Below are 144179 nucleotides of genomic sequence, written 5' to 3' on the forward strand. Positions count from 1 at the left end.
GTAAAAAAAATAACTTTAAAAAAACAATTTAGTTTGTTTGGAGAAGAGATATATAAATGAAGTTTTCTTTGTCACAAAATTACCACATTCTTTTGAAAATATCACATTAGTTTGTTTGCACTATAATTAGTGAGAACGGATCTTGCATTTTTATCTTTTTTATATTTAGTAGGGAAAATAATTTTTTCGTGTTTTGTTAAATATCGTGATAAATGTTTCTTCCATAATTTTTTTATATTATTGATAAGTGAAATATATTTATTAATTTTTTATTAAAAATATTTTTTTATATTCAGAGCTTGTTTGTTATAGATTTTATAATAAAAATTCACTTTTTTATAAAAAAAAATCACTTTTAAGAGTATTGCATCTCCTTGTTACATTTTTTAAAAAAAAATAAGAATTTAAAAAAAAATCTAAAACCAACTTAAAAAGAGAAGTTGTTAGGAGTACCTTCTCACAAAATAGATTTTTTTTAGAGGAGAGAGAAAATAAGGGTTAAAAAATTGAACTAATTTTTTTTTTAAAAAAAAAATCTCTTTTATATAGTTTTTTTTTGTCAAGTAGCCTAGTGGCTAGAGCTTACACAATTTAACTGTTGAGAAGTAGAGTGTCCGGTGTTCAAACCCTGGCCCCTGCATATAATATACAATATTCATACCAAATTGACCTAAGTTCACGGGGATCTTTTATATAATTGTATCCAAACAAACAATTTTTTTAAAGTGATTTTTATTTTGATTTTTTAAAAAAATTTCTTTAAAATATTGTATATCAAGTGTAACAAAAAATATTGTTTATTTGTAAACCTTTAAAAGTCTCTATCTTTGTGAGCTTAGCTCAGTTGGTATGGACAATGCATAAAAATATGCAAGGCCTAGGGTTCAAATCCCGGCCACCACAAAAAAAAAAAAGAAACCTTTAAAAGTCTCTTGTCTATGTGCTTGAACAATTGGAAGTCTCTTGGAAGTATCCAATTTTCTAGTACCCAAGCCTTTGCCTTAAACTAATCTTCAAACTCTAGTTTCTAATCACCATTTAACACACAAGCACTTCCAAATCACACATGCAACCCACCAAATAAGCTTAAAATTGGCAGAGCTTCACTTTTGATTACTTCCCATTACGATGAAATTGAGAGATTAAGCGCATAAAATCATCTAAGCTCTTTAAACCAATTGATTCTAAACTCCTGCCATTGAATGCAGGTGTTGATATTAGATAAAAAAAACAAATTGCAACCCATTGGTATAACTCTCACATTCTCAAAACCTGCATGATTGATTTTTTGTTGGACTAAAAGAATATGCTCACGATTCAAGACTTACAATTGCACCCCTAGTTGCCCAGTCCAAGACTTCTTTGATCATATGTGAATTTTCGAACCCTATCTAAGGTCCTATTTTCCTCTTCCAATACATTCGCAGAAGGTTTCCTCTTTCCCAAAATAACATCAACATAACAAACATCAACCTCGTCCTCCACAACTTTATCAGCAACCACATGTTTCTTGCAATAAAAGATTTCAAGCATTCTCGCCAAACCTCATTTTTTATCAAGGTAAACAAAAGCAAAAATAGTTTCTCATTTTTTATAAAATATCTAAACATGAACCCCTAAATTATTCAATGTCAAAATCAATTTTCTTCAAATCTATAGCTAGCAGGCCTTTAACAGCTTTTCAATTGAAACTGATATTAGATTTTGTTTAGATTAAGATTATGTTAAAACTATAACAAACATATACAATATTCTTTAAAGTGATTTAAAAAATAATAATATTTTTTCTTCACAAAACTATGACAAATAACCTCATGAGAACTTTATCCTCAAAAAAAACTTCATAAGAACTGTTTGTTACTGATTAAAATTAAAGTACTTTTGACATTCAATAATTTAGAGTTTTTTTTAGCGATAATCTCTAAAAAAATTATTTACCTCAATCTTTTGTTTGTTTTGATAGAAATTTTTTGTTATGAATTTACCTCAATTTTAGGTAATTTGGTGGATATTAGTTTTAATAGTGCATCAATATTAGATAAAGGGTACGCACTTAAAAAAAATAAAAGTTGTTACAAATAAATAAGATAAATGAGGAGGGTAATTTTGGCAATCAAATAGGTTATCCAACCAAATTGAAAAGTTGTTTCTACTCACTCACTATAAATTGCTACACATAACGTAACACTCTTAAAAAATAATACGTTTTTGTTTCTCATTGACTCGCCTTTTATCTTTTCACTTCCAAACACTTCTGGTTTTCAGCACCGTACGTTAACCGATTGCTTAGAATATGACAACCCAACCAAACTCGGATCTGCGACCGACGGTAGATGAAGTTCAGACATGGCTGTCGGTCGATAGTACTGGAGATGCACATGTGTTTAAGGCCGGTGAGTTTGACATCATGAGACGTACTGGCCTCACCTTACGTGACCTTAGAAAAATCTTAGACCCCCTCTTTTCTTCCCCTTGTGCTTATTCCACTATTCTCGGACGAGAAAGAGCCATCATCTTCAACTTGGAACACATCCAAGCCATAATCACGGCCGATGAAGTTCTCCTCAAAGACCCTTCTTTTGCTCAGGAACTTCAAGAAAGTGTTCGTAACCACGACTCAACCACCACTCCATTTGAATTTGCAGTGCTTGAGGCATGTCTTGAAGCGGCTTGCAGCGGGTTGGAGAAGGAAGCAAAGATGCTAGAGCAAGAGGCACATACTCCTTCTCTAGATGAACTCAAATTGAAGACCAGCACTGAACTACTTAACAATTTGGAAGGTCTTTATAAACTTATGAGCCGATTGGTTGACATAACCGACCATGTTCAAATAGTGAAAGAGGGTTTGGAATATTTTCTTTTTGATGAATCAAATATGGCTACCTACTCCACTGCCAACGACAAGTTCGTCGTTAAGGAGCTGAAGATGCTCTTGGAAGCATACTACTTTCAGATTCTCAGTACTCTCAACAAACTCTCGAAGTTACCTTTTGTTATGGAAATGTGAAAAACATAAATTCATTTCTCTTGAATGTAATTACAGAGTACACGTAGTATTTATAGAAGTACAAAGCTTCTATGTACATGCTAGAGTAACTTGCTTATCAAGTTATTATCAACTTCACTATTATTACTTGCAATGCAATCTATGTCTCTAGCTATATTATTATCATCTTCCTTATTCTCTAACAGTCCCCCACAAGCTATGGGACATGGTATATGTCAAGCATTCCCAGCTTGGAAAGTAATGTATGAAATGGTTGAGGAAGTAGAGGCTTTGTGAAGAAATCTGCAAGTTGTTCCTTAGAAGATACGGGCAGAAGCTTCATGATCCCAGCTTGCATCTTCTCTCTAACCAAATGACAGTCAATCTCTAAATGTTTTGTCCTCTCATGGAAGACAGGGTTGGCAGCTATATGAATGGCACTTTGATTGTCACAATAGAGGACATGAGGCTTGATAAGAGTCACATGCAAATCTTTGAGCAAGAAAAGGATCCATTGAAGCTCACAAGTAGCAGCTCCCAATGCTCTGTACTCTGCTTCAGAAGAAGACCTGGAAACAGTCAATTGTTTCTTGGTTCTCCATGAAATAAGAGATTTTCCAAGATAAAAGCATTGGCCAGAGATTGACCTCCTAGAATCCAGGCACCCTGCCCAATCAGCATCTGAGAAGCCTGAAAGCATCAGAGAAGAATCTCTAGGAAAGAAGAGACCTTGACCAGGACATTTCTTCAAGTATCTCAACACTCTAGTAGCTGCTTGAAAGTGCTTCTCAGTTGGTGAAGAGAGAAACTGGCTGAGCTGCTGAGTGGCAAAAGTAATATCTGGCCTGGTATTGGTGAGATAGATCAATCTCCCTATTAATCTTCTGTATGAAGGAACATCATGATAGGGAGAACTAGAATCCTGATGAACTTTGCATGATGGGTCAGAAGGAGTTGAAACAGGTTTGGATCCCAAATAACCAGTATCAGATAGAAGGTCCAAACAATATTTCCTTTGACATAATGAGATCCCTTGAGAGGAATGAGCAACTTCTAAACCAAGAAAATACTTAAGCTGGCCTAAATCTTTGATTTTGAATGCTGCATGTAAAATATTCTTGATGGATTGAAATTCATGCAGAGAAGTACCAGCTATAATCACATCATCCACATACACTAAGAGCACAGTAAAGGAACTGGCATTTTGTTTGATAAACAATGAATGATCAGAGTTTGACTGAGTGTATTGATGTTGAACAAGAAGAGAGGTAAGTTTTTCATACCACTTTCTGCTTGCCTGTTTAAGTCCATAAAGTGACTTCATGAGCTTGCACACCTGGTTTGGTTTAGAAGTTGTGACACCTGGAGGTACAATCATGTAAACATCTTCCTGTAAATCACCATGAAGGAAAGCATTGTTTACATCTAATTGGTGAATGTGCCAATTATTAATGGATGCTAGGGCAATAACAGTTCTCACTGTGGTAAGCTTTGCAACTGGAGAATATGTGTCAAAGTAGTCAAGTCCTTCAATCTGGTTATATCCCTTAGCAACCAATCTTGCTTTGTACCTTTCAATAGTGCCATCTGCATGATGCTTAATTTTGTATATCCACCTGCACCCTATAGGTTTAACATCAGGTGGTAAATCCACCAGTTTCCAAGTACCAGTATTTTCAAGAGCTTTCAGTTCAGCTTGCATGGCCTGCTGCCAACAAATGTGCTTGCTTGCTTCATCATATGTAGTGGGTTCAGATTGAGAATCAATTGACAAAGTGAAGACACATTGAGATGGAGACAAACTGTGGTAAGAAACTGACTCAGAAATGGGATACTTGACAGACAAATCAGAAGAGACATTACTGCAGACATAGTCTTGTAAATGAGAAGGAGGATTTGATATTCTAGAGGAGTGTCTGAGAATGGGAGGTGGTGTAGGAGATGATAGTTCATCATGGGAAGGTTCAGGGTCAATGAAAGTGGCAGGAAGGGAAGGTGGAGTATGAACAGGTGGGTTACTTGTGGAACAAGAATCTGATGCAAAATAGTCCCAAGAGGTGGTAATGGAAGAGGGATTTGAAGGATATGGTAAAATGTGGTCATGATATACAACATTTCTGGAAACATAAATTTCTCTAGAGTTGAGATCCAAAAGGGTTGAGCCTTTGAATCCAACAGAGTAACCTAAAAATATGGATTTTCTGGCTCTTGGAGACAGTTTAGTTCTATGTGCTTGAAGAGTAGTAGAGTAACAAAGAGATCCAAAAACTTTGAAGGAGTCAAGATCAGGTAACTTGTTATGAAGTAATTGGTATGATGATTTATTGTGTAGGTTAGGAGAAGGAACTCTATTAATGATGAAGGTGGCATGTAGGAGAGCATAAGACCAGTAACATGAAGGAAGTTTGGATTGATAAAGGAGAGCTCTACCTACATTAAGAATGTGTTGGTGTTTCCTCTCAACCCTACCATTTTGTTGTGGTGTTTCAACACATGACCTATGATGAACAATTCCTTTGGAAGCATAAAAGGAAGAGAGCAAAAATTCAGGTCCATTGTCAGTTCTGATGGTTTTAGGAGTGATTTGAAACTGGTTTTCAATGAGACAAATGAAATTTTTGACATGTTGAGAGACTTCAGACTTGGATTTTAAAAGGACAATCCAAACAAATCTACTATAATCATCTAAAATGGTGAGAAAGTATCTATGATTATTGACAGAAGTGATGGACAAAGGTCCCCAAATATCAAAGTGTAATAGTTGAAATTTACTAGTTGCAGCAGATAAACTTGAGGAAAAGGGCAATTTTCTTTGTTTGGCAAATTGACATATATCACAAGTTGCATGAGAATCAAAAGTAAGACCAGGGTAAATATGAGACATAGATGAAAGCCTCTTATTTGAAACATGACCTAATTTGAAGTGCCATAAGGCAGAAGCAGGAATGGTATGATTGACATCAACATTATTTATATTGACTTTATTGATTAAAAGAGACTCATAAAATCCTAAGTCTAATCTATAGAGACCTTCAAATTGATTACCCAAACCAATCATCCTCTGGGATTGAAGATCCTGTAAGAAACATTTCTTGTCATGAAATTTGGCATAACAATTCAGGGACTCACAAACTTTAGAGATGGAAATCAAGTTCAAATTGAACAAAGGAGAAAACAAGACATTATCAAGATAAAATTGAGGTGAAAAATGAATGGTACCAGCATGTTCAACTAACACAGAAGTGCCATTAGGTAAATTCACAGGTTTAGGCAAGATTTTGTGATATGAAGTGAACCAGTGTGTGGAAGAGACAATGTGTTCATTGGCTCCTGAATCTAAGAGCCATATATCAGATTTTGAAGTTATGGAACATGAGAATATAGAGGATATACCTGACACAGAGGTGGAAATGACATTATTAGCACTAGAAGGAGAAGCAGATGATGAAGGAAGCAAGTTCACTTGTTGAAGCAGGCTAAGAAGCTGATCATATTTCTCTTGAGAAATACTAGCATTGGATGAAGTAGTATCAGTACTACTTCCTGGTGGTGCTTCAACATTTTCATTGCTACATGAAGCATTAACAGAAGGAGCTGGCTTCTGAAAATTGGGAGGATATCCATGCTTGGCATTGCAGTAATCAACTGTGTGATTACTTCTTCCACAGAAACTGCAATGTCTGGGAGGTTTTGAACTATTAGAGATACCTTTACCCCTCCCTTGAGACTTGTTGCGTGAATCAAAAGCATTAACCAAGGAGAGTGATTCAGTTGCAGAAGAAGCTATAGAGTGATTGTTGCTTTCTTCCTGAACCACCAAAGAATATACCTTGTTAATTGATGGAAGAGGATCCATCATCAAGACTTGAGTCTTAACAACTGCAAACTGATCATTAAGTCCAGTAAGAAACTGAATGACTTGATCTTCAAGTCTGAAATTACGAGCTTCTCTCATGGCAGCACAACGGCAAGGATGTGGACAAGTGCAATGTGGCATAGGTCTGTGAGAATTCAATTCTTCCCACAAAGCACGCATTTCAGTGAAATACTCCAATACAGACTTAGATCCTTGCTTCAAGTTGTTGATTGTTGTGCGAAGAGTAGCTATGCGTATTCTATCAGCTTTAGAGAAACGTTCTTTAAGGTCAAGCCAAGCATCAATGGCGGTTTCATGAAAAACCAAGGTTTGCGCAATTTGAGGCGAAACAGAGTTGATAATCCATGATTGAATAAGGTGATTGCATCGTTCCCAGGCATGACGATTCAAATCATCCTCATCAGGAACTTCCATAGAACCATCAACAAACTTCAATTTGTTCTTCGCGCCAAAGGCTCGAATCATGGAGCGGCTCCATGCGAGGTAGTTGGATCCATCCAAGAGCGGTGTAACGATAACGGAATTCGGTCCTTCACTTGGATGTACATAGAAAACGGATTCAGTATCGGTTTGATTATTGTTGCGAGGCATGGCGAAGAACAGAGCAACAAGACGAGACGAGAATTCAAGAAGAAACGAGTTGATTCAAGTATGAATCAGCAAGAATTCAAGAAGAAAAACGAAGAATCTGAAGAAAATCAAGGAAGATTCATGAAGAATCCATGGCGGATCGAAGAAGATGATGAAGAAAGTTGTTGTAACTAACTTTGTAACAAACTTTCTTCATGAAGATGAGAGAGAATGAAAGGCTCTAGATACCATGTTATGGAAATGTGAAAAACAGAAATTCATTTCTCTTGAATGTAATTACAGAGTACACGTAGTATTTATAGAAGTACAAAGCTTCTATGTACATGCTAGAGTAACTTGCTTATCAAGTTATTATCAACTTCACTATTATTACTTGCAATGCAATCTATGTCTCTAGCTATATTATTATCATCTTCCTTATTCTCTAACACCTTTCTAGTACCTTTTTGCCTGTGCTATTAGCAGCTACAAATAGTTACAATTTTGTGTGTTCTGTTTGAGGAGCAATGAAGTTTATACAAATGTTATTGATGTTCTATATAATATGGTTATTAATTATCATATATCATGGCTTAACATAATCTAATTTATTAAAGAATTGACTTCCCTGTTGCTGACATTCTTTTTTGTTCGTTGTCATGTTCAAGCTGAGGAATTATGTTGATGACACCGAGGACAACATCAACATTGTGCTGAAAAACATACCGGAATATCGCCTACAATTTACAGCCACATTGTCGACAATAGCTGCTATATTGATTGGCTATATATTTTTTGCTACATTATAATGCCTTGGATGGAGCTAGAGAATTTATATGCACTATTGGTGGCTGCATTGTTGGGGCCATATACTCTTGTTTGTGGTTGCCGATGATGGTCTTCTTTCGACATTGGTTTATTCTATGCAACACTTTCCTTCAGTTTTAGTTTTTTCTTTTTTTTAAAATCTTCCAATTCTTGTTATTTGCATAAACATTTTATTCCGAGATACGCTATTTTCTTAAACGCATATTAAGTTCTTTTTGATATTTTGTTATGGTCTTCGCATACTTTTTCACATATTGAAGTGGTTGATATATGGAACTTGAATATCGTTTGTTTTTTATCAGCAATGCGAACATGTGGTTAGTATAAAATAATTTTAGAGAGGTGTTATATGTCGCAAAGACACTTCCTCGCGAATTTCATGAACTCTGTTTTTCTATTTTTAATTTCTTACCTAAAAATATTTTGAAAAATAGAACTGCTAGTGCCTAGTATGTATCTATCACGCAACCTCTTGTTATAGATTCACATACTCTAGCTGCATGTATTAAAGATCCTTAGTGTGTATCTGCCAAAAAATACCACAGTTCATGAAAACTTGGATCCAATGTTTTGATTTCCAACATCATTAGAATTGAGGAAACTTGTGGTGTTACTCTTGGTATGGTAGATGCTGAGATATCTATGTTCGACTTTGGCATTCAAATTGGGTCCAAATTTATTCTCACCAGTAGACATGTTTGTAGTATAATAATGCTTTCAAAAATGTCAAACTAGAGGTATGAAATGTGAAAACACACACAGCCATGATAAATAATTGCAAAAAAATAAAGGGTTAAATATGTTTTTAGTCCCTATAATTATGTCAACTTTTCGTTTTAGTCCCTCTAAAAATTTCTTTCAACTTTTAGTCCCTATAAAATTTTCAATCACTACTTTTGGTCCCTATTTTTAACTTAATTTATGTATTTTTTAATGAAATTGTGCAGAAATGTGTAAAATATTCTAAAAAAGTTCCATAAAAAAAATTAGAATTTTTTAACAAAACACAAATTAAATATGAATTTTTAACCGTAAAAAATATAAATATTCATATTAAATTCATGTTTTGTTAAAAAATTCTAAATTTTTTTTGGAGCGATTCTTATAATATTTAGAATTTTTCTGGAAAATTTTATTAAAAAATATGAATTCTACATATGAGTTTACATTAAAAGAAGGATCAAAAGTGAAGATTGAAAATTTTATAGGGACTAAAAGTTGAAGGAAATTTTTAGAGGGACTAAAACGAAAAGTTGACATATTTATAGGGACCAAAAACATATTTAACCCAAAAATAAAATGAAGAAGAGGGATGCGCTAGTAAGAGATAACAAGAATAAATCTTGTGTATCAAAGAAGAAAAAACATAGGCAAGTTGCGACGCCACTTAGTTTTATGCTGCATCGGTTTTGCACTTTATTCAACCACCTGGGGGGAAGAGACCAAATGATTTCTTTAATAATAGAGGCTCTAGGGGGATGATTATATATATTTAAACTTCTTTAGGACGGAAAAAAAAGTACCCAAAAAACTTCTTTAGAATAATAAAATAAGTGATAGAATTATGAGAGACCAACTTGGTGTAATTTCATGTGAGTGAGACACTAGAGATGATACTGCTGATGGCAGACTTCAAATAAATAATATTGTAATTAAACTTCCTCAGATTAATTCCAAACCATAGCCACACGGTTCGGCATTCGCTTCGGTACGTGGTACGAATTCGGGTACGCAGTTCGTGACTTTCAAAAAAACTAGGTACGTGGGGGGTATACAGAGTCGGTACGCTGTTTGGGTTCGTGGTACGTTCAAATATAATAATCGGTACGTTACTAATGAAAAAATATATTTAATTAACAAAAATAACAATAAATAACTCTCTTTTTCAATAAAATAAATAAGCATCTTTCTTAATTATGATTGTATTGTACGATGCCATGCCTCTCCTTGAAAAAAAAACAATAAATAAGTCTTTTTTCCAATAAAATAAATAAGCATCTTTGTATTGTACGATGCCATGCCTAGAGAGTTTTCAAACATGTGACAAAATATTTTTATAAACAATCCTGACCAAAAACATAAAAAAGAAAAAAAAAAAAAAAAAGAGTTAATGGCCTTTTAAATAGGCTGATTCGGGTTAAGGCCCAAAACACACTTCATCTTCAAGCTTGGAATAGAGACTCCAGAAAAGGTTTGCACTTTGCAGACATGGTGTTGAACACGTTTTCACAACTGAAATACGCATCTGAAGGCGTTGAACGCGAAATCAAATAAGCACAGCTTCATCAGAATCAAATTTAGACATGGTTCTCTGGTTCTCTGCTTTGAACGAATTCATGAGCGAATTCTCGTGAATTACCAATTCGCAAAAGAACCGGGAACCGGTTCGCACGAACCAATTCGCGGTTCCTGGGATGATGCACGAATTATGTGACTATGTTCCAAACCATATGAGAATCCAAGGCTTGACACACAAGGTCCATGTATCAAGAACATAAGCAAACCATTACCAAATTTTGAAGGAATAGCTGCACTGAAAAAATAAATGGAAAGTAGTTTATTCATGATCCCCACATTGAAGGAATATTACAACCTGTAATCTTTAAGTTGGCATCAGTACAAAAAGGAAATACTGTTATTGATTTGGAAGCAGACCAGCAGGAAGTACAAAAAGATGCAGAAATCCAACATACTGAGCAAGCAGAAATTGTGGCGGTACATGTTGAGGTGCAACAGAATGGCATAGAACAAAATAATACCTCCCCTGCAGCAGGAGTATCTCCTAACCAAGATGCCTTTGAAGTGTTAGTTGATTCAGATGTCAGTTCTAATGCATCCGAGTTTGTTGACGCCACCCAAGTGCAAGGGGATCAGAATGAAGATCAAAATTCCAATCATGAACAACCAACTCCCATAAGGGTTCAGGAAGACATGCGCTTTTTAAATCAATCATGGGCAAATCTTGTTGATGTTGATGAAGATGTGATCAAGCAGCAGGAAGATGATTTGGTGGTCAAACTTGCAAGTGAAGTAGAAATAGATGTACAACTCCATCATGAAGACCAGACCAACATTGAAGCTACATGTTTCCAACTTGTGACCAGTAAATCAGCAAGGAAGAAAAAAGTTGTTTCTTCTAAGGCAAGTATTTCATACCAAACCAGACCTAGGGTTCCAAAAAAGCCTTTTAAATGAAGTGCTTGTATTGGAACATTAGGGGTCTAGCTAACGCCCCATCTAGATTAGCCTTAAAAGATCTTATTACTACTCATAAACCTCATTTTGTTCTAATCTCTGAACCCTGGCTTCTTTTTGAAAACTTCCCTAGATTTTGGTTTCACAGACTGAATCTAAAACTCTTTGCAACTAATGACAGACACCATTTGATCCCTAGTTTATGGTGTCTGTGTCTTAACAACATCAACCCTACCATTTTATCCATAACTGGCTAGCAAGTTACTTTCTCTATTAATGATAATAATGTTAGCTTTTGTATCTCTGCCATCTATACTTCAACCAATTATATTCATAGAAGACAACTTTGGCAAACCCTCACTTCTATCCAAAACGAATTTAGCCTGCCTTGGTGCTCAATAGGTGATTTCAACACTATTTTAGGATCACATGAGAATAGAGGGTCATCCCTTCCAGCTAGAAGTCCAATGAATGATTTCTCAGAATGGACCAGTAACAATTGCTTCTTCCATCTTCCTACTAGAGGGGCGCAGTTCACTTGGGCAAGTGGGAGAAGAGGCACTAGGAAACTGAACGAAGATTGGACAGGACTGTCTGTAATCAAGCATGGTTAGATATGAACTCCTCTTTGAATGTCTCAACCTTAACCAAAATCAAGTCTGACCACTTCCCTTTATTGATTGACTTTGATTATACTCCTTCTTCCTTTGTTTCTCAATTCAAATTCTTAAGTATGTGGAGTCTGCATGAGGATTGCAAGAATATTGTTCAACAAAGTTGGAATACTAATGTAGTGGGATGTCCTATGTTTATTATAAACCAAAAGTTGAAAAACCTGAAGCATCATTTAAAGGTTTGGAACAAAACTGTGTTTGGTAATGTGAATACTCTTGTGAAGGAAGCTGAGCAAAAGTTAATTTCCATTCAATCAGATATTGACTTAAATGGTGCATCGGATACTTTACTTGATCAATAAAAAACCGCTCAAATAGAATTGGAAAAGGCTTTAGAAAAGGAGGAGGAATTTTGGAGAGAAAAGTCAAACGCTTCATGTCATTCCAATGGTGACAGAAACACCAAATACTTTCACATACTAGCCAAAATCAAACACACCTCTAAACTTATAAACTCTATCAAGGATGGGGAGAACATGATTACCGATCCTGAGCAAATTTCTTCACATATCACAAATCATTTTAAAAATATTTTTTCAACTAACTTTGCTGTGCAGGATTTGCAGGTTAATGAGTTGCTAGATGGAGTCATTCCCAATCTAATATCAGAAGACACAAACCATTTGCTTACTATGCTTCCTTCCCCTCAAGAAATATTTCAGGCAGTGAGCTATTTGAAAAAAGATAGCGCGCCAGGTCCAGATGGATTCAGTGCCAATTTGTATCAAACCTATTGGGATATTGTGAAGACAGATGTCATCAATGCCGTTTTGGAATTTTTCACCAAAGACTGGCTCCTTCCAAATTTTAATTCAAACACCATTATTCACATTCCTAAAGTTACAGATGCTATTTCAGTTACTCAATATAGGCCAATTGCTCTTGCAAACTTCAAGTTTAAGATCGTGTCCAAAATAATTGCAAACATATTAGCTCCTTTAATGAACAAAATCATTTCTCCCCAACAAAGAGGATTCATTCATGGCAGGAACATCAAGGATGGTATTTGTGTAACTTCTGAAGCCATCAATCACCTTTATCATAAATCTTTTGCAGGGAATCTTGCTTTCAAAGTGGATATCTCTAAAGCCTTCGACACTCTAGAGTGGAACTTCCTTCTCAAAGTTTTAAGCAGTTTTGGCTTCAATCACAGGTTTTGCTCTTGGATTCATACCATATTAAATTCAGCTACTCTTTCAATCAATGTGAATGGCAAGCTCAATGGTTACTTCAAATGCAAAAGAGGAGTTAGGCAGGGAGACCCTCTTTCTCCCCTTCTTTTCTGTATTTCAGAAGATGTACTAAGTAGAAACATAACTAAGCTGGTGGAGCACGGTAAACTCAATCTCATCAAAGGTACCAGAAACATCCATGTTCCCTCTCACTCTCTCTATGCAGACGACATCATGATATTTTACAAAGGGAAGATTTCTTCAAATCAATGCTCTTATGCATCTCTTCAAAACTTATGCTCTTGCTTCTGGGTAATGTATTAATCCATCAAAATCAACTATTTTTTTTGTTTCTATCTCCAACGCTAGGATAGAGCAGATCACTAATCTCATTGGTTTTAGCAAAGGATCTCTTCCCTTTAACTATCTTGGAGTCCCTATCTTCAAAGGCAAGCCTAAAATATACATCTTCAGCCGATTACAGATAGGCTAAAATCCAAGTTGAGTACCTGGAAAGCTTCTCTTCTATCTATTGCAGGGAGAGTTACTTTGGTTAAGTCTGTTATCCAAGGTATGTTAATTCACTCAATGTCTATTTATACTTGGCCCCGTTCATTATTGAAAGACATTGAATCTTGGGTGAGGAATTTTATCTGGAGTGGAGATGTTTCCAAAAGAAAGCTAGTGACGGTATCATGGGAAAAGGTTTGTAAGCCGTTCTCAGAGGGGGGGCTGGGAATCAGATCCTTGACCACTCTAAATGATGCAACAAATCTGAAGCTTTGTTGGGATCTAAAAAATTCCAATGAAGATTGGGCCATCCTTTTAAGAAGTAAAATGTTTAGAGGTAATAAATCAATTGGTCATCATATTTATTCATCTTTATGGAGCAGTGCCAAATCAGAAGTTAACTTTATTGATGAAAATTGTGGTTGGATTATTGGCAACAGTGAGAGTATCAACTTTTGGTTGGATCCTTGGAACGATAAACCTTTGACTGCTGTGCTTCAGATTCCAGCTCTTGTTCATAATTCTTTAACTGATAGGGTGAGCGACTTTCTGTTAAACTCCGTCTGGAACCTTCCTTCTTCAAGTACGGATGCCTATCCAATTCTTAGACATATTACTAGGCAGGTCACTCTTCCTAGAGAGCCTAAGGAGGATAAACTTTGCTGGAAAGGTAGTACATCAGGTGACCTTACCCCGAAGGAAGCTTTCAATTTTAAATATGGTCCTGGCCAAAATATTCAATGGGCTAAGGAAGCTTGGTGTACAGACATTCCTCCTTCAAAATTGCTGATGACTTGGAGACTCATACACAATAAATTACCAACTGATGATAATTTCATGCTCAGAGGCTGCAATTTACCTTCAATGTGTTCCTCTTGCCAGTCATCCTCAGAAAATGCTTTTCACCTGTTTTTCGAGTGCTCATTTGCTATTCAATTGTGGAATTGGTTGTCATCTATTCTTAACAGTCCCTTGAATTTCAACTCTACTCAAGATATCTGGTCTATTTTAAATCATGGATGGACTCCTCAGTGTAGAATTGTGATTAAAGCTTGCATAATTAATTTGATCAATGTAATTTGGTATAGAAGAAACCAAATCAGGTTTCAACATAAGGTCATTAGTCGTAATACTGCCATCAACACTATCATTTCCAAAGTTTCTTTATCCGGCAATCTCACAAAAAAAAAACTTCTGCAGTAAATATACAAGAATTCTCCATCATGAAGTCCTGCAAGGTTTTTATCAGACCTCGCAAAGCTCCTATAACCAAAGAAATCATCTGGACTCCTCCTATGCATTCTTGGATCAAAATCAATACTGATGGTGCTGCTGTCAAACACCCTGCTAAAGCTGCAGCACGAGGTATATTTCGCAACTCAGAAGGTTTTTGTCTTGGAGGATTCTCTCAATTTCTAGGTAATGGAAATGCTCTCTATGCCGAATTGCTTTCTGCCATGAATGCTATAGAATTAGCTTCTTCAATGGGATTCTCCAATATTTGGCTTGAGTCTGATTCTCAACTTGCTATTCTTGCTTTCAAATCAATCTCCATTGTTCCTTGGGGCCTTAGAAATAGGTGGGAGAACTGTCTCAAATTAACTCACAGGATGAGGTTTTGCGCCAGACACATATACAGGGAAGGAAACACTTGTGCAGATAGCCTGGCTAACTTTGGTTTAACTTTGTCTTCTTTAGATTTATTTTGGTTTGATATTGTCCCTGACTTTGTTAGGGGAGAGTACATCAAGAATAAGTTGGGAATGCCCAACTTTAGATACATCACCTTTTGAAAAGGTTTTTGGTTATTTCCCCCTTTTCTATTTTGTACTCTTTTGCTTTTATCTAATGAAATGAGCTGATGCGCCTTTGCCGAAAAAAAAAATTGGCATCAGTATGAACTTTGCCTTGCATCAACTTCCAATTGAAAAGAGATTTGTAATCAAGGAAAATGATGTTTCTGTAAGCATATGCATCCTTGAGAGAAAGCTCACCAGAAGCAGAAGAATTCCAAATTAACTTGTCTGGCCTATCATATGTGGAATGGTAACTTTTTGCACAAGTTACTTTCCTAATGTGAGGAGAGTTTGAATAACAACAAAAGGGATTGACCAATGAAAGTTAGAAATATAATAATTAATTGAGGGCAACACCAATTGTCATGCCAAAAATTAATTGAGTTTCCATTGCCAATCAGCCGAGAAGTATTGTTAAAGATGTTACCAAGTTGTTATTAAATATTAATATAAAAAAATGTCAAAATATTACAAACTGGCATTAATTGGTCACATGTTTTGTTTTTGTATTATTGACGAATGTTTGTATCTTCTAGGGTTAACAGTTATTTACCCTCTGTAATATAGGTCATTTCCGGTTTTCCTCCTGTATTTTTTTTTTATTTACCTCTCTGTAAAAAAAATTGTTTTCGAATACCCCCTAATAGGTCATTAAAAAACCAACTTTTTTTTTCCAGAAATTTTCGTTTTTGAATGACCTATTAGGGGGTATTCCAAAACAATCTTTTTTTTTTTATAGGGGGTAAATCAAAAATAGAAAATTTATAGGTGGGAAAACCGGAAATGACCTATATTACAGGGGGTAAAGCACCATTAACCCTATTTTCTATATAAATTTATAAATAGTAAATATATCCAATGCCTGATATTATTATTAAATTTTTGTTACTATAATGTAATAACTCTTTATTATTATTTAAAAATACGTAAAGAAATCAATTTAACTAACTAAATAGTGACCGGCTTGTCTACCGTATGAATTGTATAAAAATATTATTTGGTGACTAACGATAATCCGGTGTTTTTTTTAACCATACTTCCAAAGGATTTAATAATTGGTAATCAATAACAATGAACAAAATAATTTTATAATATGACAATTGGATAAACTTATAAAATAAGCGTTCTTGAAAAGGTGTAATTTTTTGAAAAATAGTTGTATGCCTCATAATAAATATTAATCTGGTGTATAATTTATAAGTGAGAAATATTTTTGACAAGAACTTAAAACGCGAACACAAAACTCACGCCGCCTCCAACCTTTGACCTCTCTGTAATCGCGCCGCCTCCTACCCACGGTTGTTCAAGATGTAGACAGAGGTAAGCGGTGGTACGATGATGGCTCAGCCATCCGCATCGCCTCTCGTCCCTGTTCTCTCGACTGTTTCGTCGGAAGAGCGGGTTCTCAGGCGCATCTTTTTCAGTCCGGTGGTGGCCTCAGCGGTTTGGGTTCTCTTAGATCGTGCCACCGCGACTTGGTTTTGGTTGTTATGTGATACTGCTGGATTTTGTGTCTAGGTTTCTCAAGTTTTGGGAGATGTGGATCTTGGTTCGAGTACGTTTCTAATGGTCGCCGCCGCCGTCGACGGCTCAAACAGGGTTCTTTGTGCTCTCCGCCGGTCGTAGACCCATTTGTGTAGGTTACATCAAAGTCGGTTGCAGATCCGGTTGCTTGTTTGTTCCTCAAATCCGATGTGTCCTTTGGCAATTCTCCTGGCCTTTGATTTCGTCGTGGTACAGGTTCTTGTGTCGGTGGGTTCGGATGGTTTTGGCTCGAAAAGGCTATTAAAGCTGCTGTGTTTTTGCAGGGGCTCTTAGTTCGTGAATCCTTATGTGTTTGCATTTGATTCATACACTATGCTTTAATAAGTTAATGTTACTTTGGTGTCTGTCGTGTGGCCATGCCCTTTGATTCTCTGATTATTGTTATCCAGAGCTGCTGAGTTGTGCAGGTTTCAAAGTTATGGTGATTCATCGATGCTGTTTGAATATCTCTCGGCAGTCCTTCTGGCTGACTTCAGACTGCTTTGGAATCCTAGTCATTTGTATGATTGACATTGGACTAATTGGACTCGAAAGGGTCGGTGTTGCTTGTTGTCTCGCTGCAAGGAGTTGTTGGTTCTTGGACTGTGCTGTGTCGGTTGGTTCATACACCAGATAGCTTACCTTTGTTTATTAATCATTGAAGGTTGGATTTCATGTGTGGCCTAAACTGTTTGTAATGCCCATTTGGGTTGTATTGCACATGTGTGTTTTTACTGGGTTAGGTATATGTCCCCCCAGTTTTTTCTTGTTTTTTTTTCCTCCCGTTTTTTAATAATATATATGAGCACTAGGCACAAGTTTAGAGTATAGATGAGAAATCACCTATTCTCTTTCTTGATGTTTTATGCTCTGGCCTTATAAAAAAAAATAAGTGAGAAATATTTATAACTACAAAAATTATGTTTTTTTATGATCATTCAATGATTTTCGATGTAAAAACATGTATTAGTGAGAAACAATCTTGCATTTTTACCTTTTTTATATTTAGTAGTGAATTTTTTTTTTCATGTTTTGTTAAATGTCTTGATAAATGTTTCTCCTATAATTTTTTTTATATTAGTGATAAGTGAAATATATTTATTAATTTTTTATCGTAATTTATTTTTATTAATAATTGTGGTAGTAATTATCATTTTATAATTTTTTTCATGTGAAATTTGGACAATGTTACGTGAAGTTACAAAGTCAAGCATTTACCACAGAACCGACACCTTTTAGACTTATTCCTTTTATTTTGATAAGACAAAAATATTATATCACACACTTTTACTTTGACAACAAATTACTAATCAAACAAAAATCATTAACTAGGAAATCCATTTATGTTATATTTTATGACGAGGAGATTTTTATTTAAGTAATATGAAAATTGTATAATTTTACTAATTTAACAACGGGTACGAGTTTCTGCGAGTCCGGGTATTTAAAAGTGTTTATTTTATTCTATATATGTGGTAATTATTTTACTAAATCCAATTAATTTCATGCGCCCATGCATATATTAATTTACGGGTACTTAAAATATGGTTTATTTTGCTCTATTCACATGTATCCATTAAGATATTCATCCTGTACCGGTCCATGGTGAATTTTATTTGCGGATACAATAAATACAAAATTTCGGTCATCTTTAATTATATGTCTAACCCAGGGCAACGCCGGGTAAATACACTAGTATTTTTACAAAATAATCTCTTTTATATAGTTGTATCAAAACAAACGAAATTACTTTTTTAAAATGTGATTTTTATTATATTTTTTTAAAAAAAATCTCTATAAAATATTGTATATCAAGTGTAAGAACAAATATTGTTTATTTGTATACCTTTAGAATTCTCTTGCATGCGAGTTTGAGAAGTGAAAGTCTCTTTCACTTGTGATTGAGCATTGCAAGTCTCTTGCTTGTGTGCTTAAACAATTGGAAGTCTCTTGGAAGTGTCCTTGAGCAATTGTAATCTAGTGAGGTTATAGTAAAATCCCTTGGAAGTGCAAGGGGACTGGACTACTCCTGGTTTATAAGAGGAACCAATATAGATTGCCCTCTCTCTATCTCTCATCTTTGTGTTGGTTTGTAGGAATCATTTGTTATCGATTATTAAAAAAATGACATTCAATAATTAACGATTTGTAACTTTTTAAGATCTAATAAAAAAGAAGAATCAATTTTGTGTTTATTTATCGAAATACAAATCACTTTAAAAATATAATTTTTTTTATGAAGCTAAATTAGCCCACATAAATTGGCACGAGAAAATCGAACCTGAGACCTTGAGGAGGAACGCACTCTCAGGTCCCAAGCCAATACCGCTAGACCAACCCAATTGGGTTTTTCTAAAAACAATTTAGTTTGTTTGGAGAAGAGATATTGAAATGAGATTTTTGGGACAAAAAAAATCTCATTTATATAGTTGCTATTCAAGTTCTCTCCATGTGATTAAGTTGGATCTGATGAACCAAAATGAATTTTGTACAATGTCTTTAAAGTTTGGATGATAACAATGTATGAAAATAACTATTGGATATACTAATGTCTGTTCAAGTATGCAGAACCATAAAATTAATTTCTAATTCTTAAATCAAGTTTTGGTTCTCAAACATCAAGATTTTGAACACATATGAGTGCATCTGAAGTAAGTGAGAAGATGAAGACTTGAAACAAGATTTGAAGAAAGGTCAACCAGAAAGTTAACTTTCTGATCAGAAGAGGAAGTTTGTTCAGAAGGAATGAAGACTCTGAAGGCCTTCTAACTAGTTTGGCGTCTTATGAAGAAAGATCGCTATCAGACTCTAAGTAGTACAATTTGTCGTCTTCTGACCACGTGTGAAAACAAAGAAAGAAATTTATGGACAAAGAGAATGTTACAAATCATTCGAATATAAGCAAAAGAATTACGATCAACAATAAAAACCATCAACATATCAACGTCTCTAATCAAGCATCTTAAGGACTCTTTTAATGCACTAACACTCTTCAACAACGACTCTTAGAATCTCCCCTATGTAAGGACCTGAGTAGTTGAACAATATATACAAGAATTCTGATTATTTACAAGTGCCCTTACTCTGTTAAATTAAATAAGGCTGGACAAATTCTAACAAACTTTCATATCTTAGAATTTCTTAAGTTTACGAAGTCATTGAACTTAAACTTCTTACACATCTGACTGTATATCAAGTGTAACACAAACAATATTTTATTTAGTTGATTAATCTTATATTGCATTAGTCTGTTTCTTTTGTAATTGAGAAATATATTCTTGTGTGATTGAGCAAATTAGGAAGTCTCTTACTTGTGTGTTTGACCAAATTGTAATATGTGAGATTATAGTAAAGATCCCTTGAAAGTGCAATGCAATTGGACTACTATCGGTTTGTGGAAGGAACCATTATAATTACTTGTGTTGGCTCGCTCTCTCTCTCCCCCTCCTTCCCTCTCCCTCCCCCTCCCCCCCCCCCCCCCTCCCCACTGTGTTTGATTTTAATTCGCTACATAACTCTATTTCAAACTCTGAAAACGACTCTATTTTCCTTCAAACTTTGAACTGTTTATGCAACCATTTAGAAAAAGTTTTTAAAAAGAAAACACACATAAAAAAAATAATTTTATTTTAAAAGTGATTTTTATCAAGGTAAACAAATGCAAAATAAAATCTCTAAAAAAAATAGTGCTCATTTGTTACAGATTGAAATAAAAGTTATTTTGACATTAAATAATTTAGAGATCATTTTTTTAGAAATTTTGTTAAAAATTAGAATCTATTTTTTGTTTGTTTACCATAAAAAAAAATCAATTTATTAAATAATAATTTTGTTTGTTTGAATACAACTATATAAAAAAAAGGCTTAATTACACTTTTGATTCTCGTATTTTGACAAAATTGTAATTAAGCCTAAAAAAAATTGTAACAAAATTAATTCAATCTTTTAACCCTCATTTTCTCTCTCCTCTAAAAAAATGTATTTATTTGTGAGAGAGAAAGAGGTCGACGCGAACAGTACCGACGACGAGAGAAACAGTGGGCTTCGATGTGAAGAGGCCGGAGAACAATACCAGCATCGATGGCTTGATCTTTACTTATTTGTGTGAGAGAAACAATTTGTGTGAGAAAGATTAGGGTTTGTGTTACAGGGTAAAACATTCACAATAATTACAAAACTGCCACCGTGTTGTTTTTCCCTCGGCTATCCTATCTGGTTATGTGAAAACATGTTGTAAATTTCATAATAATCACGAAATTGACATCGCACTATATTTTACCTCAGGTATATGTTGACTGAAGTCAAAACCATGATGTTAAAAGTCTTTTTTCTAGTAGTGATGAAGATACTCTTAACAACTTCTCGTGTGAAGTTGTTTTTAAATTTGTTTTAGATTCTGATTTTTTCAAAAGGTGTAACAAACGGATGCAATAATCTTAAAAGTTATTTTTTTTAAAAATTTATAACAAAAAGACCTTTAACAACTTTTCATTTAAAACTGTTATTAATTTTTTTTTTTTGGATGGAGATTATTTTAAAAAACAATAACAAAATGTCTTTTTTTTGTGGTGTATAACAAACATATCTAAAAATGAGGTAAACCTCCCAAAAAATAGAAAAAAAAAACTATTACATCTATACTATCTATCTATACTATATATATAAAGAAAATAACCCCTTTCAACTCTTTAGGGCAAACTTTTTCTCTTTCTAAAAATGCCCTCAATTTTCAATACAAAAAACACATGTAACAAATAGATAAGAATAAATTTAAATATTAAAATAAAAGTGTCACAAACACAAATGTCTAGTTTTTTTACTTTATCATTTAAAAAGTGTAACAAAACTAGTTGAGTGTATCGATACTTGGTTTTTCATTATCACAATTATACCCTTAAACAACAACTCTTTCTATAATAAAGATTGTTGTTGGTGGTATTAAAAAAATTAAAAATTTAGATTATATATTTTTGTTATATTGTTGGTTTCATTGAAATAGATAATCATGATTCGTTACGATTTGAATGCAAAAAACAATTATATTTTTACTTTTAATCAAAATTAAAATTTCATAAAAAAAAACACCGTTCATAGTTTTCAAACGTTAGCACAATGAAAAGAGCGGAAAGACGGGTACGTGAGTGCCGTCTTTTCGCTAGTATAAATAAGATAAACTAGCCGAGATATTTTGCTGATCAAATAGGAAATTGTCACCGACTCATGCAACCAACTCTAATTTTTTTTTCTACTCACCCATTATAAAGTTGCTATTGAAACTTCTTTGAGGTTATTTTTCTAAACCACTTTTTAAATTCAGGCGAGGGGTTGTTGTAACATGTGTGAAAATTAAGTTAAAAGATTAAATACATTTCCAAATTGAGTAGAACTAGTGTTGTATAAATTAAAAAAAGTGAAAGACCCGCATCGGATGTGTTACACACATTAGTAGTCTTTATATAATGGTGAGATGCACCTCTAAAGGTGTAACATCCCACTCATCAGCTAATGGAAAATTACCAGTCGAACGTGCCAGAGGATAAGTTATGCAAAGTACGTCGGGAAATGTTTAGTACGTGATGTTAGCCATGAACAAGTCATGTAATAGAGCTTGACGTAGATCGTCGAGAACTAGTATGATAGCATGAATCCCTAAGTATGTCAATATAGAATATGTTGTTAGACACATACGGGTTTATGCAAATAGAGCAAGCTATGTATGTTATGCCGATGACGATCTTAGGTTTCCCTAATCGTCCGGTTTAGGATTGTGTCATGAATATGTAATGTTCAGGCCTTGATGCATTTAGCGTATCTTGGCATAGCGGTATTAGGTTCCCTTAAACCGCCATGACACGTAGGTTGATAGTAAAGACCTATAACAAGTAAGAAGAACCTATGACGGATCTAGTATGGACGACCGTCTAGGAAAGCATGACCACACACGTATAATCAACCGCCAGGTTGTAATGTAGACACGTGGTGACCGTAGGTTTTCCCCGAGGTTACCTATAACCTAGGATTAGGTAGAACTCACTGAGATATTATGTCTCATCCCAATCCTTATTTGTTTCAGATAAACAAGATGGTATTGCAAGCTAGTAGTCGTATGGATGCTTCAGCAAGTGCTCGTTCATACCCGCTGCAGGATGATATGGATTTCAAGGATGTATTTATTATGTTTTAGACAAGTTAAGTTATTCTTTCGATGTACGAATGCTTATGGTTGTAAAAGATATTCATACGAAGTTTTATTGTTGCAAATCTTAATGTATCCAGTACTGATTATAACGCGCATGCTAAACTTCCTAGGTACGTTTAGTATGAGTGTTACAAAAGGGGTACATAATTATATGAATAAAGCAAGACAAAAATATATATTGATATATATTTAATTATATGAAATATTTTGGTATGCAATCTAATATATTTTGTTACGTGATCGGAAATATATTTTGATAACAAACAATATTTTTTTTTGTACTCAATATGATATTTTTTTGTACTCAATTTGAGATATTTGTGTACTACATCTAATGTATGAATTACTTAATCCCAAAGATTCTCATATGTTAGTTGTGAAATTTCTCTATAAATAAAGAGCTAAGTTGTTACACATAACATAAAACTCTTGACGGAAAAAAAAAATTGGTTTTGTTTCTCAGTGTCTCGCCTTTATATTCTCACTTCCACACACTTCCTCTCCACACGCTTCCTCAACACAACCAAACATTAGTTCTGCCTGTTTTAATAAAACCGACGCTTAGAATATGACTACCCAACCAAACTCACACAAGCGACCCACCGGAGATGAAGTTCAGCCATGGGTGTCGGTCGACAGTACCGGAGATGCACATATGTTTGAGGCTAGAGAGCTTGACATCATGAGGCGTACTGGCCTCACCTTACGTGACCTTAGAGGAATCCTAGACCCTCTCTTTTCCTACTCTTATACTTATTCCACTGTTCTCGGGCGAGCGAGTGCCATCATCGTCAACGTGGAACACATCCAAGCCATAATCACCGCCGACGAAGTTTTCCTCAGAGACCCTTCTTTTGTTCAGGAACTTCAAGCAAAGGTACGTAAGCGTGACGCAACAACCACTCCGTTTGAATTCACAGTGCTTGAGGCATGTCTTGAAGCGACTTGCAGCGTGTTGGTGAACGAAGCAAATATGCTAGAACAAGAGGCACCTACTCCTTCTGTAGATGAATTGAAATCGAAGACTAGTACTGAAATACTGAACAATTTGGAAGGTCTTTATAAACTTAAGAGCCGGCTAGTTGACATAACCGATCGTGTTGAAAGAGTTGAAGATGGTTTGGAAGCTTTTCTTTATGATGAATCAGATATGGCTAGGTACTCCACTTTCAACGACAAGTTTGACGTTGAGGAGCTGGAGATGATCTTCGAAGCATACTACTTTCAGATTCTCAGTACTCACAACAAACTCTCCAAGGTACCTTTCTATTTGCCTTTTCACTGTGCTATTAGCATCTACAAATAGTTACAATTTTGTGTTTTTTAATCGAGGTGAGTAGTGTAATCAAGACTTAATAACCACACACAAAATTGAGGAGCAAAGGAAGGTTATACAAATGTTATTGATGTTCTATCTAATATAGTTATTATCATCTATGATTGCTTAATTAACATTATGTACTTTATTAAAGAATTGACTTCTGTTACTGACTTTTTTTTTTTGTCGGTTGTCATGTTCAAGCTGAGCAATTATGTTGATCACACAGAGGACAACATCAACATTGTGATGCATAACATACAGGACTATCGCCAAAAATTTACCGCCATATTATCCATAATAGCTCTTGTATTGATTGGCTATATATTTCTTGTATTGATTTGTTTCCTCACAGAAATTTTGCCATAAAATTTGTTTCTTGTAAGAGGGCTATATATTTCTTGTAAGAGGGCTATATTAAGAGGGCTATATATTTCTTGGCTATAAAATAATTTGAGAGAGGTGCTATATGTCACGAATACGCTTCCTCACTAATTTCACAAACTCTCTGTTTTTCTATTTTTTATTTCATACCTACATATATTTAGAAAAATAGAACTGCTAGTGCCTAGTATGTATCTATCACGCAACCTCTTGTTATCGTTTCCTTAGTATGTGTCTGACAAAAAATATCACAGGTCATGAAAACTTTGGATCCAATATTTTGATTTCCATCATCATTAGAATTGAGAAAATTGATTGTTGAACCTTTTGATGTTACTCTTTGAATGGTGGATGCTGAGATATCTATGTACGACTCAAGGATTCAATTCTTATATTGGGTTCAAATTTCTTTTCACCGGTAGACACATTTGTAGTTAAACCGGTAGACACATTTGTAGTTAAATAATGCTTTCAAAAATGTCAAACTAGAGGTATGAAATGTGAAAACACACAACCCTAGGCAATGATAGATGACATTTTTGTCCGCTGTGATAGATGACATGGGAGGTAAAGCGGTTGTGAAAGAAGCAAATGAGAGATAAATAATTGAAAGAAAAAAAAATTTGAAGGACATGCTAGTAAAGAGAAAACAAGTTGCGATACCACATAGTTTTATGATGCACTCGTGATATAGTTTTCTCTAGATTGTGCATTTTCCGATAGTTTTATGATTCTAAATTACAATTTGCAATTGTGTCGTAATATAAATATTTGAAAGGTATAAATAACTGCATTATATATGGTTCAAATTACACCTGCATACGCCACATATACAGCATTTTACAATAGAGAGATTTATCATGTAGCTGCAACCGTGATTGCAACTGAAAATTACTGTTATTCCAGAGTCAAGTGCTTATAATTTTTGTTTATTTAAAGGAATTGTATCATGTTTTCCAAATGGATAGAAGGAAATTTTTCACCTTAAGATGGTGTTTGGACACTACAAGAAAATATGTGATTTGCTACGCTCATTTCTGGAGCTAATTCGCAGCTAATTCCTAGCAAACGAGTTTAGCTAGAGATATGCTAGGGAATACCTATTGATTCGGCCGTAGCATGGATTGAGAGACAAATTTGCTAGGGAATTATTTCTTAGTAAATCCGTAACTAGTAAAACATAAATCCTAGCAAAAACTTAGTTAATCCGCAGCAGAAAAGCATTCAAAATTAATTTTCCGCAGCAAATAACCATGACTTATATCATAGCAATTTCGCAACAAATCTACAGTAACATAACTAAGACTTGGCGTAGCAATTCCATAGCAAATCTACAGCAGAAATTTAACAAAATTTTCTTTTATGGATCCTAGCAATTAGGACCTTTTAACCTTTTAAAAAAAAACATTTAAATCACTACCAATCAATTAATGGATTGAGCTTATACATGTGAGTTGAGCACATAGTATTATTTAATGAATTGGCTCATTCAAGAGTGGAGCTTATACATGAGATTCTACCTATTATAACAAAAATTAAGCTTATACATGAAAAAAGTATTGTTTATCAAAGCTTCTTGGCATTCTGTAGATGAATTTGGCTCATTCAAACTACTATCCTTGGTACCATCTGAAGATATACACTCAGCAAGAAGCTAAAGAAAGAAGAGATCAACATTCTGTTACCAGCTTTGTCCCCAATGATGATAAGTACAAGAAATTAAAAGCATAAGATATCTGAACTAAAAGAAAGAAAAATCTTCTCAACCACTTTTAACGAAGCTTCTTATTTGTTAGCTTATTATATATCAGAAGAGGGCGGCTTATATGAAACTGAGACAAGATAAAGGATTCAATTATATGTGTACCTTGGAGGTAAGTTCATCGTGTGGGTAAAAAGCCTCTACATCATAGGAAATGATCATGTCAAAGGAACGGTAATGACAGGATTTAAAAACATTGCTAAAGAACATGGCCCAAATGAGTTGATAATAAAAACTATTATCAATGCTCTAATACATAGTAACCTCGAGAAGACATTGTCATTGAGGCCTATATGTACGAGTCAATATACCTATATGTACGAGTCGTTGAGGCCTGTAGCATTAAGAAATATAAGTAGTGAGCGCACATTTCAGACACAAGGCAGCAAAGCTATCTAACATTCAATATACCTATATGTACGAGTCGTTGAGGCCTAAATTTTCACTCGGCATCTACGAACATAGACTTACACTCAGCTCCGCCTTGATCTTGTGGAAACTAAAACAATAACGATATATCAAATTACTACTTAAGTTAGTCTTCAGTAATAAAATTTCAACAAGTATTGGCCCAAGTAATATAATAAACTCAGAAATATTTTTTTTAATCTTACAAACGCAGGAATGTAAAGACTCAGCCCAAGCAATATAATAAACTCAAGAATTCAAAGCTTATCATGTGCAAAACAACTTCCACAAACAACTATAAACACACAATTTCAACTTTGGATGCTATAGAAACTCAATAAATATCAAAGTCAAAACAATAAGGTCATCAGGTGAAAGTATTGAACTCAATGGATATATAAATGAAACTTCAGATAACATAGATGATGATACATGTTATAATTTTAGAAAACAATATTTGCATATATGAAAAATTCAACCACAAGTAATTGATCATAGAAAAGTAGCAAGAAAATATCAAGTTCAACAATACTTTAGTAACTCGTGCATGAATCTTAATACTTTGACATCACTGCTAGTTCAACAATACTTTAGTAACTCGTGCATGAATCAAGTTTAATTTCAATGTAGTTGAAGTTCAGTTCACTACAACTCTAAACATGCAATAATGCAAAAGGACAAGAGTGGACGTATATCATGTATGGATAAAATCTTGAAACATTATAAATTTCTTTAAGCAACATATATTAATCTGAGCCAAATTTGAAAATGAGAAGGATTGGAAGGTGTGTACCTCATAACCTAACCATTTGGATCAGGAATGTTTATAAAGAGTCTAGCTCATTAGTGTAAACTTGGTTTCCATATCTATATATAGAGAAGGTGGATCCAAGCTAAGCAAAATATGATTTGTCAATGAAAATAAAGAACACCAAACAAAACATTGTGTTCAGTTGTTTGTGTATTTGGACGAAGAGAGAGAGTGGTACATGGGGTCTCAGCCACTGACCTGATGCCATCAAAGTGATACAAGTTAGAAGATGATTCAGACAAAGCAAGGACATAGTACGCTGGCAACCCAAGTGAAAAGGATGGCAGTGACACCTGTAAGTTAATGGACAGATGAAAAAGGTTAACTAGCGAACGAATTCTAATAATATAAATCATTCAGATCATAGTTATAGAGAAAATTGAAGTGGAGGACTTAGTTCACAAAGCTTCCTAATGCCTCGAAATATGAAGCAGCATCACAAATTGCAGAAATTACTCCGTAAAATAATGATGTACCTGAATCTCCTCAAATGGTCCACTTGCATCGCCTATAAAATAAAAGGATCAGCTTGCAACTGTTCAATTTGATTATGCATTTTCTGCACTTCATCGCCTATAAAATTTAAGGATCTGAACAAAACCATATTTCAAAACAGAATGAAGCACTTGTTAAAAGTGACAGCACGCAAGATAGAAGAAACATTTGTTAATATTTACACTAATAAAGAAGAACTATTTAATCAACAATCAATAATTTAGCTGCCCTTAACCAGAGATTAGATGCAAGAAATCTACCAAATATTAATCCCTTGTTGAGTTAAAGCTGAAGTGGTTGCTGATCAAAATATTGCAACGAAAACTGATAATGAACAGAAGTGATAGAGAAGATGGCATAAATGAATGTAAACTGTGTCATAAACTCTAGAGATTTGAGAGTATAAAACTTTATTTACACATAAAAAGGGGAAGGGAAAAAAGAAAAAAGAATTGCACTGCACCCACTCTTGCTCCCTCCAGCCCACTCCGGCTAGCCCTCACAGTCGCACTTTATATCTTACATAAAGTAATATTATACCATCTCTGACAATCATAAACATATATAACCTAATACAGCTTAACGGGGACTCGAGGAGCAGAGAGTGATTTAGCCCCTCAAAAACCCAGTTGATTCTTAGTTCATGCAAAGAACAATGTTTCATAACAGACTAATGACTGACTGATTCTGTCCCACAACTTCTAGCACGAGATGAGACGACAATGACTATAGACAGCAGCTACCGAAGGACCGTCGGTATCCACCTAAAGTGTGCTTACATCCTTAAACCACTTGAGCCACAGTAAACTACAGAGCTAACAAACAAAAACTTTTAAGTGAAAATACATAAATGTGATAGCATGTCAGGCTATCAGTGACTCATTGGTGATGGAAAGAACAAGTAAAACCAGATATTTAAGTCCAAACTACGTGAAATAACATGCACACCATGTTTTAATGTTACATGATGATGCACTAAGTAAGAAGAAGCTAGAATGATGTTATTATTTTACTTAAGCAAAATAAATGAAGAAAAGACACTATATGTTGAAACAGGATTTCCATTCAAACCCATCACCTTATTGCCATATAGTGTTAATTATGTTGGATCATGAAGGGATCATCACCGCAGAATAATTGTAAAATAGAATGCAATAACAATAACCATGATCTACGAAGTTCATCTGATTATGAAACAGATCATAACTACTATTTCATAAATATGCATGTATTGGAAATGTGGCTTATAGAGTAAATTCAATAGGAAGATCATGTATCCCCATGAACAAAGATCATGTATTAACTAACCAAATTAACCCTTAGAAGATGATAACTTCATTTTTTTTATTTTTTGCAAAAAGAGAAGATCTGAATAACCACGTCCAAAGGAAGAAAATATGAACTGGTGCAGAAACTTAATGTATAGAGGCTACACAAACGCATGAAATTAAGCCTCATTACTCTACTCTAACCCCATTGAACATAGTCTATTAACTCTGACCCAATTAAAATAACAAATTATTTCGGCGTTGCAAACACATTAATCATTGTCAGATTTAAACTTCTCACTAGTCCTAAGGTTGCTAATCGAACAAAATCTCATTTTCCAAAACATCATCAAAATTCAAAATTTATTTAACATTCTTAGATTACCAATAGAATCAAGAAAGACAAAAATTCAGTATGGTTCACATAATCAAAACAAGTTAATGTGAAAGCTTTAATACCAAGTCATGTTACAAGTTATTTTAAATGCTAACAAGTGATTGATTACACGATTGGAATCACAATTAAAGTACAATTGGAAAAAACTGCTTGAAAATTAAAGCTCAAGTTCCTATTATGGATTGCAAGCTTACCTTAGTAGTCCTACAGACTATTGCCTCTGCACCATCTCTGTTGTATGCTTCTCTGATCAACAACCAAAACCAAAATACAGTAATACTAACAGTATCCCAAACCTATACCAAATAAAACGTACACAAAAAATGTTGAATCATATGAATGCATCAAATTAGAAATGCTAATTTGAAAATTAAGGTTCAGGATTGGGGAAATTAGTCCAAATGTGAATCAAAAGTATGACAAATACACTACAAACACAAAATGGTTTCAGATCGATACCAGAAAAGCTATGGAGCGAGAATGTGAATCTTTGTGAATGAGAACGTGAAAAACTATGGAGCGAGAATATGAATCTTCGTGACTGAGGTAGCAAGGTAGCGAGGTCTAGATCTGAAAAACCGATGGTCCACGAGCCGCGACGGTGGTGCGATCAGCCTTATTGGTGGTGAGATGAGCCTCATCGGTGGTGCGGTGATCCACAACCGTGGTGCCGATAACCGTAACGGTGGAACTGTACGGAGAGAGATTACAACGGGAAGAGAGAGAAAGAGAGAAAATAATAAATGAAAATGTTTACTTTTTTTGTTTTATAAAATATAAAATGTTTTTTATTCTGAATAAAATTTTTAAAGAATATCTTTTGAATTAATTAAAAATAAAATAAAAAACTAAAGCTGTAAAAAGGAACGAACAACTACTATTAGTCGTAAAAGCACATCCAATCAACCACTAATTTACTTGAACATATGACCGTAGCAATAATTTGGTAGTAATACTGATATTTTCTTGTAGTGGGACTAAAGCAACATTACATTTTTCAAAAAAAAATTGGGAATATGCATATGGTGCAAATGATATATCATGAATTTTTGAGTTATCTTCCAAGTGTGTAACTTTGATTGTGGTCAAACATGTATGTGGTTATGGACACCAATTGTAGTGAGAGGTCACAATTCATCGATAATATTTTAAGATTCATTTTCTAACATTGGATTTTAAATCTCTTTACACATACTTTGAATGATATCTCTATAGTTGAAGTTAGACATTGTACAAAACTATAGTAACCTGTAGCTTATTTACATTAGTGTTCAAATGAGACAGAGGCCTGAAATTTTGGGTGAGAACAGGACCTTCTCACTTAGTCATTTATTTTGAGAGATAAATTTTGGGTGAATCCTGAAAATTAATAATAGTGATGGACCACTATCAAGATTTCAATGATGTTGAAACACAAAATTCAACACTTGAAATGATAAGAGATGACGGTGACTGTCTGCTTCAAATTTCTTCAGTTTCCCTTCCTTTTCATGTCAGTAATTAATCTCCCACAGCGTGCATTTTGTAATAGTATTATTATGCCCTCTTATAATATTTATTTTGATCCATGACGTGTCGCATTACCATGTCTTATAGGTAAGTTCCAATTTAGGAGGATCTATGAGACCTTGGTTCTAGCATAGCATCAATATGATTCTTCAAGGTGAATGAAAATGACAGAGTATTTACGGAAAAAAGAGAATTTTTAAATAAACCTTGTTGAAAATACTATCATCCATCATGTCCCTTATGTTTTCAACATCTGTTTTCAGCACCGATTTCCTCAATAACTTAATCCGGACTTAACCTGCTAGTTTTGTTCCCACTGCTCCGAAGCCTATCATCGATACAGCTCTGCTCTTTTTAATCAAACTTTGGCTCTTATTGAATATTTTGGTTCTACTGGTGCTTCTCTTAAACCGCCACTCTGTCAAGCAAACATTGTCCGTGAATCTCTAGTCCCTCCTGCCACTACTCCACCAATCTCAAATAACTCGATCTCAATTATGAGTTTCTGCAAACTCTCCAGACTATTTGACAATGCAAATCTAAGCAAATGAGATGTGTTGTGAGACTCGTTATGGTTACATTATATGTGTGGCTAAAGATTTGCCTTTTGTCTCTAGTTTCTACCTGGAACCTCCCTTGGTCAAGCTTCAATTTGTGTTTCTGCATCAACGCCAACTCCCTCCTTTTCTCTTTCTGTATCAACCTGACCATCATGTATCCTCATATCATAAATGAACGGAGTATTATGGTTTGAAAGGTGTAAATTGTGTCATAATATAAATATTTGAAAGGTGTAAATAACTGCATTATGGTTGTCATTACAGCTGCATACGCCACATATAAGGCATTTTACAATACAGAGATTTTTCATGTAGCTGCAACCGTTATTGCAACTGAAAATTACTATTATTCCAGAATCAAGTGCTTATAATTTTTGTTTATTTTAAAGGAATTGTATCATGTTTCCAAAATGGATAGAAGGAATTTTGTCACCTTAAGCTGGTGTTTGGACTAAAGCTACGTTACATCTACTAAACTAAATATAAAAATAGATGTCCGTACGTTTTACGATTTTGCCCTTGGAGGGGTATTTTGGTAAATTGGTAAATGACTATCTTCCCCTATATATATATGTGAAAAGAAAAAAAAAAAGAGAAAAGAAAAGGGAGAGAGAAACGGGAACGGGAGAAAGAAGGAAGAAGGAGGACGGGAACGGGAAAGGGAGGAGAATTCTCCTCCGTCGCAAAAAACGGCGGCGCCGATTGCTTTCTCTTCGGTATTTCTCGTCTTTCTCTCCGGTTGCTCTATTTCTCAGGTTCGGTTCCTGTTCTGTTCATCATCATCATCATCGCGTTTTTTTTCTTTCTTTTTCTGCTTGCATGTCTGTTTTTGTGTTGTTTTTGTTGTTGTTTTGCCTCTTTTATTTATGTACCTTGGTTGATTCAGTGTTTGTTTGGTCTGTATGTTGTGTTTGTTTTTGATGGATTGAGAGATTTTGGTTTAATTTTCTGGGTTGTTATTTTGGTTTAATTATTTTTTTGTACAATCATTATTCTCTCTTTTTTGTTCATCTGAGGTCATGCATGTCTCTAAAAATGCTTTATTGAATCAATTTTTGTTAATTTAGGTTGGAATTTATGTTTTTTCTTTCAATCGAATTTTGTCTTGAATATCATTATTCAGGATGTTATCTGCTTATCAGAACCTGTTGATAAGGCAAAAGGCTTAACTGTTGCAGAGTGTTTTGGGATTTCACAGGTTAGTAATTAGCCTAAATGTTATTTTATTGTGTCTTATTGTTGCTTAAGTCCATTAAATTGACTCCAAGTGTTTTCATTGTTTTGAAAAAGGATTTGATGTCTAGATTTGGTACTGCTGCTGCACAGACTACTGAGTCTGTGTCTGATCATGGAAATACAAAGAAGACTGGTGCTGCTTATGATCAGGCTAATCAAACAAGAAGGAAAAGAAGCCATGAGGGAACACCAACCACTGGTATGACTCTGTTCTGCTGTTTGAAAAGGTAATATGATCTCAAGGTTCTTTAATAAATTACATTTTATTTTATTCCTATGTTTGATATTTCTGATCTTCTTTTATTGCAATTTGTACTCAAGATACAATGTGCACTGTATCCATTAAAAATAACGTATCAAAAATTGTTCTCATCTTAGTAAAGTCAAAGCTTTACTGAGATAAAAGATTTCAGATTTCAATTACTATTTTATATAATTGTTATTTTCAATTCAGATTTCAGGTCATTAACAACTCACAATCAGCAAGCCAAAATTTCACTCAAGCTTATGGTTCTTTTCAAGTTTCACAAAATGATGTCTTCTCTAATGAGTTCACAAAATGATGTCTTCTCTAATGAGTCAAGTTAAGAAGATTCAGGACTTAAAAAATCTCACAAGGTTTGCTATGTTTTATGTATCTTACATTTATTTATATACGTACGTTCACTAAGATTTCTTCAACTATTTGACTTTTTTCCAAATTGTCCCAGCATACCTATTGTTTCACTGTTGGAACTACCAAAAAATTCAATCCTAACTACTTTGGGTGGTACTATGAGAGCTGTACTAGGTGTACAAGTCTTCAAAGTCTACTGTTGGAAGTTATAAATGCTCATGTGGTGCATTTAGTTGATAATTGAAATATAAATTGGAAGAGTAAAATTTAGTATCTGATTTTCTCAGCTGCTTTGGTAACTTCATAGTATCTGAACTTTTAGGATTGCTTCAATGAGGTTTTACTAAAATGCGTTCTTCATTGTTGCCTAATTGGATACTGTTGTGAGGAGTAGCAGAGGCTTTTGGTGTAAGAGTACATGACAAGAGGGGGCTTGGAGAATCAATTGTTCAGAAGTATGTTGCATTTACTTTATTTTTACCAATACTATATTATATACATATATTAATCATGCTTTAAGGTCTGATTTCTTATTTTCTTTGTTGTGATTCAAGCAGGATCCTCTGCTACATTACCATGGTCAACTAGAATGAAAATTGCATTAGGTGCAGCTAAGGGACTAGCTTTCCTTCATGAAGCAGATAAACTTGTAATATATAGGGATTTCAAAACTCCAAATATATTACTGGACTCGGTATGTTCATTCATTTCATCAATGATAATGTAGCATCTGCTGCTAGCCTACATCAAGTAATTTTTTTTTCTTCCCTAAATTCAGGATTACACAACTAAACTATCAAACCTTGGATTAGCTGAAGATGGTCCTGAAGGAGAAGAAACACATGTGACAACAACATGCATAATGGGAACAAAAGGCTATGCTGCTCCTGAGTATATCATGGCAGGTATTGGCATTTTACCATAAAGGTTCCATTTGGATAAACAACTTAAGCATTTATAGCATAAGCGCTTATGTATAAGCTGTTTTTATATAAAATAAAGTCAAATAGTTTTCATATAAGTTGAGTTATTTACATAAGCTATCCTGGCTAGCTTATAGAGATGTCATAAACTGTTTTCACAAGCTCTTAAATATGCTCAAATAAGTCAATTCAAATAGGTTCTTAATTACCTTTTTTAACTAACTTTATTAGCAAATGGCTTTGCTGCTACTAAAAAACAGAATTTAATTGGCATGTTTTAACAAACTTTACTTTTGCATTTTATGTTACAAACTCAGCAGAAATCATTAACTTAGTTAATTAACTGCCTTCAATTTTCAGGTCATCTTTCTACCAAGAGTGATGTGTATAGGTATGGAGTAGTGTTGTTGGAATTGCCTACAGGAAAGTATTATATATGAGAAACTGTATAATTATACTTGGTAGGAAAATGGTTGTGAGATGCTTTGATATATATTGTGAAACAAATGCTGCGATTTTAGAGATGGTACCATGTGAATAGCTGAAATGTCAATCATCATTTTATTTCAAACTATATATAGTTATGTATGTGATATTTGTTGTTATTGATATTTTGTTATTGATATTGGCTTAGAGTTACAAACCATATCTTTTCCTCCAAATTTTGATCTTATTGGCAGCGCTGGTAATCATTCGGCTGCAGTGACTTATATCATAATTAGCATTGGCGGTTGCATGATCCTCAGTTGTAGTGCTGATAGGTATGTTAGCATAGGTTCGGTATACAAAAAAAAAAAAAAGAATGGACTGTGTAAGTTTTTCTGCTCAATTGAATAATAGGAACAAAAGTTTTACATAGATGTTCTGACTTTTTTGTGTAAAAAACTACAAATGAATTTGAACTTTAACAACCTCTTATGGCTCATTATTACAATATATTGATTTAGCAAAGCAGAAATTGCCAAAGATGGTGTTTGACTATTATGCATCTGGTGCTGAGGACCAATGGTCTCTCCAAGAAAACAGAAATGTCTTTTCCAGAATTTTGTAAGATTTCATATAAGTTACCAAATCATGTTACTTTATTATGTTCCTTTGATGTTTTGTCAACCTATGATTCTAAGAATAAGAACAAATGTTAATGTGCTGAAAAATATGGTTGACAAACATTACAGGTTTAGGCCACCAATTCTTATCGATGTGAGCAAGATAGACATGTCAACTACTGTCCTTGGCTTCAAAATTTCCATGCCAGTCATGATTGCTCCAACTGCTATGCAGAAAATGGCTCATCCGGAGGGTATCATTGCTTTTTCTTTAAATTCACTTGAATTTCTGAAATGCAAAATTAAGTTGTTTTGTTTTGTGCAATATTTTGTTGGAAGGAAAAAGTTCATGAAAAATCAAGCATGACATGAAATTTTGCAGAGTTTAAGCCTATATTACCCTTCTGGATACGAATAAGGTATAGAAATGATTATTAGTATTTGATTATGTACAAAAGAATAATTGAGACAAAGTTCATTAAAGGATATTTGAGTTGATTACTGACATTAACATTTGTGAGACTATTTGTAAGCAACTTATCTACTCATTTTTGTACAAAACAATAACTGAGAAAGAGAACATTAGGCTTATTTGTGCTTATCGAAACAATTTAAGACATGTTTATAAGTTGTTCTTAGCTTATTTTTTTAAGCTCTCAAATATAGCTTATAAAAACAGCTTATAGCTTATATGGCAATAATTTGACTATTTTATCTTTTCAGTGTGTATGTAAAACTTATCCTTTGACACAGGCTCTTTTGTTCAGTTTATGTAGCATTTTCTATGCTGTCTCATATATTGGATTAATCTGTTGAACTTGGCTTTGTAATGCAGACAGCCTGGTTTTAAGCAAATGAAGATTATAAGGCAGGAGAGGCATACAGTTTGCCTCATTGAGTTTGAAGTCCGTAAACTTTGTTCATATTTGTGCCTTTTATTTTCTGACTTATGTTTACGCTAATAATTGGTGTTCAATAACCTATTTCAGGATGTGAATAGTGCTACGAATGTGCACCACAATCTGCAGGGTGCTGTTATCCCAAGTTCTGACATATCATTGAGATACTTTCTTTCTTTTCATGGCACGGCTTGACATGACATCAATGATCCATCTACCCTTTCCGCTCTCATTACAATTGTCATTAACCACATTTTTAGCTCCTGTTTTTCAAATTTAGTTTCTATGAACTGGGGGCGTACTTTAGGCTATAAAATACAGTGTTATAATCGGTGATTAGAAAATTAATGGTTGAAATTGGCATCATTGTGTAATTAACTATGAAGTTTGTAAAATTCATTTGTTTGATTTTTGAATCACCGAATATAACTTGTACTTTGTCTTCTAAAGTATACTCAAGCTTTTGAAACTACATCCACCCCGGCATTCATGACTTCATCTGATCAGAGCATTAATGTTAAATGCGTTGAAGTTAAAACTATTTAAAGGATTCTCCAGAGTTGTTATATGTTGTCTGATTTATACAGGGTTGCAACATGACAAAGCTTCCTTTCATAATGGAAGGTCCATTTCTGCTACTGCCATATTGTTGCAGGTGATTTTTGTTGGCACGGGTAAGGTAAACTACCATCAAATTTGGTTGGAACATCTGTTGGATATCAAGTGAAGCAGCCATTGAATCATAGGTGCCCTATGACTACGAATTTCTGATAAAACGAAAAATGTTAGTTTTGTGCAAGAATTGGATGTTTATACCGTCAAAGTTTTATTTGTGTAGAAGTTACTGGTAGGCTAATTTTCATACACCTAGAGTCATTGTGGGATCCTCATCCTGCCATCAATTTTTTTGGATAGTCAAATGTCATCCTGCTATCAACGATTTTAAACTTATAATTTTTTTTTGCTTTGAACTCTTAATCTCACACACTTCAAGGTCTATATCTTCCACACAATATTTACCTAAGAAAAATAGAATGTTACAAAATGCAAAAGAATTATTACATTACTCACTTCTGTTATTCTTTTTAATGCAGGATCCTTACTCACTTGATATAGGAAGATTTTTCACAGGATATGGAATTTGAGTTATTTCATATGTGGTAATTATAAACTATTAGAAAGTTTAAGATGAGGCCTCATGTTGCTTCTTCTTGATGATAATATTTCAAATTTTAACAATTCATAGCAAAAATATGTAACAGGTCCCTGTATATATAGCTTATTTCCAGATAACAATCATATTTTTTATTTTTTTTATTTTAGCACATATACTAATTTAAGCTCATAGATGTTAGTATTGCAGAGGGGCAAGAGATCCTCTGCTGCCTGTTTTTTTTACTGCAATTGCCTGTTTTTCTTTCTTTTGCAAGGGCAGTAAGGATGAGCGCATAAAATATTGTTCCCTTAATTACACAAGTCACTACCAATAGTTTTATCTTTGTATTCATGGACAATTCCCTACCATTTGTTTTAAGATGATGTAAGATTATTTTTTGTAAGGCTCGACTCAACTAGCAATGTTGATGATTAGGTTGTAAACCTTCATCTAATTCAAATCCAATTTTTTTTTCTCTCTTTTAATCAAACTAACATGGTGTTGAGTGTACTTTTATATAGTGTACGTATACAATGGCAAAAAAATTATGTTCGTATGTTACTACTACTGGATTGGACAGGTGGGAGTGGCATTGTAGACATTGGTATAGAAAAACACCAGTAGAGGATCCACATCTTTTTAAGAAAGGTTATCTAATGTCTCCACCCAAATATAGATAGAGTTTGCTCAATAAAGCACTATCTTATTTTATTTTGCTGGTACTCTCTAACTTGATTATATCATGTTGGAAAAGAAATGCGGGGTCATGTTTCTAATTCCAACCATTCAATTATTCAATTTTATATATTTACGGTGAGTTTGAACTTCCCCGCTTTAGAAGAAAAAAAAAAGATGAGGGATTAAAATTTAAAATGAGAAAAATGAATGCAATGATGACATCAGGATGAGCTTTATTATGACAAGTGAATGCAAACTGGTTTTCATTCTTTTAATCACAGGTTTTCTTTTTTCTAGAAATTCCTTGCATATATTGAATAAGCTAAGTGAGATAAATAAGTTTGTTCAGCTGGTTTCTAATATATGTCATGCATATTTACAGGTTGTTAGTGGCATAAAAAAGTCCTTGACGTTTTCATTTGTTACTCGTGATAAGCCGTTTTGAACATTTCATTTTCTAACCCGTGATGCAGGAGTACTCTAAATATTGTGTTATGGTTTATAATTATCTGTCATTTCGCAATCTATCCGTCCGATATAATATTTTGTCAAAAAAGTAGCTAACCCCCGTGCGAAGCACGGGTTTGTAACTAGTTTTTAAAAAAAAAAATTGGGAATATGCATACGGTTCAAATGATGTAGCAGAAATTTTAGAGTTATCTTTCAAGTGTGTAAATCTATTTTCATTAGTGTTTAAATGAGACAGTGACCTGAAATTTTGGGTCAGAACAGGACCTTCTCACTTGTCTCTATACATGGATGGATGCCTAATAACATATGTTATACCTTTGTCATTTATTTTGAAGAATTGTGATCCTCTTTTTCTTCTTCATCTCCTCCTCGTCTTCTCAAGCAATTCATATTTTTCAAGCCTCGGTAATTAAATTCCTGTAGCTCTAACATAATTGTGGTTGCTATGTCTCTATGGTCGTACTCTATTTACATATTAGCTACCTATTTGACGTACTAGTACTGTTGTGTTATGACTCAAAAATTGAAGATTTGGAAAAGTGAAGAAACGTGACACGATTTGGCAACCGTGTCACGATTTCTGAGGGTCGAATGCATGTTTGTCTTGGAGGGAAAACGTGACACGATTTTGGGAAAACGTGACACGATTTTCGGCTTGCTGGGCACGTTTTCAGGATAAGGTTGGTCGTACCTTGGGTCGTACGTATCAATCGTGGCACGATTTGGACAAACGTGACACGATTTTGACAGATCTGAAACACGTTATAAGCATTCTTTGACCCATTTTGTTGGGTAAGCTTGGTGAATCTCATGGAAACCAAAGGAGGGAACTTTTAGGGTTTTAGATACTAAAGGTTGAGGGTCTTTGGGTGAGGTTCAAAGCTTCAAGATGTGAATCTTGGAGAACCAAAAGAGGGGGCTCTTGGGAAAAGGGTTGGTGCCTTTTGGGGAAGATTCATGGGGTTGGGAAACACATGAGTGAAGAGTCTTTTGTAAGCAACATGGGTGAGTCTTGTGAAACCAAAAGAGAAGATCCTTAGTGAAATCAAAGGCTAAGGGTTGGTTCTCTTTTGGGGGTTAGATTCTAGTGTTGGGAAACAATTGTAAACACCTTGGGAGAGTGAAAATTCATGAGTGTCTTGTTCATTGGTGAGATTGGGAAAATGGGTAGAAATTAGGGTTGTTCTTTGTGAGCTTGTTGAAGCTAATTTCTTGTAACCCATTTGTATCTCTTTGTAAGAACTCATTGATAGTGGATTGGAGAGATCAATCTCTCCCCCAGAGTAGGTCAAGTTGGACCGAACTGGGTGAACATTTCTTGGTGTTGTTATTTTTCTTTACTCTCTTTATCTTGTTTATTCCTTGGTTGGATTGTGGTTTTGCTGTGCACTTGGTTTATAGACTAGGTTTATATTGTTGTTGTTGCTTGTGGTTAATTTTGGTTGTTGGTTGCCATTGATACTTGCTCCACACATCATAGTTTGTATTGGTGTGAAATTTGAGTCCGGAATTCACAACAATTGGCGCCCACCGTGGGGCAAGGGGAGAAGTTTGTCAAGTGTGCACCATGGGTACCAAAGGTTACATCTTGGAGATGGAAGCAAGCATGGTTCAATGGAAGTGTATGGAAGCATTGAAGGTTGAGGTTTCGAAGCCGGTCATCCTAGCACAATCGAAGAAGGAAAAGTGTGAAGAGAGGAGGTCGTGATGGTAGTATCATGGCGGTGATGTGTGTGTTCTCAATGGGTAAGTTCAGCCTGGAGAGGCGGTGTGAATAATACTCATGATCAACCTTTGAGGTGGAGTGGCAAGGTGGAAGCATAGTGTGAGTACGCATTTGGAAGTTGAGGTAGAGAAAGCTCAACTTGAGGTGGAGTTGATGACACCGGGAATGGTACGACTATGGAGGCCTTGGGTGCTATGCTCTAGTTGGGAGCATGTGAATTCTTCAAGAGGACGGAAGGCATTCCGGGGTTTGAAGAATGTTTGGCATGGCTTGTGGAATTACCGGAAAAGGCCAATGGTAATTGGAGGCAAGTGAATCTTTGGGAGGACGGATTTGATCACTCCGGGGGCCGAAGAGGTTATGGTGTAGGCTTGTGGAACTACCTAAAAATCCTAGTGTAGTTGGATGGAAGGAACTTCAAGAGGGCGGAAGGCATTCCGAGGTTTGAAGAGGTAAAGGTGAAATCTTGTGGAACTACAAAGTGTAGTTGGATGCAAGGTGAAGAATCAGACTTGGAAGCTTGTGGAACTATCAAGGATGGTTGGATGCAAGTGGAGGTCGGTGTGTGGATCAAGGTTCAAGCGGGGATTTGGACTTGATTGGTGTTGTGTCTTGAGGAATAGTTCAAGGCATGGTTAAGGAGAATGGTGGTCGATGGTTAAAGTGGCATCATCATCATTTTAGAGTCAAGGTGGAGAATGTTGTGTTATGACTCAAAAATTGAAGATTTGGAAAAGTGAAGAAACGTGACACGATTTGGCAACCGTGTCACGATTTCTGAGGGTCGAATGCATGTTTGTCTTGGAGGGAAAACGTGACACGATTTTGGGAAAACGTGACACGATTTTCGGCTTGCTGGGCACGTTTTCAGGATAAGGTTGGTCGTACCTTGGGTCGTACGTATCAATCGTGGCACGATTTGGACAAACGTGACACGATTTTGACAGATCTGAAACACGTTATAAGCATTCTTTGACCCATTTTGTTGGGTAAGCTTGGTGAATCTCATGGAAACCAAAGGAGGGAACTTTTAGGGTTTTAGATACTAAAGGTTGAGGGTCTTTGGGTGAGGTTCAAAGCTTCAAGATGTGAATCTTGGAGAACCAAAAGAGGGGGCTCTTGGGAAAAGGGTTGGTGCCTTTTGGGGAAGATTCATGGGGTTGGGAAACACATGAGTGAAGAGTCTTTTGTAAGCAACATGGGTGAGTCTTGTGAAACCAAAATAGAAGATCCTTAGTGAAATCAAAGGCTAAGGGTTGGTTCTCTTTTGGGGGTTAGATTCTAGTGTTGGGAAACAATTGTAAACACCTTGGGAGAGTGAAAATTCATGAGTGTCTTGTTCATTGGTGAGATTGGGAAAATGGGTAGAAATTAGGGTTGTTCTTTGTGAGCTTGTTGAAGCTAATTTCTTGTAACCCATTTGTATCTCTTTGTAAGAACTCATTGATAGTGGATTGGAGAGATCAATCTCTCCCCCAGAGTAGGTCAAGTTGGACCGAACTGGGTGAACATTTCTTGGTGTTGTTATTTTTCTTTACTCTCTTTATCTTGTTTATTCCTTGGTTGGATTGTGGTTTTGCTGTGCACTTGGTTTATAGACTAGGTTTATATTGTTGTTGTTGCTTGTGGTTAATTTTGGTTGTTGGTTGCCATTGATACTTGCTCCACACATCATAGTTTGTATTGGTGTGAAATTTGAGTCCGGAATTCACAACAAGTACATTGGTACAAAATGAATTCATAAACATAATTGCATGATCAGCTTAGCAGCAAGTTTAATAAAATCACATTGTGCCAACACAATTTTTGCTTAAGATATTAAATCATGATGTTACCGTGATTTTGTGAAAGCCATTGCTAGTCTAATCATACGATGATACAACAGACACGACTTGCTTCAATGTTGCATATAGTTGCAGTAATATATTAGGAGTGAATGTTATGATGGATCCATTTTTATACTGGCAGCAATATATTCTAAAACAGTGGTCCACAAAATTTGTTAATACTGAAAACTAATAATAGTGATGGACCACAATCAAGATTTCAGTGAATTTTGAAAAACAGAATTCAACACCTGAAATGATAAGGGATGATCCCAAAGCAATCATAAATTTGGCACAATGGTGACTGTCTGCTTCAAATTTCTTCAGTTTCCATTCCTTTTCATGTCTCTAATCTCCCACAGCCTGCATTTTGAAATAGTATTATTATGCCCTCTTATAATATTTATTTATATCCATGATGTTTCGTATTACCATGTCTTATAGGTAAGTTCCAATTTAGGAGGATCTATGAGACCTTGGTTCTAGCATCAATATTATTCCTCATGGTGAAAGAATAAATGACAGAGTATTTATGGAAAAAAGACAAGTTTGAAATGATTATCAAACTTTGTTGAAAGTACTATCATTCACCATGTCCCTTATGTTTTCAACATCTGTTTTCAGCACTGATTTCCTCAATAACTTAATCCAGACTTAACCTGCTAGTTTTGTTCCCACTGCTCCGAAGCCTATCATCAATACATCTCTGCTCTTTTTAATCAAACTTTGGCTCTTTTTGAATATTTTGGCTCTACTGGTGCTTCTCTTAAACCACCACTCTGTCAAGCAAACATTGTCCGTGAATCTCTAGTCCCTCCTGCCACTACTCCACCAATCTCAAATAACTCAGATCTCAATTATGAGTTTCTGCAAACTCTCCAGACTATTTGACAATGCAAATCTAAGCAAATGAGATGTGTTGTGAGACTCGTTATGGTTAAATTATATGTGTGGCTAAAGATTTGCCTTTTGTCTCTAGTTTCTACCTGAAACCTCCCTTGGTCAAGCTTCAATTTGTGTTTCTGCATCAACGCCAACTCCCTCCTTTTCTCTTTCTGTATCAACCTGACCATCATGTATCCTCAAATCTTAAATGAACGGAGTATTATGGTTTCTCTTATGGAATGCTAAAATTGAGGGGGAGATTTTGATAAAATCACACTAGCAGCTTGTTCATTATGTATAAACATCATAATTCCAACAACAAATGCTAAAATATAATTAAAAGTTCTGTCATCATTAAAAGAGGGAGATTGTTGAGATAAAATTTAAAAAATCCCTTTTAATATTTGAATGATAACAAAACAATTAAATTATATTTTATAAATTCTGATATTATTGTTTATTTAACTTGTGCTCTTGAGTGTATTTTATAAGATAGGTAACAAAGCAAACAAATTTATCATAACATTCTCAGAACAATGTTCATCTCCATTCTTAATATATTCCTCACAAGTGTCAACTCAGCAAAGACAAAATGGAATTATTTATGAATTTTGGGTACAAAGATTTTGGCTTTAATGAAAGAATTTATTTGTCAAGAATCGATCGTTGATGAATTAAAGCGCAAATTGTTCATTAGTTATTTATTTACTACAAAGTGAATATACTTAATGAAATTTATTCTACTAGAAGAAACAAAATTGAAACTAAACATGTGCTGTAAAAGAACCTATGAAGAACAAATTGGAACCTGTGAGAAATGGACAATAAATCAAGGAATTAGAGTTTATGTCTAAGCAAAACTCCCATCACACAGAAGCCAAGCTCCATATGCATTATGTGAACACACACTACACAAAGCAGGTTTAACACAAATCCTGGATTAGAAATAAGACCATTGCAGATTCATTGTTTAAAAAAAGCTGCCGCTTACTGATTATTAAAAGAATAAGCACCAAGTTCAACAATGAAATTCATGTTAATTCACAACTACTCTTCTGGAAAAAGAAGAACTAAATAAATAAATATCTCCTAAAAATTCATTGAACTATGCTACATACAAGATTGAAGAGATTCTTCCTCCAGCGAGCACACCAACTTTTGAGTTATTAATTGTTATCCACATACACCACACCTCAATACACACTGCAGTTGCCAATTTTGAGTACTTTGGCATAGTTTATGGTTTTTTATGTTTAATTCTTCTTGTGTGAGATCCTTATTGTCGAATTATATTTATGTTCTGTGATGAAATCTTTTTTTTGAATAGGAAATGCACTTCCTTAAACAATAAGTTATGAGGAGGTTAGGTCTTTGGGGAAACAAATATATCAGCATAGGTGGGTGGATTGTTCTTCAATTGGGTGGATTTTTTATCTCTCTTTCCTTAAGATGCCTGTGAAGGTTTGGAAACAAGATGTTCGGATCCAGAGGGATTTCTTGTGAGGAGGAGTAAGTGGGAGGAAGAAAAATATATAGTTGGGCAAGTTGGGAAGTGATGTGTCAATTGAAGAAAAAGGGAGGGATGTGAGAGCGGTGCATTTTGCCTTGTTAGCTATGTGACGGTGGAGGTTGCTGTAACAGGATAGAGCCCTGTGGAACGATTGTTAGTTGCGAAATATGGAGATGGTTTCCTTCACAAATCTTCTTGGGGAGAGTAGGTTTTTTCCTTATTTTAATTCAACTTGGTGGAGGGACTTGGGAAGGATTAATTCGGAGGAAAACATTTTCTGTTTTGCTAGCTCGGTATCTAGAAAGGTGGGAGATGGAAGCTATAATAAGTTTTATCGGCTGTTTTTTATTTCTGAAAATAAAGGAGCTAAGGTGTCCAAGGTGAGGGTGAGGGATGGATCAGTTTGGAGGAAAAGGCTTTTTGAATGGGAGGAGAGCCTAAAGGAATTACAATAGTTACTGTTAACTGGGGTGTGGAGTGCAGAGGTTGATGCTTGGTCTTGGCGCTTAGATGAAGGTGGTTCTTTTTCGGTCAAATCAGCCTATGCTTCGTTAGCGCCGGATTTTTCGAATGAGATTGTTCTCCACGGTTTAAATGCTTTTGTATTCCCCAACATTTGGAAGAGCTCATCGCCGCCAAAGTTTTAGCCTTCACGTGGAAGCTTATGAACAATAGAATTCCGACAAAGTCGAATTTGGCTCATAGAGGAGTGATTCCTAGAGAGGATTCGGTGGAATGTGTGTGTTGTGTAGGAAAGTTCGAGACAACAGCACATCTGTTTCTTCATTGCGATTATGCTGCAGCAGTTTGGTGTGGCGTTTTCAGGTGGTTGGGCTTGTATTCAGTGCTACCTCATTCATTGCTTGACATTTTTTAATTTCTCAGTGGTCAAGCTAGCAGTAACAGGAAGGGTTACTGGACCATTTGGCATAGGACGGTATGTGAAATTTCGATGCGAGAAAATAACAGAATTTTTAAAGATGATTTTAAGGAGCCTTTGGAGGTGCTGGAAAACATCAAAATACAGTCTTGGAGATGGGGGTCTCATGTGTTGTTATATGAATGGATGTGGGAGAAAAATAAGGTTTTGGTTTTTTTTTTCTCGAATTCTTCTGCTGCAAGAAAAAGTCCTGTTTTCTGTTGCTAGGGCTGATCCTGTCTTGTTTTTGCAGAATGCTTTAGTTCTAATTTGCACTGCTTGTTCTCAGCTTTGTGCCCTTAAATAAATTTGTTTATCCGTTATAAAAAATATATGAAAAAAATGATCCTACACTAATATCACAAAGCCGAAACAGAACCCTTTCCATCTGCATAGTTGTGTTCCTATCTAACTAAGAATTTCATATTCACTTACCACACACCAATGAAATTCCAAACACCTGGTTTGATGAAAAGCCAACATTCTCCATTTCTATCAAATTTATCATGTAACTAATGCTTACTTCTTCCAATAACCAGAACCAGGAAACATGCCCTGTGCATTGTTATCAGCAGCTGCTACCACTATGAATTAAAAGACGGCCCCAATCAGTGCTTTCGTACCTCTGCAGCCCTACAGTTCCTCCAATGCAACCAAGCATATATTTTCCTACTCCATCCAGCTCCCCGTAGCCTGTGAATTGAAGGAAATTCTCTCTTGCCTCGCTATGCATTGATGTAAGTATTTCAAGCAATGCTAGGGTCTTTCCCCTCACTACAAAAGGTGGACATTCAAAGAACAAACATTTACACTCTCTTCAGCTCGATATAGCCCTACCCAACTCCGTATACTTGAACTAATCGTCCGACGTTTTAAGAGGTTTCTCTTATAGGCTATTTTAACATCCAGACAAAGATGGACACCTTTGTGAAACCTAAGAAAGTAATCACATTCACTTCCTACATAATTCTTTACTAACATCTTCTAGCCCTCTCTAACTGAATACTTTCTCTCCTTACGGACAATCCACCACTACGAATCTTTTACTTCCTCCTACCAATCTATTTCCTTTCCTAAGAAAACTGCCTCAAGTGGTTGACTGCAGTTAAGATCCAATTTCATGTGTCTCAATATTGATCCTTCATCTTTTTCAAATTAAAAGGGTATATGTGCAAAAAGTGAAAATTCAAAAAATAGCATCACAAGAGTATTTTAACATACTCAGTTTAATTAGAAGCTGACACAGTTTAATTAGAATTCAAATCAAACACTACAAAATTTGCATGCCAAGCAGTAAGCAGCAAGTATATTAACAAACACACTAGTGACTTCACACAACATCTAAGCCCTAGATTCAATCTTATAAAATCAAACCATCACCATTTAATGTAATGTATGATTGTGAACAATGTAAAATTGTAATGCATAATGAAGAACCAACAGCTATATCTAACAAACAAATGATAATAACAACTTCTGAAGTTGCAAATTTCATTAATTAATGATCAATGATCCATGAAGTCATCGGTCATCAAAACAAGCATAAAATACATTACAAACACAGAAAATAAATTAACATAAAATTTGGGATTGAATCTCATACTCAAATGACATAATATATAAGCTACATTCAATTCCCGCTATTAAAATTAAGGTGATACCAAACTCTCAATGTAGAGCATTGAGTCTACCCAACTGAAGTCTTGAATCTTGATGGTCTTTGTAGTACTATTTTTGGAATCATAAACGACCCACTTCAATTTAGCAAACTCTTTAAACATGAGCAACACATGGTCGTCATCCTCAGAAATGTATAATATCTTCGGACCATGAGCATAGTAACCATGATCACCACCAAAGTAAGGAAGACGTATCAATTTAACCCAAGACTCTTGATTTCCGTATTCCTTGAAGAGCCAAACATCGTTAAACGAGTCAGAATGAGACACTATGCACAAACAATCCCTCAGCATACACATGGTCAACTTAACAGACATTCCATAATCAGGTTGCGAAATCTCTTTGTAAGACTCTTTCCCCAAATTAAGTGAAATAATGGCAGGCGAGCCACTATTAGAATATGCCAACCAATTAACTGTGCCACCAACGAATATTCCTGGTTCACCAGAAGGAACCATAGAAGGGAAATCCTGAATCCTTCTCCATGAATCTTCGCCCAAAGTGTGAATTTTAACTTGAGTTTTGTAATTCTTATTGAAATCATTATAAAAAACAGAAACAACCTTGTAATTATCGATAAGAGGATCGTAACCAAATGAATATATATTTCTACCATAGAAGGGAATTCGCAAGGAGGGTAATTCCTTGAATTTTCTAATGGTAGGGTTCCAAAGAAGAGCAAGACTTTTATTAATAGCAAAACAAAGGAGTCCGTCGCAAGAAGCAATGAGGCGATCAGGATATTTTGGATTAATGAGAAAGTAATCGAGTTGTGTGGGATTAGTGGTGAAAATAGAGTGGAGTTGAAGAGAGTCAAGTGGGTAGGACATTACAGTAAACTCTTCGCTTTTGATGAAGAGGTGTTTGAGTTTAATTGTTGAGGAGCAAAGCTGTTTCTTTGCAAAACTGTGATCGTTTGAGATCAGAGAATTCCACGATTTGCAAACGCAGCACATTTGCAAGAGTTGCTTGACGGGGAGTCTAGATATGATTTCAGCCACAAGATCCAATGGTAGTGTGTCACCGAGTGTTATGGTTTCCTCCATCAGTGAATGAGAAGAAGAAGTGGGTGCTTCATTTAAGAATAGAGACTTAAAAAACATGAGGATTTTAAAGAGGAACTTGACTGGACGTGTTAGGATTCCGGTGGAGGTGGCGGTAGTTTCCTTCATCACAGACTCAGAAGTGGGTGGCAGCGGCAGTATTTCCTCCATCACTGAATGAGTAGAGGGTGGAAGGAGGAGATTTGGAGAGTAAGGTGTACAAGAGTGAGAGAGTAGGGGGATCACAGGATAGTGACCGAGTGGAGTAATAAAGTTATGTGGGGGGACCATATCATGTTCCACATAATGTTTCAGCTGCTTATAAACTAGATGGGAGAATATTTAAGTATTTTTCCAATTTGATACCATGTTATTTCCACTTTTTAACTTCTTTTTTTTTTTTTTTTTTGTCAAAAAAAAAAACTTCTTTTTTTTTTAAAATGGGAGAATATTTAAGTATTTTTCGTTTAAGATATATCAAATACTAATAAGTAATATCTATATCTACACTATATATAAACGAGATATATACAATCTTGAGATGATTTTTTATCTTTCAATTATATGTTCCATCTAAACTATGCTAATTCTAATTTTATCTTTTGTATAATATTAGTTAATCTTTAACTAAAAAATTCAATTTTTTGTGATAATAGAAAAAACTTCTTACAATTAAAATAATATTGGTTAAATCTTTAATTGATTATACTATATTCTTTCAAAAAAATTCTATCCAAATACTTATAAGATCATTTTGGTGATCTACGAGAATTTTTTTAAAAATTCATTTTGGCTAGAAATGTTGAAAAAATAAAAAATTTAGAAGATGTCTTTGATGTTTTTCTTGAATGTAAGGAGGTTTGGCGGGATCATCGTTCGAGATTATGTGGCTATAACACATAGACCGTAATGCGATTTATTTTTTTTTTTTACCACAAAACTAAACAATGAAAAAGTAGCAACTAGGTGGATATCATTTTTTATAAGCATGGAGAAAAAGTCATGGAGGAAGACGGTGTTGCTAGAGTTTTCACAAGTTTTTTCAATAACTTATTTACCTCTTATGAACCAACCAGGACTGAAGAAGATTTCAATGTAGTGAAAGGTGGAGTAACTGATGATATGAGAGACTCTTGATTAGGCTTTCACTCGTAAAGACGTTTTGTTTGCCCTTATAAACTCTATTTTGGGAATCAACAATCTTGTATGTTGAGATATTGATGTGCATCAAGCCAACTGATTAGTATATATAAGTCCCCCCTTAATCTATCATTGGTTTTAGGTTAACAACCTAATATTTCTCATCCAAGTGGATTTTGGATGTGTTGTGTATATCATAATTGCTCCAATATAACGCACTAAGATAAATCTTGAAAGAATATTGGGAAAATATATTTGATATGAATCTCCATCTATTATTAATTGTGCTAAGTCAACTTATTTACAGCCCAGTAGGCTGGTTATCAATTGATGGATTAATTTTCCCAATATTAGGGGGAGATAATAAGCAGCTGAAAAATTGTGAACCTGAAGTTCAAATAAATTATTTGAAAGTAAATATTATTGTCTCGTCTTGATCCTCAAGATATAACTCATTTGCAAAGGTAAACAAATCAAATATCAGCTGCTAATGCTCCAAACGAAACAGATTTCCATGTCGGATAATCTAATATTGCAATGAGTCTCAATCATGCCTGAAGCATGATAGATCAATCGGTTTCAAATATAAAAAACCTCGAATAAGAAAAGAAGCTTAAAAGAATGATAACCCAAACGAGGATATAAAAACTCTAAAAGAGTTTTCTGACATAATTGATTTATCAGTTCCAGAAGAACTAATCAGGTACCTGAAACTTATGAAATATTGATAAATTATGTCAAGAAGGAAAGATCTCAATGGAAGGAGATGGAACCGAAATGAAGTCAATGTCGACGTGTTTTTAGATATAATATAGCGCTATATGTGATAAGTAATAACGGGGATCATGAATTCAAGTCTATTAAAGATTATAGAAAAAGAAAATATCTATAGATTCAAAGAGACAATTCCAGTGAAATCAAACTCGCTTTGTAAAATTGAATTTTTTTGGAACTGTAGTCTGCACACTCGAAGATGTGAAGTTAATTAGATATGCGTGATTTTTTGCGCAAAAGGGAATTAGAATGGTAAAATACATATATATAGAGTTTGATATGTTCACCTGAAGTGAATTGGTAAATGTCTACCATTTATTTTTACGAGACATATATTCTTTGGACACATATTCATCTGAAGTGAATTCAAGAACTTTTTCATACTTGATTAAGTTCAGTAGCACATGAAAGGCTCAAATTATATGAAAGATGTGCTACAATATATTTGTATGGCTCACTTGATAGTGATATATGAAACTCCCTGAAGGATTTCATTTGCGTAATAGACACTATCAAAATTACTGAAAAGATGACATCATTTGTCCGTTTTAAGGATTTGAAAATGAATTCGTTATAATCGATTTTATAATGTTATAAAATATTATTAGAAATCCTGAAGAGATTCTAAAATTTGTTATTTAAACTAGAATAATTATGATATCACTTGATGTGAGTAAAGATCATGCCCTCAAGAAAATTATGAAAAAACTTGAATTGGTCAAGTGAGGACACTAATGTATTTTGCTTATTTTGTATATCGTGGTATTTTAGTAAATACAGATATTGCAGCAGGTCAATCATACAATTTGCACCTTAGAAAAAGAACAATATTGCCCAATTGTTTGAAAATGCTAACACCACATTAAGGAAGTGGATAATGCTCTTTATTAAAGATTAAGATTTTATACATACAAGAAATGATTTTACGGCAACTGCAATTTTATAGCTATGATTTGAGTGTCAATTGCCTTTAATTTTTTTTTTGTTTTTGTTTAAGTTTCCATGTCTGTATCACGTTTTCCAAATGACATAACAATATGTAGAAGGAACTTTGTAACCTTGGGTTGTGGTTACATCATGTAACACTTCCTGCCATCATGTACGTTATGTAGGGGAGCACATCATGTACGTTATGTTTCAACAACTTACAAACTTGGTGGGAGAAAAATTTGATACAACCTCCGTTCTTATTCATGATACCATTTGTAAAAATTTATTTTCCCTTTTAATAAGACCCTCTTCAAATATCAAGGTGTATTAGTTACTTTTTCACAAAAATATCATTAATTAATTGTAGAGAATAAAATATTAACCACATTTCTCTTGATAATTGAAGGATAATCTTGAAAAGAAAATGTAAATTGTTGACAAACTTAATGTAAAAACAAAATTTCTTAATTCTTGTGTTTTTATCAAAAATGTCTTATATATAGGGATAGAGATAGTATTTATTACTACATTACAAATAATAAAAGTAATATTTAATATAATCAAAAATCAGATTTTTTAAACGAAATTGTGAGAATATGGATCTATGGTGTAGGCAACTCAATAAAAAATGGGGGCCACAGAAATGAGCATAGTACAAATTACTCTTTTTGCAAATGAACAAATTATTGGGGGAAAAATTTGTAATAAAGACATGCATGTTATAAAGTAAACTAAAAGCACGTGATCAAAGAAGATGAAAGTTTTGTGTATGATTCTCTTCACAAGTATATTTTTCCATTAAAATATGAGTCTTATTTATAGGTCACAAAATGAGCAAGTGAATGATCAAAGTACTTAAGGACCACTGACCATCATTTCACTTGCGGGGGTTATAGGAAGGTGAAAGATTAAGGAAGGACATTCATTAAATTATTTATTCATAACACTCTTCCTTAGATGTCCATCAAGACATGTCTCATTAAAACCTTGCTAGAAAAAAAGAATAAAATATCCTTTTACATAATACATGTATTTCTCCCCCTCAACAATACAACAATCTCTGAGTCGTTGAAGACATTTTTTGTATCAGTTGTTCAAAAACCACTGCTAGTACAAAAGATGACAAAACAACTAAAACAATTATTTCACGTACACAAGAGAGAGACACACAAACGTAATGACCAACTTAAACTTAAACTTAACTTTTGACACAAACGTATGACCAATTTACAATGATTTCTTTCCATCTTTTATCACCGTTTCCTTGTTTCTCTATGTTTTCAAAATAATAATGGTAGTGAACTGAATTGAGTCCTCTTTGCCATTTCCATCAAATATCACCTTTTTCCTAGTCTCCGTATGTATTCTCTTCCAAGCAATAACGCACAATTCAAAGCAGCAAAGTGGTTAGAAAAATATCACCCAAATTAAATAAAACAACTCCTAAAAACAATATTGGGAGTAAAACACAGCTCATCTTCTTGCACTCATTCTTCATCTCTTCGCTCTCTCATAAAAAACACAGCTCCTCTTCCTAAAACCAGAAAAAAGTATAACAAAAATGATGAGGGGAAAAAGCAACGAAGAGCCATGGCTGGTGGTCGATGGCACGGGAGAGGCACATCTGTTAGAGTCTGGAGAACATGAGATCATGAGACGTACTGGTCTCACCGCAACTGACCTTCAAATTCTTTACAACCCTTCCACTATTCTCGGACGCGAGAGAGCAATAATCGTCAGCATGGAACACATCAAAGCCATCATCACTGCTTACGAAGTTTTCCTCCGAGACCCTTCTTCCACTTTTGTTGAGGAACTTCAAGCCAGGATCCTCCGTTACGATGCAGCCACCACTCCTCTCCCGTTTGAATTTGCAGCCCTTGAGGTGTGTCTTGAGGCCGTTTGCAGAATGTTGAAGAATGAAACAAAGATTCTGGAACAAGAGGCACGTCCTGCTCTAGATGAACTAGATTCAAACATAAGTGGTAACAGTTTGGTTGTTGTTGGAGAGTTGAAGATCCGGTTGGATGACATAACTGCTCGGGTTCAAAAGGTGAACGATGAATTAGATCATTTGTTCCTTGATGCAAATTTGAGTGAGATTCATCTCACCAAAAAACAACAAATGGAAGAAAACTCCTCTACCACCACCACAGCTGCCACTGGCGAGCTTGAGCTGGACATGCTCGAAGCATACGTCGATCAGATTAACTATACTCTCCGCAAACTCTCCACGGTATCCTCTCTATTTCATTTTTCATTGTTCTATTCTTAATTTTACATCTCTTGTATTAGCAACTACTTAAATAAATTTTATTAATTTTCTGTCAGATATGGATATCATTTATGATAGTTTGACATAATGTAGTTTAATAAATAATTAACTTCTCTGTTGTTTACACTTTCTTATTTTCTTGGTGTTATCATCAAGCTGAGGAAGAATGTTGAGGACAAAGAGGAGTACATCAACGATGTGCTAGTTTATCAACAGGAACGTAGCGCACAAAAGAGATTCAAGCTGACCATTGCACACGTGGCATTAACTGGATGTATTACTGTGATTGGTAGTTTACGCAACAACGTTTATAATGACGGAGTTTTTCTCTTCACCGTTGGTATCTGCATTGCTGTGTTCATATTCTTGTATATGGGTGCCATTGCCTGGTTGAAGCACAAACGCTTGTTAGATTAAGGTGTAATTTAGTTGGAAAAGATCCTAACAGATTTTTCTAGTACATTATTGTGTGGACAAATCAAAGGTTGTTGTGAAATATGAGTTAATTTTTGCAAGTTGTTTTCTTTTCACAAATACAACGATATGATTTTCTATTTCAAGAGATTGATTCATTCTTAGTTTTTACAAAGGAAACTGATAAAATAATAAATATAAAATAATTTTATTATCAATTTGAGATTCCTAATTATGATCTGTAATTGCAATTGTGATAGGTTGCAGTTGTGATCACATCAGCTACATTTACCGCAACTGCAATTTTACAGCTATGATTTGAGTGTCAATTGCCTTTAATTTTTTTTTTTTTTTGGGTTTAAGTTTCCATGCCTGTATCACGTTTTCCAAATGACATAACAATATGTAGAAGGAACTTTGTAAATTGTAACCTTGGGTTGTGGTTACATCATGTAACACTTGCTGCCAATTTTTGTTAATATTTTTTTTTTTTTGAAGAAGCCAAATTAACACACGCATATATTTTTTTCCAAATAATTTTGGTTTATTTTTTTGCTGCCAATTTTTGTTTAATAATATTTTTTTTGCTAATACCTTGATAATGTTGTTGAGTAAATGATGGCTATTCATTCTGTACCTAAAACCCTAAATTTCATTCCTGAAATGACTCTGATTCTAACATCAAACATCATATCCTTCAAGAAAATAACAGTGTAATGCAGTAGTAATTTGTTTTAGTTATCCGTGCTGGTGTCACGAAGGTTTGTTAGCTTCATTCCCAGTTGCAGAACCTAACAAGAATTGAACCGCACGTTAGATTTGTCTGTAAGGCACTGTCGTTATATCATCCATGTATAGAGTCAGAGTCAATTCTTATTTATTCTTCTTCTCGATATCATTTATATTCCTAAGCTTCATCACTGATATTTGAGTTCCTAATCTTGGGAGCTTGAATGTTATCCATATTTTTTCTTCTACATTGATCAATTGAGTTCCATATCTTTTTCTCTGTGCTTACTAGTTGACCAAAGAGGAGCTTAATTAGTTTTATTGATGGTAGATTCCACAACAAGGCATCAAAGTATCGTTTTTGTGGGTTTGTTAACAGAGGAAACTCAACCATCAAGGGAGCTTGATTACTTTTGTGTACTTCACAAGCTACAAATAACCAATCCTCTAGGGAGTAGACAGTGTTGTCTCTCTAAAATCTAAACTAACATAAAAAAGAAACCTAATGAGAATAGGTCTTCTTATCATTATTATATTTAAAACATACCTAAACACACAAATTCATTAACTTGGGTCTTGTCTACGGGGTCTGCTAACAGAATACCACACTCAGATATTCACGCTTATCATCAGTTAGAATATCCGTGTCTTAAATGTTTAATACATGTACCCTTGAGAACATTACTAGCTTTTTTGAATATTCTACTGCTACACATACACCAAATCTCAGTATACTGCAGTTGCCAATTTTGAGTACTTTGGCATAGTTTCTGGTTGTTGATGTTTAATTCTTGTGTAAATCCTTATTGTCGAACTATATGTATGTGCTGTGATGAAATCTTTTACTGGAATAGGAAATTCACTTCCTTAAACAATAAGTTATGAGGAGGTTAGGTCTTTGGGGAAACAAATATATCAGCATAGGTGGGCGGATTGTTCTTATTAATTCGGTGTTGAGTGCAATACCTATTTTTTATCTATCCTTCCTTAAGATGCCTGCGAAGGTTTGGAAACAAGTTGTTCGGATCCAGAAGGATTTCTTGTGAGGAGGAGTTAGTGGGAGGAAGAAAATGAGCTGGGTGAGTTGGGAAGTGGTGTTTCAATCGAAGAAAAATGGAGGCCTAGCCTCAAAGGGGTGAGGGATGTGAGAGCGGTTAATTTTGCCTTGTTAGCTAAGTGGCGGTGGAGGTTGCTGCAACAGGCTAGATCCTTGTGGAACGATTGTTAGTTGCTGTTGTGAAAGTGACTCAAAATTGGAGTTTGGAGGCCAAAATTGATGTTTGCTGAAAGTACAAATCGGTGGCCGATTTGGAAAATCGGTGGCCGATTTTGGCTGCCTTTTGGGAGGCTTTCTGTTCGGGAAAAATCGGTGGCCGATTTGGAAAATCGGTGGCCGATTTCGCGTGCTGTTATTTTTCAGAAACGTATTTTTGGGCCAGATTTGTTACAATTTTATGGGAGTTTCTTTTACTATAAATATAGGCCTTGTATCAGACTATTGAGAGAGAGATAGAGGGGGCTGAAACAAGGGTTTAGAAATCAAACTAGGGTTTGTATAGAGTTTGTCTCTTGGCAACAAACTAGGGTTTGAAGGTTGATTCACCTTGGGAAACACTATTAGGATTGAGTCTCTTGGTTACGGGAAGAGGCTGGGATTTGGGTAGAATTAGGCGGGAGACTTATTCTTGTAACCCATTGAAATCTCTTTTGTAACGTTACTCATCATATAGTGGAACGGAGGGCTGCTCTCTCCCCCAGACTAGGTCAATTTGGACCGAACTGGGTCAACAAATTCTTTGTGTTCTCTCTTCCTTTTCTCTCGCTGTTGTTTTCTACTTTTGGCTTGTGTTTATAATTGTTCCATACACTTTGATTTTGGTTGCTTAATTATCCCTTGCTCCACACATCAAGTTGTTATTGGTGTGAGTTTTTCATCGAATTCGCAACAATTGGCGCCCACCGTGGGGCAAAGGTCAAAGGATAATCAAGTATCATGGGTTCAAAGTGGGATATTGAGAAGTTTACCGGCGATAACGATTTTGGGTTATGGAAGGTAAAGATGGAAGCGGTGTTAATACAACAGAAGTGTGAGAAAGCTTTGAAGGGTGAAGGTTCATTACCGGTCACCATGACACGAGCGGAGAAGACCGAGATGGTGGACAAGGCCAGGAGTGCCATTGTCTTGTGCCTCGGAGATAAAGTTTTGAGAGAAGTAGCAAAGGAACCAACCGCGGCATCGATGTGGTCAAAGTTCGAATATTTGTATATGACAAAGTCTTTGGCTCGTCGGCAATTCCTAAAGCAACAACTTTACTTATTCAGGATGGTAAAGTTAAAGGCCGTCATGGAGCTACTTGTGGAGTTCAACAAAATCATTGGTGATTTGGAGAACATTGAGGTGCGTCTTGGGGATGCGGGTGCTCTGATGGTGTGGTGTTGTCTGGAGGATGATAAAGGTGATGTTTCTCACCTTGGGGGTGATGCCTGGTAGAGCGGTGATCGTCTGGAGAGACGTTAAACACTCAACATCAGCCTGGAGAGGCGGTGGTAAGAATACTCATGATCTACCGGTTGAGGTGGAGGTTCAAGGAAGACATAGTGGGATGTACTCATTTGCTAGTTGAGAGGTTGGAAGCCCAGCTTTAGGTGGAGTTGAACACACCGGGAGTGGTACGACTATGGAGGACCTTGGGTGCTATGCTCTAGTGGTGAGCAAGGGTTTTCTTCATGAAGACGGAAGGCATTCCGGAGGTTGAAGAATGTATAGCACGGCTTGTGGAATTACCCTAAAAGTCCAAGGGTGATTGGATGCAAGGTGATCTTCAAGGAAGCGGGAGATGTCTCGTATTGAAGAGGTATGGTGTAGTCTTGTAGAACTACCTGAAATTCCTAGTGTAGTTTGGATACAAGGATCTTCGAGAAGGCGGAAGACATTCCGATGGCTGAAGAGGTTAAGGTGTGTACTTGTGGAACTACCTAAAATTCCTTGAGTAGTTTGGACACAAGGATCTTCAAAGGGGCGGAAGGCATTCCGATGATTGAAGAGATTAGGGTGCAAACTTGTGGAGCTACTTGGTGTAGTGGGAAGCAAGGGAAAGAGCAGCAAGGTGTTGATGTTAAATGGGCATCATCACTAATTTGGAGTCAAGGTGGAGATTGTTGTGAAAGTGACTCAAAATTGGAGTTTGGAGGCCAAAATTGATGTTTTCTGAAAGTACAAATCGGTGGCCGATTTGGAAAATCGGTGGCCGATTTTGGCTGCCTTTTGGGAGGCTTTCTGTTCGGGAAAAATCGGTGGCCGATTTGGAAAATCGGTGGCCGATTTCTCGTGCTGTTATTTTTCAGAAACGTATTTTTGGGCCAGATTTGTTACAATTTTATGGGAGTTTCTTTTACTATAAATATAGGCCTTGTATCAGACTATTGAGAGAGAGATAGAGGGGGCTGAAACAAGGGTTTAGAAATCAAACTAGGGTTTGTATAGAGTTTGTCTCTTGGCAACAAACTAGGGTTTGAAGGTTGATTCACCTTGGGAAACACTATTGGGATTGAGTCTCTTGGTTACGGGAAGAGGCTGGGATTTGGGTAGAATTAGGCGGGAGACTTATTCTTGTAACCCATTGAAATCTCTTTTGTAACGTTACTCATCATATAGTGGAACGGAGGGCTGCTCTCTCCCCCAGACTAGGTCAATTTGGACCGAACTGGGTCAACAAATTCTTTGTGTTCTCTCTTCCTTTTCTCTCGCTGTTGTTTTCTACTTTTGGCTTGTGTTTATAATTGTTCCATACACTTTGATTTTGGTTGCTTAATTATCCCTTGCTCCACACATCAAGTTGTTATTGGTGTGAGTTTTTCATCGAATTCGCAACAGTTGCGAAATATGGAGATGGTTTCCTTCACAAATCTTCCTGGGGAGAGGAGGTGTTTTCCTTATTTTTCTTCAACTTGGTGGAGGGACTTGCTAGCTCGATATCTAGAAAGGTGGGAGACGGAAGCTATACCAAGTTTTCATCGGCTGTTTTTTATTTCTGAAAATAAAGGAGCTAAGGTGTCCGAGGTGAGTGCGAGGGATGGATCAGTTTGGAGGTGGAACCTCCTTTGGAGGAGAAGTCTTTTTGCAATTGCTCGACCATATTGCTTGTGCTTAATGTATGTGTGTGATGTTCCTCCTCGGTGTTAAGTTATTTGTACCAATGCTTGGTGTTTTATATATGGATGTATTGGATGATGGATTCTCTTAGGGGATGATGGATGTAAAGGGAATGGTGGGAGTAGTGTGAAGGCTGTCAATCTAAGAACTTGGATATATGGGTCCGGTTGGATTGACTTATTTGGGCTTATCTACTAAAGTTTTGTGAGACTGTCAGTGAAAAGTTTTGAAAACAATTAGTGACAATTTACGTAAAGCATGTTTCAATAGTTTTCCAATGTCGCTTATGAAAACAGCCGATAGTATAGATGAAAAAAGATTAACTTAATTTCATCTTTTGCTATAAAATTAGCTGATGACAAGTGTTTGTTCTATACGAATACGACACTGATAAGATTTGGAATTCAATTGGCTAAATAAAAATTTGATTTCCATGTCTCAATAAATGAAGATTAATCAATAATCTTTAATATGAAAATTGTAGACATCACTGTTCTTTGTCACCACCATACAAGTGTAGGCATACTCTGTCACGTTAAAAAGATAAAATCTTCCAATACTTTCATATACAATTATAATGGCCTAATCTTGGCAAGTCCAAAATCTGCAACATATTTGGTAGCATTTACCCGAACCCTTTAGCTCAACATTTTACAGGCATGCCAGTTTGACTCGATTTCACTTCCTCTCCTTGCTTCTTGCTTAATTGGTGGAGGAAGAGCATAAACAAGTGAGCGAACAACTGATAAGTCACAATCCTGTTTTACAAATTAAAAGTAGCTAATTTACTCGGTATTTCGGCGTCACTAAAGATGGGACTTTATATTGTATACAACTTGCTTCTATTGCTCTACTAATATTTTCTTCTTCTTAACAGACACTAATGAAAAAAAAAATAAGAACATTGCACCCTCATGACAACATCAAGGGGAACTAACTAACAAGATGATCATAAATAGAAGAAATATCAAGTTCATGTGTCACATCTCATAGGTTACACTTCATAGTGTTCATTAGGTTTCAGCAAGATTGTGAACGTCAGTGACAAAGATATGCTAACAGGTCCAATCCTCCCTGCACAATCTTGGCATGTCCAACCCTTTGGTTTCCATTCCTTATCCAGCAATATGTTACTAGATTTAACGTCGTTAAGCATAACAGGTTTATCATTGAGAAACTAACTAAAAAGTACTCCAATTCTCTAGCTGAAACCAATTCAATGTCACACCTTAGCCCCCCACACAATTTGCGTCTTCCTACATTTGGTAACAAACTCATAAACAAGCAAACTACTCTAAGGAGATTAAAATTAATGCACTGCTAAATTATTGATAAATTAAAAAGTCATGCCTTGGCATCTTGAAAGTAACGTTCACTCACAGTTAACTGTTCCATCCAACTACAATATAAGATAATTAAAGAAATAACATGATTTGATATAACTAAAATCCAATACTTAATCAACCTAGAATAAAAAATTACAAGGTGAAGGATTATCAACTGGCAGTAAATTTATCCGTAAATTCATGTGAATTGTCGCGATTATCAAATTCTGAATGATTAAAAGTAGAATTTGTACCAAAAAAAGAGTAGAATTTGTAGACCGACTCATTCTCAATGTAAACTTTTGAGTGTACTATACTTAAGTCAACTGTATCTTTATATTCTTTGAAGTATTATTTTTGGAAACGTAAATAAGCCATTTCAATTTATCATCATCCTCTTTGAAGCTGAGAAGCACATGGTTGTCGTCTTCAGAAATATATACTATATTTGTATAAATGCAATTGCCAAACGGAAACGGATCAATTTAATCCAAGACATGATAAACCAAACATCATTGACTGAGTCGGAATAAAAAAACTAAGCACAAGCAATCCCTTAGCATATGATGCAACCGATATCATTCCATAATCAGGCTGTGAAATCTCTTGCAAATCAAGAGAAACGATAGTATGTGAGTTACTATATAACACATTAGAAAATGCAAACCAATAAACTGTGCCACAAAGCAAGAGAAACGATAGTAGGTGAGGTACTATATAATACAAATAAATTTGAGTACCATTCCAGCCACTAAATGAGGTTTTGTTCATCATTTCTTTGTATTTTAAATTCGCAAAAATCTACTCTAACACCATCTTTTACAATGACACAAGAAAAAAATCAACATCTAAAACCTAATTACGAACAGTGCATAAAAAATATATAAAACTATAAATATCTCCACATTATTTAATTTTATTTGGGGCCTGTTGATTGAACTAATTGGATAAAACCATAAATATTTTTTTAAAAGTAAAAGAAGTATTTTATTTCCGTAACATTATTCTTGTAAGCATAAGGTACAAATGCTGCCAACAGAAGTGTGCCGTCTATCTCCACTCCTCTTTCCTAAACCTTCATGTTATCAGGAGAGATAGATACAACATAGAGAATTTATCCTAGTTCATCCCATAACACTGGATTACTTCCGGTCTCCTTGTACTTCCAAGGAATTTTTCCAAATCAAATTATGATTATAATAACAACACTAAGACAACCTGGTCCTAGATTTCCTTGCCTAACCTAGAGAACTTTCTAATCTCAATCAAGAGATTTACACTAACAGGTTGTTTTTACAAAAGATAGTTTACACAAACTCTAAGAGTAGTAAACAGAATTTAAGCACGATACACTTAAAGTGTTTTACCTGTGTTTTTGGTAAACAATAGGACTACTTTTGATTATTACAAGCATTAACCCATCATACTCATTTCAAACTCATCCTGTATTAACTTAGAAAATTCCTTGCAAAGAGATGCATTAGTAGAACCAAATATTATATCATCAACATAAATCGCACAATTAAGATATTTTTCTCAATTGTCCTTCTGAAGAGTGTTGTGTCAACTTAACCTCTTTTAAAATTATTTTCAAGTAAGAAATTACTTAGTTTATCATAACAAGCTCCAGAGCTTGTGTCAGACCATATAGTGATTTCTTAAGCTTATAAACATAATTAGGATGTTTTAATTCCTCAAAACCTGGAGGTTGTTTAACATATACTTCTTCAGATATCACACCATTGAAAAATGCACTCTTAACATCCATTTGATATAATATAATGTCATGATTTACTGCATAGAATAGAAGTAGCTTGATTGCTTCCAATCTTGCAACTGGAGCTAATGTTTCGGTGTAAACAATACCCTCTTGTTGACTATAACCTTGTGCAACAAGTCTTTCTTTGTTTCTAACAACTTCTCCTTGTTCATGGAGCTTGTTTCTGAACACCCATTTTGTTTCAATAATGTACTTTTAATCAGGTTTTGATCACGGGGACTTGCATCATGATATTTACTATTAATAAATCTGAGATGTTCTTTATTATGTTTGCAATTAATAAAGTTTCTAGATTGCAACAAAAAAATAAAGTTTCTAGAATATATAGTTAAATTAATGGAACATTAAATGTGACTTAATCGTGGGATCCGATTGACATATAAAACATTATTCTTAAAGTATTTTTACTCCATCTTTAAATAATATTTTTTTACAATAACTTTATAAAAATTGGGACATTTGTTTTGTGGTGTCCGGGGTTCGAACCCTGGACTTTGCATATATTATGCATTGTTCTTACCAACTGAGCTAAGATCACGAGGACAATAAATTGGGATAATAGTAAAGCATAGAGATTATTATATTTGTACACTAATGAGCAAATCTCACGGGTCATGGACACTAGATATCAAGTCTATACATATGTATAAATATTACAACTAATATTTATAGCGGATTAACCCATTATAATAATACTACATAGTATGTTTATAATATAAAACGTATGATTTAATATAATTATGAACTTTACAAAAAATTAGAGAATTGTGAGAAATGTGGTACATTATAAGGAACGATGCCGTTAAAGTTAAATGTAATACACAATAAAATATGGTGCACATGAATGAGTCTATAAATAAGTCTCACTCGGGAGCTGAAACATAAAACAAGTTCAGAAAGCCATATATGCTCTATAAACCCTAGTCTCTCTGTATCTTTGTTCGAACTGGCTAGCCTACTCATCAGAGAAGTTTTGTGCGCACGTGGATGAGTAAAGACATCGCTGCACTTGCTTTGCTCATTATCAAAAACAATTCGACTATAAAGGTTATGCCCTTTAAAAGGTAAAATTTATATCACTAATTCATGTCATTCGTATTGATCCCACGAAGGAAAGGAAATAAAAAATTTAAATTCTGTTGTGTTTATGTTTGATTTGGTTCGCTATTTCCCTTCATGTCTACTCTGCTGCCTGTGTTATGATCCATGAACCTCTCTTTTTGCCAGACAGCAACTTTGCATCTCTGCTGAGTCTGCATGGTTTCTTTCTTACCTGATTGTGCGATTTGGTCCATACACAGACACGTAAGTGTGTAATTGTGTTGTTCTAACAAGGTTCTTTCGACTTGCATTCATGATCTCTCTTTTCTCCCCATGGGTTTTTTATTTGTGTTTTTTGTTGGGTAAGTAGAGGCATTGTTTATGGAGAAGATTATGTGCCTAATGAGACAGGTGATCTAAAATTGTCTTATTGCTAAGTTTGTGACTTGCAGATCCATAAGGGTTAAGTCCATAAGGTTCTCTCAAAAATTTCTGATGATCAATTAAGAAGTTTACTGAACTAGTGGTTGAAATTGGCAGACTTTGAATGGTGGTTGAAATTGATTGAATTCATTTTATGAGAAATAATTTATGTTATCAATAAACTTGGCAAGAATACTAACAGGCAATGCTTTATTTTCAACTACAAAAGTGAATTATGTGAAACTCGTGCAAAAATGAAACAAATTATTTGCAACAAATAGTATAATTGTTCTTTTATGTATGAGGCCACAATCTCCCATTTGGTAACAACTCATAATGATAGGACAAAGACAAGTTAGATATTCAGTACAGTACAAGGCAAGAATAAGTGTGAGGATTCAAACCAAATATCCGGTTCTGCTGATAAAATACATATTTTTAATAAAATGATGGTGCCACTGTAATTTTGTTCAACTCAATGTGATTCCAAACAAACAACATTATACAACACCAAAACCAATCGGCACCCAGGAAATAGTCGCATCGCATCAACAAAAAATCCACTCGTATCAACGAGAGAAATGAGTGGTCTCAAGCTGTTTAACAAAATGATGAAATCCTTTTTTTGTTTGGAAATGCACGGTTTAACATTAAGGTACAATAGGTTATGAAACTATTGTTACATATTCCAAGCTATTATGTAAGGTTGATAAACTTATTCTCTTGTTTTACACTTATTCTTACTCTGTTAATGTCTAAATATTAATTTCTACAAATTGGTCCTAGTCCATCTAGTTAACAAACAAATGAAAATTAAGAAAACTTCTCAAGCTGCAAATTTCATTAAATATTAATTAACAAAATAAAACATCAAATCAAAATAAAATAACATAAACAAAAGTTAGGATTTCAACAAAAAAATTGGGATTGAATCTCAAACGCAAGTGACATTGATAGCACATCATCTATATCCTAATATTATAAATTATAATCAAGGAGATATCAAACTTTCAACATAGATTTTTGCTTCTACCCAATCAGACCCTTGAATCTCGATAATCTTTTTAATATCGTTTCTGGCATCATAAACAAACCACTTCAATAATCTATAATCCTTTATCAAGATAAGCAGCACTTGGTTTTTATCCTCAGAAATATCGACTATCCTGCTAGAAACTATGTAATTAGGATAACGATGGCGAGGAAGACGAATCAATTTAATCCAAGACTCTTTATTTCCGTATATCTTCATAAGCCAAACATCAGTAAAAGAGTTAGAATAAGCAAATAGGCACAAGCAATCCCGCATCACACCCATGGTCAACCTAACAAAATCTCCATAATCAGGCTGTGAAATATCTTGGTAAGATTCTTTCCCCAAATCAAGAGAAACAATGGTGAGCGAGCAACTATCATTTACACTGGAATATGCAAACCAATTAACTGAGCCGCTGACAATAATTCCTGATTCACACCCACGAGGGACGTTCGTAGAAGGGAAATTGTGAATCCTTCTCCATGAATGCGTGCCCAAAGTGTGAACTTTAACTTCAGTTTTGCAAGTTTTTACAAGAAGATTATTAAAATATTCAAACTCATAACAAAAAACAGAAACAACCTTGTAATTATCAATGAAAGGGTCATAGCCAAAGCATAGTTAGTATAACCCATAGTATAACCCATATTAGGAGATGCATAATATTCTGGTGGAACTTGTAAAGATGGAAGTTCCCTTAATTTTCTAGTTGAAGGGTTCCAAATAACGGTGAGATGCCTACTAAGATTGAAACAAAGGAGACCGTCGCAAGAACCAATTTGGAAAGGATAGGTAGAGGCATTATAAAAGGAAGAGCAATCAAAGGAGAACATACCATCGTAGGTGAAACTAGATATGAGTTGAAGAGAGTCCACTTACACTCAACTGTGATGAGGGTTTCCATAGGGTTGCGATGATGTGGTGGCTTTTGGTTGTTGACATTACACGAAGGTGCTTTTTTGCGAAATTGCGATCATTTGAGATGAAAGAATTCCACAACTTGCAGACGCAGAGGAATCGTAAGAGGCACTTGACAGGGAGTCTGCACAGGATTTCAGCCACGAGGTCGAACGTAAGTTTTTCGTGGTAGGATTCAGGCTGCTGCCTCTTAGTGTTTGAGATCAGAGAATTCCACAACTTGCGGAAGAATTTCTTGACTGGAAGTGTTAGGGCTCCGGGCAGTCTGTGATTCTTCGTGGTAGTGTTTCCTTCCGTTAATGAATAAGAAAAAGAAGAATAGGTGGCCATTTGGATATAGAGAATTTGTTAGGTTACATCAGCTGCAAGTAAATTAATCAATAGTATATATAGAGTAGGGTTTTTCATGGCACGTTGCATGTTTATTCTGGATTTTTTTTTTTTTTGTTTTTTTAGGGAATCAAAATTTTTTTATTTTTAAAATCAATATTTTATTTCACATAAATTTTTCAACAAACTTTTGAACTTATCCACTAAATATTTTATTTAAATTTTTATTGAATTCCTAATATTTTTTTTTGAGGGAAATTCCTAATATTTTATGTAGCAGATGTATCTCAAGAAATTACATATAATACTATCAATCCTCCTTTCAAACATAATACAATACTTTCAACTTTCAATGCTATCCATTTTTTTAAGGAATTAAATGCATCACTTTTATTTAAATAATTTTTATTTTCATTAATTAATGTCTACTTCAATTTTTGCATTATTTGTTTCAATAAATATAATTTTTTTATTATTGTTCAAATTTACAAAATTGTTATAAAAAAAATTAAAACTGAATTTTTCTTTGAATTTCCAAATATTTCCTTCAATTTTCATCATATCCACAGAAAAATTCATTCTACCAAAAACTATTATAATTTAGTTAAAATTTTAAATTATTGGTTATATTTTTTTGGTTATATTATTGGTGTCATTGAAATAAATAATCATGATTAGTTTGATTTGTTTTTTTTTTCGAAAGATAGTTTGGTTTGTTATAACTTGAAAGCAACAAACATTTATATTTTTAGTTTTAATCCAAATCAAAATTTCATAAAAAATAAAAAACACCGTTAATAATTTTCAAACGTTAGCGCAATAAAAATAGCGCAAAGACGGACACGTGAGTACTACATAGGGCTGCGGTTATGGTGCATAAGGAAAATCCTTATGCACCCTGTATAAATCCAGAAATGGTTTTTGTGAGTTGTACTCCAAAACCATTAGATGTACTTAATGTTTTCCAGCACCCTGCATAAAATTATAGTATGTTGTATCCAAAACCATTTTACTGTGGAAATGGTTTCTGTGAGTTGTGCTCCAAAACCATTTTTGGATTTATGCAGGGTGCATAAGGATTTCCTTATGCACCATAACTGCACCCTACTACATAGTATGTCTGTAATATTAAATGTATGATTTAATATAATTACGAAAAATTAGAGAAATGTGAGAAATGTGGTACATTTTAAGGAACGACGGGTTAGAATGAAATGTAGTACACAATAAGATGTTGTGCACATGAGTGAGTCTATAAATAAGACTCATTGGGGAGCTGAAACATAAAACAAGTTCAGAAAACCGTATATGCACTATAAACCCTAGTGTCTTTGAATCTTTGTTCGAATTGGCTAGCCTGCTCATCAGAGAATTTTGTTCGCATGTGGACGAGTAAACACATCGCTGCACTTTCTTTGCTTGTTATAAAAAACTATTCGACTATAAAAGATTAAAAGTTATGCACTTTCTTTGTACTTTAAACAATTCGACGAGTAAACGCATCGCTGCACCACTGATTCATGATCATTCGTATTGATCCAACGAAGGAAAGGAAATAAAAAATTTAAATTCTGTTGTGTTTATGTTTGATTTGCTTCACTATTTCCCTTCATGTTCTACTCTGCTGCCTGTGTTATGATCCATGAACCTCTTTTTTTTTGCCTGACAGCAACTAGGCATCTCAACATGGTTTCTTTCTTACCTGATTGTGTTATTTGGTCCATACACAAACACGCAGTATTGGTTCTTTCGATGATGTGCCTAATGAGACAGGTGATCTAAAATTGTACTGTCTTATCGGTAAGTTTCTGACTTGCAGACTCATAAGGGTTAAGTCCATAAGGTTCTCTCAAAAATTTCTTATGATTAATTAAAGAAGTTTAACTAGTTAGAGACAACATTCAAAACATAACTTTAAATGTATAAGCAGAGTTTGAATGGTGGTTGAAATTGATTGAATTCATTTTATGAGAAATAATTTATGTTATCAATAAACTTGGCAAGAATACTAACAAACAATGCTTTATTTTCAACTACAAAAGTGAATTATGTGAAACTCGTGCAAAAGTGAAACAAATTATTTGCAACAAATAGTATAATTTTTCTTTTATGTATGAGGCCACAATCTCCCATATTTGGTTAGAACTCATAAACAAGCAAACTAATCTAAGAAAATAATTATAGGACAAAGACAAGTAAAATATTCAGTACAGAACAAGGCAAGAATAATGAGTGTGAGGATTCAAACCAAATATCAGGTTCTGCTGATAAAATACATATTTTTAATAAAATGATGGTGCCACTGTAATTTTGTTAAACTCAACGTGATTCCAAACAAACAACATTATACAACACCAAAACCAATCAGCACCCAGGAAATAGTCGCGCATCAATAAAAAATCCACTCATATCGAAATGAGTGGTCTCTGATTATGAATCAGTCAATATATAACTCTACCGCTTAAAAAATCATATTATTCTACATACAAGATTAATTCTTCTTGGATGAAATCCTTTTTTTGTTAGGAAATGCACGGTTTAACATTAAGGTTGATAAACTCATTCTCTTGTTTTACATCCCAATCAACTTAACATGTACATGCAATCTATTCAACGTACCTGCAATCTATTACTTGGGAAAGAGCTGTGTAAAATTAACACTTATACTTACTCGGTTAATGTCTAAATATTAATTTCTACAAATTGGTCCTAGTCCGTCTAGTTAACAAACAAATGAAAATTACAAAAACTTCTCAAGCTCCAAACTTCATTAAATATTAAGTAACAATGATCCATGAAGCTTCCAACACTCAAAACAAACATCAAATCAAAATAAAATAACATAAACAAAATTTCAACATAAAAGTTGGGGTGACATTGATAGCAAATCATCTATATCCTAAGATTATAAATTATAATCAAGGTGATATCAAACTTTCAACATAGATTTTCGCTTTTACACGATCAGACCCTTGAATCTCGATAATCTTTTTAATATCGTTTCTGGCATCATAAACAAACCACCTCAATAATCTATAATCCTTTATCAAGATAAGCAGCACTTGGTTTTTATCCTCTGAAATATCGACTATCCTGCTAGAAACTCTGTAATCAGGATAACGAAGGCGAGGAAGACGAATCAATTTAATCCAAGACTCTTTATTTCCGTATATCTTCATAAGCCAAACATCAGTAAAAGAGTTAGAATAAGCAAATAGGCACAAGCAATCCCGCATCACACCCATGGTCAACCTAACAAAATCTCCATAATCAGGCTGTGAAATATCTTGGTAAGATTCTTTCCCCAAATCAAGAGAAACAATGGTGATGGAGCAACTATCATTTACACTGGAATATGTTAACCAATTAACTGAGCCGCTGACAATTATTCCTGATTCACACCCACGAGGGACATTTGTAGAAGGGAAATTGTGAATCCGTCTCCATGAATGCGTGCCCAAAGTGTGAACTTTAACTTCAGTTTTGCAAGTTTTTACACAAAGATTTTTAAAATATTCAAACTCATAACAAAAAACAGAAACAACCTTGTAATTATCAATGAAAGGGTCATAGCCAAAACATAGTTACTATAACCCATATCACGAGATCGATGCATAATATTCTGGAGGAAATTGTAAAGATGGAAGTTCCCTTAATTTTCTAGTTGAAGGGTTCCAAATAACGGTGAGATGCCTACTAACATTGAAACAAAGAAGACCGTCGCAAGAACCAATTTCGAAAGGATAGACATTGACATGATAAAGGGAAGAGCAATCAAAGGAGAACATAACATCGTAGGTGAAACTAGATATGAGTTGAAGAGAATCCAACGGGTAAGACGTTACACTTACACTCAACTGTGATGAGGGTTTCCATAGGGCTGCGATGATGTGGTGGCTTTTGGTTGCTGACATTACGCGAAGGTGCTTTTTTGCAAAACTGCGATCATTTGAGATGAGAGAATTCCACAACTTGCAGACGCAGCGGAATCGTAAGAGGGACTTGACAGGGAGTCTGCACAGGATTTCAGCCACTAGATCGAACGGAAGTTTTTCGTGGTAGGATTCCAGCTTCTGCCTCTTAGTGTTTGAGATCAGAGAATTCCACAACTTGCGGAGGAATTTCTTGACTGGAAGTGTTAGGGCTCCGGGCGGTCGGTGATTCTTCGTGGTAGTTTTTCCTTCCATCAGTGAATAAGAAAAAGCCATTTCGATAGAGAATTTGTTAGGTTACATCAGCTACAAATAATCAAATCAATATATATATATATATAAGGCAAATTCTATGGTACGAAGATACTTATATTAATACTCCATCCGTTTTTAAATATAAGCAAAATTGACTTTTTAGGTTCACATCATTAATTGAATGAACCCTAAAAAGTCAATTTTGCTTGTATTTAAAAACGGAGGGAGTAGTTAAATGAGTTGTTTTTTAAGGAAAAAATATTACTTTATATCATTTATAATTATAATAATTTAATCTTATTTACTAAGAACATCAACGAAATATTAATTTTTTGAAATTTTTATTACTCATAATAGAGAATATTGATTATTTTTTATGATAAAATGTAAAAATTTAGTATGATTCTTATAAACAATGAAATTATGTTATTTCTTGTGAAACAATATTTTCTACAAAAATAAATGTTGACAAATAGCTATTTATTGCAAAAAAAAAAAAAAATCCTTAATTTATAGAATTTAAGAAACAGGAGTACCGGTACACCTCAATTAGCGAGTGTACCATAGAAGTGTCCTATATATAAAGTATGGTTTTGTATGACACGCAATTTATTCTCAAAATTTTCTTTTATCATTATTATTTTTTAAATCAATACTTTATTCGATATAAATATTTTAAAAAACTTTTGATATTATCCACTAAATATTTTATTTAACTTTTTGTTGAATTCCTAATATTTTATAGTAGATATATCTCAAAAAATTACATATAATACTTTGAATCCTCCTTTAAAAAAATATATAATAGTTTCAATATCATCCATTAAATATTTCACTCTTTTTAATGGATTTAAATACTTAACATTTTTTTAAATAATTTTTGTTTTAATTAATTAATATCTACTTCAATTTTTTGCATTATTTGTTTGTTAACCTATAATTTCGACAAACTCAATCAATGCAGTCAACATGGGTTGACAATTTTGTGTTTTCAGGAATTAAAGTCTTTATCTTCAGCATGAGAATTTCGACAAGGTATGGACTTAGCATTGGGAGTAGTTTAAAAGCTTTGAAGTTCGACAAAATGTGAGTCAGGACGCAAATTGGTCGAAGTCAAGTTCTTGTTGTCGAAGAGGGAAGAATTCAAATTCCAAAAGCAGTAGTTTCCTTAGTGAAGACGTGGGGGACAAGCGGCTTTCGATGGAGGAAGTGTTGCAGTTAGCTTTATCTAGTTATCCTTACTATGTATAAATAGTAGTTTTTCATATAAAAAATAGGTCGCAAATCACTTATAGAATTCTAGCACTCGAAGTACCAACGTCTAGAAAAGAGTCATACATAATGTATTAATAATCAATATTGAATTGCATAACCTTCCGGTATTTCATTTTTTTCTTTATATTTCCACTTTGCGTAATTTTATTTGGAGCAGGCTGATTATACTACTTATTTTTTGCCCACTTCCAAGAGGATATTTACAGGAGAATAGAAAATGCAAACACTAAAAAATGTATATAGATTGAACTGAACCCTGTTGCCAATAGATTTACTTGTCTATGCAATCAAGCTGAAAAAATTTATTACCATTAAAATCCAATTTCATGTGTCACAATATTGATCCTTCATATTTGTCAAAAGGCTACATATGTGCTAATATTGAATATTCTTAAAATCACAACAACACATTTGTATTATAACATAGTCAGGTTAGTTAGAAGATAATTTGAAGCATACATTATGAAGTTTGCATGTGCAGCAGTTAGCAGTAGATGTACTAACAAACATACTAGTGACTTGACATAACATTTAAATCCTAAATCCAATCTTATAAAATTATACCAGAACCATCTAATGCAATGTGTGATTGTAAACAATGTAAAATTGTAAATGCATAATGCATGGTGAAGAACCAACAACTATAACTAACAAACAGACAAATGATAATAACGCAACAACTTCTGAAGTTGCAAATTTCATAAAATAACAATGATACATGAAGTCGGCGGAAGTCAAAGCAAGCATAAAATACATCAATAACACAAACAAAAATGAACATAAAAGTTGCGATTGAAACTCACTCTCAAATGACATATCACAACATCTACATACAAGTCCTAGTATTAAAATCAAGGTAATACCAAACTCTCAACATAGACTGTTGAGTCTGCAAATCCACAATCTTGAGTTTCGAAAATCTTTTTAGTATCATTTCTAGCATCGTACACAAGCCACTTAAATTTAGGAATCTTTCTAAACAAGAGAAGCACATGGTTGTTATCCTCGGAAATGTAAAGTATCTTGGGCCTGTCAACATAGTCACGATGATCACCAAAGATAGGAAGGCGAATCAATTTCATCCAAGACTCTTTATTTCCGTATTCTTTCATAAGCCAAACATCAGTAAAAGACTCGGAATGAGAAAATATGCATAAGCAATCCCTCATCATACCCAAGGTCAAGTAAATGGGCATTATGTAGTTAGGCTCTGAAATCTCTTGGTAATACTCATTCCCTAAATCAAGAGAAACAATGGCTAAAAATAGTCCCTCAATTTTTATGTTTTTGATGTTTAAAAATTCATATTTAATTCATGTTTTGTTAAAATATTTTAATTTTTTTTAGAGATCGTCATAATACTCTACACATTTCTGAAAATTTCATTAAAAAATATAAAGGTTAAACACGATTTGACTAAAAAGTAAAACCAAAAGTGGTAATGAAATTTTTTTTTTTTGGGATTCAAAGTCTAACAAAAAATTTAGAGGGCTAAAACAAAAAGTTGATATATTTACAGGGATCACAAACATATTTAACCTTAATTGTTATGTTAGTATTTCTCTTTGCCATGATTTGAACCTTGTCCAAATCCTTAACCCTTAGTTCAAATTAGTTAAGCTATCCGACCATCAAAAAATTGTGAAAGATTGAATTGAGTTTTTGATCTATGTTGTTTAGGCTATTTAAATAACTACTAGAAATGTTCTTTACAAGAAAAAAATCACTACTAGAAAAATAGAATTGGTACTACAAAAGAAACTGAATTTTACTAAGGCCGCCTTTTACTAAATATCACAACGTTATTCATACTATTGACAGTATGCAAAACTAATAAAACCAGACGTTCAAGAAATGATCGAACTAATAACGTAGAACTATGGGTGGGTGAAGTAGTTCAACTCATTCGACCGACCTTCAAATTGTTTTCCTCTCTGCAACCTGTGGTTTCTCTCTTGATCTCTCCCTCTCACATCCATACCTTTTTACTATTTTTCCTAATATTCTCTCACTCTCTCTCCTCTCATCAACACAAATTCTGCTGAAAATGCAACAACTCGCGCCCCTAAATTGAATGACTGTACATTTCTCTAATTAGACCCTAAATTTGATTGGGTCCTTTCAAGAAACAAATAACTTGCCCCTAGCTTTGATGATACTAATTTATTGAGTCAAAGATTTGAAATTTGTGAGATGGAAAAAACATTTTTCCTTCATAGAGGCAATCATTATATATTAATTATAATTAATTAAAATATTTTTAATAATAATAAATGTCATTTACAAATCTATGCCTATAAATAAGTTATGTGAAAACATTGAATATAGATCTTGGAAATAAAAACATTGAGAAAAGTTATGGTGATGAACGAGATGAAGAAATGTATCACCATGATCATGATGATGTTAATGGTCATGCTTGTTGTGACTAAAGTATGCAACGCAAATCAATCTCTAGATACTAGTACTGGAAAATATTGTGATGATTGTAGGTTGAATTGCGTGAAACAATGTGGTTCTTACTTTTGCGTAGGAACATGTATGGAAAAAAATTGTCGTTGTTGCGTTACCAAAGCCCCTGCTTGCGTATAACAATTAAGGCTTGGAGGCTCACAACAATATTAAATAATTATTTGTTTGTTATGTGGGATTTCACAAAAGAAAATAAACTTAATAATAAATAAATAAATTATAATTTATAATGCTGGGTGGCCAATTTTAGTTATCAACTTTTTACATATTATATTTTTTTGTTATTTGTTTTTAGATTAAATTACACTTCCCTTTAGGATCTATTTGGTTCGGGTAAAAATGGAGCGGAGGAGAAGAAAGAGGAGAGAGCAAATTTATTATATTTGGTTGATTTTCAAGCTCCAAAATTTTCCTCCACTATACGCTTTCATTGTTGCTCCTCCATGAAATATTGGTTGCCTCTGCAATCTCTTATGTGTTGTTTTCTTACCTTTCTTGCCTACAATACTTTGGAGTTATTATTGGCTCTTCCTCTTCCTCCATTATTGAAATTGTCACGAGCTCTAGCTTCACCCATCTGACTGGATTCAGCAACGTTGTTGAGGTTCACCTGGCTCTTCAAGGCTTCCTCCTTTACTTTTTCAGTCTTTTCCAATATTCAGTTGACATGGCTTTCGATACTTCCCTGCAACTCTGCTACCGACAAGGTATCGGTATTGTGGGACTCCAATATCGTAGTCACCACATGATCATACTTCATCGGCATAGTGCGTAGAATTTTCTCCACCACCTTGCTATCTAGAATATCTTCTCCATACACCTTCATCTTGTGGACAATATTTATAACACGACTAAAATATTGATCTACTGTTTCAGAACTTGACATTTCATACCTTTCGTATTCTCTACGCAAAGACTGCAACTTTGATTTCTGAGCTTTCTCCACTCCTTTATGTGACAGCTTCAATATGTCCCACGCCTCTTTCGAAGTCTTCGTATTTGCTATTTTGCCGAAAATTGAGTACTCTATTCCTTGAAGAATTTGTGATAGTTCCAGCTGGTCCCTTCTACGAGCAAGTTCATCAGCTCCTTGTTGTAAACCAGACTCCACAAAGCTCCATATGTTGTGAGCTTTAAGATGTGTTGTCATCATAAATTCCCAATAACTGAAATCTAATTCAGAATTCAATTTGGGACCGAACCAAACGATATTGAAATTATTGTTTGACATATCTCTCTCAGAATATGCTTACAATAATTATGACACAATGAGAACTCTTGTTCCTCACACACTCAGACTATTTTTGACACTGACACTTGCAGGACCTAACCTGCTCTGATACCAGTTTGATATCAGTGGGACATATAACACACACAAACTCACTAACAAAGAGGCACAGCAGACAAGAGAATTTCTTTGAACTCAATATTTCATTCACCGAAACTTGATGGTTCAATATGGTACAAGCATGTGCATTTTATAGGCTTCTAAACTTAATGCATAAGAAAGTAAATTGAGTTACTAGATTTTTCTACATAGGTGGTGCTAGATTATTCCTATATTATTTGTAGAGATATGTTAGTTTAAAAATGAGGCATTGTGGATTGGATCAATTAGATAAATAAAAGTTTTACACAATCAGACTTTATAAGTTAAATCTTATTAAGATTAAAGAATACCAACCGCTTGGGAGATTTGAGTTTCAAGCATTTTAGTATGAGTAGCAATAGAGTCTACCTTAGTATTGAGTTTGGAAAGAGAATCATTCAGAAATCCGGTTTGGTTTTTAAGCTCTTGGAGCTGTTTAGATTGATTCATGACATAACTTTCCATTAAAATTATTCTAGGTAGTGCTAGTACTTAGATATTTTTACTCTAAGCAAATACATAGCCTGTTCTAGATTATTCCAGGTTGTGCAACTTAGATTTTTTCTAGTCTTAATGGCAAAGAGTAACTCCAAACTTCTATACTCTTCTAGATATTTCTTGATTTAATTTCCAACAGTTTGGACAAACCCCCATTTTATTCCTAGAAAATGTAACACGATCATATTAATATGCGACTCACAAAAAAATACAACTAATCCTTTATTCTTTAATCTTGTTGGAAATCAAGTGTGAGTTATTATATCCCAGAACGATTAGAAATGGAGGAAACGTTAAGAAAGGGACTTAATTATATACCTATTGCCTTAATGTTTTGGGGTGGAGATGTGGTGTTTAAGTCTCTTAGTGGTCCTGGACGTTTAGCCCATTGACACTCCTGTTAGCAGCTAGTCGATTTCGTTTGTTACATAACAGGAGTTAATTCAGTGAAAGGACGCACTAACTTTGGCTTGATGATGTGTTCTCAGAGACAAAAATGAAAGAAAACCCTTATTTCTTCTTAATTATTCTTATTGTTGTAACTTCATCACTAAATTATCATCTGATCATCTAAAATGTACCAAATATGTAACCATATCACTATGAAGAATTACTCGATATGAGTCATTCATGCCACAAAAAGGAAATTCTAAAATGAAAAGAGTTGCAGGAGTAGAACTAGAATACAAGACTTGTGTGTAACCATATCATTCCCACAATCGAAAAGTTCTTGATATAAGTCTATACGTTTAGCTTGAATCAAAGTTTGTTGTGTACTTAAATCTCCATTTAACTAATTAGCTTTTTTGTATTTCTTGTTTTTGGTTTTAAAAACCTTGGAGTTCATTGTTATAGTGAAAAAAACTAATCAAATGTGTCAAAAACTGGATATGTCAGCTGATACTAATTAATTTACACAACAAATAATATGTACAGTAAAAATTTCCTGCAGTTTTTGTTTCTTTTTGTCAAACTGACAAGTATTATTCTATGGTTGAATCATTGCAAAAGCTTCATGTCAACTTCTTATGTCTGATTTAGTATTCCAGGTCAACATTATGTCACAGAACATCTTGCTACTAGATCACTGCCAAGAACGCAGAAGACAGGGGATAATAGGAACCGGAGAGTTGCATCAAAAACAATAGCTACTAAGTTTGATCTTGAAGAAGAGGAATATCATGCAGGAACATGTTGACAGAAGAAGAATGAGGTTTTCTCTGATTTCCTTTCATTTTGGTCTGTGTACACGTCAGCATGTTATTTGGTCGTTCTCACTAGCTAGCCACGTCAGGTTTTTTGACTAAAGTGTTTGACATCACGAACAAAAATGACTAACGGAGTAAAGGATTAAATTGTGTTTGTTTGCACGAAGGAACACTTTTGGGGACTAAAGTGATGGTTTGCCCAACTAGTGTTTATCGAAATATTTTGCATCTCATTTTATAAAAATTGGTCAGCAAAACCAACCTAAGTAATCCAATCAAAGAGAAACATGCCTCCTTTACACTTGCAATGTCTAGTCTCTTTGATCATATCAACATGGACAAAGATAAATAAATAATAAGTCAATCCTAAAACACAGTTCAAAAAAATTTGAAAAACTTGACTAGCAAAATTTGACAAACTTTATCAGTAACCATTTCTTTCTCAAATTAGAATCCAATCCTTGTTCTCCTTTTATCTTCCAGAAAATCACATGCATCTAATATCAGCTCGTCATCCAAGTCTGGTATAGCCTGAAGCATGGTCATAACATTACCTACAGAAAAATGATCTTATCTTTGTTTTCAAGGCAACCGACATCAGGGGCGTTTTAGAAGCAATGGTTCTTTATCTGCATTTGTCAGAGGCTGAGTTTTTCTGGTAGAGTTCCTCTCACCGCCTTCATCTCTACTAGAGTTCTTCTCACTGCCTTCATTATCTGCATTAGCAAGAGGCTGAGCTGATCCGGCAAAAGTACTTTAAAAACCTATAAAAATGTTGCATTGTGGAGAGGCTGAGTAATAGTATCTTAGGTAAAATTATTTCCACCAACTATATGCAAAATGTTGAATCAGGGGGAGGCTGGGAAATGGTATCTCTGGAAAAACTATTTTCACCACCTATATGCAACGCTGCATTATGGAGAGGGCTGAATACTGGTATCTCCGGTAAAATCATTATCTCCTCCTAGATTCGAAGTTGCGTTTGGGAGTGGCTGCAACATTGCACATGCCAAAATAAAAAGGAGCTTACAATGCACATGCCGAAATAAAAAGGCATGTTTTTAAATCTGTACAGTCAAAAGTACAAACTAAAGTAACATAAAAAGAAAGAAAGAAAAAAAACTATCGAGAACAGTTCACTCCCTAATGCATTTTTTGCCAAACTTGATCATCAGCCACAACCTTGTGTTGTCTCTTATCCCAACTGAAACATTTTTTCAACACAACCTTACCGTAGCGACACCTTAATATAATGTTCAAGGACTCTGCCATGTCTCACGATGCTTGCTTCGTGAACGTACGGCTAATCGTTTTCCTTTTATACGCCTGCTCCAGCATGAGTTCAACAAAAACTCGGTCCATGGCCATCATTGGAGACCTGTCAATTTTACTTTGACTAGGAGTAGTGAGAGTCTGATCATCCACTCCTCTACTGGTGCTAGAATGGTCATCCAGATGCAAAATGTTTTGCATCATTTTCTGAATAAAAGTCAAAATCATTCAACAAAACATTATGAAACACGTCAAAATCATTCAACAAAACATTATGAAACACATCTACAGTATATGTACGAAGTTGGTGGAGAAGATTACAAGGAATTTTTCTATACAATATTATTCAATGAACAGTACATTTGCTTTCACCTTTATATTCAAAACCTTCGTCAAAACATGTATCTCCCATCAGCGCAGCAACTGCCAGACCATAGATCATTATAACATGGAGCAACGTTTTTTTTCTGAAAACATGAGCATCGAGGCAGACCTGCATGTGCAAAAATGATAATTGTAATGTAAAGATTCATGAATGCTTTTGAAATATTTGTGACGACAGTGTGTACCGTAATATACTCTTCCCAATTGAATCCATTTTGACTAACCATTGACTTAATTTCATAGTATTGCTTCGTGAATCGCTTGTAACGGTTATTTAACACATCTACATCATACTTGAACCCAAATTTGATGTTAAATTGTTCGGTCATGTCTGCCCAAGCTTATCTGCTAAACAATTTGGCAGTTTGATTGCCTTTGTGAACATGGGACAGAAAAAGCTCAAAAAAATATTGGTCTTGAGATGGAGTCCAATTAGCCCACAAATTGTCCAAATTAATCGATTAATACATAATCCACCATTTCATTACCTGTAACTGAGATAAATTAGTATCTGAAAAGCATTCCATAATATGTGGCCACTTAAACAAAGAAAAACACACACATGCCGGATTTTTCCAAATGAGGCAGTGCCAGATTTACTAGGAGTACCACATTTTACATCAAAATCTACCTTGCACAACTTGATCCAACGCTGGTACCACTTTCAAACAAATTACATGGAAAACTTGTTCTCAATGCATCTTTTCAACCACTCTCACCATACAAAAATTCCAACTTAACAATAAATATACAATGGACAATATCTCACATATACAACATGTTGCAGATATTAAAGAAATTTGCTCGAAAGAGATAAATTTCCATACTGCATCTCATTTCATTTGTCCCATTAGTCTTTTAGGCGAGAAGATTTAGTATGTATATGTAACATGAATCACTTTTGCAAAATTTATGGGTAAATGCAATAGTAATAAAATTAGCAGCCTTGTCAATGAGGATAAGCTTAACCTTGAAAATTTACCTTCATCATCATAAAACCTATCATGTGAGGGATTCTGAAACAAAATCCAACCAACAGTCATAACTCTTAAACAATAACACTCCAATTAATAAAGGCTTAATGATGTGTTTAGTCCTTGCAAATAGGCGCCATTTAAAAATCAGTCCCTGTAATCGCTAATCCTGGCATTTTACCCTTTTGCATTTGTTAATCATTTAAAATTTGGTCCTTGGACCAAGTTAATCACTGGCAACTCATCTGTTTACTGACGTGGCACTGTTGAATTGGTTTTCACTTGACATGTCATCCAAATGTGCACGGGAATGGACGAAATTGCCCCTCTTCTCTTGAGACCTAAGCGGAATGACGAAACTACCCTTCGTTCATCTTCTTCATAAACCCAGCTCTTCTCTTCTCTGTTACCGCGATCCTCATCTTCTTTTCTTCTTCTACAGATCATCCTCTTTCTTCATTTCAATCTACTTCGTCCTATTCCTTTCTTTGTCCATTGAAAAACCAAAAACTCTCATTGTTTTATCAACATTGAAAATGTCTACTGACACCTCAACAAAGGACTCGTATGAAACCTACTTCAATGGTGGCAAGTTTCCCCCTCCCTCAGTGCCAACATCTCGAGGGATGCTTCCAATGTGCAAGTGTTTACCTATGAAGCCGATGATTCTTTACATATCAACGACTTTGGAGAATCAAGGAAGAAGGTTCTGGAGATGTCGCGATTGGCAAGTAAGTTTTATGATTTTTTCCTTTTGCATCGTATTGTAAACATAGTGAATAACATAGGAAAATGTTTTGGTATGTAGAAAAAGTACAAAACCTGTAATGAGTGGATTTGGGATGATGAACTTGGTCCAGCAACCAGACCAATGACTCGTTGCTATTCAGCTGAAGCAGAGTCTGCACCTTTCAATGTAGCTGTGATTCGTGAAGATGAGTCTGCACCTGTGAATGGACCTGTGATTCGTGAAGCTGAGTCTGCAAAGTCTGGAAGGTCTGCAAACCAATGTTGCAATTGTGGTGAAATCTGGGAGAAGAAGAAAGACAAATGGAAAATGAAGGTGTTGGCTGAGAAGAAGAAGGTTGAATGGCTTAAGTGGATACTAATAGCTAGCTGGTTGATCTTTGCTGTTTTTTTTTGTTAAGAAGTAATGTTATGTAGTTTCTAAGCTTGATGTTAAATGTGTTATGTTATGGGGCAATGTAATGTTATGAATGAAAGCATTCCCTGTTAGTTTGTGTCAATGTTTTTCATAGGCTTGTAATGATATTGAATACATAAGTTATAATACTTGAATACTTAGATACTTAAAACACATTCATTCATTCATCCATAACAGATGTTTCATACATAGTCTTACAAAAGTTGGACTTAGCCAAGCAAATCACAAAGTGATGTCAATTCAACAAGTGCTGTTACAAAAGTTGGACTTAGCCAAGCGAATCACAAAATAAAACACACATCAATAAGTAGTCTTACACAAGTAACATCAGTTGGACTTAGCCAAACGCAAAACACAAGTAACATAAGTTACATAATTAGCACTAAATATATTTCACATTCTCCACACTTCTTAACAAGGCCAAACAACTTCCACCTTCATCTCTGAATTTCCTTGGGGCAGCTTCAGCAGCATCTTTCCTTGAGCCATTTGCCTCTACAACTTCTTCATCAACCACCTCAATTGGGTTGTCCATGTCTTTCCCTGGACCATTTTTGATTGCAGGACTTTTCCAGAAAGTTCTGCCACTCTTCCTAACAGGTGCTTTCACTTTCACTATTGGCTCCACAATGGCCCTAACAACATCTAAGGTCTTAACAGAAGGTTTTCTTGGTGGCTTTTTGTGCATACCAGGTTTCTTCATGACAGTAGTTGGTGGGTTAACAACTGTGGTTACATTAGCTGAGGGCTTCACAGATGTGTGCGCATTTTTTGATGTGTGAACCACAGTGTGCACATTTGCAGTTGGCTTAACAAATGTGTGTGATTTTTTTGATGTGTGAACCACAGTGTTGACATTTGCAGTTGGCTCTATTAATGTGTGTGATTTTTTGGTGGTGTGAACTGTTGTTTGAACTGTAGCACTTGGCTTAATAGATGAAGACATAAAGGCCATTGGATTTTTTTTAGGTTTCTTACTCTGTTTTGGAGGAATGAATCCTGTATTGCTCCCAACCTTCCTTTTTTTACTTGCACCCTGCACAGGCTCACTTATGTCTGGAGTACTCAGTATAGACTCCCCAGTCCCTTCTTGACTTGCACTTGCATTTGCACTTGCACTTGATCCAGCAATAGCTTCACGTGCACCACTTGCACTTGCTCCATTCCCAGCTTCACTTGCACTAGCTTCATTGTCATCATTGTCATCACCCCTTGCATGTGTTGGTGGCTTTCTCTGTGTTCATTGATAATGAAATACATAGGTTAGCTTATTACAAATTGTGAAATGTAAAAACAGTGACAATGATTTGATGAAATACCTTTCTTTTTTGAGCATTAGGGTTGATAGTTAAACTTCTGCATCCTTTAGCATTATGGCCAAACTGATCACACCTTATGCACCTGTAAGTAGTTCCAGATCTTTTATACTTACCCTGGGATGATGGTGCTTCATCAGCTTCTCTCCTTCTAAGCTTTTTTGGTCTTCCTGGTGCCTTCTTATAAGCAGGAGGTAACATTTCTTCACATTCTACCTCTGGCCACATGTCTTGACCATTGATAGCACTCACATTGTGTGCATAACACCTTTCATACATTTCTCTGCTATACCATTCAGAAACATAATTTTCTGGGTCCTTTGATGTTTTAGACATTGCTATAATGGCATGCCTGCAAGGAATCCCAACCAACTCCCAAAAATTACATGAACATGTTTGCTTGGCCACATTAACAGTAAAGGCCAGACTTCCTCCAACCTGATGAACTTCAAACTCTTCAGCAACACCCCATATGGCAACCCAACCACCAAACTTCTCAATTTCTCTGTTTAATCTCTTCCTAGGCATAGGCATTATCCTATAGTTCCATCTTTCAAGCTTAACCCTATTGGTTGACATCCTATTCATTAAATATGTTCTAATCCATTTAACCATGGTCAGTATTGGTTTTTCTCTAGCAACTAATATTGTTGAATTAAAGGCTTCAGATATGTTGTTCATTAAGACATCACATTTAGGGTAATAAGAAATAGCATGCTTACACCACATTTTAGGGTCATGTCCCATTAGCCACTCCCATGCTTTCAAGTCAACCTTCTTCAGCTCATCCATCTTTGACTTCCACAATTGATAGTAAGTTGCTTTGGCTGCACCCATCATCAGATCCCTGATCAAAGCACCACCTCCAAATCTCTTTTTAAAATTTGCATAAAGATGCCTCAAACATAGTCTGTGTTCAACTATGTCAGACCACTCCTCTAAAACTGAAATGAGCCCCTGAAAATAAGAACAAGTTAAAGAACCAACTATACTATTGAATTAAAGGAAGTAACCAGATCTATAAAACATCTAACCTTCTGTTGATCAGAGATAAATACCCATCTCCTGTTAGTTCCAATATCTTCAAGCAGCAAGGTAAGGAACCACCTCCAAGAATCTGTTGTCTCAGTCTTTACAACTCCAAAAGCCAAAGGGAAGTATTGGTCATTTGCATCTCTACCCACTGCAACCAATAAAATACCTCCATATTGGGTTTTCAGATGACACCCATCCACCCCTATGAATGGCCTACAACTTGATAAAAAGGCTTGCTTGCAACCATCAAAGCAAAAATAAAACCTGCTAAACCTTGGTTGAACACTCAAGGACAGTCTTTCAACATTTATCTTACACCTATTTCCTTGGGACACCCTCTGAAGCTCAGCTGCATACCTCCACAGTAAGGTATACTGTTTCCTTGCATCCCCTTCTATGAGTTCCTTGGCCTTCTTTTTTGCCATCCAAGCTATGTAAAATGACACTCCAACTGACTTGTGTGTTCTCAGATCTGACATTATATCACTAACCTTCATCTCAGAGGTCCTCATGTTATCAAGGGCATATTTGGTAACAAAGTTTACTTCAGCACTACGGTTTTCTAAAACCCTACCACATGTGTGGTCCCCATACCATGTCTTTAATTTAAATGAATGGTTGTAGGCCACCTTGCTACAAAGGGCTATAAAAGGACATTTGGTATCTTTGCACCCTATCCTACACCTGTCTTTATCATTTTTTAATATTTTAATCTGGGTCCCATTTAATACACACCACTCCCTTACACCATCCTTGAACTCTTTAAGACTCTTAAAATCCATGCCAACTGTGAACACATAATCCTTGGTTAGTTGGCTGGGGTTAAATACATCATAAGCAGGTGCTCTCTCATCACCACTCAAATCAGGATCATCAGAATCTAACTCTTCACTCTCATACTCCTTCCCTCAATCAGTAGCATCCACATCAGCTATATTATCCACTTGCACATTTGTTGCTTCATCAGCCATATTTGCCCCACTGTCTGTGTTCAAATTGTCATTATCCACTTCTTCAAACCCATCTTCAAATCCAAGTGATCTCTCTTCTTCACTGTCAATATACCTATCATTATCATCATCTTCATCATCACTGCTACTTAGACCACCCACATCCCCTTCTTCATTATCACTATACACTAATGGCCTTTTTCCTTTGTCAGTATTGACTGCCTGAGAACTCTCACCCTTCTCATTGTTACCTACCTGATAACTCTCACCCAACTCCTCACCAACAACATCATAATTAGGATTATCACCTACAACAATACTTTCATCCACATTATGTTCAACAAAAACATTCACAACAGAGTTTTTTTTAAGTGCATAATCTTTTACAAATTCAGCAGTGGCGTCATCTTTAATCACCCTAAAACTAACCTCTTCATCTAACATCCACCACAGCCTAAAAGGTTTTTTAACTAGCAAATCAGTTTCCAATATTCCAGTTAACTCAAAGAAACACCACTTATCAGGATCTAAACCTTCAATCAACGTTTCTTCTCCCCCGTTGTAACAAATAACCCAATCCCTAACAAACCTACCCCCATAATGAAACTTAACAGCAATACCCATATCTGGAAAAAATTAAACCCCGATTTAGAAATGGTGGAAAACGATGACATTCACTAAAACAATAACTTCATTCCAAAACAACAACTAATAACACAGACATTCACAAAAAAACCACAACAAAAAACATAGTTCATCGTCGCACAAGTAACATACCCGTATTAGGTCGTGATGATTCTCCAGACGTTGCGATCTTCGAATTCGAGTTTGACACCTCCATTGGATTCGCCATTGAAAATGAGTAAGACCACTTCACTTCGTTCGATTCGTATCAGAGAGCAAGTATAATCTTCATTCACGGTTTCCCCTTTTCAAACCCTAATTTCGTCACCCAGAAATTTTGATTGTAGCAAATGAAGAAAATGATGGATCGGAGGGTACTTTGGTCATATTAAGTTACACTCAAGAGAAGAGGGGCAATTTCGTCCATTCCCGTGCACATTTGGATGACATGTCAAGTGAAAACCAATTCAACAGTGCCACGTCAGTAAACAGATGAGTTGGCAGTGATTAACTTGGTCCAAGGACCAAATTTTAAATGATTAACAAATGCAAGGGTGAAATGCCAGGATTAGCGATTACAGGGACTGATTTTCAAATGGCGCCTATTTGCAAGGACTAAACACATCATTAAGCCATTAATAAAAGGTGTGACATGTGAAAACTAAACAAATAAATATGTCCTAAATAGTCAGTATTGATACATATTATAACTTCTTAGTATGAATGAAAGACCGGAAGAAAGCATACCTGCGAATAATTTTGATGAAGAGTCAGGTTGAATCAACACTTTTTTCTCTCTGTCAATGTTTGAAATCTTCATTTCTATAAACTGGTACCAATCCATTTATAATTGGTTTGTGAGGGTGTTATCATATAAAAGCTTTGAAGTGGTAGTTGTATTGATAAATTGTCAATATTAATAATCAATAATGAATTGCATAACCTCCTGCAATTTCATCTTTTCTTTATATTTCTACTTTCCGTGATTTTATTTGGAGCAGGTTGATTGTACTACTCATTTTTTTCCCAATTCCAAGAGGATATTTACAGGAGAAGAGAAAATGCAAACACAAAAATATTTATAAAGTGAACTGAAGTCTGCTGCCAATAGATTTCCTTGCCTAAGCAATCAAGCTGAAGTAATTGATTGCCATTGAAATCCAACAACACAATAGTATTATAACATACTCCGGTTAGTTAGAAGATAATTTGAAGCATACATTATGAAATTTGCATGTGCAGCAGTTAGCGGCAGATGTATTAACAAACGTACTAGTGACTTGACATAACATCAAAATCCTAAATCCAATCTTATGCAGTGTGTAATTGTGAACAATGTAAAATTGTAATGACAACTATAACTAACAAACAAATAATGATAACACAACTTCAGAAGTGGCAAATTTCATTAATTAACAATGATACATGAAGTCAGCAGTAGTCAAAGCAAGCATAAAATACATAAATTGAGGTAAAAGTTGGGATTGAAACTCACTCAAATGACATATCACAACATCTACAACCAAGTCCAAGTATTAAAATCAAGGCGATACCAAACTCTCAACGTAGACTGCTGATTCTGCATATGTGCGGACTTGAGTCTCGAAAATCTTTTTAGTATCATTTCTAGCATCATAAACAAGCCACCTAAAACCAGGATTCTCTTTTAACAAGAGAAGTACATGATTGTCATCCTCAGAAATGTATAGTATCTTGAGATTGTCAACATAGTTACCATGATCACCAACGATAGGAAGGTGGATCAATTTCATCCAAGACTCTTTATTTCCGTATTCTTTCATAAGCCAAACATCAGTAAAAGAGTTAGAATAAGCAAATAGGCACAAGCAATCCCGCATCATACCCAAGGTCGAGTAAACCGGCATTCCGTGGTTAGGCTCTGAAATCTCTTGGTAACACTCTTTCCCTAAATCAAAAGAAACAATGGCACGCCTAAGAGACACAATAGAATATACAAACCAATTTACTGTGCCACTGACGATTATTCCTGATTCATTACAACCACGAGGGACCAATGTAGAAGGGAAATCCGAAATCTGTCTCCATGAATCTGTACCCAAAGTGTGAACTTCAACTTAAGTTTTGCAACTCTTCATGCGATTGCCAACATATTGAGAATCATAGCAAAAAACAGAAACAATCTTGTAATTATCAATGAAAGGATCATAGCCAAAAGCATAGTTAGTAAAACTATTATTGCCAAATGCATCTTTTTTTTGTGGAATTTTTAAAGACGGTAATTCCTTTAATTTTCTAGTTGAAGGGTTCCAAATAACGATGAGATGTTCACTAATAGTGAAACTGTTGTTTTTGGATTTCCAAACTGTTAAATTTGGATTTCCAAATTCTGTTATCTACCGAAGTTGTTACTAGGTTGAGTCACGACCAGGTCGCTCTCTTTAAGACGTTTCGTGGCACTACCCAAAGTTGTGCAAGGTAGACTATCAACCACGCCGCCTCCAGGATAAAACAAGCCCAGCTACAACTGTTCGATTAACTACTGCACTGTAGAAAATCGTTCGAGAATTACACCGTCAAATATGGTACTAAGACCACTCTTTAATACTGAAACCACTTTAATATGGTATTATTACCATTCTATATGGTGCTAAGACCACTAAAATATGGTGTTTCCACCATTCTAACTTTTAAGTTCTCCAAACTTTCAATATGGTACTACGACCACTCAAATATGGTGATACCACCATTTCTCCTCAAATAGAAAAATATTTAAATAATTTATATACTGTTAAGATCATTCATAATTCCGACGGGACATTATTATTACGAAAGGGACTATGATCTTAATAGTACTCTTTATTCCGAAGGGACATATATTATCGAAAGGGACTATGAACTTAAGACCACTCTTAATTCCGAAGGGACATTAAACCGAAAAGGGACTATGGTCTTAAGAACACTCTTAAAAATATGGTTCAATCGATTGATCGAAGCCACTCGATACGGTACGTAACCGCTCTATTTGAAACCGAAAGAGACAGAAAGGAGTAGAAGCAGAAGAAACTTGTTAACACAAGTCGGAGGGAGAAGAGAAGAAAAGAATTCCCGACAACTCAATGAAATTCTTTTCGGTGTGTGGAATGCACTATGTGAGTTCTCTATTTATAGGGAAAACTCACAACTAATAAGTGAGAAACTTTGGGAACAAGTAATATGAGAAACTTTGGGAACAAGTAACATATTACTTTGCGATTAAGTAATTCACATATTAGATCTAGTACAAAAATATCTTAATTGAGTACTAAAATATATTAAATTTAGTACAAAAATATATTATATTATGTACCAAAATATTTTAGCAAAACTTGGGGACTAAGAAAGCACTTTCTAATAATGATTAAATTTATCATTTCCAAATAATAAAATATATATCAATATATATTTTTTCTCTAGTGCTTATGTACCCCCATTAATTAGAGGTACACCCCCACTATATAAACACTACTAATGTGTGTGTTCCATCCGATGTGGGACTTCCACTTTTTTCAATTCACACAACACTAGTTCTACCCAACATGGGAATTTGTGTTTAGTCTTTTAACTCAATTTCCACACATGTTCCAACAATCCCCCACTTGAATTTAAAAAATGGTTTCAGAAGTAACGTCAAAAACGTCTCCATAAGATTTGCTAGTAAACAAAGGTGTCGCTTACAACTTGAACCTTTGCATAGCGAGTAAAATTCTGATTAACAAGAGTTGCTTACAGCATTGAACTCTATCTCAGACATAGAACTCACACACAAACCTTTTCATAAGGTGTATTCTAAAAGCCCGTGCGTTTATGGCCTTGCACGTGTATCCCGGTTTTAACGAACGCTCTAGGTATTCTGCCCCGAATCCCATAGGAACCGGCCCTTAGTTCCACATTCGTATAGGTGAGTCTATCAAGAGTACTCCTGTAGCTATGTACTCCACTCCAAATAGAGTATAGATCTCATTAAGAGTTTCTATTATCTCATCCTTCTATCACTGCACTGCAGGAATCATGCTTTCTTACTTTTATCATAGCATGTTCTATCACTTGTGACTTGTTATTACCCATTGAACCTATTTCTTGGGATCTCCAGTCATGTAGGTCGGGTTACCATCACTTGTGACCTTTGGGAATAAGTCCCATCCTATTGGATGTGTTTAGGACTTTCTTTTTAGTAATTCCTTTCGTCAAAGGATTAACTAATTCTTTATCAGTACGTACATGATCTACTTTAACCGTTCCTTTTGAGAGTAGCTAGCTCTCTAATCCTTTATGTGTTCGTGCCTTAATAATCTCCTCTTACCATTGTGGTAACGATTCTCAATTTTGTAATAGCTGCAGACTATCACAATAAATTAACACTTCTGGAAACGGTTTTATCCACTAAGGGATTTCAACTAGCAAGCATCTTGTCAACTTGCTTCTCCACTAGTTTTCTCTAGTGTTCTCATCTCAGATTCATTCCATAGTGGACTGAGTCAATATCATTTGTTTTAACAAACAACTCCTCTAGTGATGCTCAATATACAAACACTAGTCGCTAAATATTCATCTGAAAGATGTTCTATTTTATATCTTGTACCATTTAAGTACAATAGGTTACTCCTAGTGAAGTAATCTTAGAGTCATAGTTTTCTTAAGGCACCTCATGACTCTTTCTATAGCATGGCAATGCTTCTCATCCGTCTACTAGTAAACTTGCACAAGAGTTTTACGACATCGGCAATGTCGGGTCTAATACATTCAGTGGCTTACCTAAGGACTGCCAATGATGCTCGCATATTTTATTTGTTTAACTCCATCTCAAGTGTCCTTACACTTGGATCATAATATATGATTGCAAGTTTACGGTGAAATAATAATATTTCCTTAAGAACTTCAATTTTGTCTAGGTCTTTCTTATCAATGTTATTGATAAACAATGATTTCACATAATTCATAACATGAATCTTTAAATCAAATATGAGCAAGTTGTCTTCATAGAGACATATGATCGTGCAAATATTATTTGTCACTTTCATTCACTTTGTACTCATTCGATAGCATTAGAATGCCAAATTTTTCATGTCATTCTCCTTAGGAGTTTATTATAGACCTCACAAAGAATTATCTAACTTACATACCTTGTTTTCTTGTCCATGAATCGCAAAACTTTCAGGTTGTTTCATATAGATTTCTTCTTCTAGTTCACCATAAAAAGAGGCAACTTTCACATCCATTTGGAGTACTATCGAGTTATGAACGGCGGCTAAAGGGGCTAGTACTCTTATGGATATGATTTTCGTGACTGGTGAATGAATGTCGAAGAAGTCTATATTTTTCTCTGTCTAAAACCTTTGACTACAAGGAGAGCCTTGTATTCATCAACCGTACCATCAGGTTTTAGTTCCTTTTTTCCAAAATCCAAATACAACCGATTGATTTTGCAACTATGAGACAAGTCAACCAAGTGTCATGTTTTGTTAGACTCTAGAAAATTCATTTCATCGTTTATTGCTTTTTGCCATAATTCAGCATCCAATGAGGATATAACTTCTTTAAGGCTTAATGAATCTTCTTCCAATGTATAAACCAAGTTCATACTCTTTAGCAATTTTAGCTTTCTTACCTCTTTGAGGTTCTATAACATCTCGTATGATGTTTTCATAACTATTTCTAATTACATGAATGTGATTAGATATAGTGCCCCCACTAGTTCTTAATTTTTAGAAGGGAATTTATTTTGCCCCCACTAGTGCCCCCACTATTCTTTAATTTACAGGGGTACTTACTTCATAGAAATCAACATCTTTTAATTCTATGATCACTTTAACATTTAGGTCATAAAACCTATATGTTTCGTTATTTATCGCATACCCGATGAATACACATTCACAGGCTCTACTAGTGAGTTCAACTCTCGGGGTCCAGAATCCAAATATAGTTCAGACAATCCCAAGTTCAAAAATAAGACAAGTTGGATTGTCTTTTCTTCAAAAATTTCTTAATTAGAATTTTTGTTCTTAGACTTGGGTACTCTATAAATTTCAATTTTCGTTATAAAAATTGAACATTCAAGCATGTCAATTTTATTTTCCAAAATTCACAGTCATCAATAAATATGATAAAAACATCATTTTATCATTTCTAATTTATGTGTCATCAAATTCACACATATCATAATTTATTATGTTTAGAGATTCATATTCTCTAAATTCTGATTTATATGAACTTTTGGTTCATATTTCTTGACTGCAATAAATAAAATTGTCTAATCTTATAACTTTGGAATTAAGTCCAAGTTACTCAAGTTTAAAATTAAACGCTTGTTCACATGTCAAATATTAAAATCACACGACTAAAATAGAAGGAGAATTTTAATTTTGAACATCAATGCGAAGTCTTTTCCTGACAAGAGTGAATGGTACACAAGTCTCTCTTTAAGTCTGAGTCAACCCAGTCTTATTCAATAGAAATCTGAAATTCAGATTCTTTCTTATTTTTTTAGGGTAGCTAAATTCTTAATTTTAGCACTCCCTATCGAACTAAAATCATACTAGTTCCTTTAACCAACCAAGGACATAAATTTAAGAATATTAAATTTTCAGATGGTTATTCCAGAATAATATAGAACAATTTACTGATGTAACAACCGAGTCCATCTGAACTAATTGCATTCCAAGAAATTATTAGCGCATTCATCCATTCTTTAATAACAGGTTCGCATGTTGGCTTTACAATAGCATCAATGACGTCACATCAATTGCCAATATACATTCAATTGCCAATATGCATTCTTTAGCAACCACACAGAAGTCACATTCTTATAATATGAATGAAGAGGTAAACTAGCCATGCCACATGGAATGTTTCGACTGTGGCTTCTAAGACCAATATTGTTCTCTGATGGATTTTCGTGTTGTTGTTTAAAAACAACAACTACTTCGTCGTTTCAGTCAAAAGATGTAATTCTTATAGCTTGATTTATCCATAATTTATTTAGGGACAATTTAATCTCAATAAGTAACTTCTTCGGTAGACATAACATATCGAAACGTCTTAAAATTGTTGTTTTTGGATTTCCAAACTGTTAAATTTGGATTTCCAAATTCTGTTATCTACCGAAGTTGTTACTAGGTTGAGTCACGACCAGGTCGCTCTCTTTAAGACGTTTCGTGGCACTACCCAAAGTTGTGCAAGGTAGACTATCAACCACGCCGCCTCCAGGATAAAACAAGCTCAGCTACAACTGTTCGATTAACTACTGCACTGTAGAAAATCGTTCGAGAATTACACCGTCAAATATGGTACTAAGACCACTCTTTAATACTGAAACCACTTTAATATGGTATTATTACCATTCTATATGGTGCTAAGACCACTAAAATATGGTGTTTCCACCATTCTAACTTTTAAGTTCTCCAAACTTTCAATATGGTACTACGACCACTCAAATATGGTGATACCACCATTTCTCCTCAAATAGAAAAATATTTAAATAATTTATATACTGTTAAGATCATTCATAATTCCGACGGGACATTATTATTTCGAAAGGGACTATGATCTTAATAGTACTCTTTATTCCGAAGGGACATATATTATCGAAAGGGACTATGAACTTAAGACCACTCTTAATTCCGAAGGGACATTAAACCGAAAAGGGACTATGGTCTTAAGAACACTCTTAAAAATATGGTTCAATCGATTGATCGAAGCCACTCGATACGGTACGTAACCGCTCTATTTGAAACCGAAAGAGACAGAAAGGAGTAGAAGCAGAAGAAACTTGTTAACACAAGTCGGAGGGAGAAGAGAAGAAAAGAATTCCCGACAACTCAATGAAATTCTTTTCGGTGTGTGGAATGCACTATGTGAGTTCTCTATTTATAGGGAAAACTCACAACTAATAAGTGAGAAACTTTGGGAACAAGTAATATGAGAAACTTTGGGAACAAGTAACATATTACTTTGCGATTAAGTAATTCACATATTAGATCTAGTACAAAAATATCTTAATTGAGTACTAAAATATATTAAATTTAGTACAAAAATATATTATATTATGTACCAAAATATTTTAGCAAAACTTGGGGACTAAGAAAGCACTTTCTAATAATGATTAAATTTATCATTTCCAAAGTACAAAAATATCTTAATTGAGTACTAAAATATATTAAATTTAGTACAAAAATATATTATATTATGTACCAAAATATTTTAGCAAAACTTGGGGACTAAGAAAGCACTTTCTAATAATGATTAAATTTATCATTTCCAAATAATAAAATATATATCAATATATATTTTTTCTCTAGTGCTTATGTACCCCCATTAATTAGAGGTACACCCCCACTATATAAACACTACTAATGTGTGTGTTCCATCCGATGTGGGACTTCCACTTTTTTCAATTCACACAACACTAGTTCTACCCAACATGGGAATTTGTGTTTAGTCTTTTAACTCAATTTCCACACATGTTCCAACAGAAACAAAGGAGACCGTCACAAGAACCAACAAGGGGGTTTAAATAGAATTGTTTAAGGGAAGGGTAATCAAAGGAGAGCGTGGCATTAGAGGTGAAACTAGATATGAGTTGAAGGGAGTCCAATGGGAAAGACATTACAGTTAACTTTGGTGGGAAGTTCAATGAGCTTGTGACGACATGGTGGCGTTTGGTTGACACTCGAAGGTGCATATTTGCGAAACTGCGATCACTTGATATGAGAGAATTCCACGACTTGCAGACGCAGCGGAATCTTAAGAGACACTTGATAGGGAGTCTGCACAGGATTTCAGCCATGACATCCAACGGAAGTTGAGCCACCGGCTGCTGCCTCTTGGTGTTTGCGATCAGATAATTCCACAACTTGCGGAGGAACTTCTTGGCTGCAAGTATCTGGGTTTCCATCACTGAATCAGAAGAAGTGGCGTCGTTTTGGAATTAAAATGAGTGTTGAGGTTTGTTTGGGTAAAGGTTAGGAAAAAATTAGGAAATGATGATAGCTTGGCAAGTAAGGTTGGTGACCAGGCTAGTTAATGAAGTTTCAACTGCAATAAATCATGTTTACTGGCATGTACTTTTTGTGGAAAAAAAATAATGGATCTTAACACTAGGTGCATCCCACCACTTTAATTAGTATATAGTTTTCTTAATTTTGTTTATGTTTATATCTCTTTAAACGAAAGAAATGAATAGGGTAAGTAGCATGTTGTTTCAACTACAAGTCTACGGTTAAATTTGTGTGAGAAAAAATTGATAAAAAAACCCTTTGCAAAATTTGTAATGTAATTAATATGTTTATTTTGTTTGAAAATATTATTGTATTTTCCTTTGTGTATAGTGTATGGAATTTTGATTTTCATATTCTAAAGTAAATTAGTAGTAATTTTTTTGGTCAATATTATAAACAAAAATTTGACGTTTTAAATTTATTGAATAATTGGTGTATTTCATATATTAGATATATTAGTTATTCAATGCATCTGAAACATGAAGTTTTTGCTTCTGATAATGATCGGATAAAGTATTAATTAGGATTAGGTTTCGTATTCAAGAATGAAGAATCATTGGTGGGTGACCATGATCATGATGATCATTGGAATGATTAGAATTAGGTGGGTGAACAAGCTTTTGATCTCCATGAACCTGTTAACAACATCATCAACATCTTCCAAATCGGGAATCCCTTCTTCTCTCACATCATTCGAATCACGGCTTGGGGTGGCAATTGGTGTGTATTGCGTCATCTGTGGATAATACTTTTCGTCGTTTTCATAGAAATTGAGAAAATCCTAAGTGGAAAAGTTCTTGGAGGAGAAGGTGGAGCTGGAGGTGGCTTTGAAGAAGCAGCTATAGGATTTGAATAACCATAATAGTTGTTGCTATTGTTGTTATATGGATATGGATATGGTTGTTGTTGTTGTTGATAAGGATTGTAAAAAGATGAAGAAGAAGATTCACCGACATAAACAGTTTGGTTAGTCATGGGTCTATGTTCGTAATAGAAGGTGGACGAGGTTTGTTCTTAGCGAAATTCATGTAAAATTGATGATGTGCCTGTGAATCATTGTAGAAGTGTTTGTGAGGAGGAGAATCAAAATCATCGTGTCCATCGTCAAGGTCATCGTAAAATTGGTGTTCATCGTCGGAATCGGAGTGGAAATCAAGATGACCTGAATTGGAGTGAGGTGGAGAAGGGGAAGAGTGTTTGGTGGTGGAGAGGTGGTAGTTTTTATTAATACTAGCAACAAAACTGTGCTAGGCATGGCACGTGCTTCGCACTGGTTGGGCGTCGAAGCGGGGCTATGCGCCAAAGTGCATTGCAATGTTATATGCATTGAGAAAAAACAATTAATGATAAAGCTAACGTTAATGATAAAATGGCAAATTACATTGACCTCCATTGAGATTTTCTTAAACACAAGCACCCCCTTTGATTTTTTAAACACACTAATATCCCCATTCTATCCAATTTCATTTCAATTGCAAAGTGATGATTGAAACTCATATTTCATTTTAAACAACAAATAAGTGAAAGAAACTCATATTTGAGCCATAAATTTTTTGATGTAGATGTGATATCATTCTTACTTGTGTGGTTGCTCTTTCTCCAAAGTGATGATTGATACAAGTGTTGGCTGCCCAAGAAGGTGAAATGGTAGTATGATATCCCACTTCAACAATGTGGGGGAGTGGGAGTGATTCTTGGTCATGGATCTTGGTTGGGGGAGTTGGGGTGTCAAGTGTGAGCTAAAATTTCACATGTATGCAAGAGTATATGTTGAGCAACATATAAGTGAGATGACTCATATATCTAAAGTCTTAAGACTTTGGGTGAAGATGTGATGTCAACACTCTTGTGTGGTTTCTCTTAGCCTAAAATGATGATACAACTCAATGTAGACTTCCATGGAAGTCTCGACATTATGATGATTTGTTTTGTTAGTTTTTGGGTGTCATTTGTTTAAATTTTATCTTAAATATTAGTTTTTGGATGTCATTCGCTTTTATTCAATTTTTTTATTCAATCTCTATTATTTCAAATTCATTCACTTTGGTAAAATATGACAATGGTGAAATGTAGATGTGTTCTCCTGAGTTGATAAAATACATGTTTATTAGACATTTTAAATTGATGCTGCATTTTTTTAATGAAATTACCAGCAAATCACTCGTTTCACTATACTCTCATGGATAAAATACACACTCCTTAGTTTTCTTCCTTATCATTTCTCTCATGTTCAAATTCAGTTTCATCTTCTTATGTTTTCTAATTTACTTTCTCTCTTCTCATGAATGAAAGAAACAAAGACATCCCTATGAAACCGACATCAACCCACATTTTTTACCATGTTGTGCCTCTAACTTTGTTTGGTTATCTTACCAGATTACAGACACAAAGAGTCTCACACTTATGGGAGATATGTTAATGTGACATGTGCAAGTTAAACTTCTACATTAGATGCAACAATATATAATGAGAAACATATAAGTGAGATGACCAATATACCGAATGTTTTAAGGTTTTGGATGAAGATGTGATGTCACTCTCTTTTGTGGGGTTTCTATTAAATGTGATGATCTAACGCATTGTGAGATCCCTAAGAACTCCGAACATAATGATGAACTATTTTTTGTTTTTTATTTTTTAGTTTTTGAATGTCATTTTCTTACTTTTTATATTAAATATATATATTTCGACGGCGTTTCGCTTGCATGCATTTTTTTATCCAACCTCTATTATTTTAAATACCTTCATTTGATTGACATCACATATGATTTTGTGTGAATATAAACAATAATTAGTTTGATCTTCTTTTAAAACATGATTACATTGCACTTGACACATGTACGACTACCATCATGTATGATCACCGAAATATCTGTATTTAAAACAATTAAGGAAGCAAATAATTAAGAATTTGACTTGCAACATAGAAAAGATTACGAGTAAACATGTTTGTCACATGCTTCATACGTGTACTTATTTTTACGACATGGAAAGAGATTCATGTACCCTTAGGATTATGTATTAAAAGTTTTTTATTTTAAATACGTCTACTTTTAGATTCTTAAACATGTGTCCTCGTGAGCTTAGCTCAGTTGGTTGGACAATGCATAAAAATACGCAAGGTCCGGGGTTCAAACCCCGGCCACTACCCAAAAAAAAAGATTCTTAAACATGTCCCGGCCACTACCCAAAAAAAAAAGATTCTTAAACATGTGTCCTTAGGATACAAGTTACCCTTAAAAAAAATTAAAACCACGTTGGAAACTTAAAGTTAATATCTTGTTAGAAAATAATATCTTATGATAGATGCCAAATAGTAAATAAAGTAAAAAAAAAATCTCTTTTCATTTTTAGATTTTATGTAAACACATTTATTGATGTGTATATTACAAACCTGATCCATAGGTGAACCTTATTATTTTTAGTAAATCATGATAAAATGTTATATATGTTTTCTATTTTCTATTATTTTAAAATGAATTGCTTTACAATAGATATCAATGTATACACATTTATTGAGTCAAAGATTGAAATTTGTAACATGGAAAAAACACTCATTCATAAATATATTAATTATAATTAAATTATTTCTAATTACAAATGTCATTTACAAATTTATGCCTATAAATAAGTTATGTGAAAACATTGAATATAGATCTTGATAATAAAAACATTGAGAAAAGTTATGGCGATGAACGAGATGAAGAAATGTATCACCATGATCATGATGATGATGTTAATAGTCATGCTTGTTGTGACTCAAGTATGCAACGCAAATCAATCTCTAGATACTAGTACTCAAAAATATTGCGATGATTGTAGGTTGAAGTGCGTGAACCAATGCGGCTCTTACTCTTGCGTTAGACCATGTATGGAAGAAAATTGTCGTTGTTGTGTTACCAAAGCCCCTGCTTGTGTATAATAATTAAGGCTTTGGAGGCTCGCAACAATATTAAATAATTATTTGTTTGTTATGCGAGACTTCACAAAAGAAAATAAACTTAATAATAAATAAATTATAATTTATAATGTTCATTGGCTAAATTTGGTTATCAATTTCTTTTCATATTATATTTTCTCTTTTTTTTCTGTTTAGATTAAATTACATTTCCCACTTCCCCTTAAGGATTTATTTGGTTCAGGTAAAAATAGAGCGCGTGAGAAGGGGGAAGAGAGAATATATTTATTAGATATGTTTAGTTCAGTTTTTAGAGAGGGAAGATTAAGGAGGGGAGAAAATTCTGGATTTTTGGAGAAGGGTGGAGAGGAGGAGAGACCTGGTCTTTATAATCTAATTACATTGTCAATATTATATTCGGTTAATTTTCAAACTACAAAATTGTCCCCAATATGCGCTTTCATTGTTGCTCCTCCATGAAACGTCGGTTGCTTCTATAATCTTTTATGTGTTGTTTTCTTACCTTTCTTGCCTACAATTCTCTGCATTTTAATATCTTATATTTGTAAATTTCAATTTTCCTTTTCGGTTTACGTTACTTGTTTGGTCTAATCACGGCATTTTTACATACTTACCAATTGCATTTTGTTCATATTTATTTTTAATTTTGTTAACATTTCCAATTGTAGTTTATGTTGTTTTAATCATTGTCTTTTATATTTTTGTCAATATTTTGGGATGGGCGTCAAACTATGCCGTTGGTCCAACCTACAGTGTACGAATAACTTATAATACTTCTCTAATGAGGATTAAAATGGACCTCACATGCGCTTGGTTGCACTAGAACACGCCTTGTCGATAAAGACCGACCATTTCTATTGAAAAATTGAGATGATTTTAACTCATTTTTTACTACATTCCTTCATAAAATAAGACTCTTTTTGAGTTTTTTGTTCTTTCCTTTTTTATAAAATCTTTTTCAAATTTTAAATTCGGTTTCGTCATAGGATTTTAGGTCTTCCTTCTTTAAGCCTAACTTTTAAAAAGTGCCTTGGTACAAGATGTCAACAAAGCGTCCCTCGTCTATCAAACACTTGGCGACGTCGTGGCCGCGAATCACAGTGACGATAACAAGCGAAGAGATTTCACTCGAGCCCCCATTGATCTTTTCTTTGTCGATGAACCCCTGGATGGGTCTTGTTTTTGTGTTCTTTGGGCTCGGTGTTTCGACATGCACCAGCACTAACTCAAACACTTTCCTCTTGGTTGAACCCTTTGAGGCATTCCGCGGGGCAGCAAATACCCCCATGATGGCTCCCAAGAAAACACAAAATTTCTCCATTCCCTCATCGGTTCCATCGTGACTCTTTGTTCCTCTTTCCACGACGCTTATTACTTTTCTAGGGAGTGATTCATCTTAATCTAGGGATCACCTTTTCCTTGGAGACTCACTATGAAGGGAAGTTTGTGCGACGAATCTCTTTTTCGTTTTTCATCCTTGCGATGCGCGTCCTTGGTGAAGCGGTGCTTCCCTTTTTTTAACCAGTTCTTCGATCGCATCCTCCCGTTGATAGTAGTCATTGGTGTCATGACCATGGCATCGGTGAAAGCGGCAATATTTTGACTTATCCGTCATTGCAGACTCTTTAATGGTTGGGGTGGCTTGATGCCTGCCTCCTTGAACTCTGAGTTAAAGCATTCGTCGAGGATGGTTTCTCGTGATGAGTTCAACGGGGTATAATCGGTGAAACGGGAGTGTTGATTCTTCACTTTCTCATGGTTTCTGCATCGTTTGTCGTCAGTACCCTTGCTAGATTGCTTGCTCTTCAGCGCCTCTTCATCTAGCCACTTCTCTTTATAGATGATGAAGGTGAGAAAAACACACAAGAGGGGGGGTTGAATTGTGTGAGTCTTTTCTTAGATTTCATCTTCTAAGTGTTAAAAACAAATCTGGACATAATCTGATGTTGCAAATTCTGACTCAGAGTCTGAATGTAGCGGAAATAAATAACACCTAGATAAAAGATAAAGAGTCAAAGAGAGAAGAAAGACACAAAGCAATTTATACTGGTTCCTCCTACAATTAAATCTTAAGCTATGTTGTCTTGAAGTTATAAGGTCTTCTGCTTCTTCTTGTTCTTCAGATATAGCCAGAAGCCTTCACAACTTATAATTTGGAGATGTATTCAAATAAGACCTTTCCGTCTAAATCCAGCATTCATATTTACACCTACATCTTCTATGTAATTTAAGCAACCATTTTGTAGTGCCAAGAGGTTCATCCCATTTTTTATTAGTTGAACCCTGACACATTTACGAATGGCAGAGTTGGGCTGCTTAAACTTAATCTTTATAACATATGACATAATCTCTATTTTATGATCTTCAGTATCATTCAAAGCATCTTCCGTTGTGAACTGGTCTTCTATATTACACTTATCGGTAGTGGATGTTATGTTGGGATCTTTGCTGACAACTTCTATAGCTTTTCTTTTGATCAACCAAATACTTATGAGTTCATAGTTTTGGATTTAAGTTTCATGAATAGTTAGATGAACATTTGGTTGTTGATACACGGTCAGACTAATGGCAATTGTACCAATCGTTTACCAAGTAATAAAGTGATAAGTATAGTATCGTATTGTTATACCCTAATTTTGGACCTAAAAATACTTGCTCAAATTGTTTTTCCATCTTTGATATGTGTCTATTACTCTTAAAAGATTGCCAATTTGCTATTATTTTACACTGATATTTTACTCTGCTTTATCTCCCAATTCAGCTCTAAAAATCTTTTCAACTGTGTATTTGTCTATGTTTTCTTACATTTCAAGTCATCCAAAAATATTTTTCTTGCATTTCAAGTCATTTAAGTTTGTCTCTGATCAATTGCATATTTCTCTGCATTTTATTTCAATATTATTTGCAAAATTCATGAAAAAGGGTATTTTAGTCATTTCCTACATTCAAACTCATTTTAGTCCTTGAAAACTGTCTCTGAGACCTTTCAATTGGTTTGAATAAATTCCTGTTTAATTCCATGTCAAAATCCATTTCAAAAATTGCATTTTGAGTCATTTTGAGTCAGTTTAGTCCCCTAGGGGCATTTTAGTCATTTCCAGTGTTAAAATCTCTTTAATCCCTGAAAATTGTCTCTGAGTCTTTTTCAATTGGTTGTAAGATTCTTTGCTTCAATCCCATGTGAAAATCCATTTCAAAAATTGCATTCGAGTCATTTTGAGTCAGTTTAGTCCCGAGGGGTATTTTGGTCATTTCACATGAAATTTTGACAGAGAGAGGTTACTTTAAAGTACCTCATTTGTGTAGTTGGTTCATTTTAGTCCTTTTTGTGTTTTTTTAATTGTTTCACTTTACGTTTTTTCCTTTTGACTAATTTTATTCAAATTTTATTATTATTTTCATTTTAGTCCTTCAAAGTTTTGAAAATTGCATTTAAGTCCCTTTGGTTAAAAAATTGTTTGTTAGTCCTTTTTCTTAATTGCAGTCCAGTCCTTTATTGTTTTAAAATTTGTTTTTTAGTCCTTTTACCAAAATTGCAGATTTGTCCCATAAGTTCCAAAAATTGCAGAAAGGTCCTCAAGTCAATTTTAAGCCAAGGCCGAGTTTGTTAAGGTTCAATCCAGGTGTCAACATCCCATTGGAGCATCAGAACACATGGCAGCCTATAAAAGGCCATCTCAGCCACCGCAACAGCAACAATTCCATTCACAAAGTGCCAACTCAACAAACACTTTTCTCATTTCTCTCTCTTCTCCCAAGGATCAAAATTCTAACCGTTTCCAGAAATTACCAAGAACACGAAGAACATTCACGAAACCCTAACTTTTCCAGAATCAAAATTAAGCCAAATTGAAGCAATTTCTTCGCAGTTCTCAGAGATTCGAAAGTGAATCTTCATCATTGAACTACGTCCTCTGCAATTCCAGCACCAATCCATCTCAAAGACGAACTGGTGCGATCACAGAGGCGAAAAAGAGAGAAGAAGAAGAATCGAAGCAAGTTTTGAACCAGTGAAGAAGAAGAAGAGAAGAACACCGATTTATTTTCGGTTCAAACTTACCAGAAGCTTTCAAGGATCTTTTTGTTCGAATCTCCAAATCAAACTCAGGTAATCGCCAAAAAACTTCTTCGTTTTCATCGCTGAGGCTCAACTAAGGTTCATAGGAACAGATAAACGGTGAATCAAAGTAGATAAACAAGTCTCAAGACTTGTTCCTTCAAAAACTTCACAAAAAAAAATGAAAACCGAACCCTAAAAGGTAAATCTACGAAGATTCACCGTTTATTTTCCAAATCTAAGCTCATATTCATGATCAGTGTAGAAAGTATGTTAGATTAGGGTTTCGTTCCAAGAAGTTTTGAAAAGATTTGAAAACGTTGAAACCGTAGGATTCAAGTGTAGATATGCTCTTATCAAAGCTTCGTTTCAAAAAGCAAGTTTCAGAATCATAAAGAGGAGACTCAGACGAACACAACGATGTGAAAATTTCCAGAAAAAGCGTTCAGGTACGGCGGCGCCACCGTACCTCCGCCGTTGTGTTCGTCGGAGAAGATGATTGGAGAAGAAGAGAGTTGCAGAGCTTCTCTCACTAGGAGAGAGCTTAGAGAGAGAAAGAGAAGTGAGAAGTGAGTTGAACTGGTCTCCTGGCCATTATATAGACCCCTGAACCAAACCGGTTCAACCTTGGTTCACCTCTGCTTCGTCTTCAACCATTAGATCTAGGCTGAGTTTGATCTGGATCAATCCAACGCTCCTGATGCGTTTAGATGATCCAAGATCCATTTCCCCTTTGGGCTTGGGCCTCTGTCCGCGCAGGCCTTGTGTTCTTGTGATTTTCTTGCTATTTACACACTGCATCCTACTTTTTACACCTCTGACATGCCTAGAATGTTTTAGAAAATTCTCTAAAAATTTGTAGAGACTTCTTGACATTTTTGTGATGTTTTTGTATTGATTTTGCACTGAAAAACTCTATAAAAAATATTGATACATTTCCTTGTTTTAATTCTTGAATTTTATGTTGAAAACTTGTGAAAATTGGCTTAATTTTGATTCCAATCCTTGATCTATGTTTGTGATTCATAATATGTGACTTTGTGAGGAATTTACTACAGTTTGAATGTGTTTTTACTGGATATGTGCATGTGATGTTTGGTTGCTTGCTTTCCAAGTCTTGTTTGTGAATAAATAATGTGGAATTTTCCTAACTTTGGTCTTAGATGCTTGGTAGAGTGTATTCCTTTAATCCTCTTTGTGAAAACTGAATTGAAACTCTTTGGGAACTCTTTGAAATATGGGGATTATAGGTCATATTCAAACCTTGCATTGGTGATGAATTTTTAGGTCTATTTCACATTATTTTTGCTTGTTTTTATGTCAATTCTCTTGCTTTTGTTATAATAGCTTTTACTTGCTCTATATCTTATGCTACTAACATTTTGATCTCATGTTTCACATATTCCATAAGCATATTTCATCCTTCAACTTTAGTTTCATTTCTTGCACTTTAATCCTCATACCAAGACTTAGAATGTATAACCTAGGAATTTTGTCATTTCTTTCATGCAATTTAAATTCTTGCAAGACCATAGAATGTAAACTAGGGCATATGTAAAGGACAATGGACTCTAATGATGTACACCGACACAAGCACCAACACATGCACACACATAACATGGATACTTTAGATGTATGCTTAGGGAATGTACGCTTTAGATGTATGATTAGGAATCACAATACTTAGAAAAATCCTCTTTTCCAAAAAACATGAACAACTTCACTCAAATAATTTTCCAAAGAAACCTTGGGATCAAAATCCCATTGAATTTTCCTTTTATTTTCTTAAACAAAAACTTTAATGCATTCTAATAATACTTAGACCTTTTTGCAAAATAACTAATCCCACCTCACATTTTCCAAATCTCATGCCATTGAGGCCTCTCTCTCTTATTCTTCAAAATTCCATTTTCAAAATTAAAATCAACCAACAAAAACAAAAACATTTTTGGAAGAGAACTACATGGAGTTTGATCCCTTAAAAGGGTATGTAGGCAAGAAGTCAAAACTTCTCCAAGTCCAATAAAACAAAAATTCAAACACCTTCTTCTCCCTCCAATTCTTGACTTAGTAAACTCTTAGGTGTAAATATCATTTTTCAAATAGCATTTAAAAATAAAGCGCGCGCGTAGAAAGTAAAGACGGTTCCTATAGGATACTATAGTCGTTATGGGTGCCTAACACCTTCCCGTAGCGAAAACAACTCCCGGACCTCAATTCTCAAGGGTTTTTCTTATTTTTCCCTTCCCAAGAAAAAATGAGATATCAAAGGTTAAAAAGGTTCAAACTTAATCAATGTTTGACACCCGAAAAACCAAGATAAAACAGCTGGCGACTTCACTGGGGACTTTCGAGAGTAACGCCTAGTCTTTATTTCCACGCTTGCGCTTTTTTTTTTACTTGCTTCTTTTTGCTTTCTTATGTGAATAAATGTTTTAACTTTTGCTAACGTGTGGGGGTGAGAATACCAAAAGTCCTACACCCGGGCTGAGTGAACTTAGGATTTCGGGGGGATATAATCGACAATTCATTCCGAGGGTTTCCTCGTGTATTGGATTATGCGATCAATCCCACATAGTTGAGGCATTTTGGGGGTGATGTTGTCGGCGCGTGTTGTCGCGTTTAGGCACTTTACTTATAATTGTTCTATGACGCTATGAACCGTAGATAACCGAACCCATCCATGGCCATTTTCTAGGATGTAGTGCGGAGGCTAAACCGAGTGTTGTCTCGAGTTTTAGTCGTCACACGATACTACACTCAAGTTAGACCTTCTTACGGATAATCATGGAGCGAGTGTTTGTCTCGTGACACCATGATATACGTCGGAGAGGTTGCGACTTGGGAACTTTTTAGAACCCCGTTACTATTATCCAAAGCCCTAGATTCACCGGACACCGTGTCAACCCATGACTCCTTGACTTTGAATCTCAACCCACCATGTTTTCTCCGTACTTGAACATGATCATGCATACATGCATACATGCATACATGCATAAATTTCTTCCATGCATTTATCCAAGGGCTTAGACGAATTAAATTTGTAAACATTGTAGGAATGGGGAAGACTAAATCCTACAAGTTCAAGGAAGTGGATTTGGCCAGTTTGAGAGATTTGGAACTCAAGATCAAGGATCCGACCGGTTTCCGACATCGTTACGGGGCCTTACTTACTCTTCTCCGGACTAATGTGGATGAGAAGCTTGTGCATACTCTAGTGCAATTCTATGATCGGGACTATCGGTGCTTCACTTTTCCCGACTTTCAGTTGGTGCCCACACTCGAGGCTTATTCTTGCTTGATGGATCTATCTATTGCTAAGGGGGTACCTTTCGCGGGACTTGAGAATCCTCCTACTCCTTTGGTTATTGCCCGTGATCTTCATCTCAAGACCACTGATGTCTCCAAGAATCTTGTCACTAAGGCTCACATCCGAGGATTCACTTTGGAATACTTACTTGAGAAAGCCAACCTCAAAACTACTTGTCAGGACACTTTTGAGGCTATTCTTGCACTACTCATCTATGGGCTTATTCTCTTTCCGAATCTTGATGGCTTCGTGGACATGAATGCTATTATGATCTTCCACTCCAAGAATCCGGTTCCTACTTTGCTAGCTGACACATACCATGCTATTCATGATCGATCCGGCAAGGGTCGTGGATACATTCTTTGCTGTGTACCTCTCCTCTATAGGTGGTTTATTTCGCACCTTCCGAAGTCTTTCCATGATAATCCAGAGAATTGGACTATTTCACAGAGGATCATGGCTCTCACCCCTAATGAAGTGGTTTGGCTCACTCCCGCTGCTAGAGCCAAAGAAATTATCTTCGGTGGTGGGAAGTTTCTTAATGTACCTCTTCTTGGTACCCGGGGTGGAATCAACTATAACCCGGAGCTCGCCTTGCGACAATTTGGTTTCCCGATGAAAGAAAAGCCCATCCATCTTGCTACATCTCCTTACTTCTTCCATTACTCTAATGCTCCCACAGGAATAAGAGAAGATTTCATAGAGGCCTGGGCCAAGCTTCGGAAGAAAGAGGTGAAACATATGGGTGTGAGATCCGGTATTGCTCATGAGGCCTATACTCAGTGGGTGATAAACCAGGCCGAGAAGATTGGCATGCCTTACCCTGCCATGAGATATGTGTCTGCATCTACTCCATCCATGCCTTTACCTTTACCTGTGCCTACTCAAGAGATGTATCAGGAACATCTAGCTATGGAGAGCCGAGAGAAGCATCAATGGAAGGCTAGATACTATGAGGCTGAGAATTTAATCATGACTTTGGATGGAAAAGATGAACAGAAGACTCACGAGGTTTTGACATTGAAGAAAGAGTTGGCTAAAGCTAGGAAAGAAATTGAAGAAAAGGATAAGTTGCTTATAAGAGATTCCAAGAGGGCTAGGGGTGCCTGTAACTTCTATGCCCGATACTGCAGTTATGAGTCTGAGACTGAGTCCGAGGATGATACTTCCACTTCCTATGCTTGAGGATTTCTATTTCCTGTTGTTATTTCCAGTTGTTATTGTTGTTTTACATTTCAAAGTTTATCCCTTGGCTTAGTATTTCAAAGGGAGTTATCTTGTAAGACCTTGAGATGTTTGAATGTTTCAGTTTGTTTACAAATTTCTAATTCGTCTAAAATCCTTCGATAACATAAAAAGAGTCTTTTTTGCATATGCATCTACACATCTCATGCATCATATGCATTCATTGGTCACAAAAAACTTCCCTCGTGCTCATTGCCTCCTGGTTTTTCCGCCGCAGTCTGAAAAGTGGCTCGTGCACGCAAGATTCACCAACCAGATAGAGTTCATCAAACAAGATTATACAAGAAAAGAAACATGGCTAACTTTGAAGAAGAGAATGCTTAGCTCCGTGCCGAATTGGCTGCTATGAAAGAAGACTTGGCTAAGGCTCATGACACTATGTCTACTCTGATGGCTGCACAAGAACAACCAGCCACATCTATTCCAGCTTCTACTGAAATCCCACTGTCTACTGTGGCTTCTGATGCTCGGTTTGTTATGCCCAATGGACGCCCTTATGGACTCTCGGCTTTCTATGCTCCTAATACTGCGGCTGGTATTTCTGGTATTGCCCATCAAGGACATATTCCTACAACAACTTTTTCTTCTACATATACCTTTATGCCTCAAGTGACTACTGTTGTTACCAATCCTATTGTGCACACTGTGCAACAGGTAATCGATGTTGACACTCCACGTGGACAAGACCCTATAATGGAGGCTATGAGAAAACAGTTAAGAGAGTTAGGTGGAGAACTCCGCGAGGTCAAAGCTAGCCGTGGGAACGGTGTTTCTGCTAAGGCTCGTGATCTATGCCTGGTATCCCGATTTGAGGTTCCTAAGAAATTCAAAGTGCCAGATTTTGACAACAGAACAGGGGGTCCTGCTCGCCCCCAACTCGCCACAGCGAGTAGTAACTCGCCTCGCGAGCTAGAGTACTCGCCTAGGCGAGTAAGACAGTGCAACAGCGCACTGTTTGCTCGCCTCAGGCCCTTTTGTCATCCTTCGAGCCGGTTTTTCTTGTACAATCTTTTTATAAAAGTAAACCCCTCAAACTAAGGTCCTATTTGATAAATCTTGAGCAAGGTTTTCTTGAGAAAAAGCAAGTATTTGACGAGTTAACAAAGCATGGAAAATGAGAGAATAGTACGATAAGAATCGGGTAGCAAGTTAATCATTCAGGATGGGAATGAAAGTAGAGCCTTCACATAGCTTGTCAAGAAATAGAATAGTTAGTAAAGAAATATAATGATATGCATTAGTGATATGCGTGATAAGACGCGAAGTGATATAGTGTATTATCTTCGCATAGGAGCTAAAGTGACCATACGAGTATGGCAAGACGTGAATTGATTAGATATCTATTAACCAAGTAAGTTAAGCAAGCATATAGTTTACCTCTAGTGGGATCGTTTAAGGATCCGAGGTAAAAGAGATAGTATGAATAGGTTTAACCTTCATACATGCATAAGACTAAGACTTTTAAAGATGTAGGTGCCATGTCTCTTGTATTCCTTCCAAGGTTGGATACAAGGGGTTCTCCAAGGGGAACGGGGTAAGCCGTAAGGGACCCGCATGTCACTGAGTAAGTAAGAGTAGGTGTCGTGTCTTTTGTAATCCTTCCGATGTTGGATTCAAGAGGTTCTCCGAGGGGAACGGTTAAGCCGTAAGGGAGCCGCACGTCACTGAAGGAGTCCGATGTGCCTTAGCTGGGATTTTCACCGGTAGTAAGGGATTAACTTACGGGGTTACTCCACCCGAGACTAATCCGTAAAATGAACTCAGATAATGTTTGTTTGTTAAACGCTAACATAATCAATGAATCTGACTATGCATATTTATTAGACATGTATATGTTATTTCATAGAGCCTTGACGTAGATCGTCAAGAACTAGTAAGATAGCAAGAATCACTTTTTGTGATAAGATATGATATGTTGTTAGATACAACATATTCAAGCAAGTAGAAGCAAGTAAAGAAAGATATGTCGGTGACGATCTTAGGTTTCCCCTAATCGTCCAGTTTAGAATTGTGTCATGATTATGTTATGCTTAGGCCTCGATACGTAGAGCGTATTCTTGGCATTGTGGTTTTAGATTCCCCTTGACCGCCTTGACACGTATAAGAAGAGAAGCCTATAACAAGTTAAGATGAGACTGTGTCGGCCCTAGTATGCACGACCGTCTAAGTAAGCAAGTCCCCACACACGTATAATCAACCGGCAGGTTGTAATGTAGACACGTGGTGACCGTAGGTTTCCCCGAGGTTACCTATAGCCTAGGATTAGGTGGAACTCACTGAGACATTATGTCTCATCCCAATCCTTATTTGTTTCAGATAAACAGGTTGGATGGCAAGCCAGTAGCCGAATGGATGTTTCAGCAAGTATTCGTTCGTACCCGCTGCAGGATGATATGGATATGCAAGGACGCATTTACTGTATTTTAGAAAAGTTAAGTTGTATTCTTATTGTACGAACGCATATTGTTGTATAAGAAATTCATTCGAAGTTTTTAATGTTGTAAATTTTAATGTATCCAGTACTAAATTAATGCACATGCTAAACTTTCTAGATACGTTTAGTGTGGGTATTACAATACACCAAGGAAAATACAATAATATTTTCAACCAAAATAAAGATATTAATTACATTACAAATTTTTGCTAAGGGTATTTTTATCAATTTTTTCTCGCACAAATTTGACCGGTAGGTTTGTAGTTGAAAATTGAAACAACATGTGCTCCCCCATTTAACTTTTATTTCTCCACTCGGTAAGCAACGTGTTATTGGTAGCTGATACATATACTCTATTATTGGTAGCATTTATTATTTATTATTATTATTATACTTCTATTTATTGACTAATGAAAAGAAAATAATATTTGATATATTCATTTTTATTATGTTAGAGTTTCAAAATTAAATCACCTTGATAGAGGACAGTAAGTGATCTCTTAAGTTTGAAAAATCACCATAGTGCAAAATCATAAGAAAAAATGGTCAAAAATTAGTCCCTCAATTTTTATGTTTTTGATGTTTAAAAATTCATATTTAATTCATGTTTTGTTAAAATATTTTAATTTTTTTTAGAGATTGTCATAATACTTTACACATTTCTGAAAAATTTCATTAAAAAATATAAAGGTTAAACACGATTTGACTAAAAAGTAAGACCAAAAGTGGTAATGAAATTTTATTTTTTTTGGGATTCAAAGTCTAACCAAAAATTTAGGGGGCTAAAACAAAAAGTTGATATATTTACAGGGATCAAAAACATATTTAACCTTAATTGTTACGTTAGTTTTTCTCTTTGTCATGATTCGAATTAACCTTGTCCAATTCCTTAACCCTTAGCTTAAATTAGTTAAGCTATCCAACCATCCGAAAATGATTGAATTGAGTTTTTGATCTATGTTGTTTAGGCTATTTAAATAACTACTAGAAATGTTCTTTACAAGAAAAAATCACTACTAGAAAAATAAAATTGGTGCTACAAAAGAAAATGAATTTTACTAAGGCGGCCTTTTACTAAATATCACAACATTATTCATACTCTTGGCAGTATGCAACACTAATAAAACCAGACGTTCGAGAAATGATCGAAATGATCGAGATCAATAATGATCGAGATCAATAATGTTCAACTTATTCGACCGACCTTCATATTGTTTTCCTCTCTGCAACCTGTGGTTTCTCTCTTGATCTCTCCCTCTCACATCCATACCTTTTTACTATTTTTTCTTAATATTCTCTCACTCCCTCTCTCCTCTCATCAACACAAATTCTGCTGAAAATGCAACAACTCGCCCCTAAATTGAATGATCGTACATTTATCTAATTAGACCCTAAATTTGATTGGGTCCTTTTCAAGAAACAAATAACTTGCCCCTGGCTTTGATGATATCAATTTATTGAGTCAAAGATTGAAATTTTTAAGATGGAAAAAACATTTTTCCTTCATAGAAGCAATCATTATATATTAATTATAATTAATTAAAATATTTTTAATAATAAATCTCATTTACAAATTTATGCCTATAAATAAGTTATGTGAAAACATTGAATATAGATCTTGGAAATAAAAACATTGAGAAAAGTTATGGTGGTGAACGAGATGAAGAAATGTATCACCATGATCATGATGATGTTAATGGTCATGCTTGTTGTGACTAAAGTATGCAATGCAAATCAATCTCTAGATACTAGTACTGGAAAATATTGTGATGATTGTAGGTTGAATTGCGTGAAACAATGTGGTTCTTACTTTTGCATTGGAACATGTATGGAAAAAAATTGTCGTTGTTGCGTTACCAAAGCCCCTGCTTGCGTATAACAATTAAGGCTTGGCGGCTCACAACAATATTAAATAATTATTTGTTTTTTTTAAGGATAAATAATAATAATTATTTGTTTGTGATGTGGGATTTCACGAAAATAAACTTAATAATAAATAAATAAATAAATAAATTATAATTTATAATGTTGGTTGGCCAATTTTGGTTATCAATTTTTTTTATATTATATTTTTTCTTTTTTGTTTTAGATTAAATTACGTTTTCCCTTTCTCTCTCTTAAGAGCCGTCACCAAAACCCTAGTTTTCTTCTCCTTCATTCATCAATGAGGGGTGATTTAGGGTCAATATTTGACCCAAAATCACCCCTCTAACTCGTTTTCCTCTTTCCCTTTTATTGAAATAAGTGATTTTCACATCTATTTTGTTTTTTATTTTGTGATTCTGTCGTCTTCATGCGACGTTAGTTTATTCATCGTCTGTGTGCGACCTTGTTTGTCTTTTTTGTTTCTCTCAGGTATTTGATCGGTTCAGATTGTTAGATCAGATTTGATCCAGTGCAGATCCAATCAATGATTTTGACGTCATCCACGTTGCAGATCCGGAGACATGGTTATTCCAGTGATTTGAATATAGTCATACTTGTAGGCATTTGTACTTTGCCGTTTTATGCTATTAACATGGATACTGTGAGTCTGTTCACAGATTCATCCTTTTTGTTTTTAGCGAATTTGCACTATATCGATGTACTCTATCAATTTGAATGAATGAATATCATTTGTTTTTGTCAACAAAAAAAAATGTTCGAAATCTTTATTTCTATAAATTGTCAATATTAATAATCAATAATGAACTGCATAACCTTCTGCAATTTCATCTTTTCTCTATGATTCCACTTCGTGTAATTTTATTTGGAGCAGGTTGATTGTGCTACTTTTTTTTTCCCACTTCCAAGAGGATATTTACAGGAAAATAGAAAATGCAAACACTAAAAAATATATATAAAGTGAACTGAAGCCTGCTGCCAATAGATTTCTTTGCCTAAGCAATCAAGCTGAATTAATTAATTGCCATTGAAATCCAATTTCATGTGTCACAATATAATCCGTCATATTTGTAAAAACTAAAAGGGATATATATGTGTTAAAATTGAATATTCTTAAAATCACAACAATACAATAGTAGAATAACCTCAGGTTAGTTAGAAGATAATTTAAAGCATACATTATGAAATTTGCGTGTGCAGCAGTCAGCGGCAGATGTATTAACAAACATACTAGTGACTTGACATAACATCTAAATCCTAAATCCAATCTTATAAAATTATACCTGAACCATCTAATGCAATGTGTGATTGTAAACAACGTAAAATTGTAATGCATGGTGAAGAACCAACAACTATAACTAACAAAGAATGATCGTTGAGTGCATAGTTTTGAATGTTCATTATTCCTTAACTAACAAAGAGTATTCATCAACAAATGATATTTGTTTCTCATTTCAAGATAATTGACATGTAAAATTCTCCCACTTGATAGAGAATGATAGTTGGATTATCAATCCAAGACTTTTAAAATATTTAAACAAATATTCAACTATATTCTCTATCACACAATGGTCATGTCAATTAATATTACACGAATATGATATGTTCATCCCCTATATAATAAGAGAACAAGTGTAATCAAATTCAATAAAGAATTTAAATTAAATAAAACATGGCTAACCTCAAAAGGTGTAATCAATTTCCTTGTATGTGGAGTCATTAAGCACGACTTAGTGAAAATTATTCCACACAATTTGACATATTATCACCTCAATTGGTTCATAAATCAACAACAACCAATATAGCAAAAGAATAATTCTAATAATAGATCAATACTATACAAGGATAGTTTTTAATTACCTTCATAATTGCTCAAAAACTATCTTTTATGATATTTCATAAGTGAGCATATAAACAAATACAACAACAAGGCAACATGAAATTTATGCAATAATTATAAATTCATATACTCAATATTTGGTGCTATGATTGACAAAATTGATTCTAAAGTAATTTCACAATTACAATACTTTAATAGAATAATTCACTTCTATAAAAGAGATTTTCACAAATAATATTTTAGACTCACATCCTTAGGAATATATGTCTCACGTATAAAAGATATTTTACATATTTCACAAAATAAAATTTATTCCCATAAATAAAAAATATGAAATCAATATTTGGAAATTATTACCAATCGAATTACGTAATTTTCAAAGCAAATCAATCCACCAAAATCAAATCAAATCCTTTTGACTATGAAAAATTTAATCCATAAAATATTAATCATTGTGTTTCCTTCTAGATTTGAGATAAAATTAAATTAAGCTTGATGGAGTATTCATATAGTAATCATGCCAATGTTTATAAAATTAAATTTCACATGTTGTGATTCATTGTGTATGTGTATAAACATTGGCATGATTACTACATGAATACTCCATCAAGCTTAATTTAATTTTATCTCAAATCTATTAGCCAATTTCACAAGTATTAATACATGTATGACACAAAAAAAAATCAAAATTTAGCAAACAATTATTAGACTTAAACAATTATTGTTCAAGTAACTTTATTTTGATTGAAATTTGTTTGCCAGATAATCAAAGATCGAACCCATACAACAATAGAAAATATTTAATTTTCTTATCAGCCATATAATTTTGAAAATTGAAACAATTTCAATGATTCAAATTTGAACATTAACAAACAAATCTTTTAATTCAAATTTTCAAAATATATGCTCAAAATAAGAACAAATCTTGGAAACAAAATTGAACATTTTAAACAAAAATGGACATTCACAAACCATATATATAAATATATCAGTCCAAATAATACAAAGGGGAAAAAAAAAATCAAATTCCATGATATGGCAACGACGATGAAAGAAAATTGAGTCAAAGCAAAAAAAAAGAATTTTAATTCTAAATCTTTCAACTCAAGAAACAAATGACTCAAAATCAATCGATATCCATATCTATTTCAAGTACTTGAATTCAAATACATGATATGAAAACACACCTTTTCCGATTCATATTTATACAAAATAAATTAATATCTACAAAAGATATCACTTTTGTAACATATCAATTCAATCAACCCATGCCAAAATATAAATATAAATTCTTTCTAATTTAAAACAGAAATATCTTTCACATAACCTTCATTTAGGATGAATCTTGTTTGTCTTACCTTGTTGGAGCCGCTTTGTTTTAGTTTACTCTTGGAGGTAGAAAACTAAGTTTGAGACTAAACTCACATAACCTTGCTTCATCCTTTGTTCATCAATATAAATTGTCTCTAGTAGATGGTTCATGACTTCCTGGATCTTTTGTTGATGGTTTATATAAGTTGTCTTTGACTTCACATAACCTTGCTTCGTCCTTTCGTTGTCAAAACTTTTGTTGCTATAAGGTCTAATGTTGAGGAATACAACCTTTACTTTATGACATAAGCACTTGGATCATATTTATTGGGGAAAGGGTTGAGAAATTAATCAAAGTAAATATTCTACATTTCTTAAAGTTTGATGATCCAGATACTTGTGTGGACTGCATTAGAAGCAAATTTATTAAAACCAAAGGTTACAACTAGCATTTCATAACCCTTAGAAATTGTCGAAATTAAAATTAGTGGCTCCCAACTCCTATAATTTATAGTAATAAATTATTTATTACATTCATTGGCTCCCTAACTTTGACGTTCATTGTTCTTTTAACCAAATGACTTTGATTCATTGTTTTTAAGAGTCACTTTGAATAACATGAATACTGTGAATTCATTTGATGTCTTTGGTTAGTGGGAGTTTGAATTGTATATTATCAATTTTGTGATGATGGATTTTCTTTCACTTATTATCATTGATATATTGATGTGAATTTCCATTTAATTCAATTATTGATGATGAGATGAATTCTTGTATATATCAAATATCAAATGTGAAAAATTAAAGCTCAGTGTTGAAGGGATCACTATGCCGGTGATCGACACTATTTTGGAGTTGAGGCATTACATGTGAAAAATTTGAGCTCAATGTTGACAGAATCTTTATGCCGGCTGTTAACATTATTCTGGAGCTGATGTATTATGTGTGAAAATTATAGCTCAGTGTTGTTGGGATCACTATGCTGGTGATTGACACTATTTTGGAGCTGAGGCAATGTGGTTTTCCGTGAACCACATAAATTCTCTGGCTTTAAGGCATTTGAGAGAAATCACATAATTTCTTTGGCTTTAAGGCATTGAGAGAAATTGAGGACCGACAATGAAAATGATAGTATGGTCGATGATCACGTTGACATATCATTTCTTGCTACACTCTACACATATGACTAGTCGACGGAATTGGTGATATTTGTAACCATGGAAGGTGTTGTTTCAACTAAGGATATAACTACCGCCATGATTCAATATCATTCAGTTTTTATTGGATGGAGTCTTAATTAAGTGTTGCATCATGGGATCATTTAGTGGCCACGTTAGAAAGTTTATTTATCAGTCCGAGAGTCGTTTTCAAATATAATTTTTTTAAATTTTTTTATTTTTAATTTTAAATTAAAATACAGAATTGATTTTGTCCAAGTGGGAGAATGTTAGAATTTCTTCTAATATTTTGTGGGCTGCAATCAATTGTTGGTTTTGGTTTTAATAAAAACGGACTGATGTTGTGATCCATTCGTTGATGCTTATGCCCTAATAAAAGTGATCAATAGATAATGGGCTTTTTGCACGGTTATAAATAGAGAGGCTAGGTCCCCTTTGCGCGGTTATAAATAGAGAGGTTATAAATACATCAGCTCCTGAATAATGTTAACAGCCGGCATAAAGATCCTGTCAACATTGAGCTCAAATTTATTTATTTTTTACATGTAATCCATTATCACAACCGGCATAGTGATCCATTCAACATTGAGCTTTAATTTTTCACATTTGATATTTGATATGTACAAGAATTCATCTCATCATCAATAATTAAATTGAATGAAAATTCACATCGAAATATCAAAGATAATAAGCGAAAGAAAGATCCATTATCACAAAAATGATAATATAAAATTCAAACTCCCACTAACCAAAGACATCAAAACAATTCACAGTATTCATGTTATTCAAGATGACTCTTGAAAACAATGAATCTAAGTCATTTGGTTAAAAGAACAATTAACGTTAAAGTTAGGGAGCCAACGAATGTAATAAATAATTTATTACTATAAATTATAGGGGTTGGGAGCCACTAATTTCAATATTGACAATTTCTAAGGGTTGAGAACTGCTAGTTGTAACTATTGGTTGCAGTAAATTTGCTTCTAATGCAATCCACACAAGTACATGGATCATCAAACTTTATGAGAGGTAGAATATTTACTTTCATTAATTTCTCAACCCTTTCCCCAATAAATATGATCCAAGAGCTTATGCCATAAAGTAAAGAATGTCTTCCTCAACATTAGACCTTATAGAACCAAAAGTTTTGACAACGAAAGACGAAGTAAGGTTATGTGAAGTCAAAGACAACTTATATAAACCATCAACAAAAGATCCAGGGAGTCATGACCATCTACTAGAGACAATTTATATAGATGAACAAAGGTGAAGTAAAGTTATGTCAGTTTAATCTCAAACTTAGTTTCCTACCTTCAAGAGTTAACTAAAACAAAGTTGCTCCAATAAATAAACACAAACAAGATTCATACCAATTAAAGGAAGGTATGTGAAAAATATTTTTCAAAACAAGTTCAAAACTAGAATGTTAAATTATTGTGGCATCTCCCACTGACTTCACAGTTACACCTAGATTATATTAATCTAAAATTAAGTTGACATCTCCCACTGACTCCACGGTTACTCCTAGATTACAACATTGTCATATTTTTATGTCGATTAACTTTTCATTAGACACATAAGACCAATATGGTCAAATACTTTAACTTGTGAGTCTCCCACTTACCATAAGGTTATTACACTTCACGCATGTTTTCCTAGAGGCAACTCCAAATCTTACTTCCATTTCTTACAGTTTGACTTGTTTAACATATCTATGGAAGCAGAACTATCCACAGAGAAATTCGTTGGTACAAAAGATGAATTCATTAAAATATGTCATTAGACAAGATTTAGCTCAAAATAAATAAGCTATTATAATGAGGCCAATACAATTATACAATCACCTTTGGGCAGAATCCACAAACTAAGGTCAAAACCCAAGTCAAAACCTCAAATGAGTTAATCAATAAGGATACATTGAACTTTGGAAATTGTCACCTTTGGGCATACAAATTATTTGGTTCAACATATAAATTAATCAATGAGCATGCATAATAAAAGCATAACAATTATCCATTGAGGAAATATATGAGACAAAACACGAATGCATTAAAATATACCAGTTGACAAGATATAACTCGAAATAAACAAGCTATCACAATGAGGCCAATATATTTGTGCAATCACCTTTGGGCAGAATGCACAAACTAAGACTAAGCCTAAGTCAAAACCTCAGATAAGTTAATCAATGAGCATGTGTTGAATTCGGGAAATTGTCACCTTTGGGTAGACAAGTTCCTTAGTTCAAAACATTCTCCAATAACTTTATCCCAAATCAATTTTTAATTGTAAAATGCAATAACCACCTTTGGGCATGAAACTACATGTTACGATTAAAAACATTCCTCAAGCTACAAAAAGAAATTTCATCAATCAATCAATAGAGGTGGTCCCACTTTGAGGGTAACGGCCTATATTAACGCATGAAATTCTTTTTGCATAGGAATCAATAACTCTTGTCAAAATAAGACCCAAAAAAAATATGCATCATTTAAATGCATCTAAACTGGTCAATATCGTTTCAATTTGCATTCATCATAATTTTGTTTGATACAATGCGGCAGAATAGTACATTAAAAGCACATAAAAGAAGTATCAACATATAATTATGTGCTATATTTTAGAAGAGTAACTATTACCGTTAAACTCATAATCTCGCTAACATGTAGTAATTGTTTATTTATGCAGCGGAAATAAACGAGACTTCAATTTCAATACAACTGAGGATAAAAGACAAAATAGTCACAAAAATATATTTAAGAAAAGACTAACATCCTCAATGTAAGTCTCCATAATAAACAAAAGAGTATTCATCAACAAAGGATATTTGTTTCTCATTTATAGATAATTGACATGTAAGATTCTCCCACTTGATAGAGAATGATAGTTGGATTATCAATCCATCCAAGACTTTTAAAATATTTAAACAAATATTCAACTATATTCTTGTCGCGTCATTTTTCGGAGATCAATGCTATTTGATTAGCTTTTGACTCACTTTCTTATTTCACGACTGAACATTTAATTTTTTAAAGAAAAGGGGAAAAAGTTCAAACACCCCACATTTTGAAAAGATTTAGAGTTCGGGGTTAGTTACATAAAGGGAAGGTGTTAGCACCCTTTATGTCCATAGTACTCTACGGGAACCTCTTGGTTTCATTTAATTAATGTGCTATAACTTGCTTGTTTTGAAAAAACAATGGAGTTTGAAATGATAAAAGAAAGGAGACCTAGTTTATCTATATTTTATTGATTTGGAAGGACAAAGTCCTCTGCCTACGTACCCGTGAGGGATCAAAACCTCGTAGTTCGGGGTAAAAATTGACGTTTGATTGGTTGAGTGTTTTTTATTAGTTTTGAAAAAAGGTTTTGAAATGAAAGAAAGCCGAAGCGGCAAGTGATATTTGTTTGTGTTTTTTAATATTGAAAGAAAATGACTCAAAGTAAAATTAAATGGATTGAAATTTGATTAAGAAAGAAATAAAAAAAAAAGACGTCACTTGATTTAAGATCAAGGTTTATTTAAGAAAATATTTTTGTATTTTTGTGGTTATTTGCATGTTTTTTTTTGTTTTCAAAGAATTGGAATGAAATTAAACTAACGGAGCATAAAGAAATAAAAGCGTAGGGACCCTATGGTGGCGTTGGACCACCACAAAGGCCTTTTTACCTAAACTACCAAGCAGGATAAAGGCATACACACATGCACCTAAAACTATTACATAAAAGCCTAAATACATTCTAAAGTCTGCGAGAAAATAAATATGCATGATAATAAACCTAAACTAAAGATGTATTTACATTAAACCTAATATACATTCTAAAGCCTGACAATAATAAATAAATTAGTATGTAAAATGATGAAACTAAACTAAAATGCATGAATGATTACATTTAAAGCTAATATACAAACTAAATTCATTTGCAAAATAAATAAAAGACAAAAAGTAAATAAATAAAACAGAATAATGTAATAAACCTAAACTAATAGAATGTGTATGGAATAAATAAAATGCAAGGCGAATTAAATATGTGTGCAAGAGTAAATAAAATGAACTAAATACAGGGAAGGGGGCGCAGGAATTAAAAAAGGGGGGTGCAGAAAATAAAACAAATGAAGTTGGGCTTAGGGACAGGCTGGGGCGGGTTACACCGGTTCGATCAGGGCCGTCAGATCAGGATCCGACAGCCTAAGGGAATGATGGTGCATGGCAGCACCTACACTAGCGTGTACACAATCAAAAGGACCTATAAACATGTGATAACACATGTTCCTGCTCATTTCCCTTGGTCTTTCTCCCTCTTCCCTTTACAAATCAAAGAAACACTCTCTTCTCTCTCCTCAGGTATTCAAGAACATGAAGGTGTTCTTCCTAATTTTTTATATTTTTGTGTTTCCAATCTATCCCTCCTACCCTTTCCTAAACCAATTTCTTCTTCTCTTTCTTTTGATCCTACTTTTCCTTACTGCTTTTTTGAAACCAAAAGTACCAAATTCCTACCCAAGCAGACTTAGATCTAACAAAGAAACAATATAAAAAAAAACTACCTTTTCTGTGCTTTTTGATTAAGTTCCGAGAGTGTGATTGTGTGTCGTTGTGTTGATGCGACGACCTTGTCTCCTTGATGACGGTCTCGTTGTCGGTTGCGTGACTGGAACTCGACGGAATCGTGAACGTCGGGCTCGGTTTGCGTCTGTTCCTGGTTTGTGATGTCGAATTGCTTCGAATCGGATGCGGTTACGGTGTGAAACGAGTGGGTTTACATTTGTGTTACTGGCTTGTTAAAATTGGGTCAGGTTTGGTACTTGCTTGGGTTATGGAATAGGTTTTGTTGTTGATGAAATGGTGATGATGGCTTGGTTCGAAATTGGACTCCGTAATTCGCAGGTTTTGATGAAATTGATTTTTTTTTTTTTGTGAAATTGATTGTTTGGTTTGAAAAATGCTTGCTGGGTTTTGATGAATATCTTGCAGGTTGTGGTTTGGTTTGTGAAATTGTGCGTTCAAAATTTGGTTTGTGAGATGCTAGGTTTTGGTGAATTTTTTTTGGTCCCCCCTGTGTGATTCTGCAGGTTTAATTTATAGTGCTGGATTTAGGTTTAGGGGTTGTTGAAAGTAGCACAAAAATTGTGGCTTTGGATTGGGATGGAAACAAGAACGCGGATGAACTTTGGATTAGTATTGATGAAGTTGTCACAGACTGTTTGGATGTGGACACTTTTTTTGGATTTTATCAAAATAATAATTAAAATAAAAAAAGGAAAATAACAATAAAGAAAGGTTATGCAGACTTGGACTTTTGACTTATCTAAAAAAAAGAATTAATTAATTAAAAAGAAATGAATGACTAATTAAAATAAAAATAAAATGACTAATTAAAATAAAAATAAAATGACTAATTAAAATAAAAATCGAATTAATTTAAACAAAATAAAAGATGGAAATAACGACTAAAAAAAGGAGACGGCCCGACTCGGAACCAAAAATGAGGTATTTTAAAATACCTCTCTGCCGAATTTATCTCTGAAAAGTCAAAGACCGATCAAGATCGAAGGGCAGGTGTCGGTGTATGAATGTAGGATCTTTAGGTCAAAAATTGGGGTATGACAGATGCCCCTATTTAAGTTTCTTCGTCCGGATATTTGAAGATGAAATCTTTGATTTGACGGGCCGAAGAGACTTAAATACAAAAGTACACCAATTTTGGACCTAAGATGCTATGAATGCTCGTGAAATGTTTGTATGAATGCATGACAGCAAAGATGATTTGACTAGAATGAGAAAGAATAATGGGATACCCAAATTCGTTGAAGAAAGGGATCCGACTCTGCTAAGGGGAAATGTAGTTTCACTGGGGAAAGATTGTCTACTACCGTATTGGTTCGGGACGATAGCTTAATGAAGACAACACTTTTAGCGACATCTTTGAAACAGCTGACGCTTAGGACGACACTATTGAAATTGAAATTGATTAGTGACATCACTAGAACAGCTAACGCTGGGGATGACACTTTTGAAATTGAGATTGAAATTGATTAGTGACATCACTAGAACAGCTAACGGTGGGGATGATACTTTTGAAATTGAAATTGATTAGTGACACTGGAACAGCTAAAGCTGGGGATGACACTTTGAAATTGAAATTGAAATAGAAATTGATTAGTGACATCACTGGAACAGCTAACGCTGGGGGATGACACTTTTGAAATTGAAATTGAAATTGATTGGCGACGTCTCTAGAACAGATAAACTGGGGACGACACCATTGAAATTGGAATTGAAATTGAAATTGATTGGTGACATCACTAGAACAGCTAAGCTGTGGATGACCCTTTTGAAATTGAAATTGAAATTGAAATTGATTAGTGACATCACTGGAACAGCTAACGCTGGGGATGACACTTTGAAATTGAAATTGAAATAGAAATTGATTAGTGACATCACTAGAACAGCTAACGCTGGGGATGACACTTTTGAAATTGAAATTGAAATTGATTGGCGACGTCTCTAGAACAGATAAACTGGGGACGACACCATTGAAATTGAAATTGAAATTGATTGGTGACATCACTAGAACAGCTAAGCTGGGGATGACACCTTTGAGATTCCGTAATCAGGGAAAAACACATTTGATATTCCGTAATCCGATAAACCGGGGAATGACACATTTGATATTCCGTAATCCGATATACTGGGGAACGATACATTTGAGATTCCGTAATCTGATAAACCGGGGAAAGACACGTTTGATATTCCGTAATCCGATAAACTGGGGAATTGAAACACTTGACATTCCGTAATCCGACAATGCGGGGAATTGAAACCCTTGACATTCTGTAATCCGACAATGCGGGGAATTGAAGCACTTGGTATTCCGTAATCCGACAACGCGGGGAATTGAACCACTTGATATTCCGTAATCTGACAAAACGGGGAATGGTAATTTGATATTCCGTAAACCGTTAAACCGGGGAATGAAACACTTGATATTCCGTAATCCGACAAAACGGGGAATGCTGATTTTGATATTCTGTAATCCGACAAAACGGGGAATGATGATTTGAGAAGATAAAGATTGAGTGACATCTCGTTTTCTGACAAAGCAGGGGACGACACTTTCGAGAAAATAAAATGTGATTTCAAACTGTTCATTGGTTGGAATTGACCGTTTAAAACATGATGAAAGGTAAACTCAAGCAGTCCGTTGTTTAGGACTGGCGGCTTGAAACAAGATAAAAAGGTGAACTCAAGCGGTCCGTTCTTTAGGACTGGCGGCTTGAAACAATTGAGGACTGAGACGAAAGAACACAACCAAACAAGACTTTGGGTGACTGATGCAACCATTTATGAATTGATATTGTGTATATGTTGTGTATGTATGAATGTATGAGTACGTGAAAGTATTAATGTATGAATGTATGATTGTATGAGTGTACGAATTGTAATTTGTATGACTGAATGTATGTATGAATGTGTGAATGTGACTTGTACGGCCGTATAAACTGTATATGACGGGTAACTCGATGAAACGAGACAAGACAGGTAAGATGGGAGATGGATTGACATTGTAGTACCAACACTCGGCAAACTTCCTTGGAGATGACACTATTGTGAACGAATCGAGCCGTTGATGGTGTAAAACCTGGCACAAGGTAGCAACTGATGAATCTTGGGGAGAAAGCCCATTGTTGTATCAAAAGTCTGGAAGAAGTCGCCATTTGCAAACCGGCGCAGAGTGCTTTTCCCTTCTCATGCTTCGACAGTCATTTTTGTATTTTTTTTTTTTTTTGAAATCCCTAACTTTTGCCTGGACCGCCCTTTCGGGTTTTCAGTCCACCGGGAGTATATTCCTTTTTTGTGCCCCTAATTTTTGCCTGGACCGCCCTTTCAGGTTTTCAGTCCACCGGGACGCTCTCTATTGCCTAAGCCGCCTTTTCAGGTTTTCAACTTAGCGAGCATTGATTTTTTTGTATTACTTTTTGTATTTATTTATATTTTTTGGACTGTGAAAGCATCTTGCTCGAAGCAGAGGTCCCCTCCATTGTGTTTAGCCATGTTTCTCTTCAGGGATGTAGCCGTTCTCGAGGCGGACGCTGATGTACGCTTCGACTACTCACAAGTTCAAAGAGAGTGTGTTTGTTGTTCATACTTTTCAGAAGATGTAAAAAAAGGTTTTCGTATTTTGAAAATTTTCGCTTCAAGTATTGCCATCAAAATAGAAGAAATTTTGCAAATACAATAAAAGAGAGTTCCAAAAAAATGGGCACAGGCTCAAATTTGATGAATTGAGTGGTAGCTTACCCATGGCATGGCTCCACGGATCTTTGAAAATTTTGGAAAATGGTAAATATGATGGGAAGGTATATTGAACACAATAACTGTTATACTCCCTAACAACTTTGAATGCCCCTAGTTCCGAGTCTTTGATTTGCAGATGCTTCGAAACGGAGGTCTTCTGATAGCCAAGATGCCCCAAGTGGATTGTGCTGACTGATGCAGTTACTTGTCATGATCCTTAACTTTTGCATAGATCGCCCTTTTGGGTTTCAATCTATCAGGATAATCATTTTTGTTCATGTCTCTAATTTTTGCCCGGACCGCTCTTTCGGGTTTTCAGTCCACCAAGACGCTCATTTTTGCCTAAGCTGCCTTTTCAGGTTTGCGACTTATCGAGCTTTTATTTTTGACAGAGTATTTCTTGACTGCAACGGTATTCATAGAACGTGTGAGTTTCTCACCATCCATAGTTGTAAAAATCATTGCACACGAGCCTTCGTAGTTAGGCGTCCACTTGCCCCTGGAGTCTGGTTGGAAAGTAGAACAAAGTTCCATTCTTGAAATTCATGGGGACGAACCTTTTTGTCAGAAGCTTGTTTCAAACCTCCTTTGATATATTTGTACAAGGTCATCATGCGTTTAAATTCGATCAAGCTTGAACTTTAGCAGAACTCCTATTGACGGGACTTCGACCTCCACATTGTATACTGAGGGAAGGAGAGGGGCTGCCCCTGTCGAAATTTGTACTAAGTACGATATCCTTGTGAGGCAACAGTAACATCTCATGCTAGTCTTTGTAAATGACTGCCATCTTCTGGACAATCTTCTTTTGTTTGTAGCTTCGACGGCTAAGACGCCCCAGTATGCGAGAGATCTTGTCGGCAGTCTCTTCATTCTCTTCTTCAGCTTCGGACATAGGGAACTCAAAGTTGGAAGAAAGTACATGGTTAACGTGTTCAACGGGTTTATTAATGCATGATTTGATTATTGATTTTGACAAGTAAGTATAAGTTATGATTATGCAGATATTTGAGAATGATATTTATTTTTGGTTTTTTTGTATTACCATTTTTCCAGAAAAAGCACAAAATAAAAAAAAAGTCGGGATCAAAACGACCTTTTCATTAATGATGGAAAACACATGAAGCAAAAAGAGCCCTACACGAGTTCACTTTCGTCTCGGGCGGGACGAAAGGATTTTTTTGAAAATTGAAAAGCAACAAACAAACATTATTTGAACAAATAAGTAGTAGAAGAAACATCAAAATTGACTCAATTGCAGCTATCCACTCCATGTGTCACAATATTAGGCAATATAATTTGGCAGTGGATTGATTTGCACATCCGAATTCAACCTTCAAAGAGCAACATATTGGCTTCAATCAGCTTCTGGACTTCAATCTTTAAAGATAAACAATGCTCGATGTCATGGTCGGATGTCCCTTGATGAAAGGCACATGAGAGATCAGGTTGATACCCAACCGGCAACTCGTTAGGCACTCGAGGAGGCTTTCTAGTTTTGACAAGGTTCTTCATGAGCAAGATGGGAAGCAGCTCCGCATACGTCATTGGGATTGGGTCAAACTGCATCTTTGGAGCCTGTGGTCGAGGCTGTTGTTGATGTTGGCGTTCGGGTCCCGGCTGGAACTGCGGCTGCTTTGACTCGGCCTGGAGTGTTGTGATCTCTTGACCACACTTCTCCCTTTTGTTTGCACGAGTGTTGTAGGTGCAAGTCGAAATGAACGAGAACAGTCGGACCACTTTGTGAAACGAGTTGACCCTTTTATGGAAAAGAAAAATTTGTGAGACTCGAAATTGAGACTATGAAATACAAAATGATGCATGATGCTTATGCAAAAATAGACACATATTTTTTTTTATTTTTTTTATCGAAGGACTTATAAAAGCAAATTTGTAAACATCATAATTGAAAATTTCATTGACTAATTAAAGTACTACAAGATAATTCCCTTTTAACAAAACTGAGCCAAGGGATAAACTCCAAAGTACATCACAAAGAGCTAGAAAATAACATAAAGTGGTGAAACAACTGGGAAACTCTTGAGCTCTTGTAGTAGACTACTCCTCGAAATCTGGGTGCGCCCCCGCGAAGAAATCCATGCACTCTTTTTTGCTGATAAATTGCGCAAGCCTTGCACTTTGGGCTTGGATCTGAGCATTTTTCTCGATCAATTGTCGCTCTTTGTTGAGGAGCTCATGCTTGAGCTGCAGTATTTCCACATCTTTATCCCCTACTTCAGACATAGCTTCCTCGTGCTTCCTTTTCCAAGTGGTACACACACGGTTTAAGTCAGCCATTTTCTCTTGGTACTTTTCTTGGGTACTAATTGGTAGGGGTAAAGGTATCGGTTGAGTGGTTGAGGACAAGTACCTCGATATAGGGTAAGGCATCATATACTCAGCAGCTCTATCGATAACCCATTGGGTATAGGTTTCATAAGTGAGGTCTGACTTATCCCCCAATTGATTGCTGTTTTTTCTGCGGATGGTATGCCAAGCTTTCATGAACTGGTCTCTCATACCCCTGCTATCGGTGAGGTTGAGATAGAATGTGCCCTCTAGTGCAATGTTGCAAGGCTTTTCTTTCATAGGATACCCGAACTGGCGTCTAGCTAGGATAGGGTTGTAGCTGATTCCCCCATGAATACCGAGGAGAGGCACATTACCGAAGTCTCCACATGAGTCAATGATGGTTCCGGTGTCGTAAGTTGGGTTGTACCAAACTACATCAGCTGGAGCAAGGGACATGATTTTCTCTGAGTATATAGCTTTGTCTTTGGAGAGGTAGAATTGGGGTAGGTGTGAGATGTACCACTTATAGAGTAAAGGTGCACAGCAAAGGATGGTTCCGCCCTGCTTATCGGTTCTATGGTGGATGGAGTGGTAGGTATCAGCAAGGAGAGTAGGGACTGGGTTTTTGGTGAGGAAAATTTGGATGGCATTAGCATCGACAAAACCATTAACGTTGGGGAAAAGCACAAGACCATAGATGAGCAAGGCCAGGATAGACTCGAAAGCAAGGGTATTCTTTGATGCAACAAAACTGTTGGCTTTACTGATTAGGAATTTGGAAGTTAGCCCCTGGATTTTCTCTTTCCCTTTGGTAGTGAGGTTATCAGTTATGTCGGGTATCTTGAGGTGAAGGGCTTTTGCGATATCTGATGCTGTAGGGGGCCCCTCGAGACCACTGAAAGGTATTCTGTCAAGTACGGGTAAGCCGACCAAGTAGGAATATTCTTCAAGGGTGGGGACAAGCTGGTAGTCTGGGAAGGTGAAGCAGTGGAGGCGAGGATCGTAGAATTGGACCAGAGTCATGAGGATCCCTTCGTCAAACTTTGTATTGAGAATCTTGAGCAACTTCCCATGGTGAGACTGAAAACCTGCTGGATTAGTGATGACATCTCCTAAACTCCTTAAGCTTTCCAGATCTTGGCTTTGGAAGCTATACTTTTTAATACTCCTAGTAGTCATATCTACAATGTTTACAACAAAACTTGTTTAAGTCCTTCGATATATTTTTTTTAATGAGAAAAAAGAGTTTGTTTATGAATGAATGCATGTATGCATGATTATGCTAACATAAACGGTGAAAATATGGTGAGGTTAAATCCACATGTTGGAGTCAAGAGTAACAACGGCATTTGGTAAGGACTATGGTTTCATTTGTAATTGTAACAAGGGTTCTACCAAGTTCCCAAATTGCAACTACCCTTATGAATATATCGGTGTATAGGAATGCTCCTAGTCCAATATCATCCAAAAGGAAGTCTAGTTTGAGTGTAGTATCGCATGACAACTAAAGTCAAGAATGCTCTTGGTTTAGCCACCGCACTACGTCCTAAAAAGGCCAAGATGGGTTAAGGGTTACTAAGGTCCACGGCTTCACGGGACACTCACATTGAAAGTAATAACGTCGACATGAATGCTCATGACAACAAGAGTAATACCTTCCGTGAGGCCTCCGCCGAGTAGGGTTATCACATGTACACATGGTCCAAGAATGCTCTTGGTATGGCACTATGATTATACCCCGTCCTATCTTATATTTCTCTCAAGTCCGGGTTAGGACTTATCTCACCACTCACGTTAAAAGAAGGAAGAAAGAAGAAGAAGGGAGAACATACATACAGGTATTTCCATCTTTTATTTATTTTTTTGATTTTTTTTAAGCAAGTTATAGCACAAAAATTAAATAAGACCAAGTGATGACATGTTGTCATTACGTAATTTTTAGGACTTATTCTGACATTTTGATAGAGTTCTCATGCAATTTATACTGTTCTGGAGTGCAAAAAGCTGAAATATTGAAGTCTGTTCGAAGCAAATCGCGCCACGCTAATTTCAAGCCGTGCTGCGATTTTGGAAGCGAAATTACAACATCCCTGTTAGAGGCAAATCGCGGCACGCCAATATATAGGCGCGGCGCGATTTTGACGGGTCAGTCCCATGACTTCTATAAATACTGCACTCAATCTGAAGAACAAGGGTTACGATTTTGGAGAGCAAAGTGCGATTTTGAGACATCAGAGACGGCTAGAAGGGCGATTTCTTCAACCTTTTACCAATTCATGTATGTTTTAATTATTTCATTGATTATGCTATTTTTAAACTCGATTATGAGTAGCTAAATCTCTTAGAGATTAGATCCGAGATGAATCTTTGTAACCCTAATTGACACATGTTGCTGTGAAACTCTATTTCGTTTATGAATTCAATTCTAGTTTATTCAATTCAATTGTTCTTAATGCTTTTTATATCTTGATCACATATAACTTGATTTCGTGAGAACGAATGACCACTGACCATGGCTTTCGACTTAGACCTAATTGAATTGTTCTAATAAACAGGGTTAGTCTAGGAATAGATAATCGTTTGTTAGTGATAATAGGTTAACGTTCGGTAAAACCTTCAAGAATTATTAGACCACCTAAGGAATTAGGGGCTGTAGTTTAAGAAGAGGGTCCTAACTCAAGGGATTGATTAGGGCTATTTTGTTAATCATCGTAAATTAGAAGAGGATTCATAACAAATAGGTGCAGTAGACCAATTAGGGGAACTTAGAGGATTCGAAGGATCTGATCTCATCTCTCTCTTATTTTCTAACCAAATCTTTATTTTATGTTTATTTACTTTTTATGCAAATCAAATCTAGTGCCTAGTGGCAAACAAAATAACTTTTACACATCCTAAATATTAACCTTATTGCTGAATTGAGATTAACACAGTCCTCGTGGGATCGATATTTTTACTACTTCGATAGTAATTGGTACACTTGCCAATCCTCTATCAAGTTTTTGGCGCCGCTGCCGGGGACTGTTGAGTCATTTCAATTTGGCAATTACATTATTATTTAGGATTTCTGTCATTTATATTTTTGTATATATATTTATAAAAAAGAAAAAAAAAATATTATGCTCTTTGTTTTCTTCTCATTGTACTGTGCTACTGAAAAGTTTATCCAAGTTTTGCAACTATGATAGACAGGGTACTCCTCTATGACACAGAAGAGATTGCTAAGTTGCAGTATGAAAAATATATGTTATCTTTTAAGATCAAAATTTTGGACAACAAAATCTCGAGTTGTGGTCATTATGAGGCGAATCAACCAGGTAGTGATGGTGAAGGGAAGAAAGAGGTGATCAACATCGATTACAATACTCAACTTCAGAATATTTTAGATGATTTCTTGGTGTCAAATCAAGTTTCATTTGAGAAGTTTGATGTTCAGTGTGGTGATCTTGTTGAGAAAGCACATGAGTCTCAGAGGAAGCTGGTTCAGATGGAGATTGAGTGTCACAAGGTTGTGGTGGAAGAAAATCCAAAAGTGAGGAGTGCTGACATTTTCCCGAAGTCTGAACAAACAGGGGTTAAGGAAATCACTTGTGTGCAGATGGTTGCATGTCCTTCTCTAAGGTGGGAGAGCTTAAATTCCAAAGGTCTAACTGTGAGTTCATGGGAGCATCTACTTATTTGTTACAAATTCATGGAATTCCTACCAACCAAGAGGAAGAAGAAGGATGATGTGTTCTTTCTGACATATTTTCCACCCTAACAGTGGTTGAAGCGTCAAGCTCAATGACGTAAAAGAAAGCGCTTGGTGGGAGGCAACCCATCCTTTTTATTATGTCTTTATTTTCAGCATTTTATTTCTATTGTTGAGTCAAACAATTTGTCTTTAATTTTCATTTTGGTGTTTAACTCGGTTATACCCCCCCGTTGATGTAATTGTTCTTGAACTTGTTTTTTATTAATGAATTTGTTTTGTTTCATGTGACCTATTCCAGTTTAGTAACAGTTGTTTGATGAAATGGTATTCCAAAAGTTCTAAAGGAGGGGTGACTTGATTCATAGGCGAAGTGTACGGCGTTGCTAGGTAGTCACATACTCCCAGAAATCTCAGCCATAAGGTTCATTGCCAAATTTTGTTTTTCAATTTACTTATATTTAGATTAGTTTTCCATGCAACTACATTTCTAGAACTTGCATTATTTCTCTATTATTGATTGGTCTTTGTTAATTACACACTGAGGCAAAAGTGCTTGGTCCTGTGAGCCTTTTTGAAGCCTACCATGTTTTCATTTATTGAATTTATCCTTTCTTAACCAATTGTGAGCCGGTAGGATTAGAACTTTTTGTTCGGTGACAAACTACAAATGAAGCCTAGAGCCTTTTTAGGATGATTACCTTGAAATTTTAATTTGAGTTAGGCTATGTAGGATGTTGCTTGATAATAAGTTTGGGGTTGCCTTTGGAATTTGCAACCTACTAAGTTTGGGGTGGGGGTACTAGAGAACAAGTGATGAAAAATGAAAAAGAATGAAAAACATACACACAAAAATAGGTGTATAAAAAAAAGAAAGAAAAAGAGGAAAGAAATTGAAAAAGGGGCACACAATGTCATATCTGAGTAACTTCAAACTCGATGTGTCCCAAGCTTTTGATAAAGTTATTGAAAATGTTCTCTAGGTACCTAAGTTTTGTTTCAAATAGGGATTGGGGGATTGAATCTTGTTTTACACTTGTAGGAATGCCTAACTCAAATTTTGTGTAGCCTACTTATCCAAATATATCCCACCTTTCACCTAAGCCCCGTTATAACCCTAAAGACCTCAAAAGTGTGTAATGATATTAACTTTGATTGATGTTTAGAAACTTTTCAAGCGTATGGTAATATGTAGACCTGCATGTCGACTGGTAGAACCCTATTTCAATTTGATGTGAGGAGTTGTGAATTGGTGGATGCGAACAAGTCAAACTAGCTCATCTTTAGCTAGAAGGAGAATGAACTTTTGGGTACTATCGTTTTGTCAGGTAACTGTTATTTTACTGTCGTTTGTCACTGTTGCAAGCAAATTCCTTGAGGACAAGGAATGGTTTAAGTTTGGGGTTGTGATGACATGCTATCATTACGTAATTTTTAGGACTTATTGTGACATTTTGATAGAGTTCTCATGCAATTTATATTGTTCTGGAGTGCAAAAAGCTGAAATATTGAAGTCTGTTCGAAGCAAATCGCGCCACGCTAATTTCAAGTCGTGCTGCGATTTTGGAAGCGAAATTACAACATCCCTGTTAGAGGCAAATCGCGGCACGCCAATATATAGGCGCGGCGCGATTTTGACGGGTCAGGCCCATGACTTCTATAAATATTGCACTCAATCTGAAGAACAAGGGTTACGATTTTGGAGAGCAAAGTGCGATTTTGAGACATCAGAGACGGCTAGAAGGGCGATTTCTTCAACCTTTTACCAATTCATGTATGTTTTAATTATTTCATTGATTATGCTATTTTTAAACTCGATTATGAGTAGCTAAATCTCTTAGAGATTAGATCCGAGATGAATCTTTGTAACCCTAATTGACACATGTTGCTGTGAAACTCTATTTCGTTTATGAATTCAATTCTAGTTTATTCAATTCAATTGTTCTTAATGCTTTTTATATCTTGATCACATATAACTTGATTTCGTGAGAACGAATGACCACTGACCATGGCTTTCGACTTAGACCTAATTGAATTGTTCTAATAAACAGGGTTAGTCTAGGAATAGATAATCGTTTGTTAGTGATAATAGGTTAACGTTCGGTAAAACCTTCAAGAATTATTAGACCACCTAAGGAATTAGGGGCTGTAGTTTAAGAAGAGGGTCCTAACTCAAGGGATTGATTAGGGCTATTTTGTTAATCATCGTAAATTAGAAGAGGATTCATAACAAATAGGTGCAGTAGACCAATTAGGGGAACTTAGAGGATTCGAAGGATCTGATCTCATCTCTCTCTTATTTTCTAACCAAATCTTTATTTTATGTTTATTTACTTTTTACGCAAATCAAATCTAGTGCCTAGTGGCAAACAAAATAACTTTTACACATCCTAAATATTAACCTTATTGCTGAATTGAGATTAACACAGTCCTCGTGGGATCGATATTTTTACTACTTCGATAGTAATTGGTACACTTGTCAATCCTCTATCACCAAGTTAGGCTCAACCCTCTTAGGGGTGTCCCCAGTGAAGTCGCCATTTCTGTCGCGTCATTTTTCGGAGATCAAGGCTATTTGATTAGCTTTTGACTCACTTTCTTATTTCACGACTGAACATTTAATTTTTTAAAGAAAAGGGGAAAAAGTTCAAACACCCCACATTTTGAAAAGATTTAGGGTTCGGGGGTTAGTTACATAAAGGGAAGGTGTTAGCACCCTTTATGTCCATAGTACTGTACGGGAACCTCTTGGTTTCATTTAATTAATGTGCTATAACTTGCTTGTTTTGAAAAAAAAATGGAGTTTGAAATGATAAAAGAAAGGAGACCTAGTTTATCTACATTTTATTGATTTGGAAGGACAAAGTCCTCTGCCTACGTACCCGTGAGGGATCAAAACCTCGTAGTTCGGGGTAAAAATTGACGTTTGATTGGTTGAGTGTTTTTTATTAGTTTGAAAGGTTTTGAAATGAAAGAAAGCCGAAGCGGCAAGTGATATTTGTTTGTGTTTTTTAATATTGAAAGAAAATGACTCAAAGTAAAATTAAATGGATTGAAATTTGATTAAGAAAGAAATAAAAAAAAAAGAGACGTCACTTGATTTAAGATCAAGGTTTATTTAAGAAAATATTTTTGTATTTTTTTGGTTATTTGCATGTTTTTTTTTTGTTTTCAAAGAATTGGAATGAAATTAAACTAACGGAGCATAAAGAAATAAAAGCGTAGGGACCCTATGGTGGCGTTGGACCACCACAAAGGCCTTTTTACCTAAACTACCAAGCAGGATAAAGGCATACACACATGCACCTAAAACTATTACATAAAAGCCTAAATACATTCTAAAGTCTGCGAGAAAATAAATATGCATGATAATAAACCTAAACTAAAGATGTATTTACATTAAACCTAATATACATTCTAAAGCCCGACAATAATAAATAAATTAGTATGTAAAATGATGAAACTAAACTAAAATGCATGAATGATTACATTTAAGCCTAATATACAAACTAAATTCATTTGCAAAATAAATAAAAGACAAAAAGTAAATAAATAAAACAGAATAATGTAATAAACCTAAACTAATAGAATGTGTATGGAATAAATAAAATGCAAGGCGAATTAAATATGCGTGCAAGAGTAAATAAAATGAACTAAATACAGGGAAGGGGGCGCAGGAATTAAAAAAGGGGGGTGCAGAAAATAAAACAAATGAAGTTGGGCTTAGGGACAGGCTGGGGCGGGTTACACCGGTTCGATCAGGGCCGTCAGATCAGGATCCGACAGCCTAAGGGAATGATGGTGCATGGCATCACCTACACTAGCGTGCACGCAATCAAAAGGACCTATAAACATGTGATAACACATGTTCCTGCTCATTTCCCTTGGTCTTTCTCCCTCTTCCCTTTACAAATCAAAGAAACACTCTCTTCTCTCTCCTCATGTATTCAAGAACACGAAGGTGTTCTTCCTAATTTTTTATATTTTTGTGTTTCCAATCTATCCCTCCTACCCTTTCCTAAACCAATTTCTTCTTCTCTTTCTTTTGATCCTACTTTTCCTTACTGCTTTTTTGAAACCAAAAGTACCAAATTCCTACCCAAGCAGACTTAGATCTAACAAAGAAACAATATAAAAAAAAAACTCCCTTTTCTGTGCTTTTCGATTAAGTTCCGAGAGTGTGATTGTGTGTCGTTGTGTTGATGCGACGGCCTTGTCTCCTTGATGCCGGTCTCGTTGTCGGTTGCGTGACTGGAACTCGACGGAATCGTGAACGTCGGGCTCGGTTTGCGTCTGTTCCTGGTTTGTGATGTCGAATTGCTTCGAATCGGATGCGGTTACGGTGTGAAACGAGTGGGTTTACATTTGTGTTACTGGCTTGTTAAAATTGGGTCAGGTTTGGTACTTGCTTGGGTTATGGAATAGGTTTTGTTGTTGATGAAATGGTGATGATGGCTTGGTTCGAAATTGGACTCCGTAATTCGCAGGTTTTGATGAAATTGATTTTTTTTTTTTTTGTGTGAAATTGATTGTTTGGTTTGAAAAATGCTTGTTGGGTTTTGATAAATATCTTGCAGGTTGTGGTTTGGTTTGTGAAATTGTGCGTTCAAAATTTGGTTTGTGAGATGCTAGGTTTTGGTGAATTTTTTTTGGTCCCCCCCTGTGTGATTCTGCAGGTTTAATTTATAGTGCTGGATTTAGGTTTAGGGGTTGTTGAAAGTAGCACAAAAATTGTGGCTTTGGATTGGGATGGAAACAAGAACGCGGATGAACTTTGGATTAGTATTGATGAAGTTGTGACAGACTGTTTGGATGTGGACACTTTTTTTGGATTTTATCAAAATAATAATTAAAATAAAAAAAAGGAAAATAACAATAAAGAAAGGTTATGCAGACTTGGACTTTTGACTTATCTAAAAAAAAGAATTAATTAATTAAAAAGAAATGAACGACTAATTAAAATAAAAATAAAATGACTAATTAAAATAAAAATAAAATGACTAATTAAAATAAAAATCGAATTAATTTAAACAAAATAAAAGATGGAAATAACGACTAAAAAAAGGAGACGGCCCGACTCGGAATCAAAAATGAGGTATTTTAAAATACCTCTCTGCCAAATTTATCTCTGAAAAGTCAAAGACCGATCAAGATCGAAGGGCACGTGTCGGTGTATGAATGTAGGATCTTTAGGTCAAAAATTGGGGTATGACAATTCTCTATCACACAATGGTAATGCAATTAATATTACACCAATGGGATATGCGCATCCCTTAAATTATAAGGGAACACGTGTAATCAAATTCAATAAAAGAATTTAAATTAATTAAATCATGATTAATGTCAAAAAGTGTAATCAATTCTCCTTGTATGTAGAGTCATTAAGCTTCGATGACTCAAAGAAAGTTCCGCAAAATTTGCATATTGTAGTCTCAATTGATTCATAATTCAACAACAAACCAATATACCAAAAGAAAAACTCCAATAATATATCAATACAATACAAGGATAATAGTTTTCAATTGCCTTCAAAATTGCTCAAAAATTATCTTTTATGATATTTCACAAGTGAGCATACAAATTAGAATAAGGCAATATAGAATTTATACAATGACTATAAATTCATATACATAAATATTTGGTGCTATTGACAAAATTGAGTCTAAAGTAATCTCACAATTACAACACTTTAATAGAATAATTCACTTCTATAAAATAGATTTTCACATATAATATTTTAGACTCACATCCTTGAAAATATATGAGTTCAAATTCTATAAGATTCTCATATTTAATTGACACCAAATATTTACACATTTCACAAAATAAAATTTATTCCCATAAATAAAAAATTCACAAAATAAAATTTATTCCCATAAATAAAAAATATTTGTTTGGAAATTAATCCCAATCAAATTACTTATATTTCAAAACAAATCAATACACCAAAATCAAATCTAAATCTCTTAGAATATGCATAATTTGGTTCATAAAATATTAATCATGGTGTTTCCTTCTAGATTTGAGATAAAATAAAATTATGTTTGATGGAATATTCATATAGTAATCATGTCAATGTTTATACACATTAGATGCACATACATAATGAATCACAACATGTGAAATTTGTTTCAAAAACCACAAACCTTTTGGCAACATAAACAAATATAAAATCAATTTGTTGTGAAAAACACAACATCAAAAGGAGTAGCACAAAAATACATAAAGCACGTAATTTGTTTTGGAGGATTTGCAGGGGGTGTGTTCCAACACGTCTCCGACTACAATCACGACATGTACAATGTGAGGTGAGCTGGTCCCTGGTGTGATACAGCTGTTGATGATGATTGGCATGCTTTTGTGGGTTGTACAGTGGCGCGTGAGAGTTGGTATTGGGTAGGGCTTTCGACTGTGCTGCAAGCGAGAGTTTGCATTGTGAGCAGTTTGGCAGATTTTATTTTTGACATATGTTGTTCCGAAAGTCGAGACATTGCTGGTCGGGTGGCTTTACTTCTTTGGCAAATTTGGGCTGCATGTAATGATGTTATTTGGAATGACGCTCATCATACTTCAACAAGCATTGGGAGAACATCACTAGATGCATGGCAACAATGGCAGGAGGTTCATAAACAACACTCACCATTGGTTATGCAACACGGGCAGAATAGAGTGCATGGTAACAAATTAGTTTGGGAGAAACCGCGCGAGATGTGGTTGAAGTGCAATCTGGATACCGCATTTCATGACCGTAATCATATTACATCTTTTACTTGTTGTGCTAGAGACTCTCGTGGGCAATTTATTCGGGCTCAAAAGAATTGGCGACGAGCAAATATGAAAGTTTTGGAGGGGGGGCAATAGCCTTACTTGATGCCATTCACTTTGCTGATGGGAACAGATGGGACCGGGTTGTCTTTGAGTCCGACTCAGCTACTCTAGTGCAAGCTCTATCGTCTCCGGGTCATGGTGATTCAGAGTTCTATGCTATTGTTTCTAGTATTATTCATCAGTTATCTTTACATTCCAACTTTGAGGTGAAGTTTGTTAGGAGACAAGTGAACATGGTTGCTCATGGTTTAGCTAGGCCGGCCTGTTTTTGGGCTAATCACCGTATTTTTTATTCTTATCCTTCTTGTATTGAACATTGGTTGATTAATGATAATAGTTAACTTTGTTTTTGTCAAAAAAATATCTTATAATTGATACCAAATTGTAACACCCATACTAGACGTATCTAGAAAGCCTAGCATGTGCGTTAAATTGATACTGGATACATTAAAAATATACAACATAAAAATTTCCTGAATGAATAATATTTACATCAAGTCACGTTCGTATAAATAATAATACAACACAACTCATCCATACATAAAAATACATCCTTGATGTCCATAACGTCCTGCAGCTTTACGAACGAACCCTTGAAGTAATATCCATCCGGCTACGAACAAGCATAACATCCTGCTTATCTGAAACAATAAGGATTAGGATGAGACATAATGTCTCAGTGAGTTCCCCTAAATCCTAGGCTATAGGCAACCTTAAGGGGAAACCTACGGTCACCACGTGTCTACATTACAACCTGACGGTTGATTATACGTGTGTGGGGACTTGCATGCTTAGACGGTAGTGCATACTAGAGCCGTCATAATCTTATCTTAACTTGTTATAGGCTGCACTTCCTATACGTGTCATGGCGGTCGAGGGGGAACCTAAAACCGCATTGCCAAGAATACACTCTATGTATCGAGGTCTAAACATAACATAATCATGGCACGATACTAAACCGGACGATTAGGGGAAACCTAAAATCGTCATCGGTATCATGTTCATAGCTTGCTCTATACATAACTTGTTCTTGCTTGTAGCATCTAATGCTCTTGTTCTTAAACATAAACGTACATGGATTCATTCTTGCTTGATCATGAACATAATCATAAACATAACATACATAGTCGTATCTAAGTTCATTCATTAGGTTAGCGTTGAACAAACAGTCATTATCTTGATTCATTTTACGGATAGTCCCGGGTGGAGTAACCCCGAGATCAATCTGATACATGACCGATGTACGTACATCGGACTCCCTCGGTGTCGTGTGGGTCCCTTGCGGCTTGAACCGTTCCCCTTAGGTCGAGAACCTCGCGTATCCCCCTAGCGTGGATAACAAGAGACACGAGCACCTACGTCTTGCTTACTCAGTGACATACGGGTCCCTTACGGCTTGAATCGTTCTCATAATGAGAACCCCTTGTATCCCCCTGATGTGGATAGCAAGAGACATGTCACCTACACTTATTAATCATGGTCTTGTCGTGCATATAAGTTAAACTTAATCATACATACATGTTTACCTCGGAACCTTGATCGATCCGATTAGTGGTAACTTATACTTGTTCTTAACATGGTGGAGAGAAATAACTTATCAATCCACGACTTACATACTAGCTAAGTCATCCTAGCTCATGTGCAAAGAGAATATCATTCGCGTCTTACCTACATATGTATTCATATTCCTATACTTGACATACTTAGTGATTCATGCTATCCTGCTAGTTCTCAACAACTATGTCGAGGCTCTATATTCATGCCCTTTCTTAATTCATAGCTACCCGGGTAATATCGGCTTGAACTCTCTTGATTCACTCTTGTCATTCATGTTAAGATTGCCATGATTTTCATTTCAAGAATCGTTTGATGTTATGTGCATTGCCTAGATGCTGTTTTAGGGTTATAAAGTTATAAAACGTTGAAAAAAAGGCTTCGGAATGCACCACCGACCCTAGGATGGACCAACAAGCCAAAGCATGTTGGCCAAAACCAGAGGGCTGCGCTAATAGCTCAGCTGGGGCGTGGCTCATCCTGAAGAATTTCGCTATTAGCGTAGATTTCACTAATAGCGTAGTTCTTCGGGTCTGTGGTACAAAATTTTCAGTTTTAACCCAAAACTTGTTCAGTTTGATCCTGCAATGCACCATAATCATCCAGCAACATATATATACATTTATAAACATATTTCATGGCAATTTAACATCAAATCAACAAGAATTTATCAAAAGTTCATTAGGGTCCTAAACCTCTCATAAACATAAATCAATGCTTTGAATTTACACAACCATGGGAAGGTAAACTATCTATGGAACTCACCTAATCATGTTTGCTTTCTTTCCTTCAAGTTCCAAGCTCAAACCCTAGATTCCTCTTCATTCTTGATTCTTGACTTTCAACCCAAACCATGCTTAAATCCCTTCTTTCACTTGTTTCTTGCTTGCTAAGCCATGCTTGATCATGGATTGAAGAAGTTTGGATGACTTAGAGAGGAGAGGGAGGGCGGTTCATAGAGAGAAGGAGGAGAGAATTATCTTCCCAAAACCTAGAGAGAGAAGTGAAATGGGAAATGAGAGATTTTGGTGCCAAAATCACTTATATACTCCCTTGCGCGCAAATACTTAAATGCCATTCATCTTAACACGTGTTTGCCTGACACTGACACATAAGTCCGTGCTTGACTGATATTACATAATAATATCATCCGTCGTACTTAACATTCTTTACCATATTCACTTTCCATGAACCTGAGTCCTCTGATACATTTAACAGATAAAATTTCCATTAGCTGACGAGCGGGATATTACATTCTACCCCCTTAAAAAAAATTCGTCCTCTAAATTTAGAGATCGACTACCAATCATCATGACAAAACTTATCATCTATGGTCTAAGTCAAACATTTTTCGATTCATACATATCCAAAGGGTTTACCGCATCATGTCTTCATCTTGTTTCTTAATCCACATGTAACTGAACATAGCCTTCTTGATCTCAATATCACTCAAACTTAGAGTTGTCTTAGTACATCATGACTTGGAACTTACCTTGCTACACATAAACTTCTTGTCTCAGACTCGTAGCTCACCCACTTAACATAAACCATTCATAAAGGTATCTTATCATAAACATGAACACTCAGGATTTTCCTTTTTAACTGGAATCCTATCGGATACCAGGTTTGCCCTGCAGTGCTTACTTGCAACATCTTATCGGGTAAACATATAATTCATACATCAGTTAGTTATGGTACCTTGAGACATGTGCCTCATTCTGATATTACTTATCTTGACGATTCAACGAATCTCTTGTCTCTTTTCAGAGTCTAAAAAAAAAATCTTTCGATCTCATTACCATTCTCCTTGCACCCAAATTCATGGATGACTCATATAACTTGTCGTAAAGAGGTGAAATTAATTACGCCTATACATATAACATTCATCAACTCATCTTGTAACTTACATGCTCTTAAAACTTCCGACTTAGACCTCTTGCATTTGAATACTCTTATCATATACTTGTACATCTCATAAGACTTTTCGAAAAACTGTTGTTTACTTCATCAAATCTTACCTTACATGGTACCCTACATACTCTCAAGTGTTGCATCTTGTGAGATAATAACGATACTTGTTCTTACATCTTGATTAAGAAAATTTTCTAAACTTTGGTATTTGCGTCCTTGGAACGAATAATTGTATAACTTAAAAGAAAACATTACGAAATCATATTTTTAAAATAATCATCGTTCCAAAGTCCCTTACTACCCATTTTAACTTTAAAAGTTATAAATCATAATTCGAAATCTTCGTAGCAAGTATCGTGATCATTTAACAAGTTTGACATAGGAGAGTATGCACTTCCTCGTGCATAACTCATGGTTTATATCTCCATCCATAATGAAATTCTTGAACTTCAAAAGTAACTTCTTTCTTATTCTTTCTTGTCTTACATACATATCTTGGAGACTCACATAAATGCATAACATATATCTTATAGGATCCTTGATCCTCATATCATTATCTCATTCTAAGAACAATAAACTTGAAGTTTCAAAACATCATATCCGGTAACGATCACATATTATTTCTTATCATGCATAACACTTCTTCTTTTAATACCGGTTCCACACTTGATTATTCAATCATTACTCTGAGTCACAAAAGGAACCTTTCAACTCTTACATGTATTTCTCTTGTCATAGAGCATACTCTTACATGCATCTTCCTTATCATAGTACATATTCTTCATTTGTTGCGTCTCTAGCCTTTCTTATCATACTTCGATGAAAATACATCCTTATACCTTTACCCTTTTCATGACTGATTATATAAGTCTCCTTTCTTACTTAACATTTCGATAATTTCTTGCTTGTCCCATAATGCTTCTAACGAAGGCTCTTATTATCACATTCCATGTTCTATGATTTCTGTTAGCAACTACACCAATTAACTTTCGTTGCACCACTCTGATTCCCACCAGTTGGCCTTAACCGATACTCTAATCCATTGAGACGACTGAACTTCACATTCTTTTTCTCATATAAGCATCATCTTCTTGAACCTTTCTCAAAACCTTTCATGTGGCAACCATTTCCATAAACATGCACCTCACAATACCTTGCAAGATTGGATCTCACGGTAGACTTGTCGAATTATCATACTATTTTACTTGAAAATAGACCTTACCTTTTCACTGGTTGAGTTTACCTTATGACATATACTTATCATACTTAACTTGTTTCCGAGTACATCTCGAATTCCCATAGGGGACTCATCATAAATTCATACATACTTTTCTTGATCATACTCCATTGTATTCTTGTATTCTCACGTACTATGTTTTGCGTAATCAAACTAATGCTTGCTCGTTAATTTCTTTCTTTAAGAAAACATCATAATTTAACACACGGGTCATTGGCGTTGACGATTTCTCTTTATATAAAAACGTAATAAGTTTGGCCCCAGTCGTTACTCTAAAATCACGGAATAAGTTGACAACACAATTGTGTCATCCAACCTTAGTTCTGGTGAGTTTAGCCCACTCTACATGAGTCGTAACAACCGGTACCTACAAAATTTCTTTTAAATCCAAGAACGCCATCTCCAATCACCCATATGCATGTATTCATTTTCAAAATTTTGGCAAACTTTAGAATTCATCATCATAACGAGTCTTAGCAATTCGATTAAGCGAAACATAGATCCGGGGGTACTCATGACTTCATAAAACCTGAAATTCTTGTGACTTCACTTAACTCTTTATCCATTTACTTTATCCGTTCCATAAGCCGAAATCTTAAAACTCTTGACCCAAGCTCTTCGTCAGCTCTTGCCACATGTCATTAACTTCTAATGTTACCTTAAACCGGATTGATTCCGTTAATACTTGTCCATGCATTCTCTTCCTTAGAATTTATAGGATGTGATGTGTTTTCGATACTTGATGTTATAGAGAATTTTTGTTGCATAAAAGATTGTGAAAACAACTCCCAATAGCTACTAAGGCCCTAGAGACGAAATGACAGTTTTCGGAAAAACTGAAAATTTCGCTCCAGGTTCGCTATTAGCGAAATCCTCTGGAGAAATTTCGCTACTAGCGAAATTTTCGCTATTGGCGTATTTTCTTCAGCTCAGTTTTCCAAAAATCATATTTTACATAAAAATCTTATTTTCTCAAGTATCCCAATGCATATCATTCCTTCCAAGTTGCTTAAAACAATTCTATAACATTTGCATGGCAAGCATTAACATCAATCGATTCAGTTCACAGCACATTAGAAACTGATATCTTGTTCATCATAGCACATAACATAAACTCCCACATAAAACCTCAACTTCGTCCGCTAAGAACGGCTTAACTTATTTCTCTGCCAACTCATTCATTGTGAGAACCTTATTCTCACTAAACATATAAATCTTTATCTTCCGTTCTCATATCTCAATCCCTGAGAGCTTACTAATTCCATCAACACATGTCGACTTCTCCTTAACTTGTAGTCTTGTACTTACGTTCCAGAACATATATTTCCGTTGCGCACAATAAGCTCGTTCCAACAACAACTCTTACCGAAGTTTCCGGTCATAGTTAGATATTCCAAACTCTGTACTTACGGGCATACGAAATATTACTAGCATCTTACCCAACGTTGTCGGAACATCCTGTCTTAACATAACTTTACATTCCCGGAGGATTCATACTTCTACTTACTTAGTTCACCGGCCACCTACTGACATGATCAACCTCTTACTAATACTTAATCCATGTTCTTACTTCTGAGTTCACTCTTTCCAGTGCATCTTCATCACATACTTCGTTTCTCCTGGGTCCTATTCAGCTCTCAGGCATCCGTTCTAATCATTGAATGCTAAATTGAGTTGATCAAGCTCAACTAACATCAACAACTAGAACATTTACCCGGAACCCAATGGTCCCACTACCTTAGTTGTAACTTAATGACCCAAGGCACGGTCTGAATCGACCTGCTCTGATACCAATTGTAACACCCATACTAGACGTATCTAGAAAGCCTAGCATGTGCGTTAAATTGATACTGGATACATTAAAAATATACAACATAAAAATTTCCTGAATGAATAATATTTACATCAAGTCACGTTCGTATAAATAATAATACAACACAACTCATCCATACATAAAAATACATCCTTGATGTCCATAACGTCCTGCAGCTTTACGAACGAACCCTTGAAGTAATATCCATCCGGCTACGAACATGCGTAACATCCTGCTTATCTGAAACAATAAGGATTGGGATGAGACATAATGTCTCAGTGAGTTCCCCTAAATCCTAGGCTATAGGCAACCTCAAGGGGAAACCTACGGTCACCACGTGTCTACATTACAACCTGACGGTTGATTATACGTGTGTGGGGACTTGCATGCTTAGACGGTAGTGCATACTAGAGCCGTCATAATCTTATCTTAACTTGTTATAGGTTGCACTTCCTATACGTGTCATGGCGGTCGAGGGCGAACCTAAAACCGCATTGCCAAGAATACACTCTATGTATCGAGGCCTAAACATAACATAATCATGGCACGATACTAAACCAGACGATTAGGGGAAACCTAAGATCGTCATCGGTATCATGTTCATAGCTTGCGCTATACATAACTTGTTCTTGCTTGTAGCATCCAATGCTCTTGTTCTTAAACATAAACGTACATGGATTCATTCTTGCTTGATCATGAACATAATCATAAACATAACATACATAGTCGTATCTAAGTTCATTCATTAGGTTAGCGTTGAACAAACAGTCATTATCTTGATTCATTTTACGGATATTCCCAGGTGGAGTAACCCCGAGATCAATCTGATACATGACCGATGTACGTACATCGGACTCCCTCGGTGTCGTGCGGGTCCCTTGCGGCTTGAACCGTTCCCCTTAGGTCGAGAACCTCGCGTATCCCCCTCGCGTGGATAACAAGAGACACGAGCACCTACGTCTTGTTTACTCAGTGACAAGCGGGTCCCTTACGGCTTGAATCGTTCTCATAATGAGAACCCCTTGTATCCCCCTGATGTGGATAGCAAGAGACATGTCACCTACACTTATTAATCATGGTCTTGTCGTGCATATAAGTTAAACTTAATCATACATACATGTTTACCTCGGAACCTTGATCGATCCGATTAGTGGTAACTTATACTTGTTCTTAACATGGTGGAGAGAAATAACTTCTCAATCCACGACTTACATACTAGCTAAGTCATCCTAGCTCATGTGCGAAGAGATTATCATTCGCGTCTTACCTACATATGTATTCATATTCCTATACTTGACATACTTAGTGATTCATGCTATCCTGCTAGTTCTCAACAACTATGTCGAGGCTCTATATTCATGCCCTTTCTTAATTCATAGCTACCCGGGTAATATCGGCTTGAACTCTCTTGATTCACTCTTGTCATTCATGTTAAGATTGCCATGATTTTCATTTCAAGAATCGTTTGATGTTATGTGCATTGCCTAGATGCTGTTTTAGGGTTATA

General features: G+C 35.1%; 10 protein-coding genes, 1 long non-coding RNA gene and 4 pseudogenes across 23 annotated transcripts; 4 read left to right on the forward strand and 11 right to left on the reverse strand.

Moving 5' to 3' along the window:
* Positions 1-2293: 2293 nt before the first annotated feature.
* On the forward strand, positions 2294-3007 carry LOC146955424 (magnesium transporter MRS2-3-like). The gene has a single exon (XM_085748444.1). The coding sequence runs from the start codon at positions 2294-2296 to the stop codon at positions 3005-3007; it is 714 nt and encodes a 237-aa protein (XP_085604570.1).
* Positions 3008-23899: 20892 nt separating this feature from the next.
* Positions 23900-24637, forward strand: LOC146955425 (magnesium transporter MRS2-I-like). The gene has a single exon (XM_085748466.1). It carries the CDS (start codon positions 23900-23902, stop codon positions 24635-24637), a length of 738 nt encoding a protein of 245 aa, XP_085604592.1.
* Positions 24638-27786: 3149 nt separating this feature from the next.
* LOC146955426 (uncharacterized) lies at positions 27787-30909 on the reverse strand. Its single transcript, XR_015010337.1, has 5 exons — positions 30634-30909; positions 30369-30470; positions 28491-28604; positions 28213-28307; positions 27787-28070 (listed from the first exon to the last, which is right to left on the reverse strand). It is a non-coding gene; the product is annotated as an uncharacterized LOC146955426 (long non-coding RNA).
* A 1805-nt stretch (positions 30910-32714) lies between these two features.
* On the forward strand, positions 32715-38280 carry LOC146955427 (putative serine/threonine-protein kinase PBL12). Of its 13 annotated transcripts, XM_085721482.1 has the most exons (16): positions 32715-32998; positions 33367-33441; positions 33534-33706; positions 33934-34097; positions 34190-34550; positions 34653-34789; positions 34874-35000; positions 35379-35409; positions 35699-35779; positions 35974-36065; positions 36194-36318; positions 36404-36483; positions 36900-36969; positions 37054-37093; positions 37551-37747; positions 38058-38280. In XM_085721482.1, exons 5-11 carry the CDS (start codon positions 34514-34516, stop codon positions 36220-36222), a joined length of 534 nt encoding a protein of 177 aa, XP_085577608.1. In that variant the 5' UTR covers positions 32715-32998; positions 33367-33441; positions 33534-33706; positions 33934-34097; positions 34190-34513; the 3' UTR covers positions 36223-36318; positions 36404-36483; positions 36900-36969; positions 37054-37093; positions 37551-37747; positions 38058-38280. The 13 variants fall into 13 exon arrangements, with proteins under 13 accessions (XP_085577608.1, XP_085577621.1, XP_085577598.1 ...); XM_085721495.1 differs by having other exon boundaries at positions 35966-36065; positions 37054-37747; XM_085721472.1 differs by having other exon boundaries at positions 37054-37747.
* Positions 38281-47622: 9342 nt separating this feature from the next.
* On the reverse strand, positions 47623-49211 carry LOC146955428 (F-box/kelch-repeat protein At3g23880-like). Its single transcript, XM_085710158.1, has one exon. It carries the CDS (start codon positions 49146-49148, stop codon positions 47784-47786), a length of 1365 nt encoding a protein of 454 aa, XP_085566284.1. The 5' UTR covers positions 49149-49211; the 3' UTR covers positions 47623-47783.
* A 3460-nt stretch (positions 49212-52671) lies between these two features.
* LOC146955429 (magnesium transporter MRS2-F-like) lies at positions 52672-54562 on the forward strand. Its single transcript, XM_085710067.1, has 2 exons — positions 52672-53937; positions 54133-54562. Exons 1-2 carry the CDS (start codon positions 53263-53265, stop codon positions 54391-54393), a joined length of 936 nt encoding a protein of 311 aa, XP_085566193.1. The 5' UTR covers positions 52672-53262; the 3' UTR covers positions 54394-54562.
* A 10270-nt stretch (positions 54563-64832) lies between these two features.
* Positions 64833-66125, reverse strand: LOC146955430 (F-box/kelch-repeat protein At3g23880-like; annotated as a pseudogene).
* A 2918-nt stretch (positions 66126-69043) lies between these two features.
* Positions 69044-70312, reverse strand: LOC146955431 (F-box/kelch-repeat protein At3g23880-like). Its single transcript, XM_085748482.1, is given in 1 exon segment — positions 69044-70312. A coding segment is annotated over 1 exon segment (1269 nt).
* A 2126-nt stretch (positions 70313-72438) lies between these two features.
* Positions 72439-72783, reverse strand: LOC146955432 (F-box protein At4g22390-like). The gene has a single exon (XM_085748484.1). The coding sequence runs from the start codon at positions 72781-72783 to the stop codon at positions 72439-72441; it is 345 nt and encodes a 114-aa protein (XP_085604610.1).
* A 1934-nt stretch (positions 72784-74717) lies between these two features.
* Positions 74718-75209, reverse strand: LOC146955433 (uncharacterized). Its single transcript, XM_085748488.1, has one exon. The coding sequence runs from the start codon at positions 75207-75209 to the stop codon at positions 74718-74720; it is 492 nt and encodes a 163-aa protein (XP_085604614.1).
* A 2326-nt stretch (positions 75210-77535) lies between these two features.
* LOC146955434 (uncharacterized) lies at positions 77536-78135 on the reverse strand (annotated as a pseudogene).
* A 142-nt stretch (positions 78136-78277) lies between these two features.
* LOC146955435 (uncharacterized) lies at positions 78278-79434 on the reverse strand (annotated as a pseudogene).
* A 1877-nt stretch (positions 79435-81311) lies between these two features.
* On the reverse strand, positions 81312-83861 carry LOC146955436 (uncharacterized). Its single transcript, XM_085710253.1, has 3 exons — positions 83280-83861; positions 82249-83202; positions 81312-82163 (listed from the first exon to the last, which is right to left on the reverse strand). The coding sequence occupies exons 1-3, from the start codon at positions 83790-83792 to the stop codon at positions 81312-81314; spliced, it is 2319 nt and encodes a 772-aa protein (XP_085566379.1). The 5' UTR covers positions 83793-83861.
* Positions 83862-86257: 2396 nt separating this feature from the next.
* On the reverse strand, positions 86258-93846 carry LOC146955437 (F-box/kelch-repeat protein At3g23880-like; annotated as a pseudogene).
* A 30583-nt stretch (positions 93847-124429) lies between these two features.
* On the reverse strand, positions 124430-126855 carry LOC146955438 (uncharacterized). Its single transcript, XM_085721506.1, has one exon. The coding sequence runs from the start codon at positions 126815-126817 to the stop codon at positions 125405-125407; it is 1413 nt and encodes a 470-aa protein (XP_085577632.1). The 5' UTR covers positions 126818-126855; the 3' UTR covers positions 124430-125404.
* Between the last annotated feature and the right edge of the window lie 17324 nt (positions 126856-144179).

The sequence above is a fragment of the Medicago sativa genome, chromosome 1 (genome assembly GCF_051527215.1).
Source record: "Medicago sativa cultivar Bolivia chromosome 1, Bolivia_mono, whole genome shotgun sequence".
In the NCBI taxonomy this organism is placed as follows: domain Eukaryota; kingdom Viridiplantae; phylum Streptophyta; class Magnoliopsida; order Fabales; family Fabaceae; genus Medicago; species Medicago sativa.

What these genes read in the sequence shown, in the direction of transcription:
- LOC146955433 (XM_085748488.1), bottom strand. Translation starts at nt 75,209, where the DNA reads ATGACAACACATCTTAAAGCTCACAACATATGGAGCTTTGTGGAGTCT.
- LOC146955428 (XM_085710158.1), bottom strand. Translation starts at nt 49,148, where the DNA reads ATGGTCCCCCCACATAACTTTATTACTCCACTCGGTCACTATCCTGTG.
- LOC146955429 (XM_085710067.1), top strand. Translation starts at nt 53,263, where the DNA reads ATGATGAGGGGAAAAAGCAACGAAGAGCCATGGCTGGTGGTCGATGGC. An exon ending in CTCTCCGCAAACTCTCCACG is followed by an intron (nt 53,938 to 54,132) that starts GTATCCTCTCTA and finishes GTTATCATCAAG; the next exon opens with CTGAGGAAGAATGTTGAGGA.
- LOC146955427 (XM_085721460.1), top strand. Translation starts at nt 34,514, where the DNA reads ATGACAAGAGGGGGCTTGGAGAATCAATTGTTCAGAA. An exon ending in TCCTGAGTATATCATGGCAG is followed by an intron (nt 35,001 to 35,378) that starts GTATTGGCATTT and finishes TTCAATTTTCAG; the next exon opens with GTCATCTTTCTACCAAGAGT. An exon ending in AATGTCTTTTCCAGAATTTT is followed by an intron (nt 36,066 to 36,193) that starts GTAAGATTTCAT and finishes CAAACATTACAG; the next exon opens with GTTTAGGCCACCAATTCTTA.
- LOC146955432 (XM_085748484.1), bottom strand. Translation starts at nt 72,783, where the DNA reads ATGCCCATTTACTTGACCTTGGGTATGATGAGGGATTGCTTATGCATA.
- LOC146955425 (XM_085748466.1), top strand. Translation starts at nt 23,900, where the DNA reads ATGACTACCCAACCAAACTCACACAAGCGACCCACCGGAGATGAAGTT.
- LOC146955436 (XM_085710253.1), bottom strand. Translation starts at nt 83,792, where the DNA reads ATGAGGACCTCTGAGATGAAGGTTAGTGATATAATGTCAGATCTGAGA. An exon ending in TTATCTCTGATCAACAGAAG is followed by an intron (nt 83,203 to 83,279) that starts GTTAGATGTTTT and finishes TCTTATTTTCAG; the next exon opens with GGGCTCATTTCAGTTTTAGA. An exon ending in CTAATGCTCAAAAAAGAAAG is followed by an intron (nt 82,164 to 82,248) that starts GTATTTCATCAA and finishes CAATGAACACAG; the next exon opens with AGAAAGCCACCAACACATGC.
- LOC146955438 (XM_085721506.1), bottom strand. Translation starts at nt 126,817, where the DNA reads ATGACTACTAGGAGTATTAAAAAGTATAGCTTCCAAAGCCAAGATCTG.
- LOC146955424 (XM_085748444.1), top strand. Translation starts at nt 2,294, where the DNA reads ATGACAACCCAACCAAACTCGGATCTGCGACCGACGGTAGATGAAGTT.